A 144179-nucleotide genomic window follows, 5' to 3' on the forward strand; every position below is an offset into this window, starting at 1 on the left:
CATATTTATTCCTTAGTGTGGATACCTCAGTTAGCCTCTCTGGCACGAAAAGCTGTAATTATTTATTTCTTTTCATCAGTCACTTTCTTCTGGGCCAGAAAGCACATTGACTTCTGCTGAACTTCAGGGTGGGCACTGGTTCCCCCTCAAGGCAACCAAGGACTATCTCAGGCAATGGAAAGTCAAGTATGTTCTCTAGTAGTCTTCATGGTTAGTGAATTTTCCTCCATGGCCAAAGTGGCAAGGATTTTGTTAAGTATACTGGATGCAATAAAAAGGCAATAAAATGACAAAATATTTATCATGAACAAATTAATCGAACCACTGAGTAGATCACAGTATACTTAATTTTTGATGAACTTATCCAATTCAAAATATCCAATATAATGGTGATTATACAACTGTGGAAATTTAGATGACACCCCCAATATTCAGCCCTCTTGGCTCCTCTTCTTTCCATATACTTCACTTATTGAAAGCTTTTGTAAACTAAAAAGGGAAAGGGGAAGAAATCAAATTATTGTTATAGGTTACTATTTAAAAGCTTGTCTCTTCTTGATTAGTGTTATGATTATGGTAATGATGATGATCTATCTCATTGAGTGTGAAGGGACATATAGTTGGCCTTTTATAAATATCATCTTAAAAATCATATCAACTCTAACTATTTTTGACATTTTACAAAGAAACCTAGAATTCAGATTTTAAGTTATTTGTCCAGGTTCATCAGTAGAGCAGGGATTAGAATTCAGAGTTTTCTGATTCCAAAATGATTCCTACATTCCCACTTGTGAGCCAACATCTCTTCCTTCAATTATTTTCACTCCCAATATGCCCATTCCTTTTTCAAAATCCATGGTGTTTTTATTCATTTCTTGCTGGTTAATCCTGTTGTCTCAGGTTTTTAGCAAAGTGGTCATTTCCATTCATTGGCTGAGACATTTATGGACAGCCCAGGAAATTACCTATTTAGTTCAGCAGCTTAAGTCTGGAGGCACTCACATCTAGCTCAGCAAGTAAGTACTAGGAAGGAAAAAAACCCACACAAGCAAAGAGATTAACAGACTAATCCTGCAGTTGAGGAAAGTATTTCTTCTCTTTCCTTTGTTAGCATAATAGGTGAGGTATGTGCTGAGGGATTTTAAGCATCTGAGAACAGCAATGATAAGTAGTAACTGTTCGGAGTTCATATAAGCCTCTGCAGGTTTAGCATTTCCCCAAGGAATTAGCCAGGAGGTCCAGTTTAGATGGAGGAGAAGAGTAAGAAAGACCATTGGGCTTTGCTCAACCGAGGAGAGGAGAATGAACTGGTGAGTCTTCCCTTCTTTTCATTATAGTCTTCTCAAAGTCCTGGGGCTGTGGGCAGGGCCTGTTGAGTAGGTGCTGGCTTTAGAACCTGAACAGGTTTCAGCCTTGTAAGGCTCCTTGAGATCCCAGGTCAGTTTTATAGTGGGGGAACCTAAGGGTCCGAAAAAGTGTGTCTTCTAGATGATGGTGCTCTTGCCATCTTAATAGGCATAAGACTGCGTGAAGCTTCCTCAGACGTTTTGCAGAGCAATCAGGTGCACTCCTACATGGTGCTCATTGAGGTGTTCCCTCTTTATCTTCTGGGTCTTAATGTAATTGGACAAACAGGCAAAAACTGAAACTATTCTTTTTATCGTTCTTATGTTTTTGGTATATACGTATAGCTTAGGCTCAGTGTGCTTTGCGTGGAAGTCACGTTAGTTGCATAGAGAGGTTTGAAGCACCAAGTACTGAAGGAGGAATAGAGTGTGGTGTGGGATTTAGTGCATGTTTTAAAAAGTTCTTACTTCTGCAATTCTTTTTCCCCTGCTGCCCTTTCACCAAACATACATAAATCTTGAAAAAGAATCAGTGAAAGCTTGAAAACTCCTACAGTGTCTATTTGGTGCTGAAGAGTTTACCTTTATTATTTTATTTGATCTGCAGAACTCAGTGAAGAAATTAATCCTAGTTCATAGAAAAGAAGTTTGATTCCAAGGAGGCTGAATAATGTAGAAGGTCATCAACCTACAGGTGACAGGCTAGGCATCCAGCCCACTCCTTCCTCTTTAGATCCTTTGTGTTTGTGCTGTAATAGTGTCTCTGGTTAGGTAATGAGAAAGGAAACAAAGAGAGAGGGGGATGGGACAGAGAAGGTGCCCTGGGGGCAGAAAAGAACCCAGTGGGTAGGGTTCTTATGTCAGGAGGGTGTCTGTTTCCTGCCTGGCCTCCCAGTTCCCTATGAATTCTGTGGGAAATCCATGCATTTACCCTTGTTAGTTAACCTAAAGAAAATAAGTGATTTAATCACTTGCATTGTCCCATACAGCAGCCCTGGCCACATGTGGGTTTTGAGCACTAGGAAAGTAGTTTGAAATGAAAAGCACTGTATGTAAAATACACACAAGATTTTGAAGACTTAGTAAAAAAAGTGTAAAATATCTCAATAATTTTTACATTGGTCACACATTGAAATGACAATGTTTGGATTTGTTGGATTAAATAAAACATATTATAAAAACTAATTTCACTCACTTCTTTTTACTTCTTTAATGTGGTTGCTAGGAAATTTAAATAACAAGTGTGGCTCCCATATGTTTGTCAATGGTAAGGTACTTTAAAATCTTCAGACTGAGAAATTCACAGAATAAAAATCTATTCACCTGTGTTCACGGCCAAACAACTCTGTGCCAGTACTTACTTTTTTCAACATGTAGATGAGTGTTCATAAAAGTCTTTGGCTGCTCTTTATTTTTCTCTAGGTGCACTATTTGTAAAGCTCATAGCCTAGTATTATAATTCTTTTAATCACAGAGGAGGCATGGGTATCAAAGCATTAAGTAACAGGCCAGGCGCCACAGTTTACTTCTTCGTTGGTGATCAAACACTTCTAGAAACACCCACCAAAAAAATCTATTAGGAATCCCACTACACTGATGTCATGTTGTCAGGGAATGCTGGGGAAGGGGAGGGGGCTACAGATTCCTCCTTCATAAATCTTCTTTGTGAGCTTGGGCACAGAGCACAGATGCAAATCCTGTTCAGTTGGATCAGAGCCATGGGTGAGTTAGTAGCTCTGGTGGGAACAGAGGTGCATAGACTAAGAGGAAGCTGTTACCCAGTCTCAGGCCCAGTGTTGTCAGCTCTTCAGAGTTTGAAAGGGAAGCCAGAAATTGGTATGCTTGTGTGAAATAGCCTTATTATAAATTTGGAAAAATAATTTTTATTTTACTTTTTTTGCTAATCGATAGGCCAAACTAAACCTGGGCATAGTCTAATCCCAGCCTTTGGAGGCTGTCAGTCCCTGACTTTTACAACCTCTGCCCAGTTGTTCTTACTTTCCCAAAGGTTCCCCATGGCCCACCCAGACTTCTATTTGCATTCATCATTTCAAGTGAACAATCACTTGTGATTGTGTGAGAGAATCTGTGGTGAAAACCACACACTGTTCGGGCACATAATAAATTCCTTCAATCAAACACCCACAAAGAACCTAATTGGGTAGGGTGGGCCTGTGAGATTACTCAAGTGCAGCTCAGGGTCACTTTGCTGAGCTCAGCATGGACCTAAGGCATTGTACTAGCCTCCAGAGTTGAACCTCGTTGTCATTCCTGAGCGCTGTTCTCTGGGGAGCAGCTAATCCTTACTGCATGGGGCACTGACTTAGGCACTTGACACACAGTACTTCATGTTACCCTCACAATAGCCCACCGATAGAAACCCTCACTGTACAGGCCTTTATTGTTTACCCCCATTGACTCCTTCTACCCTGCACCTGCCCCCCCCCCCCCGGCCCAGGCCCTCACTACACTATTGTCTGTGTCTATGGGCTATACACATACGTATATAAGTTATTGGGTTAATCTCTTCCTACCCACCCACACTCACTCATAGACACAGACAATAGTGTGGTTATTACCAGGGGTAAATGGGGGTGGGGACAGGCAGAAGGGGGTATGGGGGATAAATGGTGACTTGGGGTGGCGAAAACACAATACAATATACAGATGATGTGTTATAGAACTGTATACCTAAAACATAACATTTTATTAATCAGAGTCACCTCAATAAATTCAATAAAATAAAATTAAAAAAAGAAATATATCCTTGGTCTTGGTCATCATTTCTAGCACAGAGCTCCTAAAAAACTTGGAATTTCCTAAGTGATGAAAGCAACAATGGTGCCTTTTTTTATGGTAATGAGGTGAATTTTGGACTCCCCCTAAAGGTGGAGGCTGGTTGTCAGAACTAACCATGGGATTGGAGGCTTGGAACTTTTAGTCCCACCACTCTGGACTTTACGAGGAGAGAGGGGCTGGAAGTTGAATCAGTTGCCAATGGCCAATGTCAGTCATGCCTAGGTAATGAGGTCTCCACAGAAACCTAAATGGTCTGGGGTCAGAGAGCTTTCTGGTTGGTTAATATGCGAAGGTGCTGAGAGTGTGGCCACCTGCAGAGGGCGTGGAAGCTCAGTGCCCTTTCCCATACCCTGGCCTATGCATCTCCTCCATCTGGCTGCTCCTGCATCATATCCTTCTATAACAAACCAGTATTCTACTACGTAAAATGTTTCTCTGAGTTCAATGAGCTGCTCTAGGAAGTTAATCAAACTCAAGCAGGGGGTTCTGGGAATCTCCAATTTGTAGCCAGTCGGTTAGAAGTATAGGTGGCTACCTGGAGTTGCCACTGTTGCCTGGAGTTGGGGGGAGGCAGCGTTATAGTACTGAGCCCTCAACCTGTGGCATCTGATGCTATCTTCAGGTAAATGGTGTCAGAATTGAGCTGAATTGTACAACATCCACCTGGTGTTCAGAATATATTCTGTGTTGTGTGGGAAGTCCCCACCCCTTCCCCGCCACACAAACACACACACAAGAGCACACGTAGTGGGAACTGGGTCCAGGGACCCACAAAGTCTCCATGCTAGAAAAGTTAGTTCTTATTGTCAAATACAGACAAAAGTGAAAGTAATTCAAGACATTTTATCCCATTCAAAGGGCACTCCATGGTATGAATGCAGGGCAAAATATAGAAAACTATAATTAACAATGCTTAGTAATTAGTGGAAACTAACACAAATTATTACATGTGGCGAAACCCAAGCTGCTAATAGAGGGTGAGGAAAAATGACCACACTAACAGGGGCCATTGATAGAGACAATATTATCTTTGCATTAAAGAAAAGAACCTAGAAACATGGCAGAGTTAGAGATAAGGGAGCAGAGTTTTAAGAATGCACTCCTATCTGACACACAAAGGAACACAATTTGACATGTCCAGATAAAGAGAACAAAGGGTAGATTGTGAATAATGAATAGAAACTTGGCTCTGCGATGGTTGTTTTTAAAAAGAAAGAAGCTAAAACATGATGAATTCTAGTCTCATGAAAGGACACAGAGAAGTTATCTTTCCTTGGCCCTAATTCAAGGGACTGAAATCTGTAGCCTGCGTAGAAGAAGCTGACTTACTCTAAGGTTATGGGAACTTCTCACTCATGGAAAAGCCTAACATGTCATAGAAATAAACTGGCCTTGCCATTCACAGGAAATAATTGTAATACTGAGAGTTATTTATGTCTTGAGTAAATAAATTTATAACCTTGTGCTGCTGTGAGAGTCTTTGTTTGAGTAAGTAAGTGTTATGAACTGTTACCCTAAATACCCATTGCAAGGATTTGAAGCACATACTACTGTGCCTGTGCATGGTGGGTCCACAACAAATAGTTTTGATGGATAAACAAGTGAACAGTGAACATAGGAATAAAAGGATTTACAAACACTAAAAAGGACCTGTTCACAAGACCAGTCGTTCCTAAGTGCTAGTGCTCCAGATGCAGTGAAAAGTCAGGAGCAGGGACAGGAGGAGACCCAAGGGGATGGTTCCATGTGACCAAGCGTATCCCCAAAGGAGAATTTGGGGGGAGAAAGCATGTTTAGATGAAGCAGCACCCCACAATTCTTCTTGAGGAATTTAGCCAATTGGTTCTATCTTCAATGGCAACTGTAAGAGCTACCTATAAAGAAAAGAAAGAAAAAATAATAATTGAAAAAGTACTGTTTATCTGCTAGAAATTTATGTAGGTTCTCATTTAATCTCTATGAGCGAGCCCCTCAAATATCCATTTTATAATTGAGGAGACTGAGGCTCAGTTAGTAACATATACAAGATTACATTGCATAGCATCAGAGGATGTTCTATGACACTGTGCTACTTCTGTACAAATGAAGAATGACTGTGCTGGTGTGTGTGCGCATGTGCTTGTGTGTGTGCATGCACACTCATATGTATAGTTATGGCATCTAGTTAACCTTTGAATCAGTTTGCTGTTTATCTTAAAGCCCTTTTCTGAGTTTCACATTTTACAAAGGTGAGCAGTGTTCTTTCGGGCCTGTATTTGACTTCAGTTTTGACAATTTGTGCTCTGTGGAAAAAGCAAAATTTTCATGTAAACCATTGGACCAATCACTATTAGATATATAACTTATGGTTTTGGTAAATAACATTTAGTTCTGAATATTGCCTGTAGTCAAATCATTTCACAATGGCTTGAAGTTTTGTTGAACTGTATATTACCCAAGCTAATATTAACTTTTAACACATATTGTATGCTCAAAATGTTTCAGGAACTGAGCTAAATGCTTTGCATGTATTATCTCATTAGTTTCTCACAGCAACCCTAGAAGATATTGTTTTTATTCTCACTCTGGGAGGAGGAAATTGAATCATCAGAGGGAGTAAACTGGGTTGCCCAAGGACATTTTTGTAGTTACATGGCAGAGGATTTTTTTTTTTAAACCTACTTTGCTTTCATTTTTATTATTTATTTATTTATTTATTTGTTTTTAAAATATATCTTTATTGATTTCAGAGAGAGGAAGGGAGAGGGAGAGAGAGAGAACCATCAATGATGAGAGTCATTGACCGGCTGCCTCCTGCACAGCACCCACTGGGGATCGAGCCTGCAACCCAGGCATGTGCCCTGACCGGGAATCAAACCTCGATCTGGATCACAGGTCAATGCTCAACTGCTGAGCCATGCTGGTGGGGCTACATGGTAGAGATTTGAATTTGGTCTTTTCATGCCTTATGCCCAGTTTTGAACTGCTATACCAGACTACTTCAGTTGCATTTTACAACCAGCCACATTTCTCACATGAGGAATCTAAAGTTTAGGGAGTTTCACTCTAAATGGCACACTAGATCAAATGGATTTAACTGACACTTACAAGACATTTTACCTCAAAGCTGCAGAATATAGGTTCTTCCCAAGTGCACGTGGGACATTCTCAAAGATGGACCACATGTTAGGACACAAAACAAGTCTCTCCAACTTCAAGAAGATTGAAATCATATCAAGCATCTTCTCAGACATTTACACCCTGTAATACTATGCAGCTGTAATAAAAAAGGACCCTTACCCTTTAAGACAGCATGGTGGGACCTGGAGAGGATTATGCTAAGCAAAACAAGCCAGTCAGAGAAAGACAAGTATCACATGATCTCACTCCTATGTGGAATCTAATGAACAAAAGAAACTGATGAACTAAGTAGATCCAGAGACACAGAAGCATGGAAGAGACTGAGGGATCTCAGAGGGAAGGCGGGGTGGGGAGAGATTAACCTAGGAATTTGTATGCATAACTCATGGACACAGACAGTAGGCCTGGGGGGGAGGAGGGGATGCAAGGGACCAAGGGGGGAAAGGGGGACATTTGTAATACTTTTAACAATAAAGATAAATTAAAACATAAAATATAAAAATAAAGTTTAGGGAATTTAAGTCATATACTGAGATCACATTAACTAGTAAGTGATGGAGCAAGAAACAGAAGCAAGAACTTCTAGCAGGCAAGGGGGAGGGTTACAAAGAACAGAGGCTCTGCTGAAAGACCCCCACAGGGCTCTACGTTCACCTCAGGCAACCTCTGTCCAAAGGCCTGTCTGTATTTCATCCTTGCTCCTAATGCTGCTGCTGCTTCGCTCTGGGCTTCGGAAAGGGTCGTTAGGACCACTACCTCTCCCGGTGCCTGGGTACAGAATTCTAGTGGGAAATGAAAAAGTGAGGGAAGATCGCTGCTTCGAGAGAATACCATTCCAGCCTCCGTGCAGGTGGGCACGGCCTCTTGGGCTGTTCTACTCAACTCGCAGGCGGTGGCAGCCCTGGGCTCCTGTCCTCGGGGAGCCCAGCCTGTCTGCATTAGCAGCCCTGACTCAGGACATTCCAGCCCAGGCCCGGAACAGTCCCCTCTCCTCCTTGACCGGCCTGTCATCAAGCCACCTGCTGACACTGCCCCGGAGATTGCCTCACGCTCCGCATGTGGCACCTCTCATTGAACCCTCACCATTATCCTTCCAGCTGTGTTATTAAATCCCATAAGCACACTCTTAGCGAAGGGAAATCCTGAGGTCGCACAGGTAACAGGTGACAAAGCTCACTTACCAGCAGAAGGCATGTGTAACGGGCTTGCGCTCTGACCCTCTCACTCCCGTTCCCAGTATCCTCACATTCACGAGGCTCTGGATTCCACTTGCCTCCCTCTTGCGCGGTATGCATATTGCTCCACGCTTTCTCCTCTCCTCTGCTCTTCTTCATGGGTTTTACTAGGGGTGTTTCAATATTTAGGAGAAAGCTCAGTGACTCTGACTCCATCAGAAAACTAATCACTTAGAACAATCAGCTTACAATGTTCCATGTGTCTACCTTGACGTCACGCATTTTGTGTTTGACGGCTCCTCAACAGTCCATTGTTCCCATGTGTCACATCCTATCGCCCCATTAGCTGCCATTTCGTTCTTTCAATAACTTTGCTATTACAGATAGCGCTGCACCAAACATCTTTACAGACATCACTCTCTACTTTATGTATTATTTCCCTAGGGTATGTTATTGAGTGTGGAATTATGGATTCGAGGAATAGAAACACCTTTATAATTCTTGATATAATTTGTCACCTTGCTTTTCCTAAAGAATTATTCCAATTTATAAGCTTATCAGCGGTATGTAGCTGTAGTGATTTCCTTGCAGTCTTGCTAGCATTGTGAGTTTCTTTTTTAATAAAAAAAATTGTTGCATAAAAAAAGAATGGGAAGGAATCAGAATTATGATCACCAATGTCATTGCTGTGGGTATGTAAACAGAAAGTGGGAAAGTCATTGACGAATGTCATTTCCGCTATAAGCTGGACTAAAATTCTTAACTCTTCTGCATCTGTTTTGCACACACTTGGGCTTTGGCAATAAGCTCCTATAAATCACTTAGTAAAATGATTCATATTTATGATATCATATGTGAACTGGCATATACATTTTATTTGAGTCTAATAAAACTATAAGTAAGTAAATTCACAAATAAAACCAAAATAGGCTTATAGAATCAGAGAGAAGATTAGGGAGAAAAGAGACCAACCAAAAATACACTTAAAAGCAGAATGCACACATGCTTCTAAGTAACGTTTAACCCTTAGCGTGAATAATCTCAAAATGCAGTGGCTGAATCACTAAACCTCATGAACACCTTTCCTCAGGCGGAGGATAGTGCCGAGGAACAGGGGAAGGGAAATCTTAACATTGTAATGACCTTGCAGTTTAAGGAAACATTATCTCATTTGAGCTTAAGCACCCTGTAAGGCACATATTTCTACCTTTTTTTTTTGTAGAGGAGTAAATTGGAATTCTCTAGAGGTGAAATGATTAACCTAAGTTCACATAACTGGTAACTAGCAGACCAGTGACTCAAGTTTACATCTTTGCTTCTTAATTAAGCTTGTGACCTCTCCACTATGTTTAAGGATTACTTTCAACAACTGTTATTAAAATCTTGATCTACCATAGAGTTCTTTATTAGAAAAACATAATGAAAATAGCCATATTGAAGATGAAACCTTTTCCAAAGAATAAAGCCAAGAGATTTATTGTAACATGATCTAAACTAGTGTAAAAGTCAGAAGATTCCATTATTTGAAAGTGCTATAGAAACTCAGTAAAAAACTATTTTCTTGACATTACAGCTCTGTGATCTGGAGTTCAGAGCCATAAAAAAAACATAAAAATAAGAACAGAACCTAAAATCATAGTATAGTAATAATGTCACTTATAATCAACATCCCTTAGGGCCTTCCAAATACACTGAAGAGCTAGTTTTGTTTTATTGGAAAAATTTGACAAGCAACATTGTGTAAATTTAAGATGTAGCGTGCTACTCTGATATATTTATATATTGCAATATGGTTGCTGATGTAATGATATTTATTGCATTACATACTTACAGTACAATATTATTGTTTATGTTCAGTAAATCTCTATGGCTACTTCAGTGCTCGTTATATGTTTGTATCTTTAGACGTCATCACTCTTGCTCCCCACTCTGCAACCCCCTGGTTACCACCGTTTTATTGTCTGAAAAATCTAGTTTTTGAAATAAAAAAACCAAACCCAATACCGTGAATCTTCATTGTAGAAGATGGAAAGTATAAATTGGCTTTAAATAAATGAATATATTATTTTGGGCTATTTGTTTTCCCCTAAAATGTCATCTTAAGTCTTTATGCAATTTATGACAAATATTAACTAGCCGATTATTAAAAGTAGAATTACAGGGTGTCCCAAAAAATGTAGACACCCTGTAACAGCTGATAGTTCACTATTGAAAATAAAATGTGTTTTAATAAACACTGCCTTGATAATTATTTTAAGTGTGTGTATACATTTTTGGGGGATCACCCTATATTCTAGCATGTTACTCTCTGGGTAAATACCTTTAAGCTGTCTTTGGAAGTCTTTGATGTCCACAGATAATCTCTCAATTTACATCATCCTACTGGTTCAGAATGCAGTACTGTTATTAATACTTTCAGTTCTTCTCAATCCTGTTATTATTAATCAATGTCAAATTCGAATAAAGCTAGAAAGTAAGTGTGGATCATAGTCTGTCACGTTATCATCTTCTCCAGTAAATTCATATTAACAATTTTTTAAAAATTTATACTTAAAGAAAGTAGAACTGGTCCAAAGCATGAAGCATTTTATAAAATTATGAGGTGACTCTCAAGGGTATTTAGAACCAAACAACTCTCACCCTTCCTTGCTTCTCCTGGCTAATGTCTTAGCTCCATATGCCAGGGCAGTGAGATGAGTTCTTCTTTATTTTATCAGCTGACAGCTGTAAGCAATCAATCTGATTCAAGCAGCCAAAGCCAGATTTTCCTCCCCGTCAACATCGCCGCATCTACAGTCTGTTTCTAGGAACAAAATTATATCTTTATGTGAAAAAAGAAAAGTAGGGTGATGTTTTATTTTCTCTCCAGGAGGTGTTCGGTTACCAGACCCGGAGTTTGCGCAGAGCCCTCTGCCTTACAGCATCGGTGCTGAGCTGTGGGGCCCTGCTGCTGCTGTTCTACTGGAAGCCCCGGTGGAGGGTGTGGGCCAGCTGCATCCCCTGCCCCTTGCAAGAAGCAGATACTTTTTTGCTAAGGACGACGGTGCGTGGCCTATTGTGTCGCCTTTGTGGCACGACCGATGGCTGGCTAGCATTCCAGACGGGAGAGCTTCCTTTATTTAAAGAATTTTCCTGTCCCCAAATAGGAGATGGCAAAACTGTCTTTGCAATCTGTTTGCCATCTCTTATTTTAACCCAGGAATGAAGGCCATTTCTTCCATATCATACTGGGGACACTTCTACCACATCAAGCTAGTTGGCACTGCTCTTAGCCGTTACACGAACAGTGGCTATTGGTGTTATAACTGTTAGAAACCTATCATGGAATGATCATTCAATTTTTCAAAAATATGTGTTTTAAAGGAAATTACACATTTAAAACATCTAGATGTGATTTTTAAGATAGCCAGAAACTATTCTCCAAATATAAAGTTTTCCTGAAAAGTATATTTTTCTCTTTACTCCCCAGCACAGTGGTTCTCAAAGTTTAGTGCAAGTCAGAACCACTTGGAGGGCTCTTTGAAATACAGACTGCTGGCTGTAACCCCAGAGGTTCTGATTCAGTAGGTCTGGGGTGGGGCTGAGAACTTGCATTTCTAGCAAGTTCCAAGATAATGCCGATGCTCTTGTCCGCAGTCCAAACTTTGGGAACCACTGGGTAGCAGTTGGCAGGGATTTGGTTGATGGAGGGCCTTACTGGATAACATTGGAGAATTTCACAGGCTGGACTGTCCTTTCTAGGATGAGTTTCAAAGATATATGAGGAAAAAGGTGATCTGCCTCCACTTATCCGCACTAAAGTTTCCTATAAGCAAGAACCCGGAGCAGCCGCTGGTAGCTGACCACCACTCTGTCATAAACCAAGCCGTAGTGAAGCCAGAATTAAAAGTAAGTGATTTTAAGCGTGCATTGTTATGGTATGTTTTTTCTAAAAAAAAAAAAAAAAAAAAAAAAAAGTAATGTGTTTATTAGATGAAAGTTTGACTATCACACTGCTGGATTGGGAGTTCCAGCTATGTGTTAAGGAGGAGAGCTGTGTGGAGACCTGCATGAAACAAGCCTCCCCTTTTTACTTTGTGAATGACACACGGCCTAACACACTTGTCATTGCAGCTACGATGTATCCAAGTGCAGAAAATCAGGTATGTTTGGGACAACTTGACGAAGAGGTTTCAGAAAGTGGGGTAAGTCCGACTTTTTCTCAATTCTTCTTCGAGATATAAAGAAAAAAGTCCTATTCATTGCATGCCATGAACTGAAGGGTGGTTCCTGTCCTGACCACACCCTAGGTTGCTGGAAGACAGCCACTCCTGCCACGACATCCATCACATGTTCGGACTGGGTCTGACCCGGGAAGAGCAGGCCATCAGGTAGGGTTTGGGGCACTCCCAGGGCGAGCTCTGCCAGCAGGAAGCGAAATATCAAAGGGCTGGTGCTCGGTGAATTGTTGGCATAATGCTTCATCAACATCATATAACCCCGGCTTATTTCCTGGCATCAGAAGACATACTCTAAATTGTTCACATCATAGGCAAAGTTATTAAAAAGAAAAGACTAAAAGAACAATGCAATCAAGTAACATTCGATCTTTTCTTTCAGGATCGTACAACAGTTTTCTCTGTGTTGTCTTTTTAATTTCCTTCTCAAAAACATCTTGAGTCATTTAGTAAACATCAGCTCCTGAATCCTCCAAATCCTCAGAGAGACAAAGACAATATTATGATCGCATTTTACGTTCAAGAACAGCCCTTGGAAACGAGGGCTTTGTTTGTTCGGTTCGTTGTGTCACTCCCAGCTGTCTCTGCAGCACCCGGGACAGTGCCTGATTCATGGTAGGAGCGTAACAGATGTTTGTGGAGTGAACAAGTAAATGAATGCATTCATGGTCGATTAACAAAATGCCTCTAATATTCCGGGCGCTTTGCAAGACACTAGGGATGTTAAGATACATTAGACGTAGTCATCATCCCAGAGATGTCTACTGACGAGTGGGAGAGAGAAACTGTGAGAATAGATCTAGGGACACATAGGTTAAGAAGAGCAGTGGCAGAGGAGATGCTTATGCTATGTGTGAGCGCACAGTGATTAGGGTCCTTGCTTTCTTCATCTATAACTTGAAGAGGTGAATCCTGGTGAATCTGAAAGAAAACTATTGTAAGCCTTCCCCAGAATTTTAATAATCAGCTTCATTTCTTACCCAATTTTAGGGACACTCCCTGCCTGACCTTCTTTGTGGTCAGGCAGAAACACTAATCCTCAAGCTGAGACGCAATTAGGTACTTAAAATACAGGTCCTCGGACTCTGCTCCCACCGTTCTGATTTAGTAGGTAGAAGCCAGGGATGATGGTGAGAGAACAAACTGCATATTTAGCAGGCACCCCCATAATTCTTATATCCCCCAAGTCTGAGAATTACTGATCTGTTTTGTTTTTAAGTTTTCTCTTTGGCTGAACACTATGAAAAGATGAAGCAAACATCTAGACTATGACAATATTGCAAAAGCCTTAGGAATGGTATCATTATATAAGGTTTCAGATGCAATGCTTAATATATTGAAATGCAAAGAGTTTATGTCATTAAAACATATTGGTTTAATAGCATTAACCACAAGACTTTAAAAGATTGACCTGGGGCATTTATACAAATGTAGATATACGGTATAGAAAACCATTTCTGCAGGGAAGATTTCCATCAGGGCAGCCACCTCACATGTCCCTATTTATCAAGTGGCAGGCTTTGATAAACATCATACATAATTAAATTTAAATCTGGTCCACACAATAAAGAACTTGACAATCTAATAAACAAGACAGAGCATATAATTCTCCAAATATGAAGAATAGAGGCGATAACCTACTTATAAACATATAGGCACATTTTATGTTATGAGCTTATCTATTTGGAGGGTAAAGACAGTAAATAAAATGTGAAGCATTCCCCCGCCCCAATTTTCCCCCTCATTTTTTAGTGTAAAACTAATCCTTTTACAAAAAAATTAATCTGATTGGTTGAGTGATATTAATTGCCTTGAGCTTGCTTGATGAAAAGTAAGGGTATAATATGAGAAGTAAAGAAATGGAAATACACAAAAACCTCAAACATGGCCCAGATAAGCCCTAAAGAGGATAATCTACAGGCAGGTATTAATCCTCCGGATCTCAGTCCTCATGAGCACCCGGCTTCCCTCCCTTACTAGTAACATCAGAGACCGTCTCACCAGGCGGGGAAAGTGGAAGTGCCCCAGGCCCTTGACTCGTTCCCCTCTGCACTGAATTTCCCCAGCCTGTGTGCTGCTGGGTTTTCAGCCCTGTTAGGGGAGAGGGTATTCTAGACATGGGGTCACAAAGGCCCTCACTTATTAAGTCTAATATTTAGGGAACACCCTCTGTGTGAGACACTGTGCCCCTAGATGCTAGAAAACCGGAGCCGAAAAAGCTTCATCCCTGCCATTAAGGAGTGTCTAGGAAATTTAAGGGGAAAGACATGTAACTATATGTAACAATTCAAGGAGCTACGTGCTGCTATTAAGAAAAGAAGGGTTCTTTGGAGGAGAGAAAAATACAGTTCATTGTGCCTAAAGGAGTAGGGAAGTCTTCGAAGATAGCTGCTACTTATTGCGAGCTGGTCATGTCCTAGGCACTTATGCTAAATGCTCTACGTATTTATCCCACATGTTATTGATAGCAATTTTACTAGGCATGTATTAGGAAACCCATTTCACACGCAAGGAACCAAGGTTCACTCCTCATTCACCTAGTCATTCATTCGACAAAAAAATTCTTGAATTCGGGTCTGCTTTATGCACTCAGGTTGGTCAGTGTCCTCTAGAAGCTTATACTGTAGTGGAGGGTACAGTCTGTTGTTTGCATGCTTGTTAACATGTAATAAAGAGGTAATTTTAGATTATCAAATGCACTTTAAAGAAAAATGACATAGGTTGAGGAGATATAGAGAATCTGACTTGGGGGATGGGGTAGGAATTTTAAATAGAATTATTGGGGAAGGCTCCCAATGAGGAGGTGTTACCTGAACAGAAACCTGAATGGAATGAGAAAGTGAGCAAAGATGTCAGGGAAACTGGTTCCATGTGAAGGAAGCAGCAAGTGCAAAGGCTTAGCTGGATTCAACCCCAGGTCTGTTAGATCTCGAATTTTTCGACCTCTAGGTTCTATTGTCAGGTTTGGCTCTGAAAGGCTGAGAAGGCATTTGCAAAGTGAAGGATTGGGGCGGGCATTCTAAGCAGAGAGAGAATGAGAGAAGACGAAGTTCAGGACCCCGAGAAACTTTTATTCTTGGCCAACAACAGGTTACTTCCATGGATTCTGGGGAAAAAATCCTGAGCACCAAAGTGACTTGAGTTGTGGTCTCTTTCCAGTGTGAGGTTAGGGACTTGTAAAGGCAAATAGCAGCACGTGCAGTTTCACCTCCCTCTGCTTCCCAACATCCCTGGACCTCAATGTGTTTATGGCATGGAGTCAGAAGGCTTGGAATGAGTTCTCTGACCATTGCAAGTAATCATTATACTTGGAGCAACAAGGCTTAGAAGTCAGACCAGTTTGGGCTTTCTCCCTCTTACCCCTTAGGCCAAAGACCCACCTGCAGATTTTGACCTCGGGGACTTCCTGAGGCAGAATAACTGAAGTCGCAGAGGCCATGCTGTGATGCGTGGCTCTGCTTCTTTCTAACTCTGATATTCTGGAAAAATTACTTAGTTTTTCTTTACTTCAGTAATCTTTAAATAAAGATGAAATCTCATGAGATAATGTGAGGATCAAAGGAGATAATGTATAAAAGGCTCACTGCAGTTTCTGACACTGTCACCTCTGCTTAAAAGCCACATTGCCATGATTAATGTTAGATTTATGCCCCGTTGGCAAAACATGCACACTGAACGGTTTTTCCCTTTGGCAAAATGGGGATATTAGCCCTTTCTTTGGACTACTGTAAGAATCAAATGAGACAATCTTTTGTAAGAGCTTTGCAAATTGTGCAATGCTATAAATACATGGGGGCTCTTTTTCGAATGTACATATGCGTGGATTTGCAAGGTGTTAGTCATGAAGGCCATATATGATCTTCCAATCTGTTGGCCCATTCATTCATGTATTTGTTGAGTTCATGCACTAAAGGCCTGTCCTAGGTGCTGGAGATACCAAGGTAAGGCAGACATGATCTCTAACATCAAGAGCAATCTAGATGCCTGAACATTCTAGTCATCTTCATCTCTGTGGGGTTTTTTTGTTTTTTTTTAGCTGCTCTTAGAGTATAATCACATTATTTTAAAAGTAACTCACAGCTCCTTTCTAACATCACTTGGCTCTTGAGTTGTAGTGAACGTGAGACATTTTTTAACCAGAAAAACAGCTTTGCTCATCAGGCACTGATTTTCATTTTTAAAATATACTAGTATTTTAGGACTTACACATTCATTTTTAATTGAAAGCACAAAATCCCAAAAAGGTAGAGAAGTGACTTCTGCTTAGTTTGACCTGTATTTACTTATTCATGAGTTCATAGGTGTGATGCTAATAGATGATCAATCCCCTGCAGACGACTAGTGTGCGGGCCCAATGCCATTGAGGTTGAAGTCCAACCCATATGGAAGCTGCTTGTTAAACAGGTAACTAACTATTTACTTTACTTTTTTTTTTTTTTTTTAGATATAGATGTAAATTTATTTTAAGGAGTTGGTTCACCGTTGTGGGGAGTTGCAAACCTGAGCTCTGTAGGGCAGTAGGCAGTCCAGAAGCTGGGGCAAGAGTTGATGTTGCAGTCCTGAGTCCGCAATGTGCAGGGCAGGTAGTAGGCTGGAAACTCAGGCCGGACGTCTATGTTACAGTCTTAAGGCAGGCTTTCTCCTCCTCTGGGAGGTCTCAGTTTTTGCTCCTAAGGTCTTCAACTGATTTGATGAGGCCCACCCACATCATCAAGAGCAATCTCTTTTACTTAAAGTCAACTGACTGTAAAGGTTAATGACATCTACAAATACCTGCACAACAACATCTCCCCTAGTGTTTGACCAAACTAAGCACTACAGCCCAGCCAAGGCTACATGTAAAATGAACCATCAAAATAGCCTGTTTTTTCTTTCTTTCTTGTAAGCAATTTACTTTGGCTGTCTTTCCAAAACACTCAATTCTGTCGCTTGTTATCCCATCCTTTACTTTTTATTTTCTGCTGCTCAGGGGATTCTTAAGCAACAAGTGGGCACTTTGATGTGAACAAAGTCTGTGTTTCATGTAAATTTGCTTTGTTTTTCCCCATTGCCTTTAGCCTATGCTTTTCTTATCTATTGAAGTTTCCTTTTTTAAAAAAGTTTTAATAAACATATATTTTTGTTCCAGGATTTCTAACTGGTTCTTTTCAATAATTACTTGTTTTAAAATCAAATCCACTTAAAAAAGTCTCTTCCCAGTGTGAGGGAAGAGTCCAGTCTCATCATCTCCTGTTTGTTTTCTTAAATTTTTGATGGTGATGATTATGGTGGGGGGGAGGGGGCAATGTTATGATTTCTATGATATTTTTGAGGATTTTAGATGTATTATTTTGGTCTTTTTCATATTGCTCTGCTGTTTCCATTTCCTAGAATGACTTCTTCCTTTGTTAGCAGGTTTTTCTTTGTTAGAGTGTTTTCTTTGTGTGCTTTGAAGTTATTTTATCTTTTTGCTAAACTCTCATCAAGTGGGATTTTCCCCTCTTCGTTTTTGTCTTTTCTCCTGCGCTCACTCTCCCTCGTTAATGGTTCTGTGTTTGCCTCTTACTGGTCCTCTCAGGTCCCCAGTTCAGAACTAAGGCCTATACTGGAGGTTTGGACTCCGTCCCTTGGGGATCTGTTAGATACAGACGCTGAGCCACGTTGGGGTGTGGACAAGTTCACAGTTGAAACACAAGCTCTGTTCTCTTCTACTTCTCTCTCCACTGGTGAACCACTGTTTGTTGTGACTTTTCTCAGCCTCTGCTCTTGGGCAGGGGATCCCCACTGCTACCCCTGTTTTCTCTGCAAGCTTGGAATTTGTCTCCTGCTACTTATGGGGCCCTTTCTGTCTTACTCCCACTGAAACTGAGCATCTATCTATCTCTCTTCTGTCTTTGTCTGGAACTCAGTAGGGTGATCACATTAGTCCCCACTCAATTGCATGTTTCTAGTCTATTTCTAATCCGCAAAGATGGTCATTTTATTTTTGAGCATGGTCTTATCTGTTACAAAATAAATTTTTTATTAGACTCTTTTCCTTAGGTTCACAGGAAAATGGAGTGGAAGGCACAGAGATTTCCCATATACCCCATGTCCCCACATATACACAGTCCCTGCCACTCTGAAAAAGGAGGCTGCTTTTCAAACTTATTAAGTACATTTTCAAATTGCCAAAGACTCTCCCAGGTGTCAGTTGGTCTATTTGGAAAGGAGTGCTAGTTTTTCTGGCACCTACTTACCAGGCTTTTAATATAAGAAAAGCAAGTAAAACTGTTTTGTTCACATGTGGTTTCAGAAGAATATTAAATAAGGGAACTGCATTAATTATGATGGTTTTGCTTCTTTTACAAGGAGTATTTAACCAATTTTCTACTGAGTTTGTATAAACTGGAAATCATCTTATCATTAGTGCATACTCTACAATTAGAGCATTTTATGCCAAGCGACCAGAAAAGCTATAATGTGTAAGAAAAGCATGGTGCAAAGGAAATGATAAGAATCATTAAGGAACAAACACTTTTTAAACAATTTTTTTTTTAATTGTTCAAAATATTACAGATGTGCCCTTTTCTCCCCATTGACCTCTTCCACTCCGCACCCACTCACCTCCCCAGGCCTTCACCACACTGTTGTCAGTGTCCTCGGGTTATGCATATAAATTCTTTGGTTAATCTCTCCTCCCCCACCCCACCACCTTCCCTCTGAGAATCGTCAGTCTGATCCATGCTTCCATGTCACTGGATCTATTTTGTTCATCAGTTTATTATGTTCTTTAGATTCCATATATAAATGAGATCACATGATGTTTGTCTTTCTCTGCCTGGTTTATTTCACTTAGCATAATATTCTCCAGGTTCATCCATTCTGTCCCAAAAGGTCTGCTTTTTTAATGTACAAAATATATCTAAGGGTTTAAAAAACTCTTAAGACACAGCCTATTAGCTTATTAGTCAGATATCAGTTCACTTTTAGGACTAAAGTAGAAGTGTATTTAATATATTAGAGGATTATAGAAAGTAGAGGTAAGAAAAAATGGCACTAGTTTTAGATATTTCATCTAATTTATAATCATCATAAAGAGCATTTCACCAAGAAAAGAGTCCTTGCTTTGTTCAGATAGGCTCTTTAATTCTTACCACCTGTGAACGTCATATGACCATCTCTAGCTCTACTCCATGGAGTTGCCCTTTCAGCTGCCATTATCATTTTTTTAAAAAAAAATATATCTTTACTGATCTCAGAGAGAGGAAAGGAGAGGGAGAGAGAGAGAGAGAAAGAAACATCAATAATGAGAGAGTCGTTGATCGGCTGCCTCCTGCACACCCCCGATTGGGGATCGAACCCGCAACCTGGGCAGGTGCCCTGACCGGGAATCGAACCCCAATCACCTGGATCCTAGGTTGACACTCAACCGCTGAGCCACGCCCGGCCGGGCCCATTATCATTTTTAAAAAATAAGTATTTATTGATGTTAGAGGAAGGGAGAGGGAGAGAGAGATAGAAACACCTATGAGAAAGAAACAGAAGAGACAGAAACATTGATCAGCTGCCTCCGGCACGCCTCCTACTGGGGATCGAGCCTGCAACCTGGGCACGTGCCCAGACTTCTAACACAAAAGTATATTATTTTACAATGACCTGGATCAAAGTAGAATCTTTAATTTTTATTGCACAACTTGACTTATTCGATAGCATGTGATTACACACACAAAAAACCCCCCAAAAAACCTGCAGTAAAAATGTTCAAAATTGAAGTTTTCATGTTTCTCTACCACTATGGGTAAATCTGTTTAAAAAGGTAAGTTGTTGAATTTTGTTATTGGAATATATTTTTGAAGATTCAAAATAATAAGAATGATCAATTTGTGGCCATGCCTTTGAGTGCTTAAAATAATTTAGTTTTGATCATATTACATTCTATGTGCTTGACATTGTCTCCACCAAAGTTAATGGAGTGCTAAGTGCATTGTTAAATATTAGAGGTTGTTGGATGTAAAAAATGGGAAATACTGTTCTATAAAGAAATGACATCATCTTGACTACAAGTGACCTAAATGCTATTTTTGTGCCTGCAGGTTTTAAATCCGTTTTATGTGTTCCAAGCCTTCACCTTAACTTTGTGGCTGTCTCAGAGTTATGTGGAATACTCTGTGGCCATCATCATCTTGTCCATCATCTCCATTGTCTTAAGTGTGTATGATTTACGACAGGTAAGAACTGAAGTCACAGTTGGATTCTATTTCATTCCTTGTTATATGAGAAGCAAAATCCATGAAATTTCCACTGACAGCAAGTACTTGCTGTGTTAAACATATGTCAAAACAAAGAAAAAAGCAAGAACTTACTTACTGTGAGATCTCAGGAGGAGGGTTGCAGGAATACTGGGTAGATTTAAATGTCTTTGGAAACTCCGATTATAGACTGAAGGCTGCAATGAATACTATATTCAAAAGGACTCTAGGCTGTGTCTGAATATTATGGGAATGAAGGCTGTGGTGGATTAATGATGCGAGCCATAGTTTTAGAAAGAGAACGATTGGCAGCATCCTAGCCATGGGTTTTAGTAAAGACTGCTTCAACTTTGTAGTGACAGAAACCAACTTGACCTAAATTAAGGAACTCGTGTAAACAATTTTTGGGTTGTTTTTATTTGGGCCTGGAGAGATCCAGGCACAGTACTCAAACAATGAATAGGAACCTGTTTTTCTTTATCTCTTCACCCTGCTTTACCAGAGTGCTGCTCAAAGTATGGTCTGTGGACTGGAGCTAGTCTGCAAACTGTTCATTATCTGTGATTTAATAAGTACTACTGAACTCAAGAGTAGACATTTATGAATTTTTTATAGTAATTTGATCTTGTCCCAACATTCAAGCCTGTGATCATTTTTCTACAAATCATGGCTTGAGAAGTGTTTTACTATATGTGGTCTTTACACCCAGAAAGAGATTCTCCACACAGTGGCAAAGATGGTCACAGCAGTTGCAGGTATATGTTCCCTGCAGGGCTCATGATGTCAGATGAAGAGAGAGATCTTCTTTACCAGTGTCCCTGTCAATTATGTCCCAAAAGTCCCTGGCTGGGACAGCAGTGCCACTTGTTTTCATCTGCCTCCAAACCCTCTCTCTTTGAGCTCCTTTAACTCAGTGTTTCAATTTTTGTTCCTTTGTCTTGTAAGATAGGTTATTTTCCTTTGTGACTAAATGTTCTCCCATAGTGACTCCAACTTAGTTTTGTTAGGAGCTGTATGTTTTCCATGCTAGCGCATTATTAACCAGAACATGGGTTTTAAGGGCTTCACATTTCTCTTCACTCCTGAAGACCCTCCTAGGTTGTCCTGCTAATTCCCAGATTCCTGTGTAATGCGAACTTCTCATTGGTGATAGTAAGTTTATAGTTTATGACCTCTCCCTCTCTCTTACCATCTTTGTTCATTATATAGCCAGTTAAAATCTTCCCTTAAAACATACACACACACACACACACAGAGTCTTATAAATCACATACCAACCCATTCTGAAATAGTATTTAGCTTAATATTACTTATAACGCCACAGCCCCTTTAGGTCTCAGATTTCTATAGCATCTTTCTAGAAAATGTTCTACTACTTCATTTAGGATTCATCAGACTGAATCATGAGGCAACTCCAAGTTTATATGGAGATTCATTTATGTATTTGTTAATTTGATTTACTAAAGAAGGATCTTACCAGGGACATTAATCTGGAACTTGTATTTTTCACTTTATAAATATAAAACGATCATCTCCCAAGTAAGCAAATACTTCTAGATCCTGTTTAAAAATAATGATGTGTTATTCCAGGCTACCATACCATGGTTTACTCAGTCATTTTATTATTTATGAAAAATGAGTTTCCTCTCCATTTTTTCTACCACAAATATGTTTAGTTCAACATAACTACAATATAGGTGTGCCCTTACATATTAGTGTGTGCATACACACACACACACACACACACACACGCGCGCATATATTAGCAAAGCAACCAAAATCCCACTTGTTAAATGAAAAGATATGTACATTTCGGATGCTAATAGATATTGATACTATTTTTTCCACATTAAATAATTTATTCTTCTATCAGCAGCATATGAGAGTATTCATTTCCACAGATCTTCACCTACATTTGGTGTTATATGTTGATGTTTAATATGTTTCAATCTATTATGCTTTTTAAAAATTGTGTCTTATTGATGTTTTAATTTACATTTTCCCGGTTACTAGAGAAAAGAGATAAATTTTCTTTGTCTGATAAAGATTTCTATTTTTTTCTATTTACTGCATCTTTATATCCACCATATATGTGGGAAGGTTTTATTTTTTAGCCTATTTTTCTTTTCTAGACTTGACTTTTATCAGATATTAAAAATGTGTCTAATGAAATATCTTTTCCTTTTCTTTATGGTTTCTGTTTTTCCTGTTCTTCTAAACATGTCTTCTCCAAAATTAGGTTTCCTCTTTTTATTATCTGTAATCCTTAAAATATTTATTTTAAAATCCTTAATGGAATTTAAACATTTAGGTTTTACATTTTAACAAAATTCCTAAATGCCTTTGCTCAAAACAGTGACTAACAGAGGAACTTCAGATTTGATGGCAGTATTGCAAGATTTCTTTAAAAAGACACTAATCCTATTAACAGTCAGTATTTGTTACTGAAAGCTGATCTGACCCAACCTGTAAGGCATCTTGTAACTATACAAAATGGGCCAGTTTCCTGAAACTGCATCTTTGCAGTTTAAATCACAAATCCTCAATAGTTGATATCTGTTTAGCTCTTTATAGTTTTCAAAGGGCTCCCGCATCCATAATGGATGTGCTTGTGTGGGGCACGGCAAACATAAAATGATACACGTACCATTGCTATACCTCTCCCCACCTGAGCAAGAGGGGAGGGGATTCGGACAGGTGAAGTGACTTGCTCATGCCATAGACCTTCGCCCCAGGTTTCCTGACTCCTCAGTCAAGAACAACACCCCATCCCACTGAGCAAAATCTCAGAGACCTGTGAGCTCCTTGGGGTAGTAAATGATTGTTTGATAATTTTATAACAGAAGCAGATGTTGGTAGGAATGAAAGAAGGAACATCTACTGCCATCCTGTCATGCTAAACAAGCACATGCTTTTAAAAATTGTAAGAAGGGGGTGTTGACAAGAGTGGAATAAAACATCTTCCTGCATCTATAGTAGCCCTAAATCATGCCACACAGAAATATTTTACCTTGTCAAAGCAAGAAACACCCTGTCCAGCCCCTTTCTAACAAGTTTGGTGCGGGTCTGAGGGCAAACCTTGACACTCAACTGTATTTCCATTGAACTGTATTGCACACTCCACTGCTGGCTCCACGGGTGGCTGCTAGAAATAGCGCTGAGAGTATCTGGCCAATACTGCTTCATTCATGACTGAGCTGGGCTCAAAAGACACCTGAGTTAATGCCGTCATTACTTATCGCTGGAGGAAATCCAGCCACAGCAAATACCAGGATGATGCATAGCACAGATGCCGAATAATAACAGTATGCAAATTAGGCTTGAAAACGGATTCCGGTCCCACTGAACAGGGACTAGAGAACCAGAGGGGGCCTAATGAAAATCAGGCAGTGAGCTTCAAAATCGTGGCAAGCACCACAACACTCGCTTTCTCCTAGCTGGGTGGTTGTCATAGAAACCTGTGTTTGTAGAGCTTCTGAGTACATTAGCTCAAAGAGGATGCTTACATTACCCTATTCCAGTGCTGCTGGAGAAGCGGAATAATTCATTTCTATTAAATAAATATTTGCTGAGGGCCTACTATGTGAGGGACTTCAGGGGATACGCAGGTGAATACGCGGTCCCTTCTTTGAACCGCCTGACTCGCAGGGGAGACCTGACAAGAAGACAGATGGCTGTAATGGAATGTGATCAGTACACTGATACAGGTGGGAACACAGAGAGCAGAGCAATTAATTCTTCCTGGGGGTGGTAGGGACTTATGGAGTGGAGGTGACATTTGAGCAGGGCTTTCTGTGTAGAATGAGAAAGAGTTTGCTAGTAGGACACTGCCATGAACATTCCAGGGAATAGCTTGGCAGAGGCGTGGAAGCTACGCAGAGTGCTAAGTCTGACCAACAAAGCCAGCTTCAGGCCAGAATGAGTTTTGAGAATTACAGTCCAGCATTCTTAACTCATGCTTTACCACTTCCAAATGTGTTGTCATCGTCTTGACTCGGTGGAAGTTACCACAGCATTGACTAAAAGGGTTTGCTAAGCAAGAAAGTAACTGAAGGAAATTTATCATGAAGGATGCTTATCTTCTTAAAGGAGACGGAGCTGTTTCCAAGCACTTTTCATCCACAGAAAAGGCTCTAGAGCCGGATGAACCTGGGTTTGATTGTCAATCTTAATTCTTAGTAAGTAAATGACTGTGGGCAACTTACTTTAACATTTTCAAATCCCTGTTTTTCTGTTTTTGTTTTGTTATATGTATGTTGGAGACAATAACCTTTTTATTATGAGATTACTTTAAAAATTTAAAAAAAAATCAAGCAGTATATTCTAAGTGCTTATAACACTGCCTGGCATGAAGCAGTTGCATAACGTTTTCAAAAGAACACTAATTTGAGTCAATATACCCTGGGTATTTCTTCTAGGAAGCCTTGGAGGTTTTGAAGAAATGTCTGATACACAAAATAGATCAGTACAATGCCATTTTAGGGCTTGAAGGGGACTTAAAAGTGATCCAATTCAATGTCATTTGTTTATAGAGGAAGCAACTAACTTATGTGATGAAATTTCTGATATACAGGTACGTAGCTGGTTAGTGGGGAAGCCTGGCCCACAACCCAGGAACCTTGACGGCATCCAGTGTTCTTGCCACGGAACACCGCAGACTTTCTCACTGTTACCCATTATTGAAGTGGCTGCCCCACAGGCGGGCCTCAGGATGTCAAGTTAGGGCTATGAGTACATGCCGAACAGTAATATCACTTCTTCTACTCAATTGGTCCAAATGATTGAAGTTTAGCTTTTCATGCAAAACTGAAGTAAATAATAAATTGTCTATAAATATTAACACAGAATTCATTATGTCCTCTCAAGAGGAGAGTTGCATAACTGTGTGTAATGTTTGTCTTAGCCTGGTGACATTGGTAATGTCAAAAATCACCCACAGAACAGGTAAAAATAATTTACTCTAACATAGAAAAGGAAAAGGTTTGTATTTGAATTAGCTTGAGCTGTGTTTAAGTACTGTTGACAGTATTCAGAACTCTTCTACTTATGGGTTTCTAAGTAACTGATATCTATACAGAGATGGGCAGTGCCTTCCAAGGATGCCCCAGGGAGGCAGCATCCCATTCCCTCTAGCTGATGGCGCCCCCTACAGTCGATGGGGGAAACTGTGTGGACAGCATAGCAGCCTCACCTCTGCCTTCCTATCTCTTGAGCTAAGAGATGCTGCCTCCGCTTCTCCAGGCTGCTTTGCTTTGCACAGGGTCGTATCTCAGTGAATTCCACCTCAGGCCAATGTTTCTGGCTGGTGTACTCAGACAACGGTTTTCCCAACAACTTCTTATTAATCATCAACACTCTCTGAGCTCTTATCATAGTAGTCCGTACTATCCAAAGGAACAATTAAGACAAGAATCAACTAACTGAAACAACCCCATAAAATAGCTATGGTTCTCTTCACTTTCAGCTGAAGGAAAGGACTTAAGCCAAATAACTTGTAAGTGGCAGCTTCAGGATTCTAACAAAGCAGTGTGACTTGACTGTAGACTTACCCAATATGAAAATCCAGCAGTTCCTAAAGGAGGGGATGACTGTTTCACATACAATTAAAACACAACCCAAGTATTCACAGACTCTTACAAGGAAAATTCACCTACAAGTCACATTCAGCTTTGATGTTTTACAGGCAGGGAAACAGAGGCACAGAGGAGGAAGTGACCCGTTTGTGATCTCATTTTCCCCAGTCTAACCATACATCCTGCAGAAGTGAAGCATCTGTGCTTCAGCTTAGCTTAGGTCCCTGGAGGGCAGTGGCTGTGCATTATTTGTCCTGGGATTGAAATAGCATCAAACTAATGAGCATATTTGCTTCTGCAAATAGAAGGTTGGATAGAGGAGGGGTTGAGGCAGGGAAACAAGAGCGTCCAAAGTTGAACTTGAGTCTTTGCTAAGAATGTTTGACTGTGACAGCAGCCTCGGTATTTACTGCATTGAGAACAAGTTGTTTTTGGGTTATGGACAATCTAATATTTAAACATTGACTTTCAATTGGTAGCAATCAGTTAAGCTGCACAACCTTGTGGAGGACCACAACAAAGTCCAGGTTACAATCATCGTAAAAGGCAAAGGTAAGTGATGTGTGTTCTGCCACCTTTAGCACCCTAATATTTCAGGGTGGAATCAGTCTCATGTATTATTATTAGTCAATGACAGAAAAGGCTTTTCTGATTGAACCCAGGACTGGGGCTAAGGTGAGGCAAATAAGGCATCTGAGATGCAAAATTTAAGAAAGCAAGGCCATGCAAATGCTGACCTGTACCTGCAGCAACCCTGAGAGTGAGAACCTTGTTGAATTTTCTACCATAGGTACCTCACATGGCTCACCCTCATCCCAGCCCTGGTTAAACCAGCCTTACCCAATGTATGGGTTACTTCAAATTTCCTCTGCCCTCCGTATTTCCCTAATTTAAATATTACTAGGTAAGCCTTCTTATGGCTTTTTGGTTTCCCTAACTAGGCATTCCAGACAGACTCCGCATCACGCACTTTAATTTGTTATCCAGAACACAAGCCTGAATGAGGCTTGTAGGTGGCTGGCTGGACACTGGTATTGGCTCCTGACCTAGCCCCGGGGGTGGGAGGCGGCCATGGCTCTCTGTGAGGGACCAGAGGCTGTAGCCCAGGGCAGCAGAAGCTGTCTGACATTAGGTCTCATTCAAAGGACAGAGTGTGCCACCGGGGGTCAGGAACTCAGCCCAAGAGAATAAGCAGCGGTAGAGGGGCAGTCTGTCTTCCTTTGACCAATGCCCTCGAGCGTCTTCTGTGGGCAGAGCACTGTCCCAGGTACGAGGATCGACGTCGAGTCTTGTGGCTGAGCTAACTCTTTGCTCTAGCCCAGAAATCAAATCCCTAATCCTGGTTCCTGGGAATTTGTGATTGAGTGGGAAGGGGCTGGAAAGGGTGAACGTTCAGGGTAGTGCTTGTCAACAGGTTGACAAGAGTTTGTTAGTCGCTTTCATTTTTGAGGAAAAGGTCAGCTAGTCATGAAAACTCTGCTGTTGTGCAGGCTTGCAGGAGCTGGAATCCCGTCTCCTGGTTCCCGGAGATGTCCTCATTCTTGCAGGGAAGTGTTCACTGCCATGCGACGCTGTTCTGATTGACGGAAGCTGTGTGGTGAACGAAGGCATGCTCACAGGTAGGCATTGCCACGCAGCGTCTTCTTTCCTGTGCAACACCAGGCCGAGTGCTGGCAAAGCAGTCACTGTATGCGCACCTGCCTTATACCCGGCCCCTGCTAAGGCACTGAGGCATGGCTGAGGGAGACACAAAATATGCAAACAGGAAACATTGCACAGTAAAAGAATCAAGACACGATAAATACTGAAAAAAGAAGTCCAATACAACATGTGATTAATTGACTGCCTCATGGGTGGGGGGCGAATTGGGTGCTTTGGATTCCGAGGAGGGTGGGATCACACTACACAGTTTGATGCACAATTTGTTCATAATATGAGGATGGTTTTCATTTCTATCCAAGCAAAACACAACTTAAAACTACCAACACTCACATCCGGCAGGGTGCAGAGATTATATCCAGCCCTGCTCTCTATAGATGGACACCCAGGTCCCAGGTGTCATTGGGAAGAGACTGAGCTCACCCTTCCGGGAAAGTAACAGGCGGTGTAACGGGTTTGTTCTTTAGAATCATATTTCTAGATGCTCACTGAGCAGGAAGCCAGATTTCTAGTTATGGTTTAAACTGTCCTTGTTCTCACTTGTACTTTGTAAAGTCCACTTGAATTTGTGCAATTAGTAAGGCACCACTTGCAGAATATTCTTTAGGCAAAAACAACAACAACAACAACAACACAGAACATCCTAGTGAGAGACGAAGAGGCTCTATAGCAGCACAAAAATAGAAACTATTTGTCTTTTGTGCTTACAAATTGTTGCATATTTCTGTTTCCAAGTAGCTAAAGACAGGAACACACACACACACACACACACTTTTTTAACATCACCTAAATGTAAAGGGAATCATTATTTTTCCTAAATTATAAAACACAAGCAGATTTCAAATTAAAAATCAGTCTGCTTAATTTAAAATTGAGGCGAGAAAATGTGGTAAACACAAATATGTTCAGTGTAATTGCAAAATACCCTTTAATGTGCTGAAATCTAACTTTCTTATAATGCCACTGATGAGGATTTGCATGCTAATCATATCCTTCATCCAGAATGTTGCCACAGTACCCAATGTGCCAGCCCCAAGCCCAAGAACTGTCCTCCTCACTCAGAGGCAGCAGCTGCCTCACATCTCCCAGCAACCTGCCAGCGAAGGCTGGCTTCTCTCACCGGTGACAGAGAGCGTGGTTGTGAGCAAACGGGAGGGCGGGAAGCAGGACTCACTCCCCTGGGCCTGACTCAGGTGCACAGTTCCTGCGTTGACTCTGAGAAACACTCAGAGAGTTCCAGAGAAGCAGAAGTGGTAAACAAGACTCTCTTTCCACAGATGTGCAAAACTGGCCTAAAGTGACCTTCAGTGGTAAATGGCTTTTTCTAGGGTCTGTTTCTGGGAAAATAAAGTCACCAGCGTTAATATCTATGTAATCTAAATACTGGTAAAAGTCAATTTCACAGACAGACATATAACACAGAAATACTTCTTATTCATTTCTTCAAGAAGCTCTAAGCACCACCATGCTCTAAATCCTTGCTTACACAGACTACATAGATCCTTCCACTCATGTGCTTATTTGTGGAAAGGATGCTGATTGAATAAACAGATTAGGGTTAAATTCCTGAAACTGAAAGTGTATTCCTAGAGCATTTGTCCACAAATGTGACTCAGGTATCTTTTCTCTATTTGCAAAATAGACCTTTACATATATAGAAGTCTTTATATATGTAAAAACAAGAACAGCAAATACTCCTAGCACCTATAGAGCAGTTTATATTTTATAAATAACTTTTATATCTCACTTCATTGTGGTATAAAACAAATTAGGCTAAGAGCTATTATAATACCCAATTTACAGATGAGGGCATTGAAGTGAAAAGAGATCAGGGCTGCTCAGCTAGCAAGTGAGCGAATTAGAATTGGGGGTGGCATTTGCTCCCAGTCGTGAGGGACCCTGGGCGTGAGGGGGAGGGTGCTGAGGCGAGCAGAGCTGCTGCTGTCGTTTCTGTGTGCCTCATCTTTGTCTCTCAACCCGACATTCCCATCTATAGCACATGCCTGTTGTAAGACCTTCCTCCCCCCCATCTCCTTAGCATCATCTTATTTCATGAAGCTCAAATATGCAAGAAAATTCACTTTATTTTATAACTACATTTAATTTTTATTTTGGCTCCAAATTTTGCCACTCTTGGAGGTGTGCAGTGTGAAGAGTCTGGTATAAGTCAGACAGTTATCCCCATCGGTTTGAGGTGCTCCAGATTCTAGTCTGGCTGCCTGATGTGGTGCAAGGCATCGTGGAGGGGGCTCTAGTCTAGGGCAGCCCTTCTTTCTGGTGTCCCCATTTCAATCTGGGCTTGGGGAACGTCCCAGGCCTTTTACCTGGAAAGGGAGGTGGACCCAGGTGCCTTTGGCTCTCAGTTTCCACAGACTCCTAGAAAGCTCCCATACCCTACTTTGGTGCAGGGCCCTGCTCCCAGGGACACACAATATCTAAGATTCCTTTGGATTTTCTCTCCACTGCCAGTCCAGGGATTTTTATTTAGCTAGAAAAGTGGCAGAAGAAAAGCATGGGGTACAGGAAGCCTTTGTTCTTACTCTTAAGTAGACTCTAAAATTCATGATGAAACCCTCTACTCAGGCCTCCAAACTTTTGTAGGAAGATCCATTCTTTCTTGGGATTCCAAGAAAACCCAAGTGCGAGACTCCTTATTGATATGTGAACAGGGTAAGAGAGACTTGAAAATCATCGTCTCTGTGTAAAATGGTCTGAGTTGAACCTTATCTGTGGAACATTACGTCCAATGACTGCCATCTCTGGTGACTGAATAGCTTCCTGCCTGTTTCCGATAAAGTTGGTTGTGTGTGCAGAATCTACTCATTAATATTAGTCTAATTATAAATTGTGGATTAATTTTCTATGATCCAAAGGCAGAAAAACACTTGTGATTCTATAAGTATCTGCCTTTGCAAAGGCTGATTTAAAAACAATGTGACACAGCAATTTGGAGATTTGTCAGATTCTATCCCTTTTACAAAGCCATTTAGAATGCAACTGACAAATCCACACGATGAGTGGATATCATAACTGTTCTAAAGGAAAGGACTTACGGATAGTGCTTGGATAAAGGAATTTCCTGAAGAATATGCAAGACCAATATTAAACATTTTACTGCTTCTTGCACCTTCGGATGTATTAAATGCACCATGGTGGAAAACTAGTTTTGAAAAACCAATCATAGAAAAACCTGGGTAATTGTTTTTTTTTATCAATCTAAGCATTCAGCAAAAATATGTATTTTGAACCTGTTACATACCAGTAGGGAAAATGAAGAATATAAAAAGTTATGCATGTCACAGTCCTTGCCCTCAGTTATTACATAGAAGGAGAGACAGAACCTAAATTTGGATAACTATAAATCAATATAATAGTATCCTCAAATTAGAAATAAGACATGCTTTCTTGTTAATTAAACATTTAGCAAAAGACTAATGGAATTTAAATTCATTCTAGTGCTTTTTAAATCTGACAGCCAGGAAGTATTATTAACATTTTTATTTTGTCTCTGAAATGTATCTTTTTGCACTCTGAGCTAATTTGCCTTGTATCTTAAATATCCCATTCCACAGCCATCAGAAAGGAGAGGAATGGTACTGGCAAAGGATGGGAGTCAGTCATGACAGGATGTGCAAGTGGCCTGGTTTAGCTGGAGCTGGGGTAGGGAACAACAGCCAGTGAGGCTCAGATTGTGGTGGCTTTGACAATCCAGCAAAAATGTTTGAAGTTTATTAGTAATGACAATTGGAAAGCCTAAGGAGTTTTCAGAAAAAAAATGAGACGATAAAAGGGGTCTTGGATAGGCTTCATCTGGAAGTGGGGTGCATCACCCTCCTACAAAGCTCCTAAAAAGCTCCTCGTGATAATTTCCTAAGTGTTAAGAGCACTAGGAGCGTCTTTTGTTCCAATGAGGTGACCCTGGGTGAGCTCCTGGATGGACCAGAAAGACCAAGTCATAATTAGAAGCTTGGAATTTTCAGCCATCCACCCCCATCCTCTAGAGAAGGGAGAGTGGCTGGAAATGGAGTTGATAATTGATTACGTCTATGCAAGGAAACCTCCATACAATCCCAGTGGTACAGGGTTCAAAGAGCTTCCAAGTGGGTGAACACATCCACTTGTGGGAGGGTAATGCACCCCAACTCCTGCAGTAGGGACCCTCCATACCTTACCCTGTGTGTCTTCACCTGGCCATTCATCTGTATCCTTTATCATATTCTTTAATACGCTGATAAATGTAAGTATGTGTTTGCCTGAGTTCTGTGAGCCACTTAGCAAATATAATCCAGTGTCCCACACCTTGCATCGCCAGCATCCCTAAGAACAGTCATCTGACTCAGTGGATGGGCATTCAGACGGGCTAGCTGTGGTTGTATACTTTCTTGAAACTGTTGAGCACCAGCTCTAAATAACTAGAGCTCACACCGAATCCAAATGCAATCTTCTTTAGGAGAAAGTATACCTGTCACAAAGACGCCATTGCCCCATACGGAGAATACCATGCCCTGGAAATCCCACAGCTCGGGGGACTATCGGAAACACGTGCTTTTCTGTGGCACGGAAGTGATCCAAGTCAAGCCCTCTGCGCAGGGCCCAGTGAGAGCAGTCGTTTTGCAAACAGGTTAGTCAGTTCCACTCTCATAAACTTAGTCTTTGATTGAAGGTGGGGGAGCTGGATTGGGGGAAAGCTTGTTTGTGATTACGGAGTTTGCCACATTCTGGAAATAACAGCCACACTCGTTCCCAAGCAGGCCCTTATTATTCTGAGCTGCCACCATTGTCCACCGAATGCTTCTTGCTAAAGCCCTTGTAGATGGTGCAGCAAACACAGGGATAAAGTGCATGTCCTCAAAGGCAAAAGGGCGTCCTTGCTTTTCCTTGTGTCCAAGAGCTTCTTCTCTTCTCTCTGCCCACTCTGAGCACCGAGAAAACAGTTTCAACCACTATCACGTGAGGGCATTTTTCTTTCAGAGTTGCTTGCTGGGCTGTTATGTCAAGGTCCCTGCTGGACACCTCCACCCAGGTTCCCCACACACACTTCCAAGTCAAGGCATCTGAACGTGAACTCACCCTCCCCATCACTTCTTTCTGTTGACATCACCGTCTGGCTAGTGTCTTCATATCATCGTAACTCCTCGCTTTCTCCCCTACCAGATAGGGCACCACATCCTGCCCACTCCACAAACACCTCCTGAGTCCTGTCTCCCTCTCCTTCACCCCCATTGTGTCCAGGCCTTCACCATATCCTGTCTGAACTATTACAACAGAAACATGCTTTCGACTGTTCCCTTTCAACCTTCACCTCAAGTACTTTTGCTTGAATTTCGTTCAACCTTTCTCTAACCTATTCCTCAACCTATCACCAAGCCACATCTATAAAACATAACTTGAAGCAGTTTACACACATTATGCTCAAGGATTTTTCAAGATTGTTAAAATTAATCCCAGCCTTTCACATGACATCACATAGCTGACACCTTCTATGACCTGTCCCCGCTCTGGTGGTCACCCCTGAGCTGTGTTTCTTCCACCTGACCTAGTCACAGACCTAAAACACACCTTGCACTTTGATATCTCTCTGCCTTAGTTTAAGCTAAGATTCAATTGTTATACCTGATTTTTTTCAAATTAAAAACATTAAGTTTTGTTTAAAGTAGTCAGTGGGCAAGAGAACATCTCTCAGCCTGCTGATACGCAGAAACTAATGGGTGGAGATCATGGAAACCACATGATCTGAGCTTATAAAATGCTATGGTGACAGGTTAGAGGAAATTCTGCTTCTTTTCTACTAAGCCTGCCAAGCCATGCTTCAGGAGACCAGATGTTCGTCAAGTAGTGGGATTAAGGCAAGTTTCATACATATGATACTGACTCATATCTAGAATATATAGTAGTCAACCTTAGATATTAATAACTTAGATCTTAATGAATATCTACCAAGTGCTATGCACTGAGGGCTACAGAAAAAAATCATGAGGTACTCCTTGCCCTTAAAGAAGATTTATGGTGTGGTGCGGGGAGACAGATGGATTGATACCTAACTAAAACACAGAGCAGTGATGGGGGCCATATACCAAGTGTTACAGGGACTCCAAAAAGCAGAGAAAATATTTCTGATATGAAGTATAAAAACAGAACTCTGAAATGGCATTATTCGATGAAATGGCATTTTGAACCAAGCCTGATAGGATAGGAAGGATTTAGCCGATCACATCAGAGAACTGGAAAAACATGTTAATTTGTGTCTGCAAAACACAAAGGAAGTAAAGCACAGGGGTCTTCTGGGACCAGTGATGGTTAAGACAGACGTTGAGCAAGGAAGGGTAGACCAGCTTTAAAGGGACATTAAATGCCAAGCCTAGAAATGTGATCTTTATTCTAAAAAAAAATTGGTGTCCTGGAAGGTTTTGGAGCATAAAACTGAAATGACATGATCAGAGACATATATATTCAAGAACTTGCTTGCCTTGTGCCTTCCTTTGCTCTTAATTTTCTATTAGTTTCGACACATTTTTGCTTTAAAGTCTTCTTCTTTGGGAAGCTCGTCTTCTCTGGCCACCACATTCATCAGCTTCCTTCTTTCCCCAAGCCCACGTGTGAGTGGGGAGCTCCAGTGTGAGCCCCTGAAGCATCGACTCCCAGAGAAACAGAAACTGAGTTGGGCTGAGGGAATGCTACTTACTGTTTCCTGTAAATTGTGAGAAGAATAAATGTAAATACACTGTTACATCATAGCAATGCTCTTTTCATTCCATATTCAAATGACCCTCTAACCAACCCCTAATTCAATGCAAACCACTTCTGGTTTTCAGGAAACTGTATAAAAGGGCCTTACTCCACCTGTGATTATCCACCTGTATTGCAGGTTACAATACAGCCAAAGGGGACTTGGTGAGATCCATCCTTTACCCCCGGCCTCTGAACTTCAAACTATACAGTGATGCCTTCAAGTTCATAGTGTTCCTGGCCTTCCTTGGAGTTGTGGGTTTTTTCTATGCCCTTGGTGTGTACATGTACCATGGAGTAAGTACTGGGGGTAAGGCTTTTTAATAGCATAGTTTTCTCAAGGAGTTTGACCCAACTCAAAGGGTTAAATTAGGTTACCTCTGAGTCCCATTATTCTGTGAATCAATGCTGTCCAGTAGAGCTTGCTTAGATGATGGAAATACTCTACGCAATATGGACACTCTCCAGTTTGGTAGCCCTTAACTGTGCATGCTTATTGAGCACTTGAAGTATAGCTAGTGTAACTGAGGAAGTGAATTTTCAATTTTATTTTATTTTCATCAATTATTTTAAATTAATTAATTCAATTATTTAAATAATTTAAATTTAAATAGCCATATGTGGTTAGTAAAAATTATATTGGACGGTGCAAATGTAAAAAGTTGCAAAGTTCACAGCTCCTTTCACCACTTGGATGGGAATGAGAGGTTACTGATGTGTGGCATTGGTGATACCCAAGCCAAAGAGCCTCAGAGGAAATACATGTTTCTTAAGCCTGATGCGATGGGGAGGGTTTAGTTAATCAGAGCAGAGATCAGGCAGGGCATACTAATTTGAGTGAGCAAACACCAAGAAGAAATGCACACAGCTCCTCTGGCACCAGCAAGCAATTAAGAGATTAAGTCTAACAAGATAGAAGTAGATCCGATTGAAGGAGATCTTGAGTGCCATGCCTAAAAGTCTGGATTATTTGTGAGTGTTGACATAGTTGAGTGTATACATTGTCCAGGGCATACCCAACATACCATACAGTCAGTGAGTTGCCCCTGTGTGTTTTTTTTAGGTTCTGAAATGAAATACAATGTCTATTTTTACAGAGCTGCATGGTGCATGGAGTCCCACTTCCTTTTAAGCTTCAGGGTGTTTGTTTCATTTGGAGGTCACGCTCGTAATACTTGTGATGACTGGAGAGGGAAAGGTTGTCACAGTTGACCTCTCAGGCTTTTCTGGTCCTGAGGGCCTGATTCTCTTGTGAGCCGTGCTGTCTTTTCTGTGAGACATGCTGAGATGGTAGCAGTGTGGGCTCACAGGGAAGAAGAAAAGAAATAAGGATTCTAACGTGGGTATGAAACTGAGTGTGGGTGGTCTAATTACAATGCCCCAACTGGTAGCATCAAGCACATTCTGTGTGTGTGTTGGGATGGAGAGGGGTGAATATTGATGGGCAAAGACACAGTTATAAGAATTTCTAGGTGATGTTCATGCTCTCACTTGATCTCTGAATGGTCATTTCAATATGAAATAAGTCCCCAGGTTGCACATCTAGAGGAGGCCAGGTCATATTGGCATGAATAGAATGGACCCTGAAAGAGCAAGGCAGACTATCAAAGCCAGAGGGGGTGAACTTCCAGGCAATGTACCAGTTTCATCTGGGGAGCAAGAGTGTTCAGCAGAAAAATAAGCAAAAAGCCCTGTCCTGTGGACTAGGAGGTCCTGGCAGTGATGGGGAAGGAAGGTTTCTTAAGCAGGACTCAACATCCAATATGCACCAAAGCAACAAAGCTATTCGCAGACCCTATCTTCGTGTGGGTCAAAACCTGTGGAGCTGTTGGCTGCTTCTCTCTGCACCAGCTCAGGATTAGGCAGGGCTGAGTCCTTAGGGTCAAAACTCCTCTGTGGCTGGGGAAGGGAAGAGCAGGGAATGATGGATTTCACAATAAACTGAGACTGGACCAAAGATGTATCTAGCAGCCATGGCTACTGAAATTGAATCTGTGATTTCAGTACTCAAAAGAAGACCTTATGGCCAAAATTATGGTTAACTTCATAAAAACCTAGGGTATGTGAAAAATGAAATAAGCCACTCTGTGATTTGATCTTGGCCCTGCCCTTATCAGCCCTTCTTCAGACCTACCTGGAACCTTGGCTCCTTGAGAATTGGCTTGATAGTAAAACACATTGGTTACGCATTTGTGCCTTGGAGTAGGACAGACTAGAGCTCAGATCCTCACCATTTAACTTGCATGTGTCCTTGTTAAAGTTTTTAATTTTTTTAAGCCTTGGTTTCCTCATTTATTAAGTGCTTAAGGAAAAATAATGGTATTTACATCATGAGGTTATTGTGGAGTAACTAAGTAATGTGTGTAGCCTAACACAGTGCCTGTGCCAGAGTGTGTGTCCAGTGAGAACAAGCTATTTTTATTATTGGCTTCCCTGTAGCAGATAATATTTGCTGAGGTCTTAGCAGAATCTTGATCATAGTCTTCATCAAGTTGCCGTTCATTCATTGTGATGCTGAGCACCTCCTCGGTGTCAGGAACAGTGCTAAGCTCTCTGTCTAGAGATGGATAAGATAAATTCAACATGACCAAGCCACAGCTGCTGCGCCCAAGGAGTCGGTAGGCTACAGGGGGAGAGAGATTTATAATCCAAGAGTCAAGTCACTGTGCGAAATGTTACAACTCAAGGCTAGTCCCAGCGCCCTGGAAGTCCAGAGAGTGTATGGGTAGGCCAAGAAGGGATGCACACTCTTAGCGGAAGGAATGCTAAGTGGAGAGAAACCAAGCCAGGAAAGGGCACAGAGGATGTGGGGTCAGGACCAGAGCCTCCTTTGTGGTGCAGTGGGAGACAATTTGTTCATTCATCAGGCACAGCCAAGAGAACACTCGGCCCCACAGAGAGAGCTCACTCGCTGGGAATACTCTGAGTTTCTAGAGCTCCTGTGGTGTTGCAGGAGATGGTGCCAGGAAGGGGGCCGGCCTGCTCTGCTGGGCTAACCCAGATGTCCCTCCCCTCCCCAGGTCTCCCCAGGAGAAACTGCAACCATGGCTCTGATCCTCCTCACTGTGACTGTCCCTCCGGTGCTGCCAGCTGCCCTGACCACAGGCATCGTGTATGCGCAGAAGAGGCTGAAGAAAAAGAAAATCTTCTGTATCTCCCCACAGAGAATCAATATGTGCGGGCAAATAAACCTCGTGTGCTTTGACAAAGTATGAGCCTAACTTTCCGGGTTGGAGGCCAATGGTTTCAGGGCACAGCACAGCTGGGAAGGGCCTCGGATGTGCAGTCCGGTGCCCTCATCTCCCAGATGGGAGCACTGAGGCCCGAGAAGGCCGCACAGTGGGCTCGAGGGAGCTCGCGATCCCGAGTGGCCACACACCAGCCGGGCCTCGAGGATGTTTAAACATGCACTGCCTGCTGTTCAGTCAGGGCCGGGACCTCTTTCCCTTAGACTGTCCAAAGAAAAAATGACAGCAGCCAACACAATAGCCGTCTGATGTAATGAATCAAAATTATACCTATTATTTTTTGTGTGTGAGATCGGCAAAAAATATGTTTTGGTGTGCCGCAGAATTTTAGTAATTAGCTCCCGTGTGCTATGAGATGAAAAAGATTGAAAATGGCTGTTCTAGAAGCCTGTGTTACTGAGTCCAGAGGAAGTGGATTAGTCATCACATCATAAATTTAGTCCTGTGAAATTTAATATTTTTTGTTTCTATTTTGGGTTTCAAAACAATCTCTTACTGTAATAACTTCTAGGAGGGACTGGCTGTTTTAGAGCAAAAATATGAGGGGCATGTCGGTTCCCTGCAGTGCTTCATCCTGAGCTTAAGTGAACATATTCGCTTCCCCTGATCTTCTTCTAAGGAGAGGGCAGGAGTGGACAATGGCCCCACTCATGCTCTCTGGCCTACCTTTTCTCCTTCGTTTCCCAGGTTATCACGACTCAGGACAAGGGAAGGTTGTCTCCGTGCTTAGGGCCTTGGAAAGGTGGCAAAGGAGGAGTAGGTTCAGATGGGACATGCTGAACAGGTCCTGAGACCACTCCTTTCTCCTATAGGGGACCTGGGGGGACTTCAGTGTCAGCTGCCTTACGCTCAGGTGGTGCCCTCAGCTCAGGCAGGCCAGCTTCACTGCTCTTATGCAATGCTCCTGGCTTCTTCCTTCCAGGGCTTCAGTTCATTTGCATTTGAATAATCCATAAAGGCTTGGCCACTTTTTAATTAACCCACATTGGCAGAGAGCCCCATTAATGACATGTTCCTAGCTCTTGAGAAGTTCATGGTCCAGCTAAGGAAGCAGGTAAATGGAAATGCAGATAACGACAATGCAGTGAGATGCGTGCTTAATACAAGTACAAACAAAGAATCAAGGTGCAGTTACCTGCCACAGGTGGGAGGCCACCTCTGAGCTTGGCTTTGGTTGTTAGACAGAATGAGTCCTAGGCTCAGAGCCAAGCCGCTCAGAAGCACAGGAATGTGAGGGCCTGGAGCATGGGGGGATCAGGTTCATTGGGGTGTGGCTGGAATGTGGGCTATCGGTAGGGAATGTAGCTGGAGAGAAGGAGCCCAATTGCTCAGGGTCTGATGTGCCAAGTGAAGGAGTGGGGCATTGTCATGAAGGGAGTGGGAGCCCTTCTTATTCTTTAAGAAGACCAGTGACATTTCAATAGGTGTGTTTTAGTCATTACAATGGGAGAACTGGTAAGAAGGGATAGAAGGGAGATAGGGCTGAAGCAGGAGACTATCTGGGGGCAACTGAAGAGCTCACTCATTGCCTAGACCAAAATTGGGGCAGGAATGGAGAGTAGTGGACAAACTGGAGAGACACCATGTGCAGACTTGACAAGTCTTCATCCTTAGTTGGAAGTGGCATAGCTCTTAGATCATTCTATTCTTTTTTTTTTAAATTTATCTTTATTATTGAAAGTATTACAGATGTCTCCCCCTTTTCCCCCCATTGATCCCCTCCACCCGCCATCCCACCCCCTCTCACTCCCCCATGCCTTCTCCACACTATTGTCTGTGTCCATAGGTCATATATGTATGCATATAAGTTCTTTGATTAATCTCCCCACCTCCCACTCCCTACCCTCACCTTCCCTCTGAAATTCATCAGACTGCTTTAGTCCTATTCTTTTTTATTTGCTTTGGCAAAGAAAGTCCTCTAGTGTCACCAATGGGGAACCAGTAGGGTTAACTTAACAGTAGCTTTCTTTTCGATTCAGGGCCGGATAACAGCCTTTTGGATATTTTCTGATAGGGATTCCCATTACTTACCCAATGGCCTCACTAGTATCTAGAATATAGGAGGAAGATTTATAAAATATGTTCATTATATTTGGCTATTTTGAGAGCTAATTTTACACAGGGTGTTTGTCTTACAGTCCATGTAAAGCTTTCCCTCCCCATCCTCCTGTGCTCCTCTGCTAGTCTGTGTCAGGGACCACTCCTCAGCAAGCTTGGCCAAACTCTTGGTGGCATGATGACATGTTATAGTGCAAAGAAATCTTGATTGGGGATCAGCAAAATGAGCAACCTAATCTTGAATTTGATATTCATTTTCTGCGTGACTTTTGAGATAAGAAGATTGAGCTGCAATTATCTTTAAGTTTCTTGTTTTCACATTATAAAGCTCTGCCATCGTGATGTAGGAATAAAGCACTCTACAATTAATTGAATTATTGAATTTCCATCTAGTGCTGTTTCAATTTAGAAGATATTTACCAGTGAGCTTCTGAGTACATTTATTCCCATGTACATCTTGAGCTGACGTTGGTTTGTTGTAAGTTCTCTAAAACACGTTCTGTCTTTTCTATTTAATTCAGCCCAAGCCTGGGCTAGGATTTATGCTAAGAATTTTTCTTTATCTATTTTATTATCTTCAGAACCACAACTACAATTTAGGTTTCTTTCCATTCTCTGGTCAGTTTTATTGTATAATGGTCATTTTCACGCAGATAGATAACATGGTCCCATTTCTGTTTGCTGCCCTGCCATCTCTGTTTTCATGTTCAAAATATTGATGCTTAAAAACATAATCTAATCACCAGGAAAACATCTCCATTTGGACTGAGTTGCTACGTCTTTTTGGAATGGTACAACTCAAGGGGATTTAGAAACAAGCAGATAGGGTTTCCTATAAAATGTAGGAGGGAAAGGAAGCAAATAGCTTTTCATGTTGTTCTTCAAGGGCTAACTCACACGAGCACGTTAGCCTTCCCTAAAGTCCAAATGAATTACTACAACAAAGATGCCTTAGTTCTTCAGAAGTCAGCTTGGGCTTTGTCCTTCCACATGCTTTGCCGAATTCACTTTACATTTATTGTCTAGTAGAAGACTCTAGACCACTGAACGCTGATTCTTCCTCTCCAGTTTCCAGGCCGTTGTGCCCCGAGGTTGCTCCGTTCACCTGTAGCCTGAGACTGTCTCTGCCCTATTTACTCAGTTGTAAGAATTGCAAGCATTTCACTGTAAAGCACTATGCTGATGGGATGGTCTGTAATGATAGAAGATGTCATTTAGTAGAAAGCTAGAAAATTCAGAGTCTTATACTGAGATGACCTTCAAAAAGTATTGTTAGAGGCCTGGCGTCAGTGTTGAAACAGGGTATTATTCCCCAACACTCGTAGTGCTCTGCTCTGCCTCCTAGTGTTGACACTGCGGTCCCAGCTCCTTACTCTGAATGGTGTTGAGCAGGCCAAGGCTGTTAGCCTACCTACTGAAGACATTGGGATCTGTAGCTAGTGACAGACTGTGCAACAATGAGCAAATTAAAAGTGCTATGATCGTACTCAGTTCTCTTTTGAATTCTCTGTTACATTAACAATAAGCCCACTCATGGACATCAATTAACGTTTGTTTAGCCCTCTGTTGCTCTTTTTATTCTCAAAGCCCTTTAATGACATTTTATTACCAAACTGGAAAGTCACCATGTCGCCCGTGTTTTTAAAAATTGTGTGGACCCAGATGGCAGCCTGTGAACTAAATTGTCTTAAAACAAAAGAAGAAAATTCTGAGCTCTGCTTCAGAAAGATAACATGTGCCAACTAAGAGTCAAAGCTCGTTCTTATTAGATATCCACACACCCAGTCTCTCTCATTTAACAAGTTAAAACATTAACAAACAAAAACAAATCACTTCCACTTTGTTGTAATGGTCAGTAATTAGAATCATCTAATTATCAACATGGTCTTTTGGGAATCATTTGTCACCTGCTGAACCTTTCTTTCAGGTGCTCTTCTCTGATTTAATATTTGATGCTTATAAAGAGAAGGCTTTGGACAACTAGGTCTATTTTAATTTCTTGGGAACTTGGTTTTTATGTGAGTCATGATATAATTAAAAGCTCTAAATCTTATGCTAATAACAATTTTTTTTTTTCCAGACTGGCACTCTTACAGAAGATGGGCTGGACCTCTGGGGGACTGTCCCCACTGCTAACAATTGGTAGGCACCTTTGTGAAGAAAGAATGTGTGATTGGTCAGGCTACCTTGGAGCTACTCCAATCCATCCTTCCAGTGTTGAAGGATCAATGTCACATAAAATATGTATAATGATTGGTTGGAACCAGCTCCCAGTGATTCTAATTTTTAAAAATTAAATGAGTTCTAATTTCAGAATCAGACAGGGAATGTAGGCCTTCAGACTCCCCATGAAAAACGGAATAGAAGGAGGTCAATGATTAAGAAGCTGAATGACTGAAACAGAGAAGCAAAGAGTGAAATCAAGACTGTGCTTAGTTCAAAACTGCAAGGACTTCCTGGACAGCAAGTGTGGTGGGGAATCCAGGAAAGAAGAGCTCCATCTCTTCCCTTAGAGGTCATGTTCTCGTGGGATAAAAAAGTGCAAATGTGCACACCTTCAGTCGACAACACAGGCTGTGAAAAGAGTTAACATTAAGGCACAAATATCAGAGTAGAGAAGTAACAATTGCTTGATGTAATACACAGTCGTGGTTTTTATAATAGCATAGTGGATAAAAGGTAGAAATTAATTTTAAAAATTAGTGGATTGAGGAAAATCACCTGAAGGAGACAGCATTTAAAGTAGGTTTTGAAGGGTATATGGCTACAATCTTTAGAGACATGGGCTAAAAGCTGGCACTAGGACAGCAAGGAGGCATCCATTTCATCCCCGCTACCTCATCAGCTTAAAGACTTTTTGCCTGGAGTGTGTGGCCTTTCTAGAGCCAGCTCTGGGAAGTTTGCAGGAATCAACTTTGAGCCTTACAAGGTGCTTTCCCTTGCTCAATTCTACCATCATGCGGGCTGCCTGCAAGCACCCTGATGAAAGTCCCTCTGATTCTATATGCTGAAATTCCAGCATTGGTTGACCAGTTGGGTAAACTGTTGAAAAGGAAATTCACATCCATCTCAAAAGAGAGTTTTATGAAGAGTAATCTGTAGGCAGAACACTCCAGTTAGAAAATGAGGAAGCCCAGTGAGCTGATACCTGCAAACTCTCCAAGCACTCAAGGGCAGGGAAATACCTGCACAAGTATAGAAATAGCAAGAAGTTTAACTTGACTCTGGAAAAATTGTGCATTGAGTACACTAGTAAGAGTAGAACCTGTAAGATAACATGGAACTGGAGCAGACAGGGCCTTGAATACCAGGCTCAGGAGTTTGGACATTTTCATACAGGACACAGGGAGCTATTAAAGGTTTTCAGCATAGGGGTTAGGTATTATTGAAGCTCTATGTTAGTAAGATTTAAGGAGCACAGATGCAAAATAATTTTGTTGAAGACCTTAACTTATCAATCATCTCTACCAGTTTTCAGGAAGTCCACAGCTTTGCCTCAGGCAAGGCTTTGCCCTGGGGCCCACTGTGTGCCGCCATGGCCAGCTGCCACTCTCTGATCCTTCTGGATGGTACCATCCAGGGAGACCCTCTGGATCTCAAGATGTTTGAGGGCACTGCCTGGGTAAGGTAATAGTGTATTGCTTCAACTGAATGAGGAAAACTTGAAGAAATCCTTACTGGGAATGCTAAAGCTTTTCTAACTTTGTTCGAAACCCAGAAAAGATTCATGATAATGCACAAATGAAGCCTGATCCTACCTGAATTTCCCAAGCTCTGTGCCAAAGAACTCTGTTAATGAGCCCCACAAGAAATAGGGTTCCATGATCGGATGAATTTGGGAAGTGCTATTTAGACAAAGTTAAATCATTTTGACTGCAAGATTTCTTTAATATACTGTGGTACATTGTGAATATTCAAGAGAGACTATGAAATGCCGCATTTCCCAAATCTATTTGATCACAGAAACCTTATTGAGAGGCCAAAACATGTTTTGGAGAAAAAATTCTCTAAAACTTCCTTGAAGAAACAGTAGACTAAAGCAGTGATGTCCAATATTGTAACAACTTATCACATGTAGCTAATGAGCATTTGAAATGTGGCTATGCCACTGTGGAATTAAATGCTTTATTTTATTTACTTCAATTTAAATTTAAGTTTAAATAGCTACAAGTGGTTGGTAGCTACCGTATTAGACAGCACAAGTTACACACCAAACTGGAGGGCTCTCAGTCCAAATGGTTCAATTTTCTGAGCTGAGTGTGAATGCCAGTTGAAGGTTAAAAACCCATCTGGGCAGCTGTTGTGACAAGATGGGAAGATCTCTCAACTCCACCACTCTCTAGATGTGGACCCCAAATTCAGAATCGAGACTCTGAGTCTGTACCTCATCAGTGCATTTGAAATAACAAAGCTTCCCTCAGGGACTTACGGTGAGCATTGAGACTGGGAGCCTAAAAGGGCCCAACACACGGAGGGGATTAATGAATGAATGAATTAGTTACTTGCATTCTCCTGTCCTCCCCCCAAAATGTTCTAAATCTACTTAAAATGATACATCAAATACAGGACAGCATTTAAACAGGGTTGTAAAGAAAAGGGAACAATGATGGTAGGGACATGAAGAACATCTCACAAAAAGGTTAATTTAAAGCTGTGTAGTAGGAAAATTGCAGCTTTCTAGAGGCCAAAGTAAAAAAAGAAGCCTGATAAACAGGGAACTTTCTGACATCAGTAAGTTATAACTAGAGCATTTGTTTTGGAGAAATTTTTGACATGAAGACAAAACAGTGCTCACTTTCCTGGATCTTAGGGGGAAGCAGGGTAATTATTACAAGCAATGTCTTACCAGCGTCACTAGAGTTGGCACGTGTTACTATATGTGACTTTGATCCTGGTTCCGGTAGTTCTCCCTTTTCCATCAGAAGCGGGTTGACTATCTGCACAAATGACAGATGAGTTAGGCTCTTGTGTGGGAGCATAAACCTCTAGTATGAGCTCTGTAAGAACAGCTTTTAAGAACAGTTATATCCACCCCAAACAAAGCATAAAAGAGCAAGATTATTATTCATCGGGTTTAAAGCTGGGTGAGAAGCAGCCTTGAGTTAAACATCTCTTGGTAGTTAGAAGCCTTTCACTAAACATAAGGGGGAAGGGAAAAGTCCTTATAAACTAAGAATTTTAGCACTAGAAGGGATGTTAGAGTGTTTTTTAGAAGAAACTGAGATCTGTAAAAATGAAGTGATATTTCTAAGGTTAAATAAGTGACAAAGACCAGCTGTTGTTCCCTATTTTCTGACCTCTACTATGTGTATATCTGATTGCTTTTCCTATATTTTAGGTTAATATTAGTTTCTTAAATGGTATGGCTTATACTGTTATAATATCCAAAAAATACAAACCTTTTAAAAATATGCTTTCTAATTTGCTGCCAGCTAACTTGCTAACTCTCTAGCTAACCAATTAGGCGAGAAGCATAGATATAGCACCAGACATAGTCTCATGTTTATCTCAAGACTCAGTCCTAACTCATCTGAGAGCTAATGTGCTCAGCTCTATTAGAGAGTAAATCTCCACTTAAGCCTCCCTTCAATTACTAGACATACCACTTAGGAAGAGCCATTGGCCTGTAGCTTGCACTTCTTCTGTCAATTACTCCTTAAAATGCAGTCACAATATTTCTGGCCCTTTGACATTCAACAATAAGATCCTTTAATGTAAATCAACACAACAGAAATCTGACAATGGCAGTATTAAGATAATTGGCCTAGAAGAGAAAATATGTGAAAAGGGCTTTGAAAAGATTAAAGTGCTATGCAAATGAGAGAAATTTCTTTCTTATTATTTTCCCCTAAGGAATCTTATGAATGTTTGTATTTCAAAACAGATAATGGAAGATTGCAAAGCAGACTACTGCAAATTTAGGATGTCAGACTCAAACATAATAATAAAACCAGGACCGAAAGCCAGTCGGGTATGATTTGTTTCTTTAAATCATATAGTTCTTTCCCCTTAAAACTGATGAAACTCCCCTGAATTCCACACATTTTTATATTCCTATTATTTTGCCTTATCCTAACAGTGCCCAGAGTTGGTTTGCACATTCTTTGATTCCTGAATCTATCCATCAATGTACTCAGCACTCTCTGAACACCTGTATAGGCCAGAGCGCTGTGCTAGGTGCTAAGGGATAGAGTGATTTCAAAGCTAGACATGTCGGGCTCTGTGTTGGAGGAGCACGTGGGCTGGTAGAAAAATCGATAGAGGTACAAATAAGTGTAACACAATGTTCCAAGTGCTATAATAAAGGCCGAAGACAGCTCTACAGGAGTCCAGAGGCGGGAGTGAATACTGATTCTGGGAGAGAGAAACAATACCAAGGAGGGGCGACCTGTGAGCTTGACCTGGGAGATGAGGAGGATTTCTCTAGGCAGCCACAGGAAAAGGCCTTGCAGACCAGACAGCTTGATAAAGGAATCTCCTTAGAGGCAGCCAGAAAAATACCCATGTTATGACAAGTGCACCATTTCATGATATCCCTGAGCTCATTGCAGAGGAAGCCCTGTTGTTGGTGTGCATCTGCTAAATCTCACTTAAAAGGTTCTTAAACGCCCCTTTCTGGGTCTACTCTCAGAGTCCCGTGGAAGCCATCACCATCTTGCGCCAGTTTCCTTTCTCCTCGGGCCTGCAGAGGATGTCTGTGGTCGCTCAGCTGGCAGGGGAGGACCACTTCCATGTCTACATGAAAGGCGCGCCGGAGATGCTAGCCAAGTTCTGCAGATCTGAAACAGGTACTAACTGACACAGTTCTCTTTCAGGAGAGACAGTATTTTAAAAGTCCTAACACAGAAAGCAAACAAGCCTAACTCAGTAAATGTGGAGGTGGTTGTTTTCCCAGTGGGAGGGAAGTGGGACAGGTAGATCTGATGAGGCAGACATGATAATTTCAAGGCAAAGAGGCAGAGAGTAAATACCCAGCTGTGGTCCAGCCAGGAAGCCCAACCACAATGAGGTATCAGGGAAGGAGATGTAAAGTGAGCGTCAGGAACCAGAATAGAAAGCTACACGGGGCTCAGAAAACCAGGGTGGGCGACAATGAGGAGCACTCGGAAGAGGGAACCAAAGGGATAGGTTGGGACACGAGACCAATTCTAGAGAAGGGGTGCTCCATCATTTCCTGGGGAGCTGGCACCACTTAAGGTGCCTCAAAGACACTAGTAGAAGAAGAACATAGAAAAGATAAATCTCTTAGAAAAAAACAGTGATTAGAATAAATTAGACTGCTCATTTTCACAATAATTTCATCTTTCTGGGCAAGATTTTGAGCTGATTTGTATTGTTTCCTAGTCTTATAAACATATGCACCCTCTAAGCAGCAGCCCAGATTTATAAGAATGCTGTTGCATTCAGATGAGTTCATTTGGATAAAATAGGCCTTTTTCTTTTGATTTTCTTCTGTATTCTCCTTATGATTGCTCATATCCATCAACTTGCAGAATTTTTGATTTGGCAAATGATTGCTTTAACTTCTGTCTCAACTTGGAGTCTTTTGTATCTTAGAAGTGCCCCCTTTTCTCTGACTTTAATCTTCAAGCTCCCATTAACTCTATCCTTTACAGATTGATGGCTTATACTTTGCTGTTTTGTTTCTTTCTGCCACACAGATATAAGTATCTTTTTGACATTTTAACCGGTAACTATTGCCCCTGCTCCATCAGGTTTGGAGTCACTTGCCACCTCTTCTTCTGGCAACCCTTCCAATTCTTCCTATTGCTCTAAACTCTGGTCCTTGACATGTGCTAATAACATTGTCAGTGATCCCCCCTCCCCCCTGTATTTAAGAAATAGAGAGGTAGGATCTTCCTTGAAATTAGATCCCCACCTCCAAAGATTATTTTAGAATAACAGAAAGTCTGAGCTGAATGGGCATATAGAAAGCCACAACCCCTTCCTTTTATATATTGTAAAATCGAGGTGCAGAAAAGAACCTTAACATGCCCAAGATCAGAGAGCTAGTTGGTAGTAGACTGGAGACTAGAAGTCAGGTGTTTTGCTACCTAAGCCACCACACCTCCCATTATACTATGCTTTTTTCTATTAGCTTTTTAGGCATACTATAAACCATAAAGATTATGTAAGTATACTAACATTAGTAATGATTACCATGTCAAAATACACAAATGTTGGCATTGTGTCATCCATTATCTAAAGCAGGGATCAACAAATATTTTTGAGTAAAGCCAGGTAATAAATGACTTAGGCTTTGTGGGCCACTTGGTATCTGTTTCAACTGCTCAACCCTGCCATTGTAGCCCAAAAGCAGCCACAGACAACGAAATAAATGGGCATGACTGTGTTCCAATAAAACTTTATTTACAAAAACAAACAATGGGCCAAATTTGGCTTGTAGTTCTCTGACCCTTGATCTAGAGAGTCGATATTTCCCTCATTTCGTCCAGGTAGACATAGTCCTGAGGTCTGTCTTTACTGAACCCAGCCAGTGTATTTGATACCCAGTTGATGACCAGAACATCTTTGCCATTCATTTCTGTCAGAGTAATAAGAACACTCTATGAAGTTGTTTGTGGCCTTTAACTGAAGCTGTGGTTTTTTAATTAAAACATTTTTATGGAGTGAAAAATTAAACAAGGTACAGTGACTTCATCCCAGAGTCTTGCTTAGGAGTTGGATGACCTTCAGTGTGACCTTTCATTTACCCTTCTTTTCTCTCCTGGCAGTGCCCAAGAATTTCCCACAAGAGCTGAGGAATTACACAATGCAAGGCTTCCGTGTCATTGCCCTTGCTCATAAGGCCTTGAGCATGGGGAAGCTTTCAGAAGTGGAGAGTTTATCCAGGTAAGAAACTCAGAAATCAGCTCTGTGTGAATGAAGGAGATGGATGGATGGATGGATGGATGGATGGATGGATGGATGGATGGATGGATGGGTAGCTGAAATCATTAAGAAAGCTCTTAGAGATGAAGAATCAATCTCATTCAGCCCCCTAATTCAGAGATGGCTAACTGTGAGTCACACTGGGAGGACTTGATTAGGTCACAGTGCTGGTTAGTGGCAGAATAAGGATGGGGGCTGAGATTTTCTGACTCCCAGATGCTAGCGAGTTCTCTCTGCCCTGAATTCCATCATCCCACCAAAAGTGACCAACCTTTCTTCAACCTTGGAACATGTGGATCACTGATTTGAGGGACCTACATACAAAGGGATTGAGGGAAGAAGACAGTTGGCACCTTGACAGTTGTACAGAATCCTTTACATTTGACTTCTTTTAGGACTCAGTAATACACCTCCCTCAGATCTGGAGAGGTAGTGAGTGCAAACTGAGTTCCTTGCATGAAAGAGAATTCAGTGTCCTTAATTACACTGAGGGGATGAATGGTCTTCATTAGATGATAATCCGTAGATTATTTTTTCTTCAATGTTTCTAAATTTTTAAAGGCTGTTTTTAATTGTCTATGACAAAGAAGTAGAGAAATACTGTGAAAAACCAAATAATGAATTATCTATGCATCACTTATCTTTGACTTTGTGTGACTGATAAAGAGATACTTTTATGTAAAATTAGCTCCCTTGAAAAAGAAATGGATATTTTTGGTTCAACGTTAATATTTACAACTTAACTCCATCTACTCTAATATAATCAGTAATCATTGCCCCTTTCTTATAGTGCCACTTTCCCCTATCTATAAAATGTAGGATTGGATTGTCTCTAAGGAGCCTTTTAGCCATGACATTTTAATCTTCTAAATAGAATCACAAAGCTCATTTTGAAATATAGGAATGGCATTTTCAGATTTAACATTCAAGGTGTTAGTTATTCTTGAGCAAGCATGGAGACCCATCACACACAAGATTTTGTAATTTTTCAAGACACAAATTTTAATAACGTACATTAAGATCATGTGTGAAGAGAAGATTTATGTAGCTTGACATGGAATGTAGCCGCCGCCCAGCTGCCACAGACAAATGCAGCTGTGATGTTCTTATTTAAAAGCCACTAGTGAGATAGATTTTATTCTAAATATACCAAAATGAAAAACTGAGGATAAAATGTGCTAGATTTCTAGCCATCTCAAATTTCCTAAGAGAATATCAGGAGCCTATTGTGCTTCTTGGAATTTAGTTACTATTTTCAAACAGGGTAAAGGAATAGGATTTTGATATTTTTTAGAATCAAAATATATTTAGCAAAGTTTTCCAATTAGAAAATAAAAAAGTTCTAAAAAACTGCCATCAGAAAAGGAAGTAAAAGAGTTTTATGCGATGACGTAGGAAAAAATAAATAAACCCAAGCCAGAAGAAATACAGGGTGTCCCTCCAAAATGTGTACATACTTTAAGAGCTGATAGCTCAATTTTGAAAATGAAATGTATTTTAATAAACACTGCCTTTATAATTATTTAAAGTGTGTATATACTTTTTGGGGGAGACATCCTATACTTTACCAAGATTTCCCCTTTCATTGGTTGAGCAAAGTTCTGTTGAGCTTGACTGTGAGATGCTCTTTGAGACTCTGAGGATTCAGATGTGAATAAAATAAAATCCTTGCCCTCATCAGCTTAAATGCTAATGGGGGAAACAGATAATAAAACATATCTATACAATATTGTCAAGTAGTGATAAATGCACTCAAGGATAAAATAAAGCAGCTTGAGAGGATTTTAAGAAATGACAGCATACGCCATTTCACCTGGGATAGTCAGGAAAGTCCTCTGAACAGAGATCTGAGTAAAGTAAGGGAGGAAGGCATGCAGATACCTGAGGAAAAGCATTGCAGGCAATAGGAATCGGGGGAGCAAGGGTCTGGATGCAGGACTCGGCTAGAAATGCTGAGCCACAAGAGGCCAAAGTGCCTGCGGTGGTGAACAAGGCGAAGAGTTCTAAAATAGAGATGAAACCAAAATAAATTAGTGAGAAGATTTTTGGATCTTTCTTTTAGTTCTAGTTAATGAGAAAATATTAATCCAATTCATAATGGAAATTCATGAAGTTAAATGATGGGATTTTAACAAGTTCTGTGTTAAGGCACATTTTCTTTCATGATGTTTTCTGAGATCACTAAGGCAGGATTTATATCTGCTTATCTGAGTATTCACCAAAGTGCCTAATATAAGATCTAAAATAAAGTGGTTATTTAGTAAATGGGCTTTTAAATGAAGGATGGAGCAACTTAGACTCTACTACAGAGATAAGTTCCCATCCAACTTTGAATTATATTTCCAAGGCTCCAATTTCAAATTCTGAAAACTATTCAGACCCTTGGCTGATATCATGTATCTACTGGAGGTTACAGATAGAAGCTGAAATGAATGACAGCATATTCAGCTATTCCTAGACTATCCTGTGTGCTGTATGTACTTAATAAATGTGTAATGAATTGAAATTTTATTAAGTTCGAAAAAGGTCTTGGAAATGAAAAATATAAATGATTAACAATATATTTAAAACCAACAGAAGAGTTGGAAGATAAGCACATTGTTTTAAAAAATAAAGTTGAAAACTAGAAGCAGCTACAAGATATAAAAGTGATTGCTGCCTCTGAGAAGTAGAGGGTAGTGTGAAGACCTGGTCTTCTGGTTTTCATTGTAAGCTTTGGGTTCTTTTTGATTTATTAAACATGAGCATATATTACATTGATAAAACTTAGAAATTTTAAAAAGAAGAAATAAATCCAACTCTTGAGGCTATATAAATAAGCTTTAATATTGACTTTCTCTTGGATCCAAAGAGAGAAGGTGGAATCAGAGTTAACATTTCTGGGACTTCTCATAATGGAGAATTGCTTGAAAAAGGAAACCAAACCGGTCTTGAAGGAACTGAGAGAGGCCCGCATCAGGACTGTGATGATTACCGGTATGTATTTCTGGAGGCCTGATAAGCTGAGTGTCTCCCAGACATAAGAAAAATACCATGTGAGCTGAGTGAGTTCACATGACTGAGGCAGAAGGAAAGATGATTTGCTGTCCAGTTTGTTACCCCGTGGTATAGTTACCTGGAAAAATTTGTACCTCCCCCAACACCACCATGTGTTTTGGAGGCAGTAAGCATATCTTATTTTCCTTTTCTAATGCCCACTCTTCCTACCCATGATTAGCAGCACACTGCTAAGAAGCTTACAGTAAAGGTTTAAACACAAGAACGGATGTATTTTCATCAATAACCCTAAAAAGACCTCCTTGTAAAGGGTGTGAGCCTCGGCTGGACTGTCCTTCAGGGCAGTGGAGACAGGCAAGGCACGTGATGACCAAATCCAAGCATGGTCCAGCACTGTGTTCTTTTCTCTGCTTAACTGGAATCCAGAGCCCAAGGACGGTATTATGCCATCAGATTACTTTCACCACTAAGAGCTGTCAGTCTCCTGAGGATTAGCCATAAGATGACAAACATTTATTTATTCATTTGTGCATGTTTTGGAAATATGCAATGTTCAGGATACCAGGGTGCTAACTACCGTGGGAGAGAAATGCAGGCGTAGCAGTTGACCACTAGGGGCAGACAGACTGAAGCAGAAGGGAAGATAAATGATTATAAAATAAAGCAGAAAGCAATAAATGCCCCCAAAGAACACCAACAAAGTAGTATGGACACTCAGGAGAGGGGGAGCTCAATTCTGATTGCTGAGAGGTATATACGTAAAGCAAACTGGTTTTCTTTGTCATCTAGGTGACAACCTGCAAACAGCCATTACTGTTGCAAAGAACTCTGAAATGGTCCCTCAAGGGAGCCAAGTGATCCTGGTCGAAGCCAACGAACCAGAAGAGTTTGTTCCTGCCTTTGTGACCTGGAAGCTGGTAGAGAACCAAGAGAATGGACCTGGGAAGAATGTGAGCAAATGTTAAAAGGCCCCTCTGTGGCCTGAGCTGATACAATGCTGGCCCTAGGCAGTCTTCTCTTGGCATCTCAAGTCATCACAGTAATCGTCTTCACATCTGTCTAGAGATTTACATTTTGCTAAGCATTTAGCATTTCCACTGGCACTTCTCAGTTCTGGCTGGACATAGAAGTGACTTGGAAGATGATTAAGCTTCCAACACCGAGGCTTTATCAATCAAATCAGAACCTCTGGGCTGGGAGCTGGCATCAGCCCTTCCTCCTGTTGTTTCCAACATTCAGTTGTGGTTGAAAACCACCTTTATATCCATAATTCCCATTAATCCTCACAGTTACCCTATACAGTTGGACAAACTATTCATTTTACAAGTGAGAAAACTGAGGCCTAGGGAGGCACACTTGTCCAAGACATACAACTGGCAAGTTGCAGAGCAGGATATCAAATTCAGGTCTGTTTGTTTCCACCCAGGTCATGGGCATTTAGATTGTGCTGTACCTGTGACATGCAGTTAACAGGTGTCAACTTCTCTTGAGAGTAAGGGCCCTGTGTACTCGTGACAGGATGGCTTTTTCATGGGAAGGGAATGGTTGCTCCTGACAGTCCATCAAGATGTGGACCACCTCTTTTTTCATGGGAATTCAAAGAGGTGGGCCTGGCGGGGATAAATTACAAAGATGTTCTCTTCTGTTGGCCGACCAGCCCTTTGGATTGTTAAGTGCTGAGTAGGCCTTTGTTCAGTATACAAACTGCACAGGGTGGTCCTGCCCTACCCTGTGAAGAGGCGTCTTCACTTAGCCCAAACCCCACTGCATGGGCTGTGAAAGATGACAGCTCTCTCTTCTCCATCAGCAGAGTTCTACATCAATTTATGTTGCCTCAATTTCACTGTATGGTGAAACTCAGGTCCTCACTAATTTTTAACAAATAGTCCACTCACACTACCCATTTGTGAGTTTAATACCTTCACTGACATTTTGGTCGTTGCTGGGAGAAGTCACATCACAGCCTCAGGCTTTCCTCCTCTCTGGCTCCCCATCACCACACTCTCTCTCCCCACATTCTAGTAAAGCAAAAGCAATCCTGTCCTTGCCTCAGGTGGAAAGCTTCAGAGCATGCCTTTTGTTGGCTGGTTCACAATGAGGGTTGGAAGGGGATGTACTTTGCCTTCCAATTTGGCACATAAAACTATTTTTTCTTCCAAGCACAGTCCCTAAGATGAACTCCTCTAATGAATAACATTTTCTCACCTTTTATGCTATTTGAATTTTAGAGCCCTATGCAAATGTTAGGCCCTCTGAGAATGTCGCATGAAAAGCCATCATCACCTATTGACATGAGGAGTGCGTAGGCATCCATCGGATGCTCTCCTGTGGGGCAGGAACACAGTGACGGGGCACACTGACAGGTGAAAGACAGGAAGAAGCCCTTCCGGGGTGGGGAGAGGGCAGGGGCTGAGAGAAGTTATGCTCTGATAAGCGTGTGCTTATTTTACAGTGAAGACTGTAAAATGATTTTTGAAGGAATGACTCCTAAGCGATCTTAGGGAATAAAAGGTTGCATGACGGGAAGAAGGAGGGGGAGGTAAGAATGTCCCTGTTCTTCTTGGAATCAATGCCTGGTGCCTCAGAATGATTTCCTCGGCACAATGACATCACACATGTTATCTCCCGAGATCGGATCCAGAGCATCATGGTGTTACAGTATGGCATGTTCACTCGTTATTTTGGGAGACATTCTGAGTGTCTTCTTCACATAAGTTCCATGGGCAAATTACACATTACGTGTTTGCTGGTCCTCACGTGGTTATGGGGCATGAATATCTTTCCTTCCAGGAAACATAGGGAAGCAGAGGGGTCCTTCAGGAGCCCAGAGCCTACGTGGAAATGATGCTTTTTGATTTTAGGAAACCTACATTAATGTTGGAAACAGTTCAGTGCCTCCTGGAGAAAAGGGGAGCTGTTATCATTTTGCAATGAGTGGGAAATCATACCAAGTGCTATTTCAGCACTTCAACAGCTTGCTTCCAAAAGTGAGTACTGGAGAAATGAAGTGTTTTGTTTTCCTCCTCAAATTAGTGAGGCATAAAAGGGGATGGGAGCAGTGAAGGTGAGGTCACTGAGATTGCCTCGGTTAAAGAACAAACTCCCCCAAAGAGGCACCGCCCCTTCTGCAGTTTCGTGGCCCGCCCATGCCCACCTGGTCCTGTACACGCACATGGCCTCCTCTTGGGAGTTTGGGGTCTGGTACAGCCGGTCCCCCGGTGGCCAGTCCAACCCCCGCCTCCCTCCTCCTGCTTCCCCCGCAGGGAGGACCTCCACATGGTTTTGTGGGTCAGCTTCTCTCTAAAAGCCACCAGCTCATGTCCCGATGAGCTCTGTTCCCCCTCCTGTCTGGATTCTTGAATTACAGCAGTAGGCAACAAAAGCCCTATGGTTTATTTTCAAAATCATTTGTTACCTTGTCCTCTGTGTGTCTATTTTAAAATAGTGCTGTGCAGGGATGTGCTGTCAGTGTGAGGGAGATAAGTGGAGCCACACACCCAGGGCAGCAACCATCTGTTAGCCATGTCTTGAGAATTCTGTCATTTTACCCATCCAGGACCATAGACTCTAGACCCCAAAGGCTTCCAGAAAGCTGTTAGTCCAGTTCCTCATTGTAGAGATGCGAAAGCTGAGACTCAGAGAGGTTGTCACTTGTTGAAGGTCTGTGCAGCTAGTTAGGACAGAGCTAAGAATAGAAGATTACTTTTCAACTCTGGATCAATATATTGCTCCTTTCTTTGTCTATGCTGCAATTGTGGGGACAGGGTTTAGTAAAAACAACTGTATTTCCTTAAGCATTTTGATTCCATACGCTCTGTTACTTTTTAGTTGTTATTATTATTAATTAGAGGTTGTCCCATCTTGGGAAAATGGCCTGGAAAGAATTAATAGAGTTGTGATGGAGGACTGAGAGTGAAAGTTCAATATTAAAGCATTAAATCCCACAGTTCCCTTTCCTGACATTTGGTCTAATGGCCACTACCCAATGCTATATTCAAACAGTGGCCAGAAATGATTTTTAGGGCTCTTCTTTTATTTAAAAGTGTTCTTCTTTCTAATCTTATTGCAAAGGCTGTTTTTCTCTTTAGATTCTGGTGAATGGAACCATTTTTGCAAGAATGTCTCCTGGGCAAAAAACAAGCCTCATTGAAGAATTTCAGAAATTAAAGTAGGTGTTGTTGTATGAAAGCATAGTGTATTCGTTATCTACTGTGTAACAAATTACCCCAGAACTTAGTGGCTTAGAATAACCCTATTTATTATTTTTATATTCTGTGGGTCAGGCATCCAGGTGTGCTTAGCTGACTCTCTGGCTGGCTCTGGGTTTCTCACAAGGCTCTAATTAGGTGTCGGCCAGAACTTCAATCATCTCTGCACTTGAGGGGGAAGGATCTGCCACCAACCTAACTCACACATTGTTGGTAGGATTCAGTTCCTTGTGGCTGTTTGGACTAAGAGTCTCTGTTTTCTTCTGGCTGTTGGACAAAAACCACCCTCAGTTCCTTGCCACATTAGTTATTTTACAAGGAAGTTCACAAGGAAGTTTACAAGGAAGTGGCCACTGGTTTCCATAAGAGTGAGCAAGGAAGAAGAATCAGAGAGAGGGAGATCACCATTTTTATATCTTCACCTCAGAAATGACATGCCATCATTTGCACTGTATTTTCTTCATTAGAGGCAAGTCACTAGGTCCAGCCACAATCAATGAAGGGCATTACACAACATCACAAATACCAGGAGGTGTGGGTCCCTGAGGACCATTTTAGAAGTTTCCTGCCCCAGAGAGCATTCGTTCTGTGGCCCACACGGCATATCTTAGAGGAAGATTGCCTGCTTGGATGTAGAGAATAGTAACAGCAGGGTCTTTTATAGCTCAGAATGGGGAAAATGGGGAAGCATGTGACATCACCCAGAATTATTTGAGATGGGTTCATTTGAAGATACTGGAATAATTTCAGATCTTCCAGGAAAGAGGCGAATGACATTCTCACTGTATCTGGCCCTGGAAGGGAATGGGTATAGAGACCAAAGTAAAAAAGAAAAGAAAATCCTTTCTTATCTCCTTCAAAAATAAAGATGACCCAGTCATGTCAGAATGAAGTTGTTCTTGAGACCAAACCTACCTATTACTTTCTGGGAATGTTACAGTTTCTGGGCTGTGGATTTCTGAGAAGTGAAAAGGAACAGAGAGTAGTGACACTTTAGATAAATGCTGATAAGTAGTGGGTGAAATTAGGAAACTGCCTTTTACTATTACTTTTTGTTGTCCATGCATTCTTGGGGGAGTTTCAAAAACTGCTGCGTAACTCCCATAATGCCTTGAATCTGGGTTAGTAACCAGTGTCTAAAATGACTATTTCACTTACATGGTCATTACATAATATTGGCTGATGAAAGTCATTTTACCCTTCTCAAATGCCTGAGAAATCTTGCCAACTTAAATGCTTAAAGCTAAAAAGCTACATCCTCTAAAGGAAAAATGGATACAGGAACATATATGCTATTTCAGAATGAGCTGTCTTCTCAAATTTCCGATTTTCCTCAACATGCCTTTATCATTGGCAATGTGCATGCCGTTGCGTGAATTCTCTTTCTGAATCCAGGGGACACTAGAATATGTAAAACTCCTTGTGTGATACAGATATTAGAGACTGAAGAAAGGAAGTCATTTTCAGCAAATGTGCATAGTTACGATGTGTACATGAGCACATACAAATGTTTATAGAGTGATTTTCATTTACACTAGCCAAATATGAATTTATTTACTTTTGACCACTTTTGGTCATTTCTTTGTCAACTAATAATAAGGAAATTCTTTAAAAACTTTATTTTTCCCTGTACTGATTTGGTTATTTCATGTGTTTGTTTGTTTTTTGGCAAATTGCAGCTAAGCCTTTAACATTAGTGTCGGTAATCAATAAATATAATGTATTATTTACTTATAATAGAAGACAGAGTATGTTTCAAATCAGAAATTCCTTTTTCTTTGGCAACAGCTTTAATATTTACTCTTTTATTTTATATCCTTATGTTTGCACACCAAACTGGCATCTTATCTCATTTTCACTCCAGGATGCATCAAGAATGTATATATCTATCTCTAGTTATATATGTTAAACCATTTTCCAAATCTTTCTCATCCTGGTGTCATCACTCTAAACTCTCAGCAGCAGTCAATAACCCAAACTTGGGTGGATTAGGTTATGGTGTATGCATTAGGTTCTGTGGCAAGTGCTATGGTTATGACTATGCACCCTTAAGCTTCGCCTTGATGTGTATAATCAAACAGGACTCCTTTTGAAGTGTGTGATCATCTTTGCAGATGTCCTGCAGTATCACTACCATTTCCATGTGATTGATTGGAACAATTTAAACAATGCAATAGCCTTAATCTTCTGAGAATATTTCTCTTAAGGTTAGTTTCCTGAAGCCTGATTCCATATGTCTTCAGGACTCTTCTCTCCCCACCCCCCCCCCCCACCCCACGCTCACACATCGCATGTGAGTTAGTTATGATGAAAATTATTCAAGTGAGGCATTGCAATTAATTTTTCTTATCCTTTCCCCTGCAGTTATTATGTGGGCATGTGTGGAGATGGAGCCAACGACTGTGGGGTGAGTAGAAGCTACTTCTATTAATGCAGGCAGTTCACTAACATCCCTCTTGAGGAGCCCACATCCCTGGGCTCTGTCTCTTCTTCCTGCCAACAATCACTTCATTATTTTGCTGTCTATGTTCAACTCTCCCTGAGTGTGGGTTGGAAGTGGAGAAGAGTAAAATGAAATGAGTCGCTTCAGCTGTTTTCTGGCAATACCTAGAATAATAAAGACAAGGGAAGGCTACTTAGACTCCCCTATCTCAGACCCAGGGGGACTTTGCAAGACTAGCTGGTTTAAATCTCTCATGTCATCAATAAGAAAATGAGTCCAGGGAAGTGAATTCATTTTTTACTCGAAGTCACACAGCTGATAAAGTCTTAGTGAAGAAAAAGTTTGAAGCTAATGATTAAAGATTTTGAATTATGTGCAAATTGCATTATTCCTGCCAAACTTCTATTTTAAGGTTAGTTTTTTGAAGTTGATTTTACCTCCAAATTTTTACACTCGATGAAATCATGTGTGTTACGTGCCATTGAGTCAGCTCTGACTCTTGGTGACTGTATGAATATGTGATGCCCCTAATGTCCTGTCCTCAACAGCCCTGCTCAGCTCCTGGAGAGTCACGCTTATGGCCTCTTTATGGAGTCAATCCATCTTATATTTGTCTTCCTCTCTTCCTGCTGTTTTCTATTTTTCCCAGCATTATTGTCTTTTCCAAAGAGCCTTGACTTCTCATGGTGTGCCTGAAATGAGACAGTTTCAGTTTTGTCGTTTTTGTTTCTAGCAATGTTTCAGGTGTAATGTGCTCTAGGCCCCACTTGTTAGTCTTTCTGGCTGTCCAGGGTATCTGTAGAGCTCTCCTCCAACACAATATTTCAAATGAATCAATGTTTTCTTATCAGCCCACTTCACTGTCCAGCTTTTGTATCTGTACATAGTAACTGGGCATATGAGAATATGGATGACCTTAACCTTGGCCTCTGATGACACACCTTTTCTCTTAGTAATCTTTCCCAATTCTTCCATTGCTGCCCTTCTGAGTCTCAGCCTTCTCTTGATTTGTTGGCTGCAGCCTTAATATAAATTCATGACTGAACCAAGATAAGCAAAATACGTAACACTTTCAATGTGTTCCCAGACCAAACTATTCGGTTGTTATATACTATAGCAAAACCTAAATTTGATGATTCTCAGCAGATTACTTCTCATACAAAATAGGAGGCAGTACATGTTCTATAGTCTGAGTTCTAAAGGTATGGTTGAAACAATACTCTATCTTGAAGACATCTGTACATAAGAAAATGTTTTACTAGCTAATGTGTAGGACAAGGAGTGAAGAGGATTGCTTTGTATTTCCAAAGCCTATTATATACTTTAGATCTGAATATTTATTTTACTTCTTTCTTAAGTGTTTTCTTCAAAGTTCTGTGTAAAACTATGTTCATAACTAGAGATCGATTATGAATTTTTCTGCCTTATACTTCACAAGAAACCAGTTTTTAGTCCACTCTTCAAAATTTAGAATGAGCACCCATTTCCATTAATTATGTGGAGTTTAGAAAAAAATGAAGAAATCAAGTGCTAAAAGGGATGTAGCCTCTTCCCCTAAAGAGTTCCTTGTCTGATGGAGCAAAGAATCATGTATAAAAATAACCCAACATCAAGTAGATGGTATTAAGTTATATGATAGATATGCAAAATATTAAGAAAGAAGAGAGGAAGAAGGAAATATTTTAATATTTATTGACCATGAACTTAGTATGTATTAGTCATCGTGCTTTGTAGTTCTACAGAACTGCAGAAATACAAAATCTTATTTTATGCCCACGCAATTCTTGTAGGATCAAGGGCTTGCTGGCCTCTCTATTGGTCACTGTCTGCTCTGTGCACTTTCTGAAAAGTTTTCAGTCTTTCTAAAATTATTATTATTATTATTATTATCCTAACCTGAGGATATGTTTATTGATTTTTAGAGAGAGAGGAAGGGAGAGAGAGAAACTTTGATAGGTTGCCTCCCTTACCCACCCTGACTGGGGATTGAACCACAACCTAGGTATGTTCCCTGACCAGGAATCAAACCTGCAACATTTTGGTGCACAGGATGATGCTCCAACAAACTGAAACACCCAACCAGGTTGTGGGTGTCTTTTTTTATTTTATTTTAAAGTATTTTCATGCAATATATTTTATAATTACTCTTAGAAATACAGTTTTTAGTTTTCAATCAGAAATGACATTCAATATTATTTCATATTAGTTTCAGGTGCACAACTCAGTGATTAGGCATTTATATATTTACTAAGTGATTCCCCCAATAATTCTAGTACCCATCTGACACTATACATAGTTATTGCAATATTATAAACTCTATTCTCTACGCTGTACTTTACATCCCCATGACTATTTCACTACCAATTTGTACTTCTTAATCCCTTTACCATTTTCATCAAACCCCTCAACCCCCCTCCATCTGGCAACTCTCTGTGTCTGTGAGTCTGTTTCTGTGAACAGTTTTGAGTCTTGATGAGAAATGAATTAACCTTCGTTTCAATGAGGCAACACATGTCCTTGTACGAGTTATTGATGAGTGTAATATAGTCCCTGTGTCCAGTGAAGATGCTGTATGCCCCATATTCCATCCAGTAGTTGGCTGGTTGGCTGGATCAGGAAGCCTAGGGAAAGGTGGGGATTGGATATCTTTCCTTACTGCTCATCAAGATGACCTGCTAAGTGTAAGAACTGTGATAATTAAAGTTCCTCCCAAGTGTCCAAATGCTATCATCTTTTTAATAGATTTATTGAACGCTTCCATTTTTTTTTATTATGTCTATACCTACAACCAATACACAGGCATGCACTCACACACATTCCACTCCATTCTTCTACTTCTGGATCATTGTTTAGTTGGTGCCTCTTTAACCTGTGACTTTGTAGGTCAGGAGAGAAAGGGTATTCCAGGGACAACATAATCAGAGACCCAGGGGTGGAAGGGTGCAGTGTTATAAACCCTGCAATGCAAAAAATAGCCTCATGGTGTTTAAAAAGTTAAAGCTTGGCCTGAGGAGTCCTGAGTGTAACGTGGATTTATCATTCCAGGCTTTGAAAATGGCTCATGCAGGCATTTCCTTGTCAGAACAGGAGGCATCTGTGGCCTCACCTTTCACCTCAAAAACAGCCAACATCGAGTGTGTGCCTCATCTTATCAAGTAAGCCACGTCTTCATCAATCCCCATGACCGATGGGCTCATTGTCTGGCTCTGGACAGATTTCAAATATAATTTAGTGATAATTGTCACAACAGAGTTATGGGTAAAGTGCTATTGGAGCACCAAATAAGGGAGCCATTAGTGCTGCTTGAGAATGCTGGTAAAAGCCACAGAAAAGTGACTTTTGCTGAACTTTAAAGGATAAATGGCTGTGTCATGTGGACATTTGAAAGCTAGAGTTGGTATTTAAAAAGTAATTGCTTTTCTTACCTTTTCTCTCCTTTATTTTGTACATTGAGCGCTTACTGGAACCTTTCACTCAGGAGTTGACAATAGGTGGGGAAGCAGAAAGGGAACTTCCATCAGATAGCTTCCACAAACAGTGTTATGTCCCAAAATAACAATTAGTGAACATCCAACATGATTGCATAAAAGACTTTTACAATTGATTGGCAATAGCTAGGGAAGGGGAAGGAATTAAAAACTGTTTATTTTTCCCATGTAGCTCCCTTACTGCCACTCACATTTCTGATGTTGTCTTTACTCATATTTAATTAAAAATTTTTTTTACCCATATTGTAGTTAAGAATAATATAATAGGTTTTATATTTTGTTCCATAAGTCCTATTCTCCTGTTGTTTCCTATAACATTGTGGGGTAACTTTGGGCCATCTTCATGGCCTGTGGTCTAGAAGACATCATTAAGTCTTGAGATTTATACAAAAAAGATAACCATAAATTCCTCTGGCATGCCCCTTGGTGCATCTGAATGGGCAGCTACTGGCAGGAATCACTCACCTAAAGGTGCCAGGCTAGAAATTCCATGCCCCTATCTGGCTGCATGTCACACATCTCTCTAAACACTGGATGGCTGCACCTGTGTCCTTCCATACCCTTAAACATCATCACCTCCCCTACCTCCAAAGCACTCTTCTTCCTAACTCCCAGGTTCCCTGCCTCTGAGGATAATTTGGTCCTTAGAGTCCCTCATCCAGGCTCAGAAGCTCAGAGGGCCTTCTACCCTTTCTTCTTCATCTCTAGCCAACCAGGCATCATGTTTCACTGTTTTTGGAGACTCTCTTGAAGCCTTTGTCCTACTACCTTCATGGTGACTACAAAACGAGTGTCAGGACCTCACCCTTGTTCATGTTTTCCATCATTAACACAACTCCCGGGGCTCTTTTTAAATATTGTGCTTGGAAACATGGGGGGTTAAGAATGGGACAGAGCCTTGCCCTGGAGGACCCACATTCCAGTGAAGAATATAGATAGTTATAATCACAAAACAGAGAAACTTCTGCCTGATAAGAGAGAGGTGCTCCATAAATTAGTTCTAAATAAATTAACATCCAACAATACAGTTTCCCAGTTGTTCAGTGCGATAACCCCAGCCAGATGGAAGGCTTTAGCAGGGGAGTTTCAACTTGAAGGATGGACAGGATGTTTGTGAACAAAAAGGAGCAGGGAGGGAATTCCAGGCATGGGGAATGGAGAGCCGGATTAGAAGTGCGCTTTTCATTGGAGAGTGCAGGGGCCCAATAGTCCAATTGGGCTGGGTGGATTATCATATGGGAGCAGTGGAGGTGAAGCTGGAGCACCAGGTGTGGAGGCCTTGCATAGGGAGTTTAAACTCCTGGATGGGTGCACCAAGTGCCTGCTTGGTCCATCCAAAAGGCAGTGGTATTTGAACTTCAGATGCTCTTTCTTACACGTGTGGCCTGATGCATTTATGAATGCAGCATACTGTTTTTAATTACAAGTCATGATGTACGATTTCTTTAGTGGCAGATGGTTTAGTAAGACTTCAGGGTAGAGACTCTTTGCTTTTATATTTCATAGATTTGTAAAAATTAGACGTGGTTCAGCTCTGTGAGGCTCATTGTACCCTCGCCCTCCTTGGTGCATGCTTATTCAGGAGAAAACATCCTCCGGGGGGCGATGAGGTGCAGTTTTAGATGCCTAGGTCCAGACCCATGGGTTTTCACGTTTACCTTTTGAAACTCTGTAGTTATAGTTCAAGACCTTCAGGGTAAGAACTGCACCTTATTCATTTCTGTATCATTGTGCCTGCACTGAGCTGGATACCTCAGAGCATCCAATTACTGTTTGTGGGATGCATAAATAAGTGAACGAGCTGCTTAAGATGCATGCTGATTAGGGAGAGCAGTAATTCAGGAGGTCCATGCAAACACCCTGTATTCTTTACTTAGAATTTTTCTTCACTTTCCTTTGAATATGCGTCTTAATTTTTTTTTTTTTAATAAATATATCTTTATTGATTTCAGAGAGAGGAAAGGAGAGGGAGAGAGAGATAGAAACATCAATGATGAGAGAGTCATTAATCGAGCCCACAACTGGCGCATGTGCCCTGACCGGGAATCAAACCCTGATTGCCTGGATCCTAGGTTGACGCTCAACCGCTGAGCCACGCCCGGCCGGGCTATTTTTTCTTTCTTTTTTCTTTTTTATAATTAATTTTTTTAATAAATGTACAGAACTGCAGAAAAAGATGAACCACAAAGCCTGGGCAGAAAGTGACCCAGGCTTCCTGTGCTCACCCCTTCTCAGCTTGTCTTCTGCTCCACCCTCTGTGCTGAAAACAAACAGTGGAGCCTCATAACCTGAAGGAAAGTATCTGCCCACTGCATCTTGGCCCATCTCCCACCTGAACGTTCTCATTTGCCTGAGGCAAGGTGGTTATTATTTAGCTTTTTAGGTTTTCCTTCTCATGTCCCTGTTCTACTGCCGAAGTCCCTGAGCAGTGCCGGTGTCCACATCACCTGGGCAGAAACAAAGAGGATGTGGGCTGCCGCCCGTGTGGGTGCGCTCCTGCCTGGCCGAGAGGAGGCCGCAGGGAGGGCTGTTTGCCAAGTGCCCGCTCCCCTCCTGCACCCCTGCTCACCTTGTCTTCCTCAGCCTGCCGTGATCCGTCACCCAGCCGAGCCTCAGTTAAAGGAGTAATGGCCCAAACACAAGTTTTTAAACAGGGGACCATTTACTTTTTAAGCTGCAGTTTTTACTGTTGTGTTTATCTCTTTTGATCTCCCCAGCAGCTCAGATTAGTACCCTGGGTTCTTCCTGGTGTATTGAAGCCAACAAAACCCACTTCATTTCAAATATTGGGGTCACATCCACATTTCCTAAAGTGCCAGAGCACCTGTCCTTTAGCTTCATGGCTCTAAGGGACTCTGAAGAACACACAGCTCAGTCCTCAGGAAGCAAGTGTTGTTAGGAGGCAACGAGTCACAGTCAAGTCAACGCCTGACACTTTTCACCTTATCATAATGTATTGTGTTTGTAATATACATGTTAATCTACTTAATTCACTGAAATCTTGTTGAAAATAAAGACTGAGCCTGATTTATTGATATCCTCCATGACACTTAGCATAACTCTGGTACCTCATAAAATCTAAATAAATGTGAGTGCATGAATTAATGAGCAAGGAAATGATTAAAGGAGAGAATGAATGAGTGAGTAATGAAATAAATAGTTGAGAGGATGAATCAGCGGTTAAGCGAATGAATGTCAACAAGCTATTAAAAATTAAACTCCTTTTGGAATATAAAGGAGAGCAGAAGGTGTGTATCATGCATAACCAGTCATTTTTATTTTTCCTTAAACAGAGAAGGCCGAGCTGCTCTGGTGTCATCCTTTGGGGTGTTTAAATACTTGACCATGTATGGCATAATCCAGTTTGTTGGCACATCACTGCTCTATTGGGTATGCACCAAAATAAGTTTTTTCTAGTTCTAATTGCATTTACATCCCTGGTTTATTCTTGATGGGGTATAGCTCCTACATAGGATTCAATGTTTTATAAATAAATGACATTTCTCAAAATAGATGTGTGCAAACTGGGAACTTGGTGTATCTGCATGAAACATGGAGCTGGAAATAAACAGATGCGGCTCCATCTTGTAGGAGCGTTGTTTTTCTCTAGATAACCTGAGACACTTGGCCTCTTCAAGCCTCTATTTCTTTGCTCCGATGGTGAAGGAAGCTTCAGAGCAGCCTAAATATAACGCAGCAGGAAATGGATCAGTCACCAACTGTGGAATATTTTTGGCAAAAGGCTAAGAACAGATAAAAAGAGAGAGAAGTTGTTGAATTTGATTTTGAAGGATGCAAAGGCTTGAAAAACTCCCCTGCCAGAGCTTTACTTCCGAACCTGCCCAGAGTATGCACATTTAGCCATGTCATTAGTAAAGGATGATCCATTCTTTAAAAAATAAAAAATAAAAATTTAAATTAAATGATACAAATAAACGCTTAAGAATTAATTAGCTGTATGGAAGAAATATGTTTAGGTTGAAAGTACTCTTCATTAGTCCAGTCACAACTTGCTCTGCAGTAAAATGATCCAACAGGCTCAGGAACCACTTCAGGGAGGGAAGTAGTTTACTGCTTTTCTGAGACATGGGAGAGGTGACTGAGAGGGCCACAGACTCCAGCATCGGGTGGGTGTTACTACTAGCAAGAATCACACACACGGAGGGCTGAGGGGCAACCAGGTGGATAGAAACAAGACCTAGATTGGGAGTCAGGAAACCTAGATTCAAGTTCTGCCTCTGTCACTAAGAAAATATTAGATCTTGCCCTTGGCCAAGCCTTTGTCTGCCTCTGGAGAGTTAGGCTGGCTGATTCCCAAAGCCCTCTATAGTTCTATATAAGCTGCTCCTAGAATGAAAACTGAAACAGCTTTTAAAAATTTCTCCGTTTCACCTCACCCTGCTTATATATCGTTTTACCATTCTGAGCAGGAAATAGGGGGAAAGGATATGAGAAAGAAATGTAAAGAAGACAGAGGAAGAATTGGAGGGTGAGAGGAACACTGAAGAACCACTTGCATCCTTTCAAAAACAGGAAAGCAGAACTTCAGTTCCAAAGTCTCTGTGGATAGAGTTGGAATCATAGTCCACTCTGAAGCCATTCACTCTGATGGTCTAGACCTAAATAGGAATGTCCCCCAAGGACCGTACCTGGAAACTTCTGGGCCTTGGGTTCACCCTCTAAGAGGCAAGAAATGTTTTTCATTTGCATATGTCTGGTCTGTAAAATACCTAGAGCCAGATTATAATTTAGTGCTCATTCAACAGCTATGTAGCAGATAAACAGACCTGGCTGCAAAAGGTGTTGCAAGGCAGGTTCCTAGAGAGTATCAAGTTGACTTTTATATTTAAATACTTCAACTCCATAAGTGTGCATGTAAAAGAAGTTCTATGTCTGTACAAATCTTAGAAAGACAGGTGTACCAGACTGAAGTCTGCAGGGGGCTTACTTGGGGAAGAGGCACTTGTTCAATTTGTGAAAGTGAATGGACACCTAAGAGAACTGTGGGGTAAACTCAATCCATGAATAAAGATGGAGAGAGACATGTGTGAGTGATTCAAGGCCTTAACTTTAAATTTTAAGCTTGAAGTTCCCAGAGGAACTTTTAGGCTTTAATATCTTATGTTAGACTTCAACTGTCCAAGCTGATACTATAGCTGCCAGAACTACTGTGGTCAGTAAGAAGGTGTTTCCCAACTGAGAGGCCCCCATTGCTAATATGGAATTAAGTTGAAGACTGGGAAAATAGTGATCTGGTTTCATTCTCTCCCACAAGATGCTGAAAACCTAGGGCAGGTCACTTTCTTCCTAAAGAGGAGAGAAAAATAGCTGTTGCTTCCTGACTGCTTTCAAAAAGTGTTAGAAATGATCAAATGCTACAGTGGCAGAAGCAACACTTACACCTACTTTTCTTTTCTTTTCAGCAACTACAGCTCTTTGGGAATTACCAGTATCTCATTCAAGATGCAGCCATTACCTTGATGGTCTGTTTAACAAGTAAGCTCTTTAGCAAAGTAAGCTGTATTACTTGTATTTATCTATGAAATTCTAGACATGTTCATACAAGAGCTTCAGAGAAAGATGCGTCTTAACTATTAACACCTCATTTCCTATGAATTTTTTGAAAGTGGTGTTGAGGAAAAATTGAGGCTTGAAGTCCTCAGACTTGGCATTAAAATATCTTGAAAGCAAATAGGTTTTAGCCTCATAAAATTGTCAGTGTCTTCTGAGTTCTGCGTAGGTTTCTGCCTTGTACATAGAAAAATGTACAGGAAATCTAGAAAGGGAAATCTTTAAAACCCCAAGGTCACTTTCCATTATTCAGCTATGCTTCATGTTGACGTGAGACCAGATTTTGGCTAAGTCTTTGAAGTGTGAGAACAAATGCTAGCATTTTATTCTTGTGAAATTCTCTCAAAAGCAAGGTGTGGCTTTCAGCAGCTATTGCTCACTTCCTTCCCTACAGATGACACTGATACAGTATTTCCTATCAGAGAGCTCGGGTTTGATAGTAACTCTTAATAAGTGAGAAAGGCGAATGCCTCAACAGAAAGAAGAGAAAAAGAGTGATGCAGTCATCTCTTTTTCCTTGTTCAACAATAAAAGTGTTTTTGAAAAATAACGGTAAAACATCAGGCAGGGCAGGATATTAATAATCATGTGAATTTCATGTGGAATCTTAAAACATGAAACTGATATTGAAGTAATTTATTACATCAACCCAATGACAGAATTTACAAGTATCAGAGAGGCAAGTAATATCAGTTTTTATTCTCAGGGTTGAAATGTCTCTTTGTAGCCCAGTTAAATATTTTTTTACATGTTATTAATATTCATGCAACTGGATAATTTTGAATCAATGATATTGCCTTGCCATGTTGGATTTTTTTAGTAATTTATATGAGTTATTTGCAAATAAGGTCAATGCTAAAAAGAAAAAACAACAGAAAGTTCCAAAAGCTAAGGTAGCAGTCAGTAGCCTGAAGGGGAAGGCCATTGCCATCCTCCAGCACTCCCTATTTCTGTGACCTTTGGCAAATTATTTATAAAGCAAATAATTTCCCCACAGGAAATGTCCTCATAGGGTTGTGAGGATCAGATAAAAAGTACACGTGATGTGCGTAGCACAATGTACTGCACACACTATGAGCACTCATTGCAAGGTTAATGATATCCCCATGTGCTCCTATACTCTTTCTTCTTTTGCAATTATCCTGACTCAGTGAGGCCTTGAAAAGATTTGACTGTGTGCAAGTAGACTGATTAGAAATCCAGAACATTGGGTGGTAGTCTTAGCCTTGCCTCAGAATGCTAGATGACCTTGAGCAAGTTGTTTTGAACTTTTACACACTTAATTCCATGCTATTGGTTATGAATTTGACTTCCATGGCAATGGGTTTACTTTACTTTTTCTCATGGCAATATCCTGTTGACCTTCATGCCTGTTAGCCTCTCATCTCAGAGCAGGCTCAGTGGGAAACTTGGAAAGACTCAAGGCAGAGTCATTGTTTCTGAGAGCAGAAATTCAGAAGCACCTGGCCCTGAGGAGAACTAGAACACTGAAGGCTGCTTTATTTCCAAGAGATCACCTTGTCTCTTTTTTCTTCTTTCTATTCTTATTGTTTTCATCTGTCTTCTACTCATTCACTTTGCAAATGACCCTAAATGGTGACTCTATTGAATCTCTATATCCTTTCTGCTTGTCTTCCACAGCTAATTAGCTTAGCCTCTCAGAATCTTATTTGCAAATCTCTTGGAGAAAAAATTTACTGACCTACCTTGGGTCAGATGCCCACTTCTAAGTCAATCATTTCTGTGAATAAAGGTTGGGTCATGCAGTTCAGGTCCATTTAGGCCAACCATTCCAGCATATGGGAGGAGGCAGTGTCCAGAAAAGGAGAGCATAAGAGGGAATTCATATATTCTATAAAAACAACTCTTCTATAAATTTCATCAGGGCTTCAGTGACACCTAACATTTTCTAGGTCTTGGTCCCCTTGGAGAATCTGATGGAAAAATATAGATCTTTTTACCTTCAAAATCTCATGACGCACACTCAAAATTTTGCATGTCACTTAGACGAGTCCATGAGGCTCCTGAAACATGACTTACATGACTTGAAACGTCCATAATATGAAGTAAGCCAACTAGTTAAGAGAAGCACACCTAAATTACACACAAATGCTGCTAAACAATGAAAAACTACTTTGAGTATAGGAATGCAAACTGCCAAGTCATCCCACATAGCAGGCCCTGTGCTGGGCTCAGTAAGGTACAGAAAGTGAAATGAGATGCGCTGTCTTCCCTCAGGGAGCTCATAGTCTGCTGAGTGCCTGTGTAAACAGCTCAGTTTAATGCAAGACACCCTCACCTTAGTGACAATATGAGTAATGTGCTATGGAAACTCAGAGGACATAATGATTAATTCTGAATGAAATATCACTCCACAAGTTTTCATTCCTCTGCATGCAATCTGACAGCATATATCAACACCATCATTTTAAGGAAAACTGGGCAGTTCAGAGCAGCTTTTCTGGCTGCTGAGAACCAATATTGCTATACAAGCTTGTATTTCAGGGCTCCTCATTTTATCATTTTTAATTCACGAGATCTCTGCATTCTACTGTAGAGCAGAGAACGTGGGGCTCGAAATGAAACAGGCTTGAGTTTACATTGGCATCCTGTCACTCACACTGTGGGTCTTTAAACAAAGGACTCTACTTCTGTGAACCTCAGTTTCTTCACCTGTAAAATAGGAGATAAAATACCTGTTTTGCATTGCTCTTTGAGGAAATAAAGATAACATTTATAAAATGCCAACATGGCTTCTTGAACCTAGCAGGAGTCCGAAAATGGTAGTCATTATTTTTATACTTATCTATAGTCAGGTGCACAAATTTTCTGTCAGAAAGTGCTAGGAATTTCTAATATGGAAAAAGTTAAAATATTCTTTATATAAGGACTCAAGATCAATCAGATATTGTCACAATAATGCTGCTTAACAAACTACCCTCAAAACTTATTGGCTTACAACACCCATGCATGGGTTCTTGAGTTGACTGCCACTCAACAGTCATATAGGTAGGCTCAGCTGAGCCATTCTGTTTTAGGATGTAAGTCAGTTGGTACTGGTCCAGGCTGTGGGTTTGATTCAGGTCTGCTCCATATTTTTCATCCTGGGGCCAGGCTGAATGGAGAGACCCAGGCATGTTCTCATTGTAGGTCACAGAGAGCAGAGAGCAAGCCCAGCTCAAACCTCTGACATTTCTTTGGCCTGAGAAAATCACTCAGTGAAACCAAAATTAAGGAGTGATAAAGTCTACTCTGCCCTGATGAGGCCAATGCTTCAGTCTACCTTAGTTCTGTATAAAAGTAAAGCGAGAAAATGAACATCTGAGAAAGAGAAGACCAAAGTAGGAGAAGCCAGGTGCACAGATAAAATTAAACCTCTTTTCACTACCTACGGCCTCTTTACAAACTCTGGGCACATTCTACCTTGCAGATGGGAACACAGAAAGAACTCCAAGCACTGCAGCCTCTACCTGCTGTCTCCTTGCACACAAAGGACAGTCTCCTTGCACCTCTTTTCAACTCTGACCACAGCCCACACTGTGTGTCCCTTCCTGTGTGCCACTCATTGACTTCTCACACCAGCTACCCAGACTTAGGCCAAATTGCACAGATGAAGGGCACAGCCTCAACAAGGCTGTCCTACTTCAGACGCTAACTATAAGTCAAGGGGTCCCCTTGCCACTTGCACTTCTGACTAGCTGGCTACAAATGTGGAGGTTCTCACTACCCTCTCAGATTCAGTAATTCACATCAACATCTCACAGAATGCAAGAAAGTGCTACACATATTATTACAGCTTTATTACAGCAAATGGATACAAATCAGAACCAGCTAAAGTGAGAGACTTATAGGGCAAGATCTGGGAGGGTCCCAAAGATGACACTCCATTGTCCTCTCCCTGGAGAGTCAGTTTGCCTCACTGTCCTGGCACATAAATGTGTGATAATATGTAGAGTATAGCCAAGCAGGGAAATGAACCTGAGCTCTGGTGTCTGGAGTTTCTATGGGAATTTCATTACTGAGGCATAATTGATTTAATCATCGGCCATGAGGTGATGATTCAATTCCCAACTCCTCTTCTTTCCCTGAAGGTCAGTCTGATATCAGGAGTCTCAAAGTCCCAATTCTCCAGTCACACAGCTGGTCTTTTTGGCATGGCCAGAACCTATCCTATGTCATCTCCTTAGCACAAACTCTCTTCAGACCCACCATGAGTCATCTTGTTGGCACGAACTGTCAGGACCCACCATGAGTAAACAGAGATACCCCTATCAATTCAGAAAAACCCAAGGAACTGGGGATAAAGACCACCCAAATTCTTTATCCTAAGGGTTTAGAGGTAATCTCCCAAGAATTTGGGACAAAATCTTCATTACACAGCCCATCCATGTCTTCCATTGGACTTCAAGATCTTTGAGGGCAGATGAGATTCCTTCTTCTCTGCATACCCCTTAGCCTTTAGCCCAGCACCCTCCTGGGGGAATATTGTTTAAATTGGTAAAGGTAAAGCCTTAGTTATAGAACTTTAGGATAGATGAGTTGGAAGAGTCTTTGGAGACCATTTAGATATTCCAACACATTAATTTAATACATGAGAAAGTGAAGGGTCAGAGAGTTTAACATGGTTACCCCAGAACAAACATTAAGCAAACTGAAAAACTGCTTTAGAGTTTTGTTATCCCAAACTAGACACCCAATCCCCACCGCCCTGCCCCTACATTCATGAACACAAACCTAAGCATACACACTTTATTTTCTTCCTCACATCAAAGAAATCAGTGATAAGTTATGAAATGGAACAGTGTGACAGATAGGAAAGCAAGAACTGAACATGACTATGATATAAACCTTTAAATGTGATGTATCTAATCTCTGACCTTCCCCTGCTTCTTTCCTGCTCTTCCCCAAGAAGTACATTCCATTTTCATCAGCTTGTTAGAATGTATGCTTCTTCTAAGGAGGATGTAGATACTATAATATATTTTAATGCTCTCATTTGGAAGCAATATTTTTTATGAGCTCCTTTTTCTAACCGAGTCTAATGTGCCCTAGCAATTCTCCATTTACACACATTTCCAGGAGAATAGAACATACCTCTAGCAACTATCCTGGTAGACAGAAGTGCTCAGGCAATGTTGGCTGAATGTATAACAGAATGAGTGCTTTTTTAAAAAAATTTTCTAGCATGCTTTCTTTCTCTCCTTTTTTTAACTCTCCACTTTCCCATCATCACTGAGAAGTAATAGTAATGCTTATTCATGTGGAAGGCCATCTTCTTCTCTTATATACCTTTCCTGCTCAATCTGGTTGTAGAGAAAATATTTGCACCATGCAGTGTGGTTAATGTATTAATTATAGAGCTTTTGAATCCATTACTTTTCATTTCTGAAAGTAGAACCAAAACCTGGAAGAGGCAAAGTTTAATAGCATTGAATCTGCAACTGGACAATGTGCTTTCCTAGATATAAATTCTCAGTTTATATGTGCTGAATCTAAGCCCTAAGGCAAGACTCAAAATAATACACATCTCAATATTTTATTCTCAACAATGAAACTGTAACTGGGAAAAGTGCATTTGTCTTTCAGTGAGTTCAACTCATGCCTACCCAAAGTTGGCTCCATACCGACCCGCAGGACATCTCCTCTCTCCCCCTTTGCTGCTCTCGGTCTTGTTGAATACCCTTTTCACCTGCATTGTGCAGATTTGTGCATTTCTCTATGTGAAGCAGCAGCCCTGGTACTGTGAGGTCTACAGATACAGGTAATGTTCATTTTTTTAGTCTTCCTTTCTGAAGGTGGTACAATGAATACCCAATGACATTGCACAACTGGGTTTGAGCATATACCTTAAAATTTTAATTAACAAAAGTTGTGCCTCCACCTTGAAAAACACCAATGATGAGATATAACACAGAACACAGTTAATGGGCCTCCACTCCTGGGGTAAGCCATGTGGAATGGATGGGAAAAAATTTTTGCATTGGTTGTTGAGGTATAGATCTGATGGCTGGTTGACTGAATGAATGTACTAGCTCCCTAGTGGTTTGTATATCATAAAGACCAGGGGTGAGCAAACTTTCTTTATAGAGGGCCAGATAGTAAATAGTTTGGGCTTTGTGGGCTAGGTGATCTCCATTGCAACTACTCAACTCTGCTGTTAGGGTGAAAAAACAGCCATAGACAGACAACATGTAAAGAAGTGGATATGACTGCATTCCATAAAACTTCATTTACAAAAACAGTTGGTGGGAAAGCCCATATCTTAAATATTTTTCTGAGCAAATGTTATGTGGCATCACTGTGTTAGGTGCTAAGCATTTGTTGTAAATCTGAGTAAAACAAAAGAAAAAAGAAAAGAAAACCAAAGAAGAAATCCTCATTCAAGAAACTCTCATCTCAGGAGTAGAAAATAAAAATGTATGAAGGAGTAATTGCAAAATAAGGAGCTAAATGCAGCTCTAAGAGTGTGAAATGGGGGCACTGGGTGTGCTGGCCAGCAGGTGTAAAGATGTTTCAGGTAGGGTGATGTTAGAAGGAGCAGCACGTATGAACCCCGAGGTGTACAATTAGGTGTACAATTGGTGATATTTGGGGAACAGGGAATATTCCTATATGTTCAGAATATAAGGAGCATGGAATGACTCACAAAAGATAAGGCTGGAAGGGTACATTGAGATCAGAGTCTGAAGGGCTTCTGGGCCTGCCTAAGAGATTTCAACTTAATTTATTAGCAAAATAAAGCCATAGACACTCATAAGCAGGAAAGTGTTCTGTTTAGATCCTTAGGAAGAGCCTTTGGTTGTGTGAAGAGAGTGGATTAGAGTGGGCAGATTCAGAATCCAGACCCAAGTTACAAGGCTTACATTTGTGCAGGAAAGACACACACACACAAGCACACATGCAGAGAGAGAGAGAGAGAGAGAGAGAGAGAGAGAGAGAGAGTTCATTTACTCTAAATTGAAAGGAATTCCATAGAAAATGGTCATTCAAGCCCTTTCAAAACAGATCACTTGTTCTCAGTGGAATGCTGGCCAAAGAACAAATCTTGACTTCCTCTGAATTTTATTTCTCCTTTGACATTGCAAGAGCTTTATGTCCTGGTACTTATTGGCTGGAACAGTTTGAAAGCTGAGGTTCTGTGGTAGCGGTAAACTAATTTTGTTCCACCGGCTGGAGAAAAATGAAATAAAAAGCCCCATAAATGCTGGTGATTCTTTTGTAGTGAGTGCTTTCTGGACAACCAAAGTAATTTCTCAACAAATATGAGTTTGGAAAGAAACTGGACTGGAAATGCAACTCTGATTCCTGGTTCAATCTTAAGCTTTGAGAGTACCACACTGTGGCCCATCACCACCATCAACTGCGTCACAGTAGCATTTATCTTTTCTAAGGGAAAGCCATTTCGGAAACCCATCTACACAAACTGTAAGTATATGAGGTCTACCTTTTCTTTTCTAATATTTTCTTCCATTCCCTTACCCTCCCCAGAGTTGCAACTCACTGTTGAAGTGATTGGCTGAGAGGGAAACAATTGCATTGGTCTAAAATTGAGTACTAAGTGGTCATTTTCATGGGGGGTAGAGCCCACGACAGGAACCTGCTCACTGGCAGATAAGCACATGCACTATTAAATCGTCACCAGTCCTGCCCTATTGTGAGCCATCAAGAAGGATTTTAAGCACCTACATATATGTCAAGATATTTTGTAAAAGGCTTTCCAACCGTTTCAAATACAACTTGACCCTGTGATAGCTTTATAACATTGGGGAAGTTACTTTAATCATTCCCTGCATCTCTTTAATCACCAGTGAGGATGAACGTATTTCCATGTTATTAGTCATTTCTGACTTTCATTTATATTTCTATTCATTTTTTCACTGAATTGCTGTTATATTTCTTATATTTTGTATGAGCTTTTCCAGTTGTCTTTATGCCCAATTTCTTCTCGTTGTAAAATCAGATTATCATTTATTTCATTTTTAAAATTTCTATTAATGCTTTTTTTTTAAATCTAATGTTAATTTGGGGATATAATTTGAGGTAGAAATCAAACTACTTTATCCAACTAGTTCCTAGTTTTCCCAGAAGATTTTATTATTTAATATTCCTTTTGGTCTCTTATTACTTAATTGAATATAGTGCCACCATTATAATACTATATTCATATATATTTATTGTTTTCTCATATGCATAATTTATATTATGTAAGTTTTAATATTGTATTTATTGTTATACACTAGATATTAATTTATATAATTAATTTATTCTATACCATCTTTTCTATTTCATTGATATGCCAGCCTATTCTTGATGAATCACTCTAGTTTAAAAATTGTAGTTTTATAATAAGTTTTAATAAGTAGTAAAGTTGATGTATCCTCATTACTCTTCACTTAAAAAATAATTCTTACTTTTCTTACTTGTTCATTCTTCCAGCCAAACTCTAGAATAAATTGTCAAGCTTTTAAAAAAATCCCCTTTGGGAAATATCTGCTTATACACTTTAGTCTTCGCATTTAAGAACATGTCATGTCTCTCCATTTATTTATGCTTCCTTTTATGTCTCTTGGTAAATATTTCTCATTTTCTGCCCGGTAGATCCTGCACATTTATTTAAGAAACTAATCTTATGTTTTTTGTATATTTGTTTATATCTTGAATGGCTTTTTCCCATTACATTTTCTAACTGATTATATGCATGTAAAAGGCATAGTGCTGTCTAACATTTATTTTCTATCCAGAACCCTTTTGGAATTTTGCTGTTTACCCTTGGTTGAGTGTTCTAAAAAGATAATTATGATCATCTGCAAATAATGGTTTTTATTCTTCCTTTTCCATAGCTAAAATGTTTATAGTTTATTTGTATTTTCTGTCTTAGTGTAGAGTCCAGAATGTTCAGGAAAATGTTAAATAATAGTGCTAATAGCAGATAGTTCTACTCCTGAATGAAAAGACTTCTAGTAGTTTTCACTCGTAAATATAATTTTGAACATTGGTTCAAGGTAGGCTACGTCATGTGAAGAAATACCTTTCTGTTTTCAATAAATTATAAGTGTGTTTTTTGTTGTTGTTTTAATATATATTGATTTCAGAGAGAGGAAGGGAGAGGGAGAGAGAGATAGAAACATCAATGATGAGAGAGTCATTGATCAAGCCCGCAACCCGGGCATGTGCCCTGACCAGGAATCGAACCTCAATCTCCTGGATCCTAGGTCAATGCTCAACCGCTGAGCCACACAGGCCGGGCTAAAAGTGTGTTTTAAAATCTAGAATGGGAGATGCATTTCATCAAACTCCTTCCCTCACCTCCTGACATGATTATGCTTTTTGTTCTCCTATGACTTAGTGCTAGAAATGTTATATTAATAAGCTTATTAAATCATCTTCATATTCTTGAGCAAACTCTACTTATTTGTGGTAGGTTATAAATTTCACTGAATTAAATTTTGTACTTTTTTATAACTACATTCATTTTGGGATTGGTCTGAAGTTTTTTGTGTAGTATTTGTTTGGTTTAGTATTGGACCTGAAAACTCTTCAAATTTTCCTTTCCTCTGAAAAATATTTTTTAGATAGAAATGGTCTGTTCCTTGACAGTTTGCAAGAACCCAGTAAAATCATCTGGTTCCAAATCCTTCCTTTGAAAGAAATATTATTAAGGATTGATTTAGATTATCCTCTTTTAAAAATAGCTTTTAACATAACATTTTTCCTCTCAGATAACCCCCATTTCATTGAGATGTTCAAGCCTTTGCACAGCATTTTGGGTGATACTTTCTTATAATTATTAATGCTTCTACGACTCTTTTACTATTTTCTCATTCTCATAATATTTATGTGTGTTATTTATTTTTTTAACCAGAAATGTAATTTTATTGGTTGTCTTTAAAGAACCAGCTCTCAGATCTAATAATCCTGTATTTTTTTCTGTTTTCTAATTTTTTGTTTCCTTTCATTCTTTTTTCTCATTTCTTACTTTCCTTGAAATTTTTTAATGTTTGAATTTATTCTGTAATTTACACCTATTCTTTTTTTCTTGTAAAATTAGAAAAGCACTCAGGATGAATAATTGTAGTTTGGGCTGCATCCTGTACCTTTTTATGTGTCTCTGATTATGACTTAATTTCCTCTTTGACCCACTAGTTTTCAGAACAGTGATTTTTAATTTTCAAGTGGAAAAAGATTTAGTTTTCAATATCCTGATACTTTTGTTCTCAGTATCTTATAAACAAACTTTATTTCTCTTTTGACCCAACAGGTTTTTAGAACTTTATTTTTAATTTGTATGTTTGAAGGGATTTTTTATTTAAATTTTGTTAGTAATTTCTAGTTTTATCATCATAATCAGATAATCTAGCTTTAAATTTCCTGCTTTGGAAAATTAACTACAGTTTAGTACATCACAAGGCACAAACTCTAATCTCTAATTTTCTAAATAAGCCATAGATATTAGAAAGTCAAGTCTCATTTCTATTCTTAAATTGGAAACAAGCTAGTACTATGATAAACCAGTTTTGGCAATCATATTCACATTTTCTCTGTTCTCATCTCCCCTCCTTTATTTTTGTATAGCTGTTTCATCAAAGGTTTTGAGAGCATGCTAAGATTTTCTTTTAATTTAAATTTTCTATAAACTTCTTCCTGAATTTCTTATAATTTTTCTTAATTTTGAAACAGTGCTTGATAGCGCCCTTGGCTCTTGTCACAACAAATCAAGATTCTGCTTTATGTTTTAAAGTTAATCTCTTATGGTCCTAATTTATTGTAGATACATGTATTTCACAAGAAGAATATATTACGTTAGCTTGTACGTTCATTTGAATTGTAGCTACAAAGTCCTTTTGCTTAAATTGAGTTTTTTTAGAGCTGGACTAGTTGCATCATAGTGATTTAAAGCTTTCAGGTAAACTCAAACCCCTATGCCAAGCATAGCTGATAATTTTAAATGAAAAAGGTTCTAACCAATAGAATAAATCATATTCTCGCAAGGTTACAAGTCAAAAGTTCTTGGAACTACTATTAAAATATACAAGCAATTTTACATTGATATAACAAAAAAGTCTTTACCCTTCTTAACATTAGCCTTTGATAGAAGATTAACTTATGTTATAAGCTATAAAAAAAGTACAGATTAAATTTTTTTTCAACCACAGTTTACATACAACATTCTGCACCAGCTTCAGATGTACAGCAAACTGGCCAGAAAATCATGCACTTTACAGAGTGGAACCCCCTCCCCCGTTGCCCCAAGTGCCTACCCAAGTACACAGCCATCATGACATTACTGACTATATTCCCTGTGCTGTACTCTACATCCCAGTACTGTTCTGTAACTACTGATTTGTTCTGCTTAATCCCTTCACCTTTTTCACCCAGCCCCTCTCCCCTCTGGCAACTGTCAGTCTGTTCTCAGTACAGGCTAAATTTTTATAAAAACAGGTGTGAATATTCACTTATCTGAAAATAATCTGTAATGGCTTGCCCAGGACTTGTCTTTCCAAATCACCTGTATAAACAGAGCCCCATTCTTTAAATTTCCTCATCAATAGTGACTAACCAAGGAGGGCAGCATTCATTTCAGTTGCTCATTAGGTTTTCCAATCAAAGCTGAATTAAAGAAGAGAGCCTTATAATTTTGTTTCCACACTGCTCATTCATGCACCAGCCTGGCCTGCTTTTCAGATCATTAGCCGGAGGACAGTGTGATGTGCACTCAGTTGCCAGTGAGCACCAGGCCTTTATCAGGATGGACGTTTCGGCATCATCTTCCCCGCATCTGGGTCCCTAGGACTTGTAAACAATGAAGTAAATGAAAAATCCGCACAACCATCTCCTGGGGCCTTCTCGTGAGGCTGCTCGGATTGCTTAATTTGGGGAGACGCAGCCCCAGGTTTCCCCCTCTCTGCCTCACGCCCTTCCAGAGCAAGCCTAGGTATTCTCCAGGAGGTGCTGCCTCTAGTTGTGTGTGTAAAGTGAGGCTTAGATGAATATGAGGGCAGGTGTGGGAGCACAAGGGTGAAAACAGAGCTTTGGTGGCTTCAAAAATTATGGCCTGCAGTAGAGAGCAATTGTCTCTGATTTCTTCAACCCCAGAATAATCAGCATAAGAGAAAACCTAGTTTATTTGTTTGTCTGTTTGTTTATAGATTTTGAGGATTATGACAATCACTGATGTCATGGCAACACCGATTAATGCTACTGTTTTGGCCTAAAGGTGCTAATTCTATAAAAACAGCATTTATAAGGCACCACCTACAAAGTACCTAAAAGCTCTGATGGACAAAGGATTGGATGGGGTTGGGGATAAGAACAGCGATGTTGGCACATTGCATTCTGGGAAGTTTAGTTTCCAAAAATAAAGCAATTCCGGGAGGCTGGGGATAGAGAACCCAGTAGATGTGCAGGCTAGTTTCTCATCTGCTCTTTCAATTCAGACTCCCAGAGAAGCAGAAACGAAGTCACTTTCAAATGGTTACAGTCTCGTTGATATATAAATGAAAATCATGCAAAGATCACTGGGAAGTCTTTAAAGATGAAGTAACATTTGAACTGGGCTTTTGTTGAAAAATTGGAACTTGCCAGGAGGGTAAGAATATCATCTACACAGGGAATGAGGTACTACCAAGGGGACTAATTGTCCATGCATGCACGACTCAACAGATACATGGTGATGAAGCACCAGGGCCTCTCTGTGACCCTTTACATGGGCTGGTCACTGCAGGATGTCCCAGCCCCCCAGGACTCCTCAGCTGAGGTAGCTCCTTTATTGAGGTTACTATAATACATCTGTCAGCAGCTTTCTACACCCAGCCTTTCAAGGAAAGACTTTAAGATATCACCTTTGGCCTGGCCAGCGTGGCTTAGCAGTTGAGCATCAGCCTATGATCCAGGAGATGGCGGTTCGATTCCTGGTCAGGGCACAGGCCCAGGTTTCCCACTCAACGCACAGTAGGGGGCGTGCAGGAGGCAACTGATCAATGACACTCTCATCATTGATGTTTCTCTCTCTCCCTCTCCCTTCCTCTCTCTGAAATCAATAAAGACCTCTATCGTATACCCTCTTCCCTCTATTTGAAAATTTTTTTCAAGAAAAAAAAAAGATACCACCTTTGTCTTGTAAGCATTAGAACATATTTTAAAACGTATGAGGCTATATCAAAACATCCGAAGATGTATTCAGTATTTGCCCAACAGTGATAATTGATTCCACAATGTGTGCCAAATTATGTGAAACATCCCTTTAGCATCTAAGAATAATGTTTGGTGTTTCTTCAGATATATTCTCATTTCTCCTGATATCTGCCTCGGGCCTCACAGTGTTCCTTTTGTTTTCTGATTCTGAAGATATATACCGAGAAATGGAGGTAAGTGATACTCATCTGCACATCCGTTACGACTCACATGCTCAATGGGGCCATATTTGCGTTGTAATTTCAAATTCTGTTGTTACCATAGTCTCTGTGACTGCTGAATATCATGAACTTATTCCCATTTACAGATCTCCTGTAGGGTAGGCCCTGATTGTTTTCATATTATTGGTATTATCAATTGGGTACATCGATTCTGTTCACACTTGAAATATTATGTTTGGATACTTTATTCTTCAATGTTATACTAGTATAATAAATTTTATGCACTAATACAATAATTCAATTTTAATATTTAAAAACATATAGTAATCATTCATAATGTAGTTGTGAGGAGGAAGAAAAGGTAGACTAGAGGCCAATCGCTTTTCTATCTGTCGGACATTGACTGTAGGGAGTTTTATTTCAGTGGACAACATTTGATCCAGGGCACAGTGGATTAAAGTTAGATGTATTAAGTGGTTAGCAAACCCTTTCTTGGACCCAGCATTGGGGGAGAAATAAAAAATGGTTGGCCCTTGACTTTCGCTGTAATCTGACCCATTCCGCATCTCACAGCCTCTCCAGACAGCCAGGCACTCAGGGTGCTGCATTTCACAGCCCAGAAAAAGGCTGCCTCCACTTGGGGAAATAACTCCTATGAGAATAGATGAGATTTAGAGGTGGGCGTCGAGACACTGGGGAGGATCTATAGTTTTAGTCCTAAAGACAGCTCACGCACAGTCATCCATATCCTACCATTTAGGGTCAGAAATGGGGCTGTGTAGGTTTGGTTTTTGTTGTTGTTTTGCTCTGGATGCAGCCATGGGAAATTGTAGCTCTCTCATTCAGTAAACAAGTGTACCCTTAAAAGGAGGTGGGTTGGGTGGGTTTGACTTTCATCAAGCCATTGGATTTAGGGCTGCGAAGATCTGCTCAGAAAACGTTCCCTTCATTTCAATTAAAATAAACTTAAACTTCTGTCCCTCTTATGTTTACCCATAAGTTAATTTCACTGAAAGAATGAATTTCAAGTAGATTTTGCTTTGGGAGAATTAGAAATAATAAGATTATTAGATGAATGATTTAATCGTATACCCTCTTCCCTCTATTTGAAAAGACAAAAATGAAGAGACACACAGGCTTCAGAGTGTCCTGTCTCAGGTCTGCGACCCAGGGCACATTTACTCCATGGCTGTCATCAGGCCATGGAGGGAGCATTGGGCAAGAGGCAGGCAGTTCTCGTTTGAATTCTGGTTCTGCCTTTTATTTGTTGGCTTTTGAGTCCTTGGGCAAGGTACTGACCCTCTCATCTATAAAGTGGTGAAAATAATGCCTACTCTCCAACCTCAGAGAGTTGTTACAAATATATATGTTAAATAAAATAATATGTTTTTCAAAGTGTAAGGTATGAAAAGTATCATAGTAGTATTTCTTTTTTCACAGTTCATCCCAACCGTAACGTCATGGAGGGTTTGGATTTTGGTGGCCACCTTCATCCAGTTCTGCGTGGCCTTCTTTGTAGAGGTAAAGTGGTTTCCGTATGGTTCCTATTATTCCTCCAGGGAGATAAACAAATAACTGGTCTCATTCTCACAGATGCTCATTTTTTAGAGCCAATACTTCTGTCCCCACTAGTGATAGTTATGAAGGGTTTGTAAAAACTGTCCATGTACCCTTTGGGGAATTTCCTTAGAGAGTGATTTAAAATTCTTTGAAGGCTGCATAGAAATGCTCTCAGGATCTGTAGCATAGAAAGCAAAACATCAAATTAGCTCTAACTTTGCTTCACATGAAGGCACTGCATTGTACTTTTCTAGTGTTCTCAATAACCCCTTAGAGAGTGGACCAGGTGACCTTCCAGCCCAGAAATTCAATGAGGCCATTTAAAGTGAAGCGCCGTCTTCAGGAGGGTTCCCTTAATTAGGAGAGAAGGGAAGCTGTTGTTCATTCTAGCCAATTCTTACCCTGGAAGGTCTTCTCCTACAGCATTTCTCTTCTACTTAGTGTCACTAAATCACTTTGCCTACTCACTGAAAGGTTCAGGCACTATTTTTTTTTAAAGGATGGTTTTTAAAAAAAGACTTATGTACTCTAAGTTCCTTGGGAAAGGGATCAACCAATTATATACATATATTCTTTCCGTGTAATACAGTCAGTATAAAATTTCTCATACCCTTTAACTGAGGAATTCTCGTTGAGACTGTATTTTTTAAAAACCCCAAATGAGAAAAAAAAAAACTTATGTGTATGAAGGTATTATCATAGTACTTACCACTACAGTGGTAAAATATTAGACTAGCTCCAGTGTTCAAAAGTAAAGACGCTGTTTATTTAGATAGTTATACAGCAATCTGAAGAATTGTTATACAATCATTAAAAAGATTAAGAAGACTGTAGCTACGAATTGCCTATGAAAGTCTAGTATAAACAAAAGTGGGATGCAAAATTTGACTAATTCTGTTATGTGTAAAAATTGTATGTGAACGAAGAAAAAAGAGAGCCCCCCAAATGGAAAACAAATTCCATTTGATTGCTAGAGTCCAGTCGTTCATTCAACAAACCTTTACCTGGCCCCTGTGCACGCGGGGCAGGTAGCCGTGGTTGTCTCCTTTCCTTGGTCTGGAGTGCAGTACTGCGTACGGTCCCCAGCTGGCATTTCAGTCGGGCAGTAAAAGAATTCTAAGTGAATCAGCAGCCAGGATTTAACTAGGAATCTGTGGAAATGAAATGTACTCTAGCAGATTTCTGTGAACACAAGTACGCCCTTGCTTCCCAAGGGAAAGGGAGGGGACCGGCCAGGCTCCCTGGGCCTGCAGGGAGGAGGCGTGAGCACAGCCGCAGCAGTGCGCCCGACTCGGGGGGCTGGGGGAGCCGCATGTGGTGGCAGTGACCGGGCAGCGGGGGGAGTGGGTGATGGTTGGGGTTTTTTTCCACCGATTTTCCAGGATGTCATCCTTCAAAATCGAGAGCTCTGGCTATTGATCAAAAAAAAATTTGGATTCTATTCGAAAAGTCAGTATAGGAACTGGCAAAAGAAGCTGGCAGAAGACTGCACCTGGCCTCCCACAAACAAGACGGACTATTCCGGCGATGGCAAAAATGGATCTTACGTCAACCGAGGCTATGAAAGCCCCGAGCAGATTCCAAGGGGAAAGCTCAGATGGGGAGGCGGGGCCCCAGAACAGCATTTTTGGACTAGACTGTAATCAGAATTGTTGTTGCACATGCTTAACAGCTTCCCCCTTTTCCCAGAAACCTAAGCACTGCGGAGAAGTGAGAATGTTTACCTTTGTCTTTTCTGTCTCCAGCTGCGGAGTCAAAGCACATTTCTCAGTCTATTGAGCTTTGCAACAAAGGAACTTAAATATGCTTATGTTTACTGTTTCCTATCCTTTACCACTGAGAAAAAATACATTGCCCAGATTATCTTTTTTAAAATAATCTTTATTCACATTATATAGCATCATCTTGGTTAAAATGCACAACTTTTCACAGTAGTGACATTAATAGCATGAACATCAATAAAAGGGAAATTGCAAAAGAATTCGGTCTTTGAAAGTTTCACATATATATTTTTATTTTCATCTAGGGAAAGAAAAGCATCTGAAAAAAAATAAATCTCTCAATAAATTGTCACAAGTTTACTTAACCTTACATTCACTTGAAATGAACATTTATTTACACATATTTTTCCAAGGTCATAAAATTCCTTTTTGCTTTTTTTGTATGGTTGTAATAGAGAAACAAAATTGACATTTACTTCAGAAAATTCAGCTGTAAGTGTAGTAAGCTGGAGCTGTGTGGGAGTGGGGAATGATGGAGGATTCTGTTCATCGCATATAACCTTGGCTTGGGCACAGCTAGGGTCTGAGCAAACTCCACTGAAGACGGCATCTCCCAAAACAGACTGTTTGGGGGCCAATGAGCTAGATCCAGAGTAGATCACAAAGGTAATGAAATAAACTGTTAAAATGTACTATTTTAAGTAAAAGAAGCATAGCACCTTTATCTACTCTTTATTACTGACAGGTGAAATCCTCAAGTTTTGTTTGTTTTTTAATTCTAAAAGGTGTCCCAAACTCCACATTGCTCATCTTAAAACACAGTCCTACAGGAGGGACCCATAATGTTTGTATCTACAGCATGACAATTATCAGGCTACTAAACCACCTTAAGTTTCACTTCATCTTTTCATTATCCAAATCAATTATTGAAGCACATTAGTAACCACAAGAAAGGGTACATCCTTTACAAATATACTGTGTACATTATTACCTTTAGTGTACATATCAACCGCACTGTGACCTTGAGAGGACATTTATCCCTAGTGGATATTGTATAGTATCTACTAGGCTCTACTTGTAACAACGGATCTAATTTTGCTAATTTAACAGACCTTTAACAGTTCGTAAGCAATTAGGTAAGCAGTCCCATCGGTGAGCGACAATTAATGTGCAGAACAATGTGACCTATGGCTTCGATAATGTATTTACAATTCTGAAACCTTTAGAATTGAAAACAATTTTTTTAACATTTCAGCAATTTGTTTCTGTAAATAGGGTTATATACTTTGTTACACAAACCAGCAGCATAAATACAAATTTCTATTTTAAAAAACCCTGTATATTTACATTTTATATGCTTTTTAACTTTTTTTTTTTTTTGTGCACAGCTCTTGGAGAGCAATAATTTTCAAAATGTGTCTAATTTAGTGGCTCCTAATAAAGGATAAAAAGATTTATCTTATGATGAAAAAATATGCCAACATAAAAAATATGTAACTTGGGTACCTTGAACTGTTATATCTGTATTTAGGAATTTGACCTTTGGAGCAAGAAGAGTCAGTTGATAGCCTGTGACATTTAGATAGCATTAAAAGGTTTTTTAAATTCTTGATTTAATAATTGTACACCTATTTTTTGCCCCAGTTTTTCAAACAACCTTTTTGGTGTCTGATAGGTGATAATCTTTATTTCACATACCTTTGTGGAGGTGGAACATGACTAAGTTGAACTCTATACTTAACTTTGCTGAACATTTGCTCAGAGAAAGGTTTAATAGTCTTGGAAAAAACATTCTATAAAAGCACAGTGAGCATGGCCACGTGTCAAATGATCACCTACAGCAGTGATTTTCAACCTTTTCATCTCATGGCACACATAAACTAATTACTCAAATTCTGCAGCACACCAAAAAATGTATTTTTGCCTATCTGACAAAAAAAAAGTATAATTTTCATTCATTCACACTGACGGGTATTGTGCGGCCTATTGTCATTTTATTTGACAATCTAAGGGAAAAGAGGTCAGTTCCTCTGACTAAATAGTCAGGTAGTGCATGTCTTAAAAATTCTTACGGCACACTGGTTGAAAATTGCTGACCTAGAGAAAAACAAACTCACTGACTAAAGCTGACCATCAACACGAATGGCAATTTTTAAAAATATATGTTTTTATTGATTTTTAGAGAGAGAGGAAGGGAGAGGGAGAGAGAGAAACATCGATCTGCTGCCTCCTGCATTCACCCTACTGGGAATCAAGCCAGCAACCCCGCATGCGCCCTGATGGGGAATCAAACCGGGGACCCCCTGGTACATGGGAAGACGCCCAACCAACTAAGACATACCGGCCAGGACAGGAGTGGCCTTTTCTATGGGAACGCTGATGATTAACTTTGTGAGCTTACCTTCAAGGGTGAAAATTACTGGAACCTGGAACACTACAAATGTGAAAAATTAATCCATGAATTTAGTTTTAAAGTGCATTTGTGATATTATCTAGCACAGCGAGGACTGTCTTCTGGAGTGGAGAAGTCCAGAGTTATTTAGAGAGGTTTGACATGAGGACTCTCAAAAGGTCTCTCCTCCATTCTGCTCCTGCCCCCATCAGCCACTGCTGTGATTCCACCACACCCGAGTCTCCAGTTTTGGGTTAAGATTTGCCCTCTGAAGTCACCTTTATTAAAAGGTAAAGACATCTTGGGAGAGAGAACACATTAAACTGCCATCAATCTCACACTAATTTGACAATACTAGAAAAGTGCTCATTTTTTAAACTATTACTTGACACCAGGACACAAAAGAAACTAAATTAACTAAATTTAGAATCAGAACGAAGGGGTATTTTTGGATCACGGTGTCTGGGAGGGGACACCCATACCGCCTCAGAGGTCCAGGGATGAAGAAGAGAGGGTTTGGGGTTATCTGGAAAGCCGAGCTGGCACCATAAGAAAGCAAAAGTCGGGGAACTAGGAAGAGAGGTCAGGTCTCTACTGGCCCTGGCTGGGGTGCACGACCCCTGCTGCTGTCACTCTTCACCCTGCATTAATAGGTCCAAGTCTTTCCTTGAGTCTTCTGTTCCTTTATCTACCATAGTCATAGTTCCTTCGTTGCACACACCCCTCAAAATTTACTTGAGTATTCCCTTTACTTAATGCCATGTTTTCAGTGATGTCACCTGAAGGATGTCATTGGCTGCTACTGTCTTTTGTAGGGCAATGTTAGAATGTCTGATAAAATCTTAGGGTAAAGAGACCTGCAACCATTTTCTTCCACCCGCTGCCAACAAGAATTCTACTGGAAAGGTATTAAAAAGTAATTTGTTTCATTCAACATATAATCAATAAAATCACAACTCTCCTTGACTTACAGTAAAAGCCTTTAAAAAGTGATGTGGGATATTGTTTTCTAAATATGGCACCTTGAACCTACTTTAACGATCTCTTTCTAAGGTTAAAACCCTTGAAATACTTCAAAACCCAAAGGGAACAACGTAGGTAAAAGTAACAGCCCATTCTTGCTTGTCACAGACTTCTGATAAATGAGTTGTTTCCAGGGAAATCACTGGGTCGGAAACGCTGCAGCAAAGAGCCCCTTTTCCCACCCATCCCTCTCCCCGCCCATCTCCACAGGACATGGGAGATGGCCGCGCACCTTCAAATGCCTTGTTAATCCAGGTTCCCCAAACTGCCCAACCAAATGCTGAATGTACCAGTTTCTTTTCTGGCCAGAAAAGGAGTATGAATTTAGATGTCAGCCCTAACAATTTGGAGCTCTTATCATTTTTTTTCAATATCACATATAATCTGTTCTTCCCTCTGGCAAATACAAAATAGCCACCCTTAGGGAAAAGGAAAATAATATTTATAGTAGAAGATAAAATATAATGTGATTTTGTTAAGATCCTCCGCTGGCTCCCTCAAAAGGCTACTGCTTCGTGTTCAAGCTGCCACAGAAAATCTATGCTCGTAGGGAAAAACATTTCCTTGGCTCAGTGATGAGATAATATCAGTAAGCAATTTATTAAAGAGCCGGCCATCCATCACTGGAGTTTGAAACAATAATGATGCATTGAAAATAAGTATTTATCCCAGCGATTTCTTTTCCCTCCTCACAAATGTCTTCAGTTCCAATATCTCTTCAGTAAATTGTTAATAGTATTTTGCTCTTTGTCTTTTTGAAAACAGGCCCAGGAATGAGAAGGCACCAGCAGCGGCTGTGACAAACCCAATGGTGCTTATTGCTCTGTTGGCCTATAAAGAAATGACAGGCAAACAAAAAACACATTTCATTCTAAAGGCGTCTCAGTGTCCTAAACCCAACCTTTAGGTGGCCTCTTAAACCAAAGACCCATCTTAATGTAAACAGATAAATTTAAAGCTCGAAGCAAAATTTAAATTTTGACTGAAGATGAAGGAACAAATTTATAATTTTTATAATTATGACAAGATATAGATGAATACACACACACACACATATATAATCCTCATATTTTTATAGCTCCTGCCCATTAATAAACTCATTATCACAACCCCTACTAATCATCACAGTATCCCTGGAGGTAGCATTACTCCTGTTTTGCAAAACTTGAGAAGTTAAAAGTGATTTGCCCGAGGTCTTAAGGCCAGAATGTTTAGCTATAAGTTGACTCTTGAACCATATGTTTACCCTCTACACAACACTACCCTATACACACACTGGTTTGGTTGGATCTATACCAGGGTGAATTGTGTGTGTGTGTGTGTGTGTGTGTGCACGCGCGTGTGTGTGTGTTTTCCCTGACTCAAGAATGTCTGTTAGCAAAATAATTCAAGATGTGATCTGAGCTAGATACCCATAAGCTCTTATTTGGTAGATACCATTTGTATTCTGATAAACTTGAAAAGAAGTCAATACTGATGTTAATTATCATGTCAAAACTTAATTTTCCATGTAGACAAACTAAAATAAACTACTCTCAAGTTCAATTGTCCATAAAGGAGTTCAGACAGTTATAGTTTTAAGGGTATTAATCATCATGATCTTGAGGGATCTAGTGAATATTCATGGTTTTCATGGTACTCCGCTAATATCGTCTTCCATCTGCATGGGTTTGAGTGCAATTTTGTGACCCAAAGGTCACAATTGGATACTTCAGTATCAAGTGTTCTGAAAACACTTGTTCTCTGGAATTTAAGAATCAGGCTCTGAGACAAAATATTTTCCCCAAGTGACTCTGGAGACCAGCCCCAATGCTGGAAAACTTGACCCAGCTCACACTTGCACATGCCCAGTCTACCCCATGCCTCCCCCTCCCCGAGCCTGCCACCCCTACGGTACTCACACAGGCTGCCTCTCTAACTGCAGCCTCCCAGCTGGGAACAGGCAGAAAGAGTCAGGGCCAGGAAAGAAGTGCATGACAGGCGTGTTCACTGCAGGCCACCACCCTTAGGGCTGCAGGGGCAAGGCCTGAGATTGTAACTCCCTGCTCTGCCACCTGGTTGCCAGGGAGAATGGTACTGGCAAACAACGGACAAATCCTATGTTAGTTTACAATTCTAATTTTATTTCTGGTTGGTTATTTTATTTGTAATTTTTAATTAGTCGCTACCTATTTTCCAGGAGAGAGCATAGAGCAACCCACATAGCACATGGGGTGCTAAAAGGAGCAGGGAGACACAAGGTACAGGACAGAATTCCAAAGACGGGCAGAACCAATAATCACACAGGGATCACAGATAAATCAAGCCCTACCCTCATACAATTCCAGGCAAATGCTGAGCCCCCCCAAAGGTTTGATGCAGGGAAACGTAGCAGACAATGAAAAACAGGAAGGTGCCTTTGGTGTCTTTAAACAGAGGTGTCGAATGACAGCAGGGTCCAGCCCTGGAAAAACTCAGGGTCCTGTGGGTAAGCGGGGCCCCAGCTAGATGCAGACTTAACTCACTGGGTATTTTTCAGCCACTTAGAAAAACAACATGTGAGAGAAATCCCATAAATCTAAGAGGCCAAGGGATCCTAAACCAAAGATTGCACAGGCCAGATACTATAATACTAAAGCCACTTAGGCAGTGCACTCATTTCCCCAGATCCCAAACACTTATTTCAAGTTGCAGTCTAGATGGTAAAATCCCATGTAATTTGAACAATCCCTTGGATTTGTATGCAATGGGATCTGACCTGCAAGGTTATAATATCCAGAAAAGCACAAAGAAGAAAAAGATAGGGCCGCAATCCTTCTACCTTTCTCATGTTAAAAAAATGCATTTACAAGTGTTTTTAATTGGAGGAAATACATATCATTTCCCAAGGAAACCACTGTAAACTCAAACCCCCTAAGGCTTAAGGGGGCTCAAAAAACTAATCTAAGAGTAGCTATTACTAATAGTAAGACTATTGATTATTGACAGTAATAAAAATAATTATTCAAGTGCTGTATTTCCTGTTAGATCAGTAGAGATTTTATTAAAGAGTGCCAATAATCTATAAACTTCCTAAAATAGTCAATTAAGAATAATATCCAGCATTTATTAATATGGATGATATGTAATACAGAATGTTCAGGGGAAAAAAGAACTCATGGACATGGACAGCAGTGTGGTGATTGTGGGTAGAAGGGAGTGGGTGGGGGTATAGAGGGGGTAAATGGTGATGGAAAAAACAAAATAAAAAAACACAGAATGCTAAGAAATTTCAAATATCTCCTATAATTTACAAAACAACTGCAGTTTATAAATTAGGAAACTGATAAACAATGTGTCCAAAGTCACCCAGCTAGTAAGTGGTGAAGATGGAGTTCTATCTCAGGTCAGCAGGACTGCAAAGCGTAGGAAGGTTCTGAAGGCTGTCACTGCACCATCTTCATCAGAGCTGAGGAGCACTCTACTAGCTGTTGAGGAATGATTAATTTTTTCATGGGTCTTGATTCTGGGTATGAAAGGTGATTTGTGTGTATATACTCTGTGTTCTGGCTCAGAAGCAATTTATTGTTCCATGTAGGCAATACATTCATTACCTTAATGTATTTCTCAATAAAAATGAATTTCCAATTAAATACTTCCTAATGAAAACAAATGTCCCCTTTCTTATGTTTCATCTTCCATTTTCCTAAGCTTCCATGAGAAAAATTTTAACGTCATTCCTTAGAATAGATGTTTATATAACTGAACCACCATTTCAAGACACGGGAAGCCTTTCTATATTCATTCTCTACACTTTAAAAAACCTTTAGGTTAAAATATCAATGATGGAACTGAGTTGGTGGGATGATAGGTAGAAAAAGGCAATTGAATCAAGCATGTTTTTAGTTAGAAGTTTGCCATAGCACAAAATAGTGGAGGTAAATGACAAAGTTGCAAGCTACTTTAAAAATAAGGTCAGTTACTCCATTAAAAATAATCTGAAATCTCAATGAATCACAGCATTGACTTAAAAGCAAAAAATGTCTTTGAAACTTTGTATTGCAAGGAGATAGAAAACATTTACAAACCCACCCAGGTATGTCATCAGTTGGCCTCCTCTGACAGGTAATGAAAAAGACTATTACAATTACCATTGTTTTTGGCAAATGGATTCCCACTCAAAAAAGTCACCCATCTTTTCAGCATATTCTTTTCAGTATGTAAGATTACTGATTTAAGTCTGATGTAAGGCAGGATCATGGGGAGAAATATTGAAAGACAAAAGGCAACAGACTAACAGAAAACTATGGTCTTGATTCTGTTTCAAGTCCCTTCTACCCCAAATTTATGACATTCATGTTTAGTCTCAGTTTGGTCATTAACTTGCTGCGTGGCCTTGGACAACTCGATTCCCCGCTTTGTCCATCAATGTTCTCATATTTTCTTGTTCTTGTCATTTTGTATGAGGCCTAGGAACCTTACCATAGTCAACAGTTACTTTCCCAATGTAAGCAACTCCTTACATAGCACTGAAAGAAAACTCACCTGCTCCGAAACGCCTTCTCCATAGCGAAGCAAAGTCACGAAATGCTCGCAGTTGTTGACCAGCACATCATACTCCACCTCCTGTCCAATAACAAACTCTGACCGTTGCATGACTTCATCCATGGGGAGCGGAGGGTGCGTTTCATCATATTTATTGTTTATTCTATATGTGTCCTTTCCCACAACATCCTTCAAGAGCTGCATCTTCACCAGGGCCTTTCTGCTGAATACAGACTTGGCGCTTGTAAATGATGCAGGAATGCCATCCCCTGGAAGGAGAATTCTGGTTAGCAAGATGTAGTGAGCCAGCCCAGTGAACACCAAGGCCACCCGAAGACTTTGAAAGCGCTGGGATAACTGAACCCGGCTCTGTTCCCAACTTATCCCTAAACCAGAAATCACTTAATCTTACCAGCCTCAAGCACTCATTGTAACTTACCAATACACTTATTTAATACTGTATGAGAATGCAAGAAAACACTGGAAAATTTGTATCTCCCCAAGAGTAAATTGGGTACAAAAACTGTATCCCTTCTTGAGTAATAAATTCTCTATCAGTTGGTATTATTATTAGAGATCTTGGTGTATGTCTCTAACATGGTACAGATGGGACCTTTGCCCGTGTTTTCTATAAATCAGTCTCTTTTTCAGCATGTGAACCCTTCCCAACTAATATTGTTGGGCATTAACAGTAGTGCATCATGGTCAGTAGGGCTGCCCTAGCGCCTAAGCTGCATTCCTTACTCATACTTCATTATTTTACATTTATTCTTTCAACCAGGTTTCAGTTTGGGTCCAATTTGAAATCTCTGAGGGGTGAGCTGGGGTTAGGTGGAGTCACTGCTTTTTTTTTTGCCAGTTTCTTTGGCCAAGTTCTAAACCTGAACCTGACTGTCTGCTACATGTGGCCTCATGCGGTGGCTTACCCACCTGTTACAATGCCTCATCCCCTGTCACTACGTCTTAGCTGCCTCTATGGGTAAGTATTTGCCTAGACTGCCAGGGACCTTCGTGTCCTGGCCTGCCACAGTCAGTCTCTGAGGCTGGACAGGCAATTCCTCAGTGTTCAGCTCTAACACCAGCCTCCAGTCCCTCTCTATCTGTCCAAGACGGCTACGCCTGGCCATTGTTCCAATAAATCACGAGAGGAAGGGTGTCTAGATAACCAGTGTTTAGACTCTTTTCCTTTTAGTGATGACTGAAAGCAAACTTTCTTTTCCACTCTTCTTTTTTTCTATCTGCCAACCTCCTATTCATTGGAGAAGCATTTCCAAATCTTACACATTGAAAGTTCTTATATACTACAAGTTCTTAGAGCATGTATCTCCTAGTTAGAATTACTAAACTTTTTTTTTACTAGTTAGATGTAATCAATTTGCAGATGAGGAAATTGAAGCTTGTAGAGGTAAACTGACTTGCAAAATATCACATGAGTAGTTAACAACATAAATGGGGATTCAGTCTAGAGAACCATAGTTCAGTGCATGTACCACATTAATATGAAACTTATGACATGAAAATAAGGAAACAGCACCAAAATCTCATATTGTTTTCCAGATGTAAAAATCACGGAAATAATGTCGAGAGTTGCTAAGTGTTAGTCACCAGCCTTTGCAGAACCTAGCAGCTCTGGATCACAAATGTCATTTTATTTGCCATTTCTATTTTCAATATTCTAGAACAAGCAGCAACTATTTCAAAATATTGCAAAAATGACTTCATTAAAAGTTCTCAAGATAGTAAGACTTATGCCTATAAACACTTCTCTTCAAAGGTATCTTGAGTAAAAAAAATACTCCAGGCTACTTATCTGCATATTTTCCTAATTAATTTGTGCTCATTTCTAAACATTTAGAAAATATAGAAAAACACAGCATAAACACATAAACATAAATCATCCATTCTGCCACCCCAAAATAACTGCTATTATCTTGATATACGTATGTCTTAACACACGTAGAGGTGCATGTATGTGTGTGTATTCATGTGTGTGTGTATATTATTTTTTTGCAAACTGGGTTTTATATTACATGTTGCATTTTAATCTGGAATTTTCAAATAAATATCATACGAGGATCATCTCTCATGCAATTAAACATGTCCGGAAATGAGATCTTTAATGGTTTATAGTGGCTATTGTTTTGTCTGTCTGGTTCTAGCCACTCATCTCATCACTGCTTCTTTCTTTTTGGAAAAGACTATCTAGGCCAACGAGTGTCCCATTCTCCTGGGCATCGTGGTGGTCCAGCAAGGGGTAGGGAACCCCCACTAGATGAATTGGAGTCATTCTCCATGATTTTTCTAACTGCAACAGCGAAGGATTAGCTGTCTTTTCTGTTGGGTCACAAGATTGTAAGAGTAAGAGCCTAAGGATGCTGATGGTCATCAGTTCAGCTTCTTAGAGAGACATAGCCTGTGGGGAATGAGGACAACAGGTAGGAAAAAAGGCAGATGTGAGGCAGAGTCCTGGTAGAGCTCAGAGCTCCCTTGAGCATCCCTGAGGCCAGCACCATCTCTGCCTTTCTACTCTCCCTTGTGAAACAATGAGTTATCTTTTTGTTTAAGCTAATTTGAAATTGATTTCCTCCACTTGCAACTGCCAAACACAGATGCCTAATATTTTGTGGCTAAATAATAATTTGTTTAACCATTGCCCTATTGAACATTAAGCCATTGTCTACTTTTTTAAGCCATTACAAGTGAGATAGATGTGAACACCCTTATACAGATGTTAGTTTATATCTCTTAGATATTTCCCAAGAATAGATTCATAGAAGTACAGTCACAGGGTCAGAGCATGGGAACTCTCTTAAGACTCTTAACACATATTATTGTTTTTGCAAAATATTTTATCAGTTTATACTTCTATCAATAATATATTTGTGTTCATTTCATTATACCTTTATCAACAATGACTGTTACCATTTCTTAACCTTTGCTAATATGATAGGCATAAAATCTGTCATTTTACCTGACAATTCTTAGATGACTAAAAAGTTAAAACCTTTAAAGCTGGGTATTGGCTTTTGCTTTCTTCTTCTACAAACTGTTCATCACTCTTTACCTATTTGGTTTTGGGGGGATTTGGGTGTCTGCTGTGCACTTGGCCTGAGAAACTCTTTTCCTGAATATCATCTTCCTGGTTTTCTCATCTCTTTCAAGTTCTCAAATGTTACTTTCTTACAAGATTTTCTTGACCACCTCATTTAAAATTATAGTAGCCCCTAACCCTCTAGCACTTCCTATCTTGCTTCTATGATTTTTTTTTTCCATATTACTTACCTTTATTCTAACATTGCTACCTGCTCTCTCCCTCTATTTCTCTCCCTTCTTTCCTTTCCCTCCCTCCCTCTTTCTCTACCCCCCCCCCCCCCCCAAGGTAAGCTCTACCCTGCAGGCACTGGTTTATGTATCCCCAGCATTTAGAATAGCATTTGGCACATACTTGGTAATCTATAAATAGATGTTGAATGAATTGAAATAATTCTTTTGTGTACTATATAAAAACAGTGACTCTTGTTATGTTTTTGGCAAATATTTTTCCCAGCTGATTGTTTACTTTTTAATTGTGTTTTTCTTTTTTCCCCACCCCCACCCTATCCTCCACCCCCGCAAGCTGGGTATGTGCCCTGACCAGGAATCTTGTATTTCTTTTTTTAACCAGAAGGATTAAATTTTAATGTTAATTGGCCTCTGTGACTTTTTCAATGCCACTTTGGTCTTAAAATGTTCTTCCCTGAGCCTAGATCAGCTTTATTTATCTATTTTCTACATTTTATTTTGTTGAATTTTCTGATTCCGCTCATGATTCTTTCTTGTAATAAAAAAACTAAAAAGATCCCAGGAGCTGCTGGAATCAAATGTTACCTAGAGGTGCTATGTTGATCACATAACCATCACCCAAGTACAGGGCCCAGTGCTGATAGCCAGGACGAAACACTTCAATCAAGTCCCCTGGCCGGGGGTTGCCAGGATACTTCAAACTAAAGCAACCATTAAACGCCATCTGTAATGACAGACATAAAGAAAATCTAGGTGATACTACTTGCCAGAAGAAAATCAGTTTAAGACATCCATAGAAGCAAAGGGAGATAGAATTTACTGGGATTTCACTCCTTATTAAAGTCTTAGACTCATGCCCTTGTCTGTTTCTTTGAATGACTCCAACACTGCCTTATGTGTGTAAAAGTGGACAAGTAGGGAAAGACTTTGCTTCATTTTCTGAAGCAACTCTAGATTCCATTTATTATAATAAGCATCTTATAATTCTCTCTTTAAATCCAGAAATTCACAGATTATTTACCTATAGACAAAATTTCAAAAATATTAATGTGATGCCCAATTTGGAATAGAAAAGGGAAGGACATTTATATTAATATCTGTTTTACCATGTTAATAACTACACAAAAAGACATAATAAATTATCTATATTCTTGCACTTACCGAGCATGAAAAAGTCAGGATTCAAAACCAGAAGATGAGAAGTCTTTCAATCTTTCATACAACAGTATAATAAAATCAAAGAGCAGAGGTATGGGTGGGTGCTAATATTCTGTGGAGAAAAACACAGTATTGCAAAACGTACTCTATGAGCTAATTTAAGCAGACATAATCTCCAGGCTCGGATGAGCGTCCAGCCAGAAATTCAGGCATCTAGTAGGACAGAGGACAATTTTCCCTTGTGTCAAACTGTGCTGTGCACATCTAGGCACTCTGGTCCCCAGTCACTATATATCAGTAAATGCCCTTCGTCATTGTGACAACACAAACACCCCCACAGATCCCCCCCCCCGTTGACCCCCTGCCCTGCTTACTGTCTGATTCCTCACTTACTGAGCCCAGAACCAGTACAAAGTGGTCAGCATTGAAGTGGGGTAATTTGGAAGGTCGGGGATTTCATATTGATGAGCATGTCTGAAAATTCTAAGTTTGATGAGGGTTTTTTTTCCCTTATAAATCAATACTTTTCAGAAAGAACATAAAAGTCTCTTACAGTTTATTTTTATGGAAGGTTACAGTTTTTATGTATGGTACAGAAGTCGAATGACTCAGCAAGAGGAAGTTATGAACATCCATCAATAATCAAAAGGAGATTTAATGCTAAATATATGTTGACTATCGAATTGACAACAGAGGGTCCTTCATCATCTAACGTAGATATTCACTCAGTTACAAAATAAATCCAAGTGCCAGAAAGGGAAACTTCCAAATCATCCAAATTATAATGACAATAGCAGAGGCTAAGGACTTGGGAAGACAAACTATCATTTTTCTGGCACTCTTCAAGTCTTTTATACCACAGTTAATATTGGGAGGGTGTTTCCCCAAGTATTTGTGTGCCATCTGTTGACAACTTCAATCATCATACTGGCACACAAATGTGGCCCACAGCTGCCCATCTGTTGAAAAATAACTATTGAAAACAACTTTATGGAAACCATTAAGTCTAACCACCCTCTCAAATACGTTTGAGTCTTATTAATATGGCAGTTCACAATTTGGCCACGTGGGTACTAAAAGGAAAAACAGATAATATGCTACAATATAAACAAACACATTTCCAACGAATGGGGATCGGCAAGCGCAGCAGCTGCCTGCTAGAAGTCAGAGACCTAGCCAAGCTCACAATAACCACCATCATTGAAACAGGGAGCACTTTGCAGAGCAACTTTTATTTTCAAAGTGCTCTAACTCCAATTAATCCTATTTCATTTTTTAAAAACCTCCAACTATCTTGAGTTCATTTGTTATTAACCCATTTTACTGATAAAAAGTGTCAGAAAATGCCAACTTTTGGAAAGTACCCACTGAAGCCTTTATATGATAAAATAAAGAGAGGGGAGGAAAACTGGACTAGGTGTTAAAAATACGAGCTCTTGTCTCAGGTCTTCTACTTGCCAGTTCTGTTCCTTTGGGAAAGCCACTCGAAGGGCCTGAGTCTCAGGTTCGTCGTTTTGAAGGCAGGCACAAGAAGGCCTAAGGCTGGCTGAACTGCTGATCTCCAAAAGCCGTGCGAATAACCCTTCAGGACCTGGCTGAGCGCTGTTGGCCAGAGCTTGTGAACCGGCAAGAGCGAGGCAGGCGCAGGGCAGGAGGGGGCCAGCTGTTTGTAAAGGTCGAATGGTTCGTGGCTTATGTGTGATTTTAGCTTCTTTCCTCTCTTTCAGCCATGATAATTCTGTGGATGATTCTACTGTACAATTTTAATACATTGAACACATTTTAAATTCTGACATGCAACTTGTAAACTGGTGTATGAAATGTAACTTCACTGATTTCATGAAGCCTGTCATATTTAGAAAGAGGGGTGACGGGATCACAAGGAAAACATTTCATATGAGTAAGCACTCAGGAAACTCAGAGTGGTGCCTGAAAGCTAATATGTAAGGGGAAAAGTGATTTCTCACACCGAACACTCGGAAAGGTTCTTCAGATTTTATCTAACTCAGTGCTCTCCAATCTTATTTTGAGCAGTGGGGCCCTTATCAAATCAAATATCAGATAGACCCTTAAAAATATAAAACATAGAAAGCAGCCCTGCCCTGAATGAAGTCAGCGAGGGGCATGAGAGCCCCATCTGCTCTATTGTTGCTGCTACCCAGGTTCTTGGGACCCCAGACCTTCCAGAAATGGATCCTGAATGACACCCATCCAGCCCTCATACAACCCCCTCACTTTTAAGACAGAGGAAAGAGAACCGGGTACATAATTAGTCTTGCCCAAGGTTATATGTTATTTTATACAAGATTTTTAACAAATCGTTTTGCTGGAGCAACTGGACTTTCACAGGGAAAGAACAAGCAAAGAAACAAAAAACCTCGCCCTAATTCTCACACCTTGCACAAAAACTAATTCAAAGTGGGTCAGAAACCTAGATGTAAAATGTAAAACTATGAATCACAGACAAAAAACACACAGGAGAGACATCCTCAGGGTCTAGAGTGAGCACGGAGCTCTTAGACTCGATACCAAAAGTACTACCCATAAAAGGAAAGGCGGACAATCAGAAATTAAACACATTTGCCCTGTACAAGACCCGTGAAAAAGACAAAAAGACAGACTACAAAGTGGGAGAGAATATTTGCAAGCCACATATCCAAGAACGGACTCGTATGAGAACATATAGCAAACTCTCAAAACTTGTCAATATAAAAGCAGAGAATATAATTAGAACTTGAACAAAACACACAAAGACACATTTTATCAAAGAAGAGACACAAATGTGAAGGAAGACACCTTAAACATCATCAGCCATTGTGGAAATGCAGATTAAAACCATGATGAGATAGCCCTACAGGCCTATCACAATAGCTAAAATAAAAAACAGTGACCGAGAAATGCTGGCAAGGGTGCAGGATGACTGGATCACTCATCAATTGCTGGTGAGAATACGAAACGGCACAATCACTCTGGAAGAAGTCTCGATTTCTCTGAAAACTTCACCTGCAACTACCATGTGATCCAGAAACCGCACTCCTAGCCATTTATCCCAGACATTGAAGACAATGAAGACTTATATTCCCTCAAAAATCTGTACACAAATGTTATAGCAGCTTATTCATAATAGCCCAAAACTGGAAACAACCTAGATGGCCTTCCACAGGTGAACGGTTAAACAAATTATGGTACAGCCATACTATGGGCTACTACTACTACGGAATTAAAAAGAACAAACTATTGATGCATGCAGGGACCTGGATCAATCTCCAAAGAATTGTGCTGAGTGAAAAAAAAACAATGACAAAGGTTGTATAATGTATGATCCTATTTGTGTAACATTTTTGAAATGACAGAATTATAGAAATCGAGAACAAGTAGTGATTGCCTGGGGTTAAGGAAGTGATGAGAGGGAAGGGGTGTGGCTATAAAAAGGCAACATGGGGAATTCTGGTGGTGATGGGAATGTCCTGCATCTCCACCAGGTCAATGTCAGTCTTCTGGTTGTGGTCTTGTATTGCAATTTTGCAAGTTGTTACCACTGGGGGAAACTGGGTAAAGGTACAAAGAATCTCTGTATTATTTCTTACCACTGCATATGAATCTACACTTACCTCAAAAAAAAATATTTTTTAAAAAAGACCAATGTTTTATTTTTTAAAAAAACACAGAGCACAGAATAGGACCAATATGTGGAAGTTACACTGAGGCAGCCTTGGGCCATATAGAAAGATTATTTTCTTTCCTTGAAGATGATGCAATAATGGAATGGAGCACCTTGTGCAGATTGTAGTTTCCGTCACTCGGAATATTTAAGCACAGTCAGGGTTGATAAAAATAAAATTTCCATGGCAGGGATGGGGGGTGGGGTGGTGTTAGAGTAATGAGGACTTCTAAGTCCCTTTCAATTATAATGTTCTCTTGTTCTATTGTCCAGAAACTGAGCTAGGTATGATCCTCAAATCAACACAAAATAGATATGGTTATTTCCTGATGTTCGCAGCAGTTCAGGAACACATCCAAAATCACACAGCGGGAAAGGGCAGAACCCACACCTAGGCTCAGGTTAGCCTACCTCCAAGGTCAGGCTCCTAATCCTAACTGCTTCTCCCCATACACTCCACAGCCTCCTTGGCCGACATTTCTGCAGCCCTCCTCTCATGCTGTTAGACTGCTTAGCAACTGTGAGCTGCTTGGTATGATCACCATTTCACAGATGAAGAATCGGAGGCTCAGATGAGTTAAGGGTCAGACCCAAAGTCACACAAGTAGTTAGTGAGGGAACTAGATTTCAATTCCAGGTCTGTTTTCTTATTCCAGACTGCAGGTCCCTGCCTTATACCACTGATTAACATCATTCACCAAAGGAATTGCTACGAAACAGTATTTCATCCTGTCCCTCTTCCCAAATACCCATTAGATAGAGAAGCTGCAAAGCACACAGAATATATATTTCATATAACACACAGAACGTTTCTAAGCATTCACATATGGAACCAGTGAGTAATGAGAAGTAGAGCATTGGGGAATCCTTGCTCTCCTCCAGCAGGTGAGGGGTCAAGGTGAGGCCAGAAGCATCTAGAAGATGCCCAGACTCATACCTTCGGGAAATGGCTATAACGTGCCTGGCTTGGGTAATTTGATTTACATGGACCGCATCTACCCATCGCATTCAGGTGCTACTATGTAATGGAGTGCTTCATAAAAGATAACACTGAACCAATTAAAGATACATTTATAAAGTCCTCTAGTGCGCTCTGTGTGTCTCACCTGTAAGACAATTACTTCATTTTAACAGTTCATCTGCACAGAATTGTTTGAAGAGTTTATAATAAAGAGTGGCACGAAGGTGAATCTGTAATCTTTGTACAACCAATTTCCCCTTTCAACTGCCCAAACAGGCTGCCCTGTTTATAGCTCCCTGTTGGTCCCTGGGGATGCATCAAAAAATAGATAAATAACTGCTCACTGCACAGAGAGAGACAGGCTGCTTAACTGCTGCTCGTGTCCACGAGGCCACCTGTGTTACAGGAATACTAACGGCACTTTTTCCCAAACTACTCCCGAGAACGCTATGGAAGTCACAAACACTATCACAGGCTATCCCCATAGCCCAGCAGTCTCCCAGTTCGAGCTGGACCCCGTGCCACTCCAGCCGCATGCTTCAGCCGCAGGCCTGCTACACTGAGGGGGCCCTGAAGCCTTGTGCTCCCAGGCTGGCCGATTCGCAGACCCTCAGAGCCACAAGGATCCTGATGCAACACCCCCACTCCAGCTGAGGGCTCGCCTCCAACCAGATGAACCATGGGCAGCCACTGCACTGTCATTCTCTGCTTGGAATCCCTCCAAAGCTCCCCACTACCGACGCCCCACCTTGTCCCCTCTATAGTGTGGCCTCCTAATTCACCCCTACATTCTAGGCAAAGCAAACTACTCTTTTTCTCACTCACCTGGGGTGTTGTTGCTAACACTGACTGCCCATTTCCAAATGTCCCCACATGACCCGCTCTTAAAGATCCAGGTCAGGGGCCGCTCCCTCCCTGAGTTTTCCCTGCAATCGGCCAGAGGTGACATCTCCAGGAGCCCTGTCTGAGGCCCCTGCGTTGCCTCCACCTGCGTCGGGGACTGGTGTCTGAGGAATTTCTCCTTCTGCTTGATATGGGGGCTGTTCTGGTTTCTCTCTCTGCCTCCAGTTTCCTGCAGAGTGCCTGGCACAGAAAGCTTCCCAGCAAATGTTTCATGAATGAGGGGTCCAGGCCATCAAGCCCAAGGGGGACAGAGTGGCTGGCTTCTTCCAGCATGAAATCACATTCGTAGTCCTGAATATCCAAGTAATAGCGCCACCCATATTTCCCAAATCTAACATTTTATAATAATAATTACTGGTGTTATTGTTCATCTCCACTTCAGTGAGGACAGCGTGCTTCAAAACCCTTGGGAAACAGGCCGGGTCTCCAGTCCCCGTTCTGCCATTTAGCAGCTGTGTGACTTGGGGAAGCGAGTCTCTGCCTGAGCGCTCTGTTCTCCCATTCAAAGGGGGGCGGTTAGTTAGGGAGGTGCAGTCTCTGAGCCTTGTCTGCTGCAGCCGGCTCCAGCGGGTGTACCCGGGAGCCTGGGGTCCCCCCGCCCGCCCCGCGCACCTCGCTCTGAGCCGGGTCCTCCGCCCACGGGCGGCGCTGCGGGGGTCCCGGGGTAGCCCGGCCTCGCCTGGCCTCGCCTCGCCGCCGCGCCCTCCCGCTAGCGGCCGCCCACGGACTCCCTCTGCTCCGCGGAGGGCCCGGCGACAGCGGCGGACCGGCCGCCCACGGACTCCCTCTGCTCCGCGGAGGGCCCGGCGACAGCGGCGGACCGGCCGCCCACGGACTCCCTCTGCTCCGCGGAGGGCCCGGCGACAGCAGCGGACCGGCCGCCCAGGGCCACCTCCAGCGCCAACGCCAGCCCCGCGGCGCCCAGACGCCCGCGAGCCCCCCCCCCCCGCTGACTCCCCCCCGCTGACCCCCCCCCCCCGCCGCGCACGCGCCGCCGCGGGGGGTCCCCTTCGCGGGTCAACGGACGGCCCTGCCGCGCCCCCGCCCCCTCCCAACCCGCCCACGCGGCGCCCTCCCCACCCCGGGAGCGTTGGCGCCGCACCCCCGTCTGCACGCACAGCCGGCCGCAAACCCGGGGGTTAAAAAGCAGCCCCGGCACCGTACTCGACCAAGGACACCCCTCCCGGCCACTGGGACCCTCGCGCAACTAACTTGGACGGCTGCGGCTCTGCGGTTAACCCGCCTGTGCGGCCCACAAGTGTCCGTGTGCAGCAGGAATACGCGCTACGCCCACCGGGAGTACGCCCCCTCCTAGCTCCACACCGACTCCTTCTCCGCAGTGGGAAAAATCCTGGTCCCTGCGCCCAAGGAAAACATCTCAGCCTTTGACTCAGCAAAGGCGGGCAAAGCACTGGCCTTAAAAACAAAACAACAAAACCTCCCTGCTTTCACCACACACGCCCCTGCAGGAATGTGCTTGTCAGCTGATGCAGCGCCCAGGGGCTGTGAGGACACACAGGGACCCCTCCCTGTCCCCGCCCTCCCACCTAAGATCCACTTCAGACTGGGAAGAGGGGAGAAAGCAGAAAGAAAGGGTACCCCGAGACCTCCAGGTACCAGTTTCCCCCAGTGGGAAATTCACCTGGCTCTGGATGGGGCCTTCATTGAAGACAAGACTCTCAGGCAGCCCCTTCCCCTACCCCGTCCCACCTCCCCTGCCCCGTCCCTAGCAGCAGTCTGGTTCTAGATAGACAAGCAGAGCAAGTCCCTTCTTCAGAGTGGCTTGGGCGCCTGTGACAGCGCAGGGCCTCTCTTTCAGACCAGGGGCCTCCAGAAGTACAGCCATGAGTTTAAAAATAAAGCTGGGCACGAAGAGTTTCCTTTTCTTCATTGCTCAAAAAAGGAGGCCAGAAACACTAACCGGCTAAGTGAGGAAGCCAGGCAGCCGGCTTGCCAAGTGCACTTTTTGGAGCACTGCACAGGACTTCTCTTCAAATAAGTCCCAGCATAGATTTTTACTCTGATGTAAATGGAGTCTCAGCTAAAAGGAAAGGCATTTTTCCCCTTCTAATTCAAAGGCTGAAATAGCTCACTAATTTTATATGTTTTGTCATGATGAGATAGAACTACCTAAAAATGCAGCAGCTTTTATAAAGGAATCTGTTATGAAGATTAAGGGTGTATCTGACAGGCTTTGGCACCGCTGGAAACAGAGGACCTAGAGAGACACTGAAAGCATGTGAGATCTAGATACAATTATTAGTAAGGTGGAAACTAGAACACTTGAGAGGTCATAGCTTTGTTTTTTATGAGTTTCTATTTTTCTTACACATTCCCTATTTAATACATTTTTAGTTATAGACTGAATCAGATAGGCCTTTCAAGACTGCTTTGACGTCTCAAAGAGAAAGCCATAAACATGCATTTTGCATTGTGTTCCCCAACTGTTTCAATGTAGTCATCACTAAAAGAGGTGGCTTGTGTTTTTATACAGAAGACTTATTGTGAGCCCTTATAAAGCCTTTCTGCTTATGAGCTAAATTTATTATGTTTGCCAGGTTAATCTGCTTTCTCTAATCAGACACTTAATCATCCGGCCTCCTCCCTACATTATGGATTCAGGAATATCAACTGAAAAGGGTTGCTCAGTCAGGGCAAAATGATAAATTGTCTTTTCATTTTGGGGTATTTGTGATTAAATGCATCACAGTAGAATTAAAATGAAATAAATCTTGTATTTTTACTCCTAGATCCTTGCCAGGTATAGATAAAATGCATCTGATTAAAAGTGAATTCAGTTTGATGCCTGAATGAAATTTGTAGGAGAAACAGACAAAGCTTTACAGTTCAGGAGAGCTCTGAGTTCTCCCTACATTTCTATAGATTGAAGAGAAGTTAATCACTCATAGGTACTCTATGGATGAAGAGCACAGAATTAACATTTCCCTTCAGAAAGAATAAGAATTAGTCTTGGACAGTAATAGCCAAATTTGTCCGAATCTAGAGCTGTAATTCTGGGGTCTCAAGGGCTGCACATGGTATGTGATGGGAGGAAATGTTAGATTACAAGCAAATGACCAGTGTCTGTTATTTTGGCTTTCATATTAAGTGAAGCATCACCTGGGTGGCACTCTGAGCTGCTGCCTGATTGCGTTGAGAGGGTTGAAACATTGAAGTAACCATAATAGAGAGGATTTAGTCATACTTGCTGTTAAATGAGTAAAGTCCACATTCCAATAAAAGCCCTGGGAAAGCCAAGTCATTTTTTGCTTTTTTTTTTTTTTAGCACTTGGAGACTAAAACCAATTGGCATTGTGTAATGTTAGACAGTCCTCAAAAAAAACCAACCTATTTGGGGGTGCTCATTTTACAGTTAGCAAAGTATTTTCATATCCTTTATCTCATTTGAGCCTCACAAGAAACTCATGACTATGCAAGTCCTGGCAGTTGCTCTGAGTCGTGAGCCATGGCGCTCCTCACTCAGGGTCTGTGGGGTAGGACCAGCCTCTTAGTCAAGAGCTCTTCTTCTACCCAGACTCCCTCTTTTATCAGACTGTAAAAGCAAAGTCTTCATTTCAGAAGGAAAAAAAACCCACAAAAACAAAGGACCTGCACCAAGGTAAATGAGACCTAGTGCAAAAAATAAATAAATATACATATATATATGTATACATATGTATATATAGTAAAGATCTCAAGGCTTTAACAGAGATATTTGCTGAGATGATCCAGAGGTGCCAGAGGCTGTTGGCTATATGAGCATAGTAAGTGAGAGTTGAGACAGTCATTCAAATAGTTCCAACCCCATCCCCCCAAATCCATGCTGTTCAAGTAAAAGCTTTTTTCTTAACTGGACTATCCAGGCAACATGTCTTCTCAGATTGGATTTTTGTACAAATTGCTTGAGCCTCCCATTCAATCTGCTTTGTACATTCTTGGTCAATATGATTGGAACTAGAAATCTGTTTTCCTATAGAGTTCTCATGTAGTGCACATTCAGGCTCTGTCATATCTCTGTGACTGCTGCTTCCCAATGGTTCTGTGCATTTGAAGTTACTCAGCTTGGTAAATTAAGCCGATCCAAGTCTCTGGAGCAGTCAAGGGGACAGACGGAGAGCAGAATGACTTAATGGAGCCCAGGTCAGGGGCACAGAAACCTATCAGCATTTGGCAAGAAAGGAAGGAAATGGCTATGCCTTCTATGGAAGAAGCTGCCTGCATTCTGCCCAGGGAAAAGACAATGGAAAAGCCATGGACAGTAAGTAAGGAGTCTTGGGTTCTAATCCCATTTCTGCCACTTGCTGGCTGCGTCACATGGGACATGTATAAAATGGGAAAAATAATAAAATAGCCTGCCATTTTCACAGGTTTGTAAAAAGGTCTTTTAAATATGCAAAAAGGGTAATATATAAGAAAGAATAAATTCACACAACACAATATACAGATGATGTATTATGGAACTGTACACTTGAAACTTATATAATTTTGTTAACCAATGTCACCTGAACAAATTTACTAAAAAATATTTTAAAAAGAAAGAATAAAATCAAACTATGATTGGTCGATAGATACAACACAAGGGTATCCTTAGAAATTACACTTACATTTCACCATATTTAGGAAGAGAAATGGCTAAATATATACAGAATATTTCTATTCTGCTGGCCATGTTTGCCTCTTTCCATTTTAAATTCCCAGTAAGTTGTCATATTTATGCGCTGTAACATTTACATAGCACAAATATCTGTCACTTAAAAGTGACACTGACAATATAGTTAAACCTTTATTTTCTTTTATTAGTCCAATAAATAAAACTACATCACACAAAAAAGGCCACAAATATAAATGGTTTTAGGGACTTTTCCCTAAAATTATACAATGCATTTGGGAAAAGGTAATTCTGACTTGGTCTTCCGTAAAATGCTAAATTTCTGCACAAAATCTTAAAGCACAAGTGTTTACAGGACTCTTGGTGACAAGAAAAGCTATAGTAAATGTGCCTTAGCTCTAAAATTCCCGTAGCCATGGAAACCCATGAAGTTTCATAAGTGTACATGCATGTGGCCTATAGCATTTATTGAAGGGCTGGGCCAGTGATTGGTGGTTACTATGCTCTGAGGGCTGACAGATTACCGGGGGCTGCTCATCACAGGCATGGATGTTTTCCCTGCTAAATGTAATTACAGAGAAATTCAGAAATCTCAGACATTAGGGAGAAAAAGAACATGTTTATATATTTACATGTACTTATATCTCTCAGAATACAGTGAGTTAAATCAGATTTTTATTCAGAAAGGCTTGAGAAACCAGCAGTGTTTCTCTCTCCCCCCACACTTGCTGCTACATTTAAAAACTCTCTAGATTTGCTGTGTGTGCAGATCCATATATTCCTTAAATGTTTGGAGAGAATGCCACCAGTTTATCAAACTGATTATTCCTGGGATTAAAAAGTATTCCCGCCCAGCTGGCATGGCTCAGGGGTTGAGCGTCGATCCATGAACTAGAAGATCACGGTTCAATTCCTGGTCAGGGCACATGCCCGGGTTACCGGCTACATCCCCAGTAGGGGGCGTGTAGGAGTCAGTTGATCAATGTTTCTCATCATTGATGTTTCTATCTCTCTCCCCCTCTCCTTTCCTCTCTCTGAAATCAATAAAAACATATAAAAATAAAAAATAAAATAAAATAAAGTATTCGTGGTCAGTGTTTCCTAATGTGTAATGGCTTTAAAAGCAAAGAGCACATGGAGGGAAAGAATCACCTGCAGATATCTGAAGTCTTTATATAACAAGGACTAATATTCTAATAAGACAAAGAAGTAATACTAGTCAGAGAGGCATATTCACACAATGCTCTATTTTGTAAAATATATATGTTATCTCATTTAGTCCTTATATTAATCTTGATGGGCATTACCCATTTTCACTTCCACTGCCGAGTCTTTGATATTCCTTTAATATTCTTTCTCAAATATTATTCTAGATTTGAATGATTTAGAATGGTCTGTGTGTTAGTTGAAATATGTTAAAACAAGCAAAATTATAATGGGTTCTTAAGAATACTTTGTGTTATAACCTCATCTTTAATATGCTTATTAAATATTTAAAATTATCTATGTGGCTGGCGTTATGCCCCTATTGGCCTGCACTGCTCTGGTGAAACTCTCCCAAGTCCTCCAAAGGGGCCTCTTTTGATCACTTAGTGTGTGCGAGGCTCGCTCGGTCTTGTGTCTGACCCACCATGCTTTTCACCAGAAGAAGGAGCTCTGATTGCCTTCACTTGAAAGAAGTGCTTCAAATTAGCCTTCTCGTTCTGAGCCAGGTTTCTCTCCTTTTCTCCCTTGCAGTTCTCCATGGCAGAATCCCAATAAGCAGATCCAACCTCTTCTCCTTTATCTTTGCTTCTAGAGAGGCAATGAGGCCATGCGCCGCCCCGTGAACCCCAGTGAGGCCCCTCCATGCGGGATCCAGAGTTTGCCAGGAAAACACCCTCGGTGCCAGACAAGCCAGCTCAGCACCTAGGAAGAGGGGGCTGCCCTGTGTTGAAACTGGCCCAGCCACCGCCCAGTCGTGTGGAAACAGCTGAAGCTATTTTGTATTAGCATCTGGTATTATTACTGTAATCTGAACTCTGAGTTGTAATCTCAATACTCGTTAACTGGCTTTGTGACTTTTTAATCAAATCATTTAAGCCATCTGTGCCTCGATGTCCTTATATTTCAATGGAGTTTAATAATTAAGTAAACTTTATAGAAAAACTCTATAATGATTCAGGACTAATGATTCATTTAGAACTTTTAAAACTGGAAAGAAAAGAATATATGAAGAAATGGTAGTTTTGTTCCCATCTATATCAAAAATACTTTCAGCTATAAGTGAGCACCACATTTATAGTGGATTAAACAAGAGTTTACTTTTTTCATAACATAAGAAGTCTGATACCAAGTATCAAACCCATTAGCAAATCTTGGTGGTGTGACCTTTAAAATATATCTAGAATCTAACGTTTTACTCTACCTCCACCACTTCCACTATGGCCAACCATCATCGGCTCTCCCAGTATTTTTCTCACTTGTCTCCTGTCTCCTCCCTTGCTGTCCTTCAACATTTTCTATATCCAGCAGCCTTAAAGGCTTTTTGAAGTACCAAAAAGTAAAATTTAAATAATGCATTGCTCCTCTACTCAAAATCCTCCAACGATTTCTTATGTCCTTCAGAATGAAATCTAAAACAGTTACCATAGTGTTCACGCTTCTAAATGATCTGGAAGCCTGTGATCTCTCATTCCCTTACATTTTCCCTGTGGCTTGCTCAGTTCTGGCCTCTCTGGTCTTCCTGAAGCTCCTTGAACATGCTGAACATGCTTTCCCTCAGGGCCTTTGCACGTGTTGTTCCCTCTTCCTGGAACACTCCTTCCCACTGCCCCCCCGCCCCAATATCTGCATGACTTGCTCCCTCACTCCTTTCGTCTCTCTCAAATGTCACTTTATCAGATATACCTTTCATTATCAACCTATATAAAATGTCATCCCCATCACTCTCCAGATTTCTTATCCTTCATTTTTACCATAGCTCTTAACTCTAGCTGACATATTTAATATTGGCTGTCTTTCCTCCTGCTAAAATGTAAGCTCCCTGTAAGCAGGGGCATATGAATCCCCAGCACTAGCACAGTGCCTATACCTAATAAGGATTCAGTAAATAGAAGCTGAATGACCACTTCGGCAACGTAATGATATCAAGTCCCTCTGTCAGTGGCTCTGCAATTCCTTGGGCCTTCTCCTTGCTGCAAGGTGGCTGCAGCAGCTCCCACCATCATGTTCTCACACCACCACCTTCCCAAGTAGAAAGTAGTGGGACAGAGCCTTTTTCCTCCTGCACTTCTCTCTTAACAGGGAGACCAATACCTCTCCTAGAATCTTCTAGCAGAAATTTCTTTATATTTTACTGACTAGAGGTGGTTCAGGGGCCACCCCTATCTGCAAGAGAAACTGAGTAAGTATTTGGCTTTTCTAGCCTTTAGAGAGGGAGGCAGGCAAGGGAGAACTGTATGATTAATAAAACCACCATGGCAACAAAAAGCCATTCGGTTATATCCCACAAGACCCATGGACGCCCGGTAGAGTGCTTTCACCCTGTAATGCTCCCATTTTTTCCACCCTTCACATCTTGAAAATGCAGCCACTTATATGACTTATCTTTTCAATTTAATTATTGTTCCATTAAATGAAAACATTTTCAAACAATTATGTGGAAAACATTACTTATGTAATTCTATTAGAGAAGGTTGATAGAAGGCTGTATCAAAGGGAGAACTGGGAAGACAGATGAAGGAAAGTGGCCAAAGACATGCACACCCCAGAAGGGCACAAGAGGAGGCAAGCTGAGGGAAGGTCTGCTGAGAGATGAATGCGGCTGTGCTGAGGAGGGAGGAGGGAGGAGGGGGGAGGGGGAGGGGGGGTGGGGAGTTAAGAACAGGAGCCAGAGTGGTACTTTCCTACTAGATTTCACATCTTATTCATGCTTTGCAAAAGAACCAAGACCAGGTTTTTATGTAATATGCGTAAATCAGACACTCAGGATGTTGAATAGGGATTTATATATTTTTTAAATAACTTACCAAAGCGCACTTCTTGACAAGCTGATGCTGTGTGGTCCATGACAGTGTCCTCCAAGTTCCAAGAGAGTCTGGAAAAGGAATTAGGATCTGGATGCCCAAATAAGCTCCCCTCTTCACATCTTTCACGAGCTATCAATGCCTTAATATATCAACCACTGAGTGAAGATATATTTCAGGCCTGAAAAATGAGGCAATAGATAAGAAAGCAAGTTATACTGGACTCAGCATAGGGAGAGAGGAGACAAAGAGAGCCTCCTTAGTTTCTAATCTCAAGCATTCTTGTCCCAGGCCTCCAATTCTTGGGCACACATACAGAAATATAACAGCTCAGAATACCAGAGTCCTAGACGCAGAAGGGAAGAAAGCGAGGCCCTTAAGACACAGGTGTCCTCACTACCAGACTTTCAAGTAAGCCCTACCTCAGATGAGCACACAGACATTGTATGTAACCCCACTGTTTTCTCCTGTAGCTATTCAGAGAGTACGGGGAGCTTTTCATGTTTTGTAATGATATTTAGGATGGCATGTAAGGTGGACATTTCTAAATGAGTGGCATTTGAATGCCTATCCACTCAGATATCTTTTGCAACAAAGCATGGAGGAGAGACAGGTAAAACAGAATTAATGAAAATCACCACTGGCTGTGACATCTTTTTTGTCACATGTGCCATCTGGGATAAGGACACTGGCCTGTTGCCCTGTTCACACATCTTAATACCAAACTGGCAGGTTCTCCACTCTAGTGGAAAATGGCTTTAAATTTTTTCTGTTGAATTATCAAATAAATAAATAAGATTGGACATTAAAAGGGGAACACATTGCCCTTGAGATAATTTGATTCTCCACTAAATTCTCATGCTCATGCTGTATGAACCTGCAACCAGGCTCTGCTCTGAGAGTTAAAGACAGATTGATTACCTGGTTTTATATTCCAGCTCTGCCATGCATAGCAGTGTGACCACAGTAGGTTACTTAACCTCTCTGTTCCCCAATTTTACGATATTCTATGAAGACCTACCTTTTTAGGTTAAAAAAATTAATAAACAATAAATGCTTAGAATAATGACTGGTAAGTGCCAAAATGTTAGCAATGATTGTGATTGTCGCTACCCAAAGTACACGGTTAGAAAGTAGACACAGGAGGATATTGTGGAAATGAAACTTTGACTAAGTAGATTTAAGGACATAAATAAAGTATTTTATTTCTAAGTAAAATAGAATTGCGAAAGAAATTATAGCACGATCTGTTTCAAAAAATATAAAAGACATTGTCTTATGTGGAACATATCACAGATGCCCTCTCTCTGCCTTGGGCTATATATGAAACTTGGCTCTTCATCGAACTGACTGGACACTTTAGCCAGAGACCAATCATTCAATCCAGGACACTAAATCATGGAAACCAAGTTTTTGGTTCAAGTGACTTTTCTCTCTTTCTCTGCTCACACTGTCGGATTGATGGTATTAGGACCAAAGAACCAGTTGAACCGGTATCTTCTAGGCCTCCTGGAACAACCTCCCTCCTTTCTTTTTTTTAAAGCAGATAACTAATCTTTACTTTTCCCAGGGCCACCTGAAACTCAACTTCTTAATGTGAAACTTTGAATATTGATTATCTGTGGCTCATCACTAGAAAAAATTGTCAAGAATCCTTGGGCTGCTGGCTTTCACTTTCTGTTTTATCCAGCCAGTGCTGCCATCTTACGGGACAGCGCCTGCGGTTTTCATCCGCAGCGGAGTGGCCTGTGACGGGCCCAGAGACTCAGCCGTACTTGAAGGGGCTGCGGCTCCGGTCATGGACGCTGCAGAGCAGTCACGTCATGTGTGTGTGAGCTCCTCGGCAGCGTTCGCCCCAATACTCAGGCTGGTGTTTGATGACTCACGGTTAACGTTATTATGGTCCCTGATGAATGGATATGCACATTGACCAATGGAGGTAACTCCTGGGCTGGTGGGAAATAGCACTAATATTTCCAGAATGCCTGGAAACTACTGGAAAAAAAAATACATCAAAGAGCAGAGGCAAACTTAAGGGAAAGGAAATGCAAAAAGAGCTCTGCTACCAACAAAGCATGCCCTTTTTTGCTGAGTTGCTTTTTCTGCCCACTCTGTCCCACCCATGCCAGTTTAACCTCCACGGGGCCTCCAGAATTGTTTCTGACTCAGACCTGATCTGACTCAGGCCTGATCAGACCTAACTCCCCTGATTAATCCCTCTCCTCCACCTGCAAGGGAAGGCGCAAAGGCCTCAGCCCTTCCCTTTGGCCTTGACACCCGATCCCATTTTCCTTTCACCCCCCTCCTCTACCCCCTCCTTCGCCTGACCACCCCCAGTCCCTGCACCACATGTTCCAGCCACATACAACTGCCTCAGATTCCCTGGCCACGACAGATGTCATCTTGTCTCCATGTTCATTAGGCTCTTGTGTCTCCTGTTTCAGTGGTAAAAGCTCCTCGTATTTCAAGGCCCAGTTCAAACGTTACCCCTCCAAACATGAAGCAGCGTTTCCCTTTCCTCGTCTTTCACTGCACTTTATTCATAACTTTCTAAAGCAGAGCCTGTCACAGGTGCTCATCTCTTGCCCAGTCGATTGTGAACTCCTCAGAATCCAAACTCCTCAGCTTTGGGGCCTATTACTCCTATTTGCGTCTCTAATCCCTAACTCGGGACTATAGGTCTCTGGTGGTTAAATAACCCTTAGAATGAAAATGTGAGTGAGCCTGCCTTTCTTTTGTTTTTGTCTCCCTTACTATCTTTGTTACTTCTCGCAGGGGAGTCATTTTGCTCAGCACAAGCGCCCATTCTCGCAGCCCTGACACTGTGCCCCTGAAAGACCTCACCTGTGAGTGAAAGTGAGGTGCGTCTCGCGGCCTCCTCGGGGGCAGATGAAGGATGTTCTGTGGCAGCTCCTAACACAGAATTATAACTTGATAAGAAGCAGCTGCCCCGTCTCACCTGCTGTCGTCAGTTCTGTTCCAGAAGCCGCTTACAAACTAGGCTTTCTGACAACCCAGAAGCTGTTCAGCAGCCTCCCCGTTGATTTGCTCTCTGGCAGAGCTGAGAAGGAACTGGCTTGTAGTCAGAGGGCCTGAATTCTGGCCTTGGCTCTGCAGCTTGAAATGCATATGGGTTCATGCAGGACACTCAGGGCTGAGTCTCCGTTTCCTCCTGTGCAAAACAAGGAAAATAACCCTTTACCCAGCCCTGCTGACCTTGCAAGATTCTTATGAGGTTCAGAAGATGCAAATAATTTGAATTCACTTTAAGAAATAGGAAATTCACCAGGGGAAATGGAGGGTAGAAATATAATATTTATACCTTAGCCCTGACTGTCTGAGGTTTTCTACACTGTTTTCTTTAGGAAGATAAAATTAAATACAATGTCTAAGATACACGAATTTCTACATGCAGATCAAACTCAATACAATGCCTGAGACATATTCTATTATCCAGAAGAGAGACCAGCCTCTACCACCAGGAACCTGGGTCCTTTTTAAGGAGTGTGCATTCAAAGTACATTTCCCAGTTGTCACCATTGGTGCCATTTATATGTGAGAGCACATGTCCAGGCTCAGTTTAGCCTGTTGGGCATTGACTACAGGCCAAATAAAAGCCATGCCCTAGAAATATCTGTGTATCTATCAGGGAGGTGACTAACCTGCTTGGACATTTCTAGTTACCAAAGCCACTGCCACCACTTGGGACCCAGTGGAGCTGGGAAGCTACTGTACCCAATGTTGGTAGAATGGAAACAACTCAACCACAGAGAACAGCACACCTTTGTATGATATGTGGGCAGAAAAGAGACCCTTAACATGGTTGCTTGCACCTTTCAAGTACTTTAGGCTTCAGGGATGTAACAACTCTCTCTCCTGTGCGTATATATAAGACCAGCAAAACTGGAGCAAGATGAATTCTTTTATTACCACACAGTTCCAAGACTGACAATCTTCTTCGACTCCATTTATAAGTCTGGTTCTTTCTGGCACACCTCCTTTTCCTTCATGGTAAATGAAGGTGGGTTTTTCCTGATGGTGGGTTTTGTCTCTGTCTACGGTCTGAACACAAATGATAGATGGGTTTTTTCCAAAGAGGTTACTAGTCTCTCTATAAATCAGTGGACATAAATGGACCGATAAGGATACTTTTGGAATGCCCGAAATGTAAAGAGGGACCATACCAAGTGTTGGCAAAGGTAGTGCAATTGGAATTCTCATACATTGCTGGTGAGAACGCAAAATGGTACAGCCATTCTGGAAAACAGTTGGGCAGTTTCTTAAAAAGTTAAACATTCACTTACCGTATGACCCAGCTATTCCATTCCTTGGTATTTACTGAAGGTAAATGAAAATATATGTCCATATAAATAAAGACCTGCATGATTGTTCATAGTTTAATTTATAATAGCCCCAAATTGGGAACAGCCCAACAGTAAATGAATGGATAAACAAATTGTGAGATATATATATATATATATGTTCATTTATTCAGTGGAATATTACTTAGTGATGAAAATGACTAACTGTTGATACACACAACAATGTAGGTGGAGCTCAAAATACTTATGCTGAATGACAAAAGCCAAAAAAAATTTCTATGATTCCACTTACATAAAATCATAGAAAATGTACTCTAATCTATGGTGACAGAGACCAGTCAGTGTTTCCTGGGGATTGGTGAGTGAGGTCAAGGAAGGATGAGAGGTAGGATTATTGAGGGCACTAGCAAATTTTGCACGGTGTGGCTATGTTCACCATCTTCACTGTGGTGATGTGTTCATGGATGCCTACATATGTCAAAATGTAGGCATCAAATTGCTCTCTTTAAACATATGGGTTTATTGTCTGTCAATCACATGTCAATAAAGCTATTTTTTGAAATGGCTATGTAGGGAAACTGTGCCAGCTAATCTTTTCCTTCAGAAACATCTAAGGTTTCTTCCCTTCCACCCAAACAAAATACCCTATTTGATATAATTACTTAGTTCTTCTTAGGAGACTAGAGAATAGCTCACTGAGGGCAGACGTGGCCTTTCTTACCTTGTGTTCTCTATGAATTTTAGAACAATATCTTGCAAACATCACAGGCACTAAATATATAGATATGAAATGACTGAAGAATGAATTAACTAATTGAATAGTTTTCAACCTTAACAGTCATAAATGACACTACTGTCATTTTTGTGGAGCCCTACAATTGCTAACTTCCCCCTCTTCAGGATAAATCCCTTCTTTTGGCACGTCAATACATCTCACTCCAGACTATCAGGCAACAAATCATTGTTTGAGGAAGATCTATGAGTATAAAGGATACGAGGCATAAAAGAATCCAAGGAGCACTATTTGTTTCCCTATGAATAAAGCATTGAGGTGGCCTTTTACAAATCTTTTCTGTAGCATTACAAATCTAGAATTGTAGTTTAATACCAACTGAATTCAGTTGATAAAGTGTCTCACAACATTCAGGAATCTGAATATAAATGGAAAAGTATCTATAAATAAGAGAAAAGCGCTGGGCCAGGAGACAGATGGAAGCCTGGGGTTCTAGTCCTGAGTCTGACACTTAGCAATTTGAACCTGGATGAACCCCTTCACCCTTCTTGGGCTTAGCATTCCAGTACTTAAAACAAGGGGATGAAGCAAAATTGTTCATAGAGCTTTCCTATGTCAACATTCTGTGATGTTGTGATTCCAGAAAGGATCTACTTAAATGAGCCCTTTTGGAGAAGAGGCAAAATGAGGTAGGCAGTTGAGGGATTAAGTGGAGGAGAGAGTATTCCTACTCTTAGAAAACATGGATGGGGACATTCATGACCCAGTTCTTTGTCACTAAACTGTCTATTGGAGGATACTTCTCATATTGTATTACACCTCCTCTGGGGAACGTCGAGCTCTAGTTTTGTGCCCCATATTCTTGCAATGTATAAATTGTGCAGTGAAAAAAAGCACTGCAGTTTTGTTCTGAAGGAAGAATGAGCTACACATTTGGCCACTTTTCTGTGCGTGTTTCACATCCAGGGACACCAGGCAAAGATTTGGCATAATCTATGTTCATTCACTACCAGAGACCAGAATTGCATTTTCTGCCCCTCTTTCTACTTGGCCAGAGTTCTTTTTCCATTGATGCTTAATGGGATGCAGTCTCCAGAAGAGCGAGTGATTGCCAGGTGCAGGCGTGATTCAGCCAGTGCAACTGTGGGTCACCTCATCAGCAGAGTGCAAGAGGACAAGCATGCATTTTTTAAGAGGACACTGGAGCTTTCTTTGGCTTTGCAGCACATGACGTAAATACCCTGGAGTTAAAAATAAATATAATAACCTATGTATATAGTGAGTAAACTGGGCTCATTCATGAAAGCAAAACATGGGGGAGATAAATAATTTCCTATCCAGACTCAGAGTCAAATCTTTTATTTCATTTTATTTTAATTTATATTTATTGTTGGAAGTATTACAGATGTCCCCTTTTTCCCCCTTGACCCATTCTACCCTGCACCATAATGCTCATTTTAAAACACTGCTTTACTAATGGTATATTTCTTATAAATGTGATGTCTCTGTAAACCCAGTTTTTCTCAACCTTTTTTCCTGCCTTAAAACCTATTCTTGTTTAGGGGAAGGGAGAAATCCATCTCTGAACATTTTGAAAAATATTCTAAGTGTTTGTTGGAGACCTGAAGAGGAGAAAAAGGAGAATTGATTGAGAAAATATAGGGCAAAGCTTCCTAAAATTTTCTCTCTTTTTTAAAGATTTTTTTATTGGTTTCTTAGAGAAGAAGGGAGAGGGAAAGAGAGAGAGAAAAAAACACATCAATTCAAGAGCAAAAGGTTGATCAATTGCCTCCTGCACACCCCTTATCGGAGGTCGAGCCTGCAACCCGGGCACGTATCCTGACCGAGAATGGAACCGGCAACCTTGTGGTGCCTGGGGTGATATCCAACCAACTGAGCCACACCAGCCAGAGCCTAAAATCTTCTTCACTTATCTGTTCCCCAAAGTTCCACTTGCCTTCCTCCCAAAGGGGGACAATGCTAATATTGAACGTTGTATTGTCTTACTATCTCTAAGGCCAGGATCTCTGACATGGGGTCCTTTCCATCCAAAATGGATGGGAAATATTGGGAATATAGAAAAGACAGGTCCTTGTCACCCCACCCCTAGCTCACCATCCAGGGACAAACCTAAATGGGACGTCCAGATAAAAGCTCCGCTTTGGAACAAGGACGTGTGGCTAACTCGGGAGGCAGTGATCCGTGGCAAGAATGGGATACTGACGGGTGGGTCTTGCGAGGAGCTCTTATTCGGTAGTGGAGGAAATAAACCTTGGACCTGGTTTTTGGAGGACCTCCCTAGCCTATTGTTTTCTGCAGTCCCTAGCTCCGCCCTCTGAGAAGTTGGAAGCGTGAAGATTTTTGCAATCAAAAGTTTTCAAGACCGGGCTTATAGTTTCTTTCAGCAGTGTATTTTCCTCAAAAACAATAAGCTTGTTTCTGATTTGTTCGTTGCTTGTCAATTCCACGTGCCAATGGCCTTACCCAGGATACACACTGCTGTTCTTCCACAACATCTGCATCCGTGGTTCATCCTTGGACACTTCTTGCCTATCCCAGTCCACCTAGGTACCTCTTGCTATGGAAGTCCTGCTGATTATTTTTCATCCCCACCCCCGCACTGCTTCTCTGCTCTCTTCTGCCCTGGCACAAGTCCTGGGAAGCTCTCACTGCATAACCCACGCTCCCTTGCAGACTGGCTTCTACTTGTGCATGGAAGGCACTTGCAGGAGAGAAGGGTTGGACCTTTCTTCCCCCATCTCTCCTGCTTTGCCAAAGCACTTGTGACAGTTGCTGCCTGTCTCCAAAACTCTAGTTTCTGGAGGGCAGCCCCTTTTCTGGGCAGCCCCAGTAAAACTAATTACTACCCCTGTCCGTCAGCTCTGGGGGGGGGGAGTGGTGGCAGCAGTAGCAACGGCTGGCCATTGTTGTTGGTCTCTGGGCACCTCACCTTTGCTTGTTTCCTTAACCTGGCCCACCTCTCTAAAAGGAGTTCTTTCATTCAAGTCTCTTCATGGGAAACATCGGAGTGAGTTATGCTCCCTGACTCCAACAGGGCCTTTGCAACTTACAAGAGTGTGGCATGCCCAGCGAGAAGAGAAAAGCAGCTCCTGACATGGGGACCTGGCTCAACACAGTGAGGCCTCAGTGTTATTAGAAGCTCGCCTGATGCTCATGACCAGGCCATGTTTTCTCCTGTTGTACACAAACAGTTGCAGAGCATGCCAACGTCAGAGAAGGTCACTCCTTGTCCGTGATGAAGTGAGACTAAGGAAGACCACTTCATAACTTCTAGACAAAGTCAAATCATGCAAATCACAAAAAGTGAACACTTCCCTTTCTGGCTAAGAACAGTGACCGTTGCTGCTTTACCAGTTACAGCTTTAGCCTTGCTTAGTCTTCCCTCCTTCTAGGTGGAGTTTGTTAAGATAGCCAACCATAGAATTGTTCCCACTTCCTGACAGCACACAACCCAGAAAAAGCCCTCATCTCCTTGGACACTCTCCAAAACAGCCTAACCAAACCCTCTAAGTCCTTTCGAACACCTTTTTATTGGGACACCCCAGAGTTCCTCATTGTGGCAGTCCCTGCAGTCCCCTCACTTCAAGAGATAGCCCAGTTTGTTCAGCTGCAGGTGTGCTCCTAGTGGCCTCTGACTACAGGGCAGCAACCTTGGAAATGGCCTGAACCAGATGGTCTGCATTCTTTGATTTAAATTCCCCATTATATTTGTTCCAAGCAAAATTGATGGGCAGAAACACTATTACGAAAGCCCTCAAACTGGGAGGAGGCTGAGATTGCCACATCCAGAGAAATTATTTTTTTAGAAAACTCTTTAATCATCTAGCCCTCCTCAGTTCCTAAAAGCAAGACAAACCAAACTAGACAAACAACAACGCATATGCATAGCAATGCCTGATGGCAAGGCACAGCCACCAGCAGAGGCAACTCCAGTGGCGGGGTGCAGGTGAGACTGCTGATAAGGAATGTCCCCGCCTAGGAGCTGTGACATTGTACCGACATGTCGGGACAACAAAGCCCATTAAAAGCCTTATCTATGATCTTGGGTTCCTCTGGTATTTTGTACGGGCATGTTTCAAAAACACACAAGTATCTGGAATAGTTACTCTTAGAATAGAGCTGGTTCTGGGAGGCCTAAAGACCTGCATTGTTCCTCATCGCTAACGTCCTGGGATGCTATCAACAGGCTATATTTCAGGTCCTCTGCTTCCTGGTGCCCAAGAAACTTTCCTAATACTGTCAAGTGCTCTCATCAAAGTGGTACTGGCACCCTATCCCTACCCATCTGTATCATCCATCACAACTCAAAAAGGTTGTCTGTTTTTACAGACTACCTAGCTGTCTGATCTCTGACTATGGGCCTTGGTTTAAATTTTTGTTTTGGAATGTGTTCTTCAAGCTTGGACTTACATATTTATACCAACCTGCCCATCACATAACTCCCCTAGACCAAGAACAACCTGGAGTGTCAATGGGGCACTAGAACATTGCAGATAATGGGACTGGTTGATTAATCCAAACCCTCAGGCTTTGCCTACAATATCACACTCTGCTCCTCTACACAGACCATCCTTTTTCAAAGTTAGTATTGATTTTGCCCCAAACTCCCTATATCAAGAACTGCCACTTCATCAGTAGCAAGAGGGTTCCTGGAATAGCCTCAGAGCATTTAAGAGAACAGAGAAGATACTTTCCCTTGCACCAAGAATAAGCAGTGTGCCAGCCGGGAATCTAGGAGAGGAGATGATGCACAAGAAGCTCTCACATCTGTTAAAAACTGAAGGACTGTTACCTCAAGTCTTTCAAGTCAATTCATTTTATCAACCTTGTGGTTTTACAGTTTACAACTTCAACCACCCTCCTTTATTATTTTTGTCCACACTGTTCACAACACTTTCTCCTCCATCTGGCCAGTCAAGACTCTGATCTGCATATCTCCTAGATCCCAGAATTTAAGTTGATGACCTTAACATGTTGTCAAAGACCTTCTGGACTCTTACCAAAACCATATTTGGCCTTAGGACTTTGAAGTCCTGGCTGGTGAGGATGCATGGGGTGGAACATATACTATGGAATTGGGGGCCCCCTCCAACACTGCTGGGATGAATCTGAAGGACAGTTCTGCATAAAAGAGCCAGTCCTCTCATAAATAGTCCTAAGATAGACATATCAAATCTAAAAGATAGTAGTATCTGTTTCCAATAAGTATCTGAATTGTTGTTCACTTTTTTCAAGCTACTTTTAGTTCCAGATTTAGATCTTGATTCTGGTTCCCAGGTGGTGATATAGTTGGCCTTTTCTCCTTATCATATTAGACTCAGCCTCCAACTTCAAATTATGCCTCCATTCATCTTCTTCTCTCCACAGGGGAGAGTCTCCCTTAGTCCAAACCCAAGTAGACTCTGCGCCTGGGGTCAACCCTGGAAAGTGCCCAAGGTATCAGATACTTTGATAGCTCCTATTTAATAACCTTCCCTCTTCTTTCTCCCTTCTCTCTTATATTCTGGTCATCCATCTATCCATCCATCCAACCAACCACTTTTCCAATCACCCATTCAAATTTTTTAGGAATGACTATATATACCAGACCATGTTAGACTCTTGGGATAAGACAGGTCCACATCATCAAGTCTACAATATAGTGGTGGGGAACAACTTAAAAATTTTTTTAATCCTCACATGAGGATATATTTTTGATTTTTTGAGGGAGAGAAAGAGAGAGAGAGAGAGAAACATTATTTGGTTGCCTCCGGTACATGCCCTGAGTGGAGACTGAACCCACAACTTAGGTATGTGCCCTGCCTGGAATCAAACTCACAACCTTTTGATATATGAGGTGATGTTCCAACCAACTGAGCCACCCGGCAAGAGTAGAAAACAACTTTAAAAAAAAGAAAGGTTGCATAAAATGTGGTGCATGCTATAATAAGCAGTCTGAACAGCATGCTGTGGGAGCTTGCCGGTGACGGGCTGCCTTCCTGCCCACCTCCCTCGTTCCTATGACTCCTCTCTGACGCGCTGCATCGTCCCCCGGCACAGTCACCAACTCCTGAGCCTGCGGTTGGCGCCGTCACTGGCATGTCTCCTATTCACTCGTCTCTTCTCTCCGTTCCATGCATTCGAAGTGAGACCCTCACAAGAGGCATAGTAAAACATTAACCATTCCATTGAAAGGGTTTTAAACCCGATTTCGAGTGGCTGAATCTCAGTGTGGAAAACCTGTGCCAGGATAATGACTTATGTGTGTACATCTCCTATCTATTGTAGAAGAGCAGCTGAAGAGAAATGTGGGCCGTAATTGCTCTTTGGGGAATTAGATGGGAGATAGGACAAAGTGATACTACTATTCTCTTGGCTCACCACCAAGAATTTAAAATGTTTATGTGAAAATACCAAAAAAAGATACATTATACTCCCATGCATATATATAAAAAAGACTTGGACCAAAGTACTGGGAACTGTAGTAAAAAGCAAATATATTTGCCTGCATAACCAGAGCCCTATAATATGAATATCCAGGCCTGTGCCGGAGTCCCCTGCCAAACCTAGCAGGGTCAGAACCCTTCACATTGGGGTGTCCTGGTGTTTGGGGGCTGCATGACCCCCCTTCACAGGGACCAAGGCAGGCTGTCTAGGGGTGCTGGCCAGAATTTTTTTCATTTCTTTATTCATTTATTCACTCAGCAGATATTCATGAAGTGCCTTCTATTTGCCAGGCGCTGGGCTAGGCTGAAGATACAGCGGCGAACCTGAAGGACTCGATGATCTGTGCTCTCTTGCAGTTAATATTCTAGCAGCTACTAAGAATAGCCGAAGCAGGCAAAGCTCTAGGGCAGCAGGATGCAGCTCCAACGACTGGCTGTGACAGGCTGGGTACTAATTATTTGTATTCATTCATTTACAACTCATCACCACCTTAGGGTTAAGGTTAATGTTCTCACCTCTTTTACTTTTATTAAATGTATTATCTGCATCTTACAGAGGAGGAAACTGAAGTTCAGAGCAATAAGGCTACCGGCCCAGTTCATACAGTTAGTGAGCGGCGGTGTTTGCAGAGGACTGCGTAGACGCTGTGGTCTATTGAAAGCTCCCCAGTGAGAAAGCGGAGCCCAGTGGCCCGGCCAGGGGAAAGCACTCTGCTGTTTGTCTTCGTTGTGTTAGATCTCAAGTCTCCTCCTCCGATTCATACACTTGCCTTACCTCTCAGGCCTAAGCCTCCTGCTGCAGCTCCACCTGCGGCCCAGCCTCCGGTCTGCAGCACCCCAGTCCTGCTCTCCACAGCTCTGGGTAAATGTGCCGCCTGAGCGAGTGCAGCCCAGGAGCTGCACCCTGCAGGCCTCCTTCACCTGCCCTCGGGCAGGACAGGAGAGCAGAGCAGCCCATGGGTGCCCATACACAAAGCTCCTACAGAAGGACTATTGGATGCATTGGAGGCCCTGGGGAAGACAAAGGCTTTAATCTTTGATTCTCCCCTTCTGCTGTCATCGAAACCAATAATGCAGCTGAAGATAACATAGAGCTGTACTAGGAAATCCTTTTTCACTTTGTGCTGAGCACAAAGCACATAGCAACTGATATTTTTTCTTTCTCTGCCTTTGTTAGCAACTAAAACCATAATGCTTTATTTTTTCCTCCTGGTTTCATTTAGGGATTGGAAAACATTTTGTTCTGGTTCTCTGAAAATTCTGTTGTATCTCCGGGGAGGGAGCCTCTTCTGTTTTATAGTTTCCCCTATCAGTGGGAAGCTAACATGGAATAAAGTTCCAGAAGAAAAACTATCACCTTTGTCACTTGACAAGAACTAAAATGGGAGGTTTTGACAGATGACAAATTGATTGTGATTAGGGGAATTATTTAAGTCACAAAGGACAAACTCGAAGGGTAAGAATTTTTCTGTTTACAGGAGTGAAGCTAAAATGAACCTACGAATTGCCTGACAGCCATCTTTTCCATTGTTTTTCAGAACACATCTCTCCCACTCCCAGCCAGAGAGGCAATGCTTTATAAAAATGACATACTTATTTTTTAGTCAATGTAGTGTTATTCAATAAGATCTGTAGAACGTAAGAGCTAGAAGGAAACTCTGAAATCATCTAGTCCAAAGAACTCATTCTCTTGTTGGAGAAACTGAGGTCCAGAGGCCTCTGCTTGGCAGAGGTTAATGGAACAACCAAATTGCACCCCGGGCCTTGAATCTCACTCGGTCAATTGTCCCTGTGTCTGCCACCTCTATGCTGTTTCCATACAATTCTTAGACATGTGGCAGTGAGGAGTTGCCCCAGACCAGCTGTACACAGAGCTTTGCATGAATGTGTTGGAGGACGGTTGCTCTGTAAGAAACACTTATAATGATTTAATTATTAATGGTAAGAAAGAGCTCCAACAGCTGCTGCTGCTGCTGCTGCTACTAAAGGCCCATCATTTCCACATCTTTAGCAACACCTCATTTATCAAACAGCATGATAAGACGATAACTTCACAGACTGAAAATGCTGACTTTTTTATAGTGTCTAAAAAAATGACTTTTTTTCTTTTAAAAAAAATATCAAAATGAAATACGTGTTTTCATAATATAAAATTGCATGTCTCCCTTTAAAACTCCCCCTTTCCCATGATACTTAAGATATTGAAAGGGCCCAACTGCAAATTTACAACTGTGACTCTACTTTTATGTACACAATCTTCATACATTTCTTGAGAACTTTCTGGAATAATTTTGGATGAAAGTTATTAGAAAGAGAAAGAAAAAGCTAAGCTTACTTTCTACCTAAAAATTTATTTATTTATTTTTAATACATCTTTATTGATTTCAGAGAGAGGAAAGGAGAGGGAGAGAGAGATAGAAACATCAATGATGAGAGAGTCATTGATCGAGCCCACAACCTGGGCAATGCCCTGACTGGGAATCGAACCCTGATCGCCTGGATTCTAGGTTGACGCTCAACCACGCCTGGCCGGGCTCTATCTAAAAATTTTAAAGATAGTTAATATAGTTACAACTATGTTTGCTTTTTAATTAGGCATATAAATGTTTAATAAAATTAATAAATAGCAATCACGGAGCCGTGTTAGCCTAACGTTTAAAAAAATTGCGAGGCAAAAAGCTCAGATTCAGGCAGAAACCCAAATAATATCTGAAAACAGAGTGAAAGCAAGGGTTTTTATGAGAAAAAGGAAAAGAAACAGTAAATGAAAAGAAGAAAAAAATCTTATTGGTGCTGACAAGCTGAGCTACTCTTGGCTACACGTGATGGTTACTGATCCTGCCTTCAGACAGACAGTCCACAGTCATCGTCCTGTGGCCGGATGTCCACGTTCCTTCTGTCTGGCCCAGTCCCGAGGGTCAAGGAATGAGAGGGTCAAGGTCCGCAGAGGCTGCTCCGGTCCCTCTTCCAACGCCTCCATTCAAGTCACTTTCCCAGCAGCGGGACCCCAAACGTGGTCCTTCGTCTAGTCCTCCCAGAAGACAACCTCTTAAAAATGAATTCTCTGGTCAAATGAATTTGAAAAATGCAAATAATATAGTCCCTTGAAAATCTGCAACCCATCTCAGCTTTTTATGACTCTGAGGTGTCCCACTGTCAAGAAAAATGTTATTTTCAAAAAGCGATTTTAACACAGAGTCATTTTAATTTTTCAGCGGAACACATTTTGGAAAATAATGCCACAGAGGATTCTTTTCTAAAGGTCAATAAAACATATTTTGAAAATTATGAATACATTTAAAACAGTAGAGAAAAAGTAAGAAAACTAGTCTTCGCCTTTCGGTACTGACAGGTCTAGACTCGTGCTTTAGATAAATACAGAAGTGGATATAATAATGAAGTAACTGTTCTCAGATGTGGGACAGTAGGTGGCTCAGGAATATGACTCCTAAGAGAAGAAAAATACATTCAGTGAGCCGCATGATGGCTGACCTTTCGCCAGGGCACGTCTGGGTGGGGTGGGGTGGGGTGCAGGGAGGGAGGCCAAGCAGAGCAGTGCCACCCAGCTGAGGAGCAGAGATGAGGGTCCGAGTGCTGAGGCAGCTGGGACTCATGGATCAAGGTACCAGAGGGAGCGATTTGCACAGAGAAGGAGCTGCGGAAATCCACAGCGGCCTCTTATCTTTGTCCAGATACAACACTGATGCACGGGGGAGGTCAGCAAGGCTGGGCAGAGAAGAGCTACTGCGGGACTGTGAGCACATGGGAGGTTTTGAACTTCCCACAGTGTGGGAGGCATAGAGCTCGACCCCCTGGGGGAGGAGACCTTGCCGAACACTGTGGGCTCTCCACTGAGAGCCAGCGAGTCCAGGCTCAGACGGAGGGCTGCGCTAGATCCCACCTAACAGAGCTCAGAAACAAGCCTCAAAGGGATCCTGCTGATCTCAGTCAGTTGTTTCCTGCCACAAAATCCAACACTCCTTCCAGGAAGAAAAATGCCCAGACTCTTAAAATTGGACCATTTTCAATGTCCAGCAGACAATTAATAAAATTACTAGATATTTATCTCTGAATAGCCAAAAAGATGTGACCCATAACAGGGTGTCGAGTGGGGAGGAGGGGATAGGAACAGATTCAGAGACAATTGAGGCAATGGAATTAGCAAACAAGTGCTTAAAACCACTCTTATCAGCATGGTTATAGATTTAAAAGAAGATGAACATAGTGGAAATAAACTGAAAAACACGATACCGGAATTAAAAACAAAGAACCCCGATAAGCAAGCAGATACATAGGATTCCTTTTGGAGAACACTTGGAGAGCATCTAGGTATTAATTACTTTCCAGAATAAAGTTTTCTGTTTCGTGTTTAGATTCTGCACTTGAATTTTACAGATTATGAGGATTTAAAAGGACCCCAGCTGTGACCGAAAAAAACATAGCAATTGTATCTAGAGATAAAAAGTAGAACTCAGCTGTTAATGGAAAGTTATAAAAGATTCAATCTCTGGTATAACTATGGGGAGTCCAAAAGAATAGTTTCCTTTGCGAGAAGCAGTGAAAGGAAATGTTTCAAAACTAAAATGTGAAGCAAGAGCAAGTCATAGATAAAGATGATCACCCACCTAGAAGGCATTTTATATAATTTCACCCTCAATCAAAGCCGGTTCTGCACTTTCCCAGGAGACGCTTGCCTCCCGAGATTTGATCTTTCCACATTAAGCTGCAAGTCAGCAGGGCAGAGCCCCAGCTTTCGCAGACTAGCTCCTGTCGGAAATCTTCTGAGAGCCTCCTCCCTGCAGCATGTGGATTCTCCTTGCAGGGATGAAGTTCTCCTCTCTTCCTGAGCACAGGGGCGTAACAAGGGGGGCCGTGGTCTGTGCTGAGAGGGGTTGTATCTTTTCACGGGATGGTTTACAACCACCAGCGCATGGTAATAATGAAAAGCAGATCGACTTCTGGTTGGTTCTAATGTTGTTTTAAAATTCTTCCACTGCCCACCCTCTGCACATGCACCACATACGCACAACATAAACCACTCCTGAGTATTTTGTTTGGCACCTTCACAGCCATCCTTATTTAACCAGGCATTAAGTAGTCAGTGGAATAGCGCTCTTACACTCTGCTCTACAGCTGGCTTCAGTAAGGGACTGACTTTACCCCAGGGGCCCTAATGTAATAGATGGACCTATTTCTTATTCTCCTCAACAAATTAAATGTTCCCGTGCAGAGACTCTAACAATGATTTTATAGGAAAATGAGGAAGTTAATAATGTTATATTTATATAGCAATGAAATCATTTTTCAAAATTCGTTTTCTTTAAATCCCTTAGCGCTGTTAAATCCTTATAGACCCAGATGGATATTATTGTTTTCATTGGATGCATAATGTAACGAGGCCCAGAAGGTAATTGTCTGAAGTCATAAAGTTTGCATGTGACAGTGAGGCGACTAGACTTCACTGTCCTGTTACACAACTCTTTATTTTTTTTGCTGAATTCTGCTACATCATTTATATGTCAAGTTAATTACCTCCTTTAACAAGACACTAACAAGAAAGGTATTTTGTTAATTTTTATTTTTGTCTTTAATATTCCCATTTAACCAGTGGGAAAGCCAAAGCTCAGGAAAGATAGCCAACTTGCAGAAGATGGATAGCTCAATGACGGCATAGGGACTAGAATACAGGGCCTGTACTGTGTTCATTGCACCATGGCCAACCTGGGCTCTGGGCTCTAAGAGGATCATTGGTTCCCATAAGTCGCAATGAAACAGAATTTTACTCCCTGGAATAAAGAGTCATAAAATAAACACTATATTAGATTTTTTGGTGTCTTCCTTTGCTGCTTTCTGCATCTTAGCTCAAGCTGCAGTTAATTGCCCCAAAGCAGGAAATTAAGTTCTATATCAAGACAAAAGGATTAGCAACTAAGCCTGGGGTGTCTCTTGTTGTAGGGAGGAAAGATTCTGGCCCACCAAGAACATCTAGCCTTGTGACAAGTGAGAAGGTAGGAGGATGTGACCTGAAGGAAATCTGCTCTTCCCAGCCCAAAGAGACGTTGGGTAAAGGAGACAGCTGAGGGTAGTCTCATTCCCATTTGGGATCTAGAAAGAGATCGCTCCAGGTGGGAGAAATTCCCCACACCAACCATGTCAGAATAGATTTGGTAACACCATTAGATAAAAAGAGGCCTTGATATTTAGTTTCCTCAATCAGCTCTAAACCCTTATTTACATTACAGCACATTATTTCTACCTTAATGGTAATCACTTTTAGATGATCTGAGGAAGCCCATAGGACCATGAGGCTCATATAAGTATAGATCTATCTGATTACCTCCTAGAGGGAAGTCTCAGAAATGGCTGATTCATGAGGTAGATGACTTGCCACAAGGCCACAAAGCAATGGGAGGGGAAACTCCATAGCAGAGGCTGGAGCTGGACTGCTTGTGCCAGGGGCCAGGTGGAGGGCATAGCAGAGACTCAGGAGGGTCTAAAATGTGAGCAAGAGCTAGGATGAGATCGATAGAAGCAGCCAGGGGGCATCACTACACTTTACCAAGCCAAGAGAGGAAGACCACATGGTAGTTGACATCCATCTCAACCAGTGACAAGAGACAGTCCCTCAGAGACCAGAGGAGCAGAAGGAGGGGAGAGGCAGATAGAACATTCTGCCTTAAAGTAGTATGTTATCTGAAACAACTGTTTAAATCATTGCATGGAAGTAGATTTTTTAAAATTTTGAAATAATCTCAAACTTACAGAAGACTTGTACTTATAGTATAAAACCTGCCCCCATGAACTATTTGAGAATAAATTGGTGACATGATACCTTATAAACCCCAAGTACTTCAACACTTCATATCCGCCCCCCTAAAAAAAAGGAAAGGAAAGAAAATTTTCCTCCATGACCACAACACAACCATTAAAATCAGAAAATTAACATTGATAAATTGCTACCATTTTATCCTCAAGCTCCACTCAAACTCCACCAACTATCACAATAATGCCCTTTATAGAAACAGGACATAGTTCCAAACCACATAATGCAGGTCCCCTTAATTATTTTTATTTAGAACACTTTCAAGGCCTTGAAGTTTTTTAAGATAACAGCTTAGTTATTTGGTGGAATATCCCTTGATTTAGGTTTTCTGATGTTTCCTCGCAATTAAATCTCAGTTATTCATCTCTGGCAGGGCCATCATGAGAGTGATGTTTCCCTGGCCGGGCAGCCTGGTTGCTTAGAGCATCGTCCTTATACGCCAAGGTTCAGGCCCAGTCAGGGCACATACAGGAAACAACCAATGAATGCATGAATAGGTGGAACAACAAACAGATGTTTCTCTCTCTTTCTCTTTTCCTCTCTCTCTAAAGTCAACAAATAAAATAATAAAAAAGAAGCTTCAAAAAAAAGTGATGCTGTGTTCTCATTGCATCCAATCAAGTGGCATATAATTTTCAACTTGCTCCATTACTAATGATGGTTACTTTGATCACTTGATTAAAGTCTGCCAGATTTATCCACTGTAAAAGTTATTCTTCCCCCTTTTAATTAACAGGTACTTTGTGAAGAGGTACCTTGAAACCCTGTCAACACCCTCCTCTTCTCTACACTTTCAGTTTATTTCTTGACTCCCAATCAATGTGTATATAATGTGGGTTATAATCCCTTCCTATCATTATTATTTTGATGTTCTGTGTCTTTTTTATTTGTCCCTATTATTCTTTGAGCACTTCCTTAGTCTGTGGCACAATCATGCACTCCAGGCTCTGACACCCTCTGCTCAGCCCTAGGAGTAATTGTTCAGGAGATGGAGACAAGGGAAGGGGAAGAGCTGATAAAGTTTTAAGCTCAAATAGACAGTTTCTACCTTCCTCACCTCCCTAGCCAACATGTGGGACTTAAAAGAAGACAAATGCAATTGCTTCCCCTCTGCTGATATGAGTGGAAGTGTGGGGGAGTTTAAAACCTTGCTGCATGTTTATCATCGGGACACCTGTGTTCACGGCTCCCTGAGACCTTGTCAGTTCTCTGCTTGGCTACTTAAGTTATCCCTTCCATTCCTTCCTCTACAGTGCTTAGAAACAAATCTGTGAAACAGAGCAGTAATATGAACCTGTTTTAGGATCTTCAATAATAGAAGAACTGGTGACATTTTAAAATTTTCTAATATTTTTCTAATATTTCAGCACAGACTTTTCAGTTAAGTGTCGTTTGCATAGAGCCCTTGTGCAGAAATGGCTGCTAGGCTCTGTTTGAGCCCAGTCAGCCACCAGGAGCCCTTCTTAGTAGGTGTCTTCTAAGTTTTCACAGTATAATATATATATATATTTTTTTATTTTTTAAATATATCTTTATTGATTTCAGAGAGAGGAAAGGAGAGGGAGAGAGAAAGATAGAAACATCAATGATGAGAGAGTCATTGATCGAGCCCTCAACCAGGGCATGTGTCCTGACCAGGAATCGAACCCCGATCGCCTGGATCCCAGGTCGACCTCAACCGCTGAGTCACTCCCGGCCGGGCTATAATATATTTTTAACAATGCTTTTCCCCCACCCCTCTGGAGAATCACATTTTGAAAGATACTTATTTTTTAACTTTTTATATGTCTGATACAGTGGAAATCTTACTAAATATGCATTATTTTTTAATTAGAAGAATTGCAGACATGTAAGAAATAGAAATAGTGAAATAACAGATGAGGAACTAGGTAGTTGCATTAAAATATTGCATTTAGTTATTTTTCTTTTGTTCTGAAGTATAATGTTATACTCAGTAAAATACACAACTCTTAAATGCGGGACTGTGTGTACAGTCCTGCAACCACCATCCAGATCAAGATAGAGACTATGTCTATCAGCTAAGAGAGTTTCCTCGCACGTCCCAGGGAATCCCTCACCAGAGTAACCACCACTTTGACTTGTGTCATCTAGATTAGGGTCAGGAGGCAGGCCCCAGCGCTGACTCGACCATTAATGCACGGTGCCAATCCACACAGGTCCCTCTTCCTCTGTGCAGCCCAGGAAATAGACTCAGTGCCCTTTCAGTTGTATTCTCCCAGGAGAGAAATGATAAGTAAGGCAATTTCCCCCAAGGGTCTTAGTAAATGAGCAGTAGGAATTATCTCCCAACTTCCAGGCCTACCTCCATCTACTGAGCCAGAAGGCTTCTGTATGAAATAGTTCCTAAAGCTGAATCAAATCGAGTTCATTTAAATGAAAAGGCAATCTTTAATTCCAAACTATTGGATTAACGTTTCATTCAGTCACTATTTACTATTTACTACATGCCAGATATCTCTTTGGGAGCCATGGGCTCTGCTGGGGAGACAATGATAGTCGGATTGTTTCCAGAACAAGCTGGGTTTGAATGCTCAGTACTTGCTAAGCAAAAGACAACTAACTCCAAGATGATTTTATGAGAAGGAACTTCATTGAAAGACAGCAAGGACACCAGGGATTCGTCCCAGGGCCCTGTGTCCCTAAACAAAGCATGTGTAAACATTGAGGTACACATCATGGTTGCTTGTACAGCTGGGGACATTCCACAGCACACACAGCCAGAAACATGGCATGTTCAAGTATTATAAAGAGGATATAATGAGGAAAGTTCAGGATGAGGTCACTGGAGGGTCCTTCAGGCTGCTCCAGCGGGTCTCAGGAAGTTTCAGATGATTCACCCTGGATCTTGCAAAACATCCCAGGCTTGTTCCTGAAAAACAGCCTGGAAACCTTCAACACCAGGGATTGCGTAGGTCAGAATACACATCTGAGTACAGCTTGATCTTTCTGTGAAACTTTCAGCAAATGACAAGATAGCAGTACACAAACCTTATACATTTTAGGGTGATCTAAGTGGGGCTCCAGGTTAAACAAGGCAAAGTCATAAACTGTAAACAAAGGTCAATCTACGCTAGGCTGTCTGCTAGGCTACGTGTGCAGGTTAGGTCACCACAGCACTGTCACAATAGTGCCTACTCATTGGCCCAGTGGAAGAATAAAACCTCAGGCCCAAGTGACTGTAACAGAAGGAAGAAATTCTCAGGACCACCAGAGAGAAACAGAGTTCTAAAGCGGAGAGAACTCATTTTCAGCGGGGAGGTCAGGGAAGGCTTTATGGAGGGAGTTGACCAGAGAGCCGGACTTTGAATGACAAGCAGCAGTTGGATACATAAAAATGCTGTCGTTTATTTCAAAAATGTGCTATTCTTGCATGAGGATGACATGCCCTGTTTACAGAACATGCACAGCACCTCTATCAGCCAGATTAAGGGTTTTGTGTTGAGGTCTTCACAGGTCCTACCTGATTTATATCTACAAGTGAGCAGATTATTATTAGGAAAACTATGCTCGTGTAACAGATTAACAACCACAGATGTTCCGTATGTTATATCAATAAGTCAAAATATATGAAGAAAATCATGTGTCCACAAAGCACTGTAAGTTAGTGATTCTGTTCACAACTCTCTAGGCTATGCTGTGTCTACCTGAGGGCTCTAAAGATCTCTGTTTGGGCTGATCAGTGCAAGACTTTCACTATGCCACAGGAGTTCCTCTTTTCCTGGGGGAAAATAGAACATCATAAATGTTATCTTTTCTCTGTATTTCTGGTAGGAGAGCTTCTTTTTTAATTTGACACTTGCATTATTGACTCTGAAAGCATCGAGGGACCTGAGACCTCACTTCCTCATTGATTTTTCCATGTTGAGAACTGTGTCCTGAGATCTTCCGATTTGAGCTCTCTTGGGGAGCTCTTCTGTGTGAAAAAAACAAATAAAATTCCCATGTGAAGGCAATGAACCAGAAACCACATGGCTGGGTTCTCAAGCAAACATCAGGAAGGGGCAGGTCACAATTACTTAATTTTTTTTACCTATTCATTCAAAATAATGTATTTTAAAATTTTACTCTAGATTACCCACAATTTGAATTACATTATCTTAACATCTTTATTACTACTAAGAATAAACCATTTCCTTTTCAATGAGCGTGCACTGAGGTGCACATATGTTCCAAGAGTTCCTACTCTATGAAAATACAAAAGACAGAGAAGATCATAGTTACTCAGTATCATGCATCATAATTCTTCGAACAGTTACCAATACCCTCTAGTATTAGGCACTTTTCTAGGAGCTGGGGAAAGAGAAAGGTGAGCCAGAGACTCTCAGGAGTCATCTCCTGCAATTCCCCCGTTATTGGATGAAGAAATCATAGCTCAGAAAGGTTATGTAATTTAAAACCAAGGTCACCTGACTAGTAGGTTGCAGAGCCCAGGCAAGAATACTCTTTCCTAGACTAATAGGTATTCTATTACCAAAAAATCCTCTTTCATAGGAAAAAAAGCAAATCTGGCAAATGTTTTCCTGAAATGAGCCTATAGTTTTTAGGCTAGGAACCATTGACTAAGGAAATTATATTATCTCCTCTCACTAAAATAATATAGTTGGCACTGGATCCATCCAGATTTTTCTCATCTAAGTGTGTTCACAGAGTCAGTCTGCACAGGTTAGAGTCTTACTTAGCCAGTTCACTCCATTTGGAAAGATTATATAGTGCTGAGAGCAAGACATTTTACTGTGGGATTTAATTTGTAAGAATTTATTTATAACAAGTAAAAACTAAAAAAACAGGACTATGACTTGCTCCTAAAAGGGACAGTTGCTATCCACAGTGTAGCTGCGATCGCCCTAGGTCAGCTGCATACCTGGGACCAGAAGTGGTTTGCAGCTAATAAGTATTTTTTTCGACGTTTTTACTCTGGTCTCCATCAGTTGAAATGGGAGTGCTGCTATTACCAGCCTGCTCTCTGTTTATTCTCTACCTTCTCCAGTCTGGGCCTGATCGGAAAGGAGAGGCGAGCTTCCCTTCCTCATGCAGCAGCCTAAGCATGCCCAGGGCCAAGCATTCTTTTTTAAAACCTTAGTTTCAGTGTTATTTGTTTACTCACCCATTCATGAATTCATTTATCACACTCCGATTGAGCACCCTCCATGTGGTAAGGCACTGGGTTAGGTGCTGGGGTTATGACACCGTCCTCTTGGAGACAAGGAAGCAAGCTCTTTGCAACAAATGTCACCAGGACAACCTCAGAGTGCCAGGGGAGGGCACAGGAGGAGCCTCTGACCCTGACCTGGAGATCAGGGAAACGGCTTCTCCCTTATTCTGATTCTGATTCTGCAGCATGACTTGCAAGACAGCTTTGATTTCCCCTCACTGTCCAGAAGAAGAAACTGAGTTTCATATAATTTACGTGACCTCTTCGTTTGTTCATTCACGCAACAAAAACATTTGAGGTCCTGCTTAGCGTCAGGCACTGCTCTCAACACAGAGGATAGAGCCGTGAACAGAAAAGATAAAATTTCTGTTCAAGAAAATTATACATTTTCATGAGAGAAGTAAAATATGAACAAATACATATATAACATATTGGATGTTAATAAGCACTAAGTAGAAAATGAAATCAACTCAAGATGCATGGAGAACAAGGGTAGTTTTGGATGAGCAGGGGGCATTGCTATCTTACAGAGACTAGTTGTGGAAGGTCTTTCTAGTACAATGACTGAGATTTAAACTGAGACCTGAAGGAAGTGAGGGAATTGGTCATTTAGAGGAACAGCAGAGGGAACGAATGCCAACTACGATGGTCTCCCTTATCTGGGGGGATCGTTCCAAGATCCCCAATGGTTGCTTGAAACTACAGGTAGTACTGGACTCTATATGTACTATGCTTTTTTCCTGTAATACACACCTGGGTAAAGTTTAATTTAAAAATTAGGCGCAATAAGAAATGAACAACAATAACTAATAATAAAATAGAACAATTACAACAATATACTGTAATCAAAGTCTTGCGAATGTGGTCTCTGGTTTCGGGGATCCCTTGCTGAAGTGTTTGTATAGACTCGATGCTTTCTGGGCAACACATTGCCATCAGTGGGAACACGTTTCCTGTCTGTTTCCCACCCACAAATTTAATGCCTCTTCCATCTTATCTACGCACTTACCACACACTGTGGCAGCAACTTTTGCAGTTTGAGGTGCAACGGCAGAACTAGCACAAATAATTTCCCTTCTTCATAATTTCCTGAATAGAAAATTTGTTCTTATCATAGATCCTAGCAACCTCAGCATATAACTTCCTTTTTCCTTATTAAGTTGAGAACCTTCAACTTTTCACTTAAAGGAAGCACCTTATAGCTTCCCTTTGGCATATCCGAATCGCCAGCATCGTCGCTCTTGCCCTTTAGGGTTATTATTAAGTGACATAAGGGTCGCTTGAACACAAGCACTGCAACACCAGTGGATCTGGTTACTGAGGCAGCTACTAAGTGACTAATGGGCAGCGTGGAGATGAGGGACAGAGGGCTGATTCATGTCCCGGCAGGACGAGGCAGGAGAGTGCAAGATTTCATCACCCTACCCAGAAAGCACTCAATTTAAAACTTATAAATTATTTACTTCTAGACGTTCCCATTTGATATTTTTGGGCTGTGGTTAGAGGCAAGAAATGATCTCTTTCTGTATATAGCTTGATGGTGGAGTTACAGGATTTGCTGATGGACTGAATATGAACTATGAAAGGGAGAGAGGGGTCAAAGTAGGTGCTGAAATTACAATGATTCACAAAACAGGCAGGGCCTGACCTCGGGGAGTTGTCTTACTGCTGGGACAGGCAGTCAAAAACTGGCAAAAAAATAAAGATGATTACCCTTTGTGCTAAGTATTAAAAAGAAAAATGCTACAGAGTAACAAGGGATACCTGCTTTCGGTGGGTAGTCAAGGGCTTGTCTCTGAGGAGGTGGTGTTTAAGCTGAAGGCTGAAAAATGAGATGCGAGGGGCAGAGTGTTCCAAGCCCGGCTCCAGCAAGCACGCAGCTCTGAGGTCTCATTGCTAAAGCGCAGAAAAGCCAGGGTTTAAACCACTCTGCCCAACTCTTAATCCTGTGTTTTGTTTTGTTTTGTTTTGTTTTGCTTTTCCTACCCTTACATAGTCTAGCACAGTGGTTTTCAGGGTGTGATCTGTGGGCCCCAGGGCTCCCTGAGGCCCTATCAGGGAGTCCACAAGGTCAAAGCTTTTCATACTAGTACTAAACCACTGTTTTTTTCTTTTTCATACTAATTCTCTCACAAGTATACAGTGTTTTCCAAAGGCTATGAGATGTGATATAGCAACAGATCAGCTGCAAAGCAGATATATGACTCTACTGTCCCTCTATTAAGCCAGATGGTTAAGAGATTTGAAAAAATGGAAAGCAATGCCACCCTTCCCACTACATTTTTTTTTTTAGTAAAATAGTTATTTTTTATAACATATGTCATTTGTGTTAATATGAAAGGAAGTTATTAATGTTATTATAAATAAATTAACCTTTTAAAAATTGCTCATATTGATTTCCAGTAGTGAATATCAGTAAGTATAACCCCCAAAACAAAAGCTATTTGGATCCGTTATAATTTTTAAGGGTGTAAAGGATCCTGAGTCCAAAAGGTTGAGAACTGCTGCTCTGGCATTACTGTTATAGCTCTTTCAAAGTCCATGCTTGGTCTCTAGATACAAAATCCCCTTTGCACCCACAACCTTCTTTAAAACACAACAGAAAGAATTGCAAACACTGAGTGTTCACTACATTCTAGGCCTGTCCTAAATGCTTTACAATGTTTTAACTAATTTAATCTTCTGAAACAAACCTATGAAGTGGGCACTTTTATCATATCCATTTTGCAATGAGGAAACCAAGGAACAAAGACATGACAACTTGTCCCGGATCACACAGCTAGTAAGTGAAAGAGCTGGGGTTGGAACCCAGGCAGTCTTGCTCTACAGATAACATTCTTAGCCACCAGTGGTCATTTAATATGTGTGAACATATAAATGAAGACTTAACCCTGACACTGTGTAAATTTCCCTTGTAGGGGCTTATAGCAGCTCTGACTGGCTGGGGGATCCAGGTGAGGCAGGATGGTTCCCTGGAATATTGTGTAGCAGGAAGAGCTAGAGAGCAGGAGAAACCCCTGGGACTAGGTAGGGAGTGGTGAGCGGCAGCCCATGGGGATTCACTGCCACCATCAAGTCCCACAGGCCAGCAGGAAACAGGAAAAAAAGCAAGGCCAGAAGGCCCAAAGGTGCCTGGGCACAAGGACAAGGGAAAGGAAGGAAGTGAAGTCCATGCTTCTGCTCCATCCCATCTAAGAGACAGTCATCTCTCAGCACTGTAGCTTCCCGTTCCTCCAACTCTCAAAGGAGAGCCATGTTCCCCTGGAGGTCATTTCTACAGGGGAGGCCTTGGTTGAGGTTGGAAAATGTTGCTGCTCTCTTTTCCACCCGCTCTAATCATGAGCGAGTAAGGAGATTCCAGACTAGTAATAGTAGGACGGCTGGAGAGCCTACGACTTCAGTTTCATTTACTGTACGATTCAAGGTTCATAGGTGGGCCACCTGGTTGAATGGCATCAGGTTAGGGAAAACACCCACACCAGGGTCCATTTTACAGCAGCACACTTTACTTGGTAGATTAAACAATCACACCTGGTTTGTAGACTTTACTGTGAAGTCTTTTAAGTGACACAAAAATTCCTAAATGTACGTTTATTAAAATCAAGTATGAAGACCAGAATTAATAAAAAATAAAAATTGAATTATATTCTACTGAGCATAAATATAATTTATAATAAGAATTTGAAAAGGTGGCATTTAAAGTTTTTCTGCTTAGTAGAATGAGATATAATTTCCACTTTCTGGATAATGTAATTACAAGGTCAAAGGGAAATTTTATATATGAGAACCCACAGCCTCATCTGTCACAGGCCCATAACCTGTTCCTCTCTCCAGGAGTTCAGTCTCACAGGGTATGTATTATGCCAATGAGGTAATGGGTGAGAGAAGAGGAAACTCAAAACCTATTTGGGTTATATTAGAAAGAGACTGTACACAAATAATGGAGCCCCTCCTTAAGGGGAATATTTGAAGCCCTCTCTATGCCTTTCCCCACCCCATTCCTATCCTTAACCTGCAAAGGTAAGCACCATCTTAATAGTCTTACTACATATGCATTTATTCCTAAAAATATTTTGGTTAGTTTTGCATCTTTTGAATATTAGGTAAATGATATCAGATTGTATGTGCTGTTCTTCAGTTTGCTTTGTACACTCCCTTCAGTCCCTGTGATTCTTCGTGTAGCTGGAGTTCATTTTCCATATTGTGCAGGATTCTCACGCACATTTTCTCTGTTCATTCTCCTTTTGACTGATATTTTGGTTGTTTCCAGTATTTTGCTTTATGCACAATGCTTCTGTGAACCACCTTGCACATAAAATCTTGGTGCGTGCATGTAAGAATAACTTCAGAATGTATACCTAGGACTAGAACTGCAGCATGGTTCAGTATGCACAGCATCGGTGCCACTCCATAATGTCATTTGCTTAGTCAATTATTGAGAGAAATGAGCTGAAATCTCCCACAGCGATGATGAATTTTAAAATTCCTCTTTGCAGGTCTACCAATTTTGGCTTTATAGCTTTAAATTGAGAGATGAATCCTCACACATTTATTGTTCATTTGTGTATAATAATATGTTCAAATTTATTTTATATTGCTTTGTACTATCTTATTTTTGGCTTTTTCTGTGGATTTCCCCCTGTTTTCTTGACTTTTTCTTGGTATATTTCTTGGTATAAAATTACGGTAGGTTGTTTTTTTTCCCCATCAGAAGTAGGATGCCATTATTTCCCTCTCTGTAAGCAAATCCCTTTGGCAATAAGGTTGCATTTTCTTCTATCAAGAAGTGAAAGAGAAGCTACCAACAGTTCTAAGTCTAGGCCAGGAGTCCACACTACAGCCCACTGGCCAAATCTGGCCTGCTGTCTATTTTTGTAAGTAAAGATTTATTGTAGCACAGCCACACCCATCCACTTACAAACTGGCTATGGATGCTTTCTTAGCAAAATGTCAGAGTTAAGTTGTTGCAACTCTTGGGAGTATGGCCTGCAGATCCTAAAATATATACTATGTGGACCTTACAGAAAAAGTTTGCCAACCTCCAGTCTAGGCCTCAAGACGCTTTTCACTCATTCTATTGAAACTTGTCTAGTTGCCACGCAAATAGGAACTGGAGGATGAGAGGCCACATGGAGCAGAGGCGAGTTGTCCTAGATAAGGACAGCTTGAACTAGCCAGTTCCCAGGGACAAAGCACCTGATGACATTGCATTAGTGATTGCACCTAAGAACAGCTAAACTAGCCCAAATGAGCAGAACTACCTAAATAATCCACAGGCTCATGAGCAATAACAAAGGATTGTTGTTTTAAGGTGCTTACTTTTAGGACCATTTGTTATGTAATAAATATAGAGGAGACTTGACTTGGGGTGGTGAACACAATACAACATACATATGATGCATTATGGAATTGTGCACTATATACTTTTATTAACCAATGTCATCCCAATAAATTCAATAAAAAAGAAAAAATAATAAATACATAAAAGGTTAAATTTTTATAAAAGTATGTATTGGTAAATTAATAAAACTTGTTTTCCCTTACAATTTTCCCAGTCATCAAATAAAAATGCAAGTACAGCCTTGGCCAGTGTTACTTGCTCAATGGTTAGAGCATTGGCCCTTGGACGCACCTGGGTTGTAGGTTCAATCACCTCACCTCGGGCAGGGTGCATGCGAGAGTCAAACAAACAGTGTGTCTCTCTCACATCAATGTTTCTCTCTCCCTCTCTCTCTCTCCCTCTCTCCCTTCCTCCCTTTCACTCTCTAAAAATCAGTGGGAGAAAATATCTTTGGGGGAGGATTAACAAATAAACAAACAAAAAAAAGCAAGTACAGTTGACCCTTGAACAATACGGTGGTTAGGGGTACTGATACCCTGCGTTGCCCAAAATCTGTATATCTTTTGACTCCCTCCAAAAATTAACTACTAATAGCCTACTGTTGAGTAGAAACCTCACAGATAACATAAACAGTTGATTAACACATATTTTGTATGTTATATATAGTATATACTGTATTCTTAAATAAAATAAGCTATAGAAAAGACAATGCTATTAAGAAGATCTTAAGGAAGAGAACATACCTTTACAGTATTCATTGAAAAAAATCCATGTTGAAGTAAACCCATGCAGTTCCAACCTGTGCTGTTCAAGGGTCAACTGTATTATCATATCTGTGCAATATTTTATACCAAAAACAGGTTCAACTCAAAGAGGCTGAAAGCACTAGCTAGCATAGCATGTTATTACAAGTGAATTCTAGTAGTCTACACAGTTCTTGAAGAGACTCAAAGCTAGATCTCCTTCCTGGGAATCTATCCTCATTATTAAATGAATGACTTGCCTGTACCATTCTTTATAGGGAACAACCCATTTTAAAAGTGTGACACTGCTTGGCCGGGCGTGGCTCAGCGGTTGAGCGTTGACCTGGGATCCAGGCGATCAGGGTTCGATTCCTGGTCAGGGCACATGCCCGGGTTGCGGGTTCGATCAATGACTCTCTCATCATTGATGTTTCTATCTCTCTCCCTCTCCTTTCCTCTCTCTGAAATCAATAAAGATATATTTAAATAAATAAATAAATAAATAAATAAATAAATAAATAAATAAATAAATAAAGTGTGACACTGGCTGGGCAGTTTGTCCTCTGAAGCAGCTATTACAACCCATGATCACTGCACAAAGCACAGCTTCTTTCTCTCTCACTCTCCATCACACAGGACTAGGGCACCACGGAAAAACCAAAGCATAATGTGTCCCAAACTGTTTCCATCCAAATGTAATTACATCCATATGTACTTTCACACATATTTTTACAAAAAATACGTTTCTTCAATTACGTCAACAAATTATTTGTTGAATTAGTTAATAGAGTAAGGAAGTATTTAACTTTCAGAACGTTCATATAAACCAAATCAAATATGATAAAAGGTACGAAAGCACTTATAAAAACAAAAAAAAGCATTATTTTCATTATAAAGGTACTAATGCTGAAATTGATAGCATGTAACAGCAGTGTAAGCACTTGGCATTTGCTTTTCTTTCTTTAGGCAATTATAAAGCTAAGAAAGTAATATTGTAAAGAGTTTTCTATAATCATGGCAGCATTTCTAATAAACACCCTTTCCTTTTATGTGGAGAACTAATAACCCACAGTAGATTCAGAGAAGTAAGACCTTTTGTTTTCAATCCTTAAGCTAATAGCAAGTTCATACACCACTGAAGAGGCAGGGATGGAGCTACAGCATGTATTCACAACTCAGAACTTGAGCTTTGAGGGTAAAAAAAAAAAGTTCCCTAGGCCAAAGAGTTAAGAAATGACTTACATTTGAAAACCACCTGCAGCTGCATGTTGGTGTGCAGGTTGCATTCCATATTCCTTAGATGTGACATGGGGGAAAGTCCCATTGTCCGCATTAGCCTCGGCAGAAGCTTTGTTGAAAGCTCTCCCCAAGGAATACCTCTGCATTTTGTCTTTGGGTTCACGCTCAGCGGTGGTAAATGGATTAACACAGCAGTGTCTGATAGAATGATGGATGGAGTCAGAGGAGCGATTTTCTAAACACCCTTTCCTTATTTGATGGATGTTTCCATTGCTGTACCATCCCTTGGGGCTCTTTGTGTGCAAAAATCTCTCTTCTGAAAGGAGTTTTCACTTGCTATTAGTATCAGGGAATTTATGACGTCCTCTAGTGCAGCCTTTCTGCCATTCTGTAGGTAGAGTCAGCTCTGGCTTTCTATGTCAAATGATGTCTTCGTGCTCCGATCGACAGCGTCCACTGTGCTAACATTTTTAAGGATGAGACACAATTTACGTATGAGGATATAACTGCACTTACTTTCTCCTAATTAGACTCAATTGCAGCCAAAATTTGTCATCCACCTAGAGAAGCATTTACCTTCTTGGACATTTTGCTGAATCCTGTGGTACTCCTCTGCTAATAATCATATTTGGTTCCTTCATTAAACCTCAGCTGGAGCTGGAGCATACATCTGGTTACACTAATCAGCATGACTCCTCTCATTTGAACCATGGAGTGTGTGTGTCTCTTTGATGGATTGATGGATGAGAGGGAAGAAGCCAAGACTAATAAACAAAGACATCAAATTTGGGAGAGGAGAGGTTTTGGTAAACAGTCAAGGATTAGGTGTGAGGTGGAGAATTTGAAAGTAAATACCATGCAGCTTATCCATGTTTTTCTCTCACTTTTCCTCATCTTCTTTAATATATATATATCAGGTAACAGAGAACTGAGAACTGGGTTGGGTGATTAAATAATTGAGAATTAAAAAATAGTGGGCAGGTGACACAGAGACAGACTTTCTTTTGAAATGCGAGAAATCTCAGAACCAGCTTCCAGCTGAGGGTTTTCAAGAACAATTTCCTTTTTGGCAGTCATCCCCATACCACCTGGCCATGGAGACAGAGTGATGAATATAGACAGGAGAGGTCTGAGGACAATCTCTTCCTAAATTTTTCTGATAATTCACTGATAGTGAGAAAGAAATCCAAAAGTTCATGCCCAGAAATAGAATATGGAAATTTACTGAAGGTGAGAGCCATTACCTGTCAAAAAGTTCCTTAAAAGAGGTGAGGAAAGCTTACACTGAAAAGGGTGTGATATTTCAGTCACCTGCTGGGAAATACAGAGCTGAAATCTTTTAAATATCACTCCTGGCACGGAGCCAAGGAGGGAGGCTACATTCTTTCCTTGTCTGAATGGTCACCATGCAGGACCCAGCGGTAGGGGACAGACCATATGTTATGTTAGTAGCAGATCTTGGAGATGCTGTCAGGGACTTCAAACTTACTTTCACTTCTCCTGCCTCTCCCTAAGCTATAAACTTCCTCAAGGTCAAATGCCATCCCTGGAGGAGAAGGAGAGGAGAGGAGAACCTTGAACTGACAGTATTTTAACCTGCACTGACTTTCAGACAGGATGTGCAATGCAAAGCGAGATCAAATTGAGTTGTAGGAGTGAAACTTACCTGAGTCCTTTTTTTATATATTTTTTAAATTTATTTTAAATTTTTAAAAAATTTTTGAATTGCAGTTTATATTCAATATTATTTTGTATTGGTGTCACGTGTACATTGTAGTGGTTAAACAATCATATACTTTACCAAGTGTTCCCCCTGATATTTCCAGTACCCAATTAGCACCATATGTAGCTATTACAATAATATTGACTGTATTTCTTATGCTGTATTTTACATCCCCATGACTATTTGCAACTACCAATCTCTGTTTTTCAATCCCTTCACCTTTTTCACCCAACCCTCTTCCCCTCTGGCAGCCATCCATCTGTTCTCTGTATCTATGAGTCTGTTTCTATTTTGTTTGTTCATTTATATTGTTCTTTAGATTCCACATGTAAGTGAAATCATTAGGTATTTGTCTTTCTCTGATGACTTATTTCGCTTAGCATAATACCCTCTAGGTCCATCTCATACTGTTGCAAAGGTAAGGTTTCATTCTTTTTCGTGGCTGAGTAATATTCCTTTGTATATATGCTCAACACCACCAATCATCAGAGAAATGCAAATTAAAATCACAATGAGATATCACCTCTCACCTGTCAGAATGGCTGCCATCAACAAATCAACAAAAAATGTTGGTGAGGGTGTAGAGAAAAGAGAACCCTCGTGTACTGTTGGTGGAATGCAGATTGGTGCAGCCACTGTGGAAAGCAGAACGGAGTTACCTCAAAAATTCAAAAATGGACTGCCTTATGACCCACCGATTCCACTTCTGGGTATATATCCTAAGAATCCTGAAACACACTAATCTGAAAAATATATGAACCTCTGTATGCTGCA

At 41.0% G+C, this 144179-nt stretch overlaps 2 protein-coding genes across 3 annotated transcripts; one reads left to right on the forward strand and one right to left on the reverse strand.

The window, feature by feature from the left end:
- Nucleotides 1–1247: 1247 nt before the first annotated feature.
- Nucleotides 1248–84342, forward strand: ATP13A5 (ATPase 13A5). The gene is made up of 30 exons (XM_016200131.2): nt 1248–1310; nt 11310–11483; nt 12182–12328; nt 12554–12624; nt 12730–12810; nt 16992–17061; nt 20712–20846; nt 26920–26992; nt 27931–28059; nt 32550–32720; nt 34965–35122; nt 37846–38034; nt 42212–42273; nt 43603–43753; nt 46016–46102; nt 46763–46919; nt 48867–48984; nt 51875–51999; nt 52810–52970; nt 54882–55007; nt 56109–56188; nt 58593–58635; nt 61717–61826; nt 65453–65549; nt 67583–67655; nt 73317–73491; nt 74953–75155; nt 81006–81094; nt 82523–82603; nt 84025–84342. The coding sequence occupies exons 1-30, from the start codon at nt 1248–1250 to the stop codon at nt 84283–84285; spliced, it is 3660 nt and encodes a 1219-aa protein (XP_016055617.2). The 3' UTR covers nt 84286–84342.
- A 2971-nt stretch (nt 84343–87313) lies between these two features.
- Nucleotides 87314–103513, reverse strand: PLAAT1 (phospholipase A and acyltransferase 1). 2 transcript variants are annotated; one of them, XM_087817889.1, is made up of 6 exons: nt 103459–103512; nt 98180–98384; nt 96725–96833; nt 96149–96287; nt 92282–92550; nt 87314–88609 (listed from the first exon to the last, which is right to left on the reverse strand). In XM_087817889.1, the coding sequence occupies exons 4-6, from the start codon at nt 96285–96287 to the stop codon at nt 88508–88510; spliced, it is 510 nt and encodes a 169-aa protein (XP_087674015.1). In that variant the 5' UTR covers nt 96725–96833; nt 98180–98384; nt 103459–103512; the 3' UTR covers nt 87314–88507. The 2 variants fall into 2 exon arrangements, with proteins under 2 accessions (XP_087674015.1, XP_016055529.1); XM_016200043.2 differs by lacking the exon at nt 98180–98384 and having other exon boundaries at nt 103459–103513.
- Between the last annotated feature and the right edge of the window lie 40666 nt (nt 103514–144179).

Source organism: Miniopterus natalensis, chromosome 6, assembly GCF_054644295.1.
Source record: "Miniopterus natalensis isolate mMinNat1 chromosome 6, mMinNat1.hap1, whole genome shotgun sequence".
NCBI lineage: Eukaryota > Metazoa > Chordata > Mammalia > Chiroptera > Miniopteridae > Miniopterus > Miniopterus natalensis.

Bases quoted from the DNA above. Each gene is read 5' to 3' on its own strand.
- ATP13A5 (XM_016200131.2), top strand. From the start codon at position 1,248: ATGGAGGAGAAGAGTAAGAAAGACCATTGGGCTTTGCTCAACCGAGGA. The intron at 20,847-26,919 runs GTAAGAACTGAA...TTCAATTGGTAG, and splicing joins GTGTGTATGATTTACGACAG to CAATCAGTTAAGCTGCACAA. The intron at 46,103-46,762 runs GTATGATTTGTT...GTCTACTCTCAG, and splicing joins CAGGACCGAAAGCCAGTCGG to AGTCCCGTGGAAGCCATCAC.
- PLAAT1 (XM_016200043.2), bottom strand. From the start codon at position 96,287: ATGGCGTTTAATGGTTGCTTTAGTTTGAAGTATCCTGGCAACCCCCGG. The intron at 92,551-96,148 runs GTAACATTTGAT...TTCTCCTTCCAG, and splicing joins GATCAACATAGCACCTCTAG to GGGATGGCATTCCTGCATCA. The intron at 88,610-92,281 runs GTGAGTTTTCTT...ATTTCTTTATAG, and splicing joins GAGAAGGCGTTTCGGAGCAG to GCCAACAGAGCAATAAGCAC.